This window comes from Durio zibethinus, chromosome 8 (assembly GCF_047325235.1).
Source record: "Durio zibethinus cultivar Kanyao isolate XHJ-2024 chromosome 8, ASM4732523v1, whole genome shotgun sequence".
In the NCBI taxonomy this organism is placed as follows: Eukaryota; Viridiplantae; Streptophyta; class Magnoliopsida; order Malvales; family Malvaceae; genus Durio; species Durio zibethinus.
The window spans coordinates 1937334-2042755 of record NC_143169.1 but is presented as its reverse complement, the minus strand read 5'-3'; the positions used below and the strand labels follow the sequence as shown (position 1 = coordinate 2042755).

Here is a 105422-nt window from a genome sequence, read left to right as displayed (position 1 = left end):
TATCTTAAAATTCTTCAACATCTACATAGAATCCAAAGATAATCATTTTCGTATAAGATTCACCACAAAATTTCTTTAAAAACAGAAATAACATATTTTTCAAATGATAATTGTTTGTAACTCTCTAACATCTAAGCATAATATTAAAAATTATTTTTCTTAAAATATTATTTTAATTTTTTATTTAAAATCAATTTTTCAAAGAACTTTTTTTTATGCAAAAAACGAAAGATGCTATGATTAACCATAAATAGCAATAATATAATATATATATATATATATATGTGCGTAATGAGTACAAACATTAATCTAAAATGGGATATATATAAATGTATATTATAAGTGATGATAAAATATAAATTTAAGATCGAGTCCTTAAATTTAAAAAGACTATTTAAACTTTTCAACTTTTAGACAGAGTTTAATTATGACCTTTTATATTTAAAATATCACGTTTTATTTTTTATTCTTTATTTAACTTTATTATTATTAGATTAAGGAAGTATATGAAAATTTTTTAATAAAATAAAAATTTTTTAATACCTCATCATTTAGGCGAATAAATCTCTTCATTTTAAAGAAAGAAAATCAATTAAAAATATTTATTTAGGAATATTGTGAAAATCTTTAGATTAAAATGATATCTTAAAATTCTCTAACATCTACACAGAATTCAAAATAATCATTTTCATATAAGATTCACCATAAAATTTCTTTAAAAGTAAAAATAACATATTTTATAAATAATAATTATTGTGACTCTCTAACATCTAAATAGAGTATTAAAAATTATTTTCCTTGAAATGTTATTTTAATTTTTTTATTTGAAATCAGCTTTTCAAAGAACCTTTTTTTATGCGAAAAACAAAAGATGCTATGATTAATCATAAATAGCAATAATATAATATATATATATATGTGTGTGTGTGCGTAATGAGTGCAAACATTAATCTAAAATGGGATATATGTAAATGTATGTTATAAGTGACGATAAAATGCAAATTTAAGATCGAGTTCTTAAATTTAAAAAAACTACTTAAACTTTTCAGTTTTTAGGCAAACTTTAATTATGACTTTTTATATTTAAAATATCATGTTTTATTTTTTATTTAATTTTATTATTATTAGATTAAGAAAGTATATGAAAAATTTGTAATAAATAAAATTTTCTAAATACCTCATCATCTAAATGATATTCGGGAACAAATTACTTCATAAAAGATTTTCATACAAATCCTTAAATTTTGGAATGATTTAGAATTTTAGATAAGTTTATGGTTTTAAGGTTTATGATTTTGCTTAGGATTTAAGGTTTCACCTAGGATTTCGGGCTTCACTTAAGATTAAGAGTTTTATTTTGAGGTTTTATTTTAGGACTTATGGTTTTATTTTGGGACTTTATTTTTAAGATTTCATTTTGGGTTTTATTTTAGGATTTATTTTTTACCTAGAATTTAGGGTTTTAGGAATTTACAAACCTATTTGAAAATCTTTAACATTAAGGTAAATTTTCAGAGCAAACTCATTTTTTATAATTTTTTTAAAAATTAAATTTTATATTTTTTATATATTTCCTTTTTTCTATTAAAATTTTGTTATTTTTATTATTTATTTTTCTTTTCTCCTTTTCATAAAAAACTTTATTATTATTATTTATTTTTATGATTTAATTTTATATTTCTAATGTTTTAAAGTTTTTTTTTAAGTCAAAAGTTTTTTACTAAGATTTAATTCCCCAATAGTTAGGCAGAATTAATCTTTTAAAATTTGATTTTAAATCCCTCCATTTAGGTTGGGATTTAAAATTTTTGAATTATTATTATTATTATTATTATTATTATTATTATTATTTAATAATTCTCCAATATTTAAGCGAAATTATTAATTTTTAAACATTATTTTTTATTCTATTTAACATCTAGGCAATGATTTCAAAATCTTTTTTTATTATTATTTTTTATTTTAAAAAACTTAGTATTATTATTAGCTTTTTATTTTCTTTCAAAATTTTAAATGCATAGAAATGCATATAAAATTGAATCACATGAATATTAGAACAAACATATAAATTTAAATCACAAAGAAATTAAAATACATAAAATTTAAACTGTAATCAAGTTCACCAAAGAAATATGCATGAGCATAACAAAAGACAAATTTAGTGGTCCATCCCTAACCCAAAACAAGAAGCCTAAGCTAAAACAAGCAAAAACTTTAAACCTTTTTCTTTTCATATTCTGCTAACTTATTAGGGAAAAAAAAAAAAAAAAAAAACTTTGTAAAGCATTCCCTAACCACAAAAAGCAGCATACGTGAACAAGGATGAAGCACTAAACTTTTGCATGCGAACCTTATACATAGAAGAGAAGAACCAAAGCGCATGGGACAAAATGAAGCTATGAGCTTCTATAAGCATGTTGCACAAAAAAACGGCAAGCAAAGAAAAACAAAAAACAAGCTTCATTCCTTCCCTACGCAGGCCACTATTTTGGATTTTATTTTCTGTTCCAAACCTTCATTAAAACCAGAGGACCATAAACAAAAATAATACACCAAGCTTCTATTACGGTAAAAGGAGAATCAAACTTGGCTTGAAACTTTCCAGCCACAAACCATATTTTCACTTCCAAGTAGCTTTTAGTTTTCATTTTAACTTCGTGCAAGAAAAGAGAGGAAATGTGGCAGTATGTAGGCAACACAGAATGTACACAAATGCAGCCAAAGCGGGAGGAAGCTGTGAATGCTTTTACCTTTCTTCCTTTTTTTTTTTTTTTTTTTGCTGTTTGCTTTTCCTTTTCATTTGCTGCTGCTGTTTTTCTTTTGGTTTCTTCGTTCCTTTCCTGGTTTGATATTTTCGCTGCTGCTTTTTTCCTTCCTCTCCGTTTCTACTACTGGTTCAAGCTCCTCTTTCAGCCACCTCTCTTCTGTTACTCCTATTCACACTTCCTTTTCTTTTCTTTTCTTTTTTTGTTGCTGAATGCTACCACCATTTTTTTTTTTTTTTTTGCCTTTCGTTCTACTTCCTCTTTTCTTGCCCGCTGCTATTTTTGATTCAACTTTTTATTCCAGTTTTTCTGCTTCCTTTGTTTCTGTTTTTTCTTATGCAGCTCTTTCTTCCTTTTTTTTTTTTTTTTTTCTGCTCTTTCCTTTTCTAGTTCACGCCTCTCCCAATAATAATAATAATAATAATATTTTATTATTATTATTTAATAATTCTCCAACATCTAAGAAAAATTATTAATTTTTAAACACTTTTTTTTATTCCCCTTAACATCTAGATAGAGATTTTAAAATTTTTTATTTTTATTATTTTTTATTTTAAAAAAACTTATTCTTATTCTTATTATTATTATTATTATTAGCTTTTTCTTTTCTTTTTTTAAATTTAAAATGCATAAAAATGAATTGCATCAAAAATAAATTAAAACGTATAAAATTGAATCCTATGAATATTAAAACAAACATTTAAATTTAAGTCACAAACAAATTAAAATACACAAAATTTAAACTGTAATCAAGTTCACCAAAAAAATATGCACGGGCATAATAAAAGACAAATTTAGTGTTCCATCCATAACCCAAAACAAGGAACCTAAGCTAAAACAAAAAGCCAAAGCTTTAAATCTTTTTCTTTTCATATTTGGCTAACATATGGGAAAGAAAAACACAAAAAAAAAAAAAAAACAAAACTTGTAAAGTCTTCCCTGACCACAAAAGGCAGCATACGAAGCACTGAAGTTTTGCATGCGAACCTTATACATGAAAGGAGAAGAACCAAAACATATGGGACAAAATAAAGCTATGAGCTTCTATAAGCATGTTGCACACAAAAACGGCAAGCAAAGAAAAACAAAAAACAAGCTTCATTCCTTCACTACACGGGCCACTATTTTGGATTTTATTTTCTGTTGCAAACCTTCATTAAAATCTTAGGACCATAAACATAAATAATACACCAAACTTCTAAGTATTAAAGTAAGTTATCTTACATTTAATAAATATTTAATTTCATGTAATCTTATATTCAGCTTGGGCTCCTCTATTTACGGCCAATTAATTTTAAGTTGGTGCCTAACATAAAATTAGAGTTAAAATTTTTTTCCGTTGCTTTTTCTTAGTTTATCACGTGCAAGGTTTCTTTCATCTTCTCCTACACATGATGAGAGTTGGTTTTAAATTAGACTAATTTGTCAAGTGAAAAACTTCTTTCATCTTTTCCTACATATGATGAAGACTAGTTTTAAGTTGGATGATTAACATGATATCAGAGCAAAGATTTTTTTCATTACCCTTTCCAAATTTGTCAAGTAGTAAGTTTCTTTCATTTTCGCCTACAAGGGCTTATTAAAGTGAATTATCCCACATCTAATAAATATTTAATTTTTTTGTAGTCTTATATTCAAGTTAAACTCTTTCATTTATTATCAATTGGCTTTGGATGCGATGGTACAAGGAGGATCAAACTTGGCTTGAAACTTTACAACCATAAACCATTTTTTCACTTCCAAGTAGTTTTTAGCTTTCATTTTTACTTCGCGCAAGAAAAGAGAGGAAATGTGACAGTATGTAGGCAACACAGGATACAAGCAAATGTATACAACATAGAATGCACACAAATGCAGCCAAATCGAGTGGAAGCTATGAATGCTTTTACCTTTCTTCTTTTTTTTTTTTTTTTTTGCCATTTGTTTTTCCTTTTCATTTGCTGCTGCTGTTCTTCTTTTGGTTTCTTCGTTCCTTTCCTGGTTTGATAGTTTCGCTGCTGCCTTTTTCCTTCCTCTCCGTTTCTACTACTGGTTCAAGCTCCTCTTCCAGCCACCTCTCTTCTCTTACTCCTATTCACATTTCCTTTTCCTTTTTTTTTTTTTTGTTGCTGAATGCAACCACCAATTTTTTTTTTTTTTAATTTTCGTTCTGCCTTCCTCTTTTCTTGCCGGCTGCTATTTTTGCTTTTACTTTTTATTGCAGTTTTTCTGCTTCCTTTGTTTCTGTTTTTTCTTATGCAGCTCTTTCTTCCTTTTTTTTTTTTTTTTCTGTTATTCCTTTTCTAGTTCACCCCTCTCCCTCTGGTTTCTTCTTATTTTCGGCTCACGTCCTCTTTCAGCCTTGTTTCTCTGCTGTTGAATGCCTCCTCAACCTGCCAAACTTCCTCGTTTCTGTTCCTCCTACTGCTCGAATGCTTTCTTTCTTTTTCTTTTTTTTTGTGGTGTGTGTTTTCAGTTTCTTTAATGCCCCTTTTTCCATGCCGCAACTATACCCATAACTCATGCCTCTTGCAGCAGTTTTTTGGTCCGTTTTTCTTCACGTAATGGTCTCCATGCAGTCTTCCTTTTACAGTTTTTTTTTTTTTCAAGAGCTTCCCATGTTGCCCAGGATGCCATTTCAATTTTGTTTTCCATCCCGTGCAAAATTGTGCTTAGCCGAATGGGCTCCTTCCTTGGCCAAGTCTTCTGCCTTCAACAAGGTTCGGGCCTTACATTTATTTGGGTTCATTCTTGTTTCACTTTATGGGCCATGTTGTGAATAATTTATACTCCCATTTTGGGCCATACATTTTTCTTATATATTTTATTATTTTTGTTAATATATTTTATATTTTATATTCGATTTATATATTTTTTATTTATTTATTTTTTGTTTAATGGCCATCAATGCATTAATAAGATTTTAAGGATAGATTTTTATTAGACTTTTTATTGAATTATTTTGAATATTAATCGAATCAATGTGATGAATTTTATCATACGTATTTGAAAATGAAACATGTAATAGATCAAAAAAATTATGATTAAGATTTAATAGTAAAATCGAGTTCAAATTAAAATAATAAAATATTTAAAACAAAATTAAATGTCTAAAATTAAAATTCAAAAGTGACCATTTTAATTCCCATAAACTTCATCCAAGAACTAACATATAACCACAATAGGCTGCTGTTCCTGGACCTTGTGAATATCGTAGAAATTTCATGTTCGAATCCTTCTCAGGATTTATAGGATGAGAGAGTCACCTCTCATTTATGTCCCAAAAAAGCTAAAAAAGAAAATTGATAAGCCATATACTGAATAATTTAAAGTATTAAAATTAGGGTTATTTTTTTTTTATATACTTACGGTGTAATTTTTAACTCCAACAACAAGATTAAAAAGCTGTTACATGTTTTTTTTTTTTTTAATGCAAGATCATCATTTGAAAGACATGAAAAACAGAGGTAGGGGTTACAGGGGAAATGGAGATCACAAGAATTCATCATGATATTATAGTACAAAAACAAAAAGCTTGTATTTGATTGTACAATAATATGAAGATTGTTATTTAACATATTTTGAGCCCTCGATATCATCTATACATATTTATTCATAGATCATAGACAAAATACAAGCTATAAAACAAATTAATGAAACGACTGTAAGAAGCTAGCGCAGAATACCAGGGCAACTGATCAGAGCCCTCTAGCCAACATTTGCTCGTAATTCTCAATGGATTCAAGCCTCTGGAGCAAAAGTTGGTGCCTGAATTTCTGGATGAACGCCTCGGCACTTGCGTTTATGTCGACGGACGGCTTTTTCTCTAGCTTATTTGGGGCTGCAGCTGGCTTTTCCTCTGTTACATTGGACCCCTTGGCTCTATTATCATTGAAGTTATGAACACTTGATTCTGGAATTTTGGAGTTGTGGTATGAAAGAGACATGGAGCTGTTCTTCATTTTAATTGTAAGCTAACCTCTCTTCTGTTTTCTTGCAGATGATGCTTTCCATGCTAACAGGTTTACCATATTTATAGCTGGGAAGTCAAATAAAATAATGGGTTATTTTCATAGGCTGCGATTCCATCTTACATTTTTGGATGTAGGAGCAGGCCTTACTAGAATTTTCCAATAAAAGATATCAACAAGCTCAAGTTAGACGGTAGAAAACTTTCTGGGTGGATAATTGGATATGCAAAGGTGAAAAGTATATATGCTTTTTTTATAACTTGTGCAAAGATCTTCCTAACAATCATGCTTCGTAAAAAAAAAAAAAAAAACACTTTCAAGTTTCAACAACTTGGACACTCTTACCTTTTGCAAAAGCATATCAAGGTCCATTATTCATATTCAACATTTCCCATAATAGGGTAATAAACAAGATCCATTATTCATACACTGGCTACTCTAGTAAAGGGTTGGGATAACAAAAATGAGGAGTATTACTGCCTACTCTGACCATCGTTTTTGACTTTGAAGAAAGGCCTAACTTATAATTTTCCCACACGCAATCAAGCAGACAATTCAAATGAAAATTACGGCGTAAGAAAGGACCAGGCTGAAAGCTTCCATTCAAGGTGCCATTGTTGGCGTTTTAAAGACAAACTATGAACTTGCATTTCTATAGATTTACAATTATATATAATATACATATACGTACGTGTTGTATTGTTATTTTAAAAGAGTATTAGAAGTTTCAAGAGATACATATAAAAGGATGTATGGCATCTACGCCTAACTGCCTAACATTTTGCCATGTAGATTCATTGTATGCAAAAATAAAATAAAAAATGTTCTTTTTCCAAGAATTGGAATAAAAATGGTTTGCCATGTTAATGTTGCACTTGTTTAAGTTTAAATTATGGGTTATGACAAGCTGTCAACCCAAACAAAGTAAATTATGAGAGAGATTTTTTAATGAGATTTTAACTAATAAAAATATTTAATGCATTATATTTTTGCATCACATGTATCGTAAACTTCATCGTGTTATGGTTAAGATAGTTTCACTTATGAAATGTGGTTTCTACTAAATTAATTTATACAAATTCAACAAAGAGGGTAAGGAGTCGGGTTAGATGGGGTTGGAGATCTTCATTTATTGTTTCATAAGAAGCACTAGGGTTAGCAAATGAGAAGCACTAGAGTTAGCAATTAGCAAGAAGTACGTACATTATTTAAAACATACTATTTTTATATTTTATATGTTAATGTATTTATGTTAGTTTTTAACAAAAAATATAAATAAAAAATATTTTTTATGATTTAATAATGGATACTTTAAATATAAAATATATCTAATTTAATAGTATAAATATTTTAAATATTTTAAATATTATTGTATTAATAAAAATAATAATAAATAGTTTTATTTTAAGTATTTTTATATTAATATAACATTTTAATATTAAATATTATTATTAAAACATACTTATTTTATAATATTAATAATTTCAATAATAAATAATTTAAATATTTTAATCATTATGTCAATAAAATTAAAAAATGATTTTTCAAAAAACGATCAAACAAAAAAATATTTTTATTAATTCATCCAAATAGCCAAAAATCTCTATTTCTTTAAAAAAATATATTAATATTTTTCAAAAAATATTTTCTAAAAATTAATTTCCAAAAAAAAAAATGGAGCCTACGTTCTGGAGAAGGGCTTGGAGCATTATCTTCAAAGCAACTAGAACATTCAAGAGGTGAGCTTGAGCATGATTTAGGGAAACCTATTTTACCAAAAGAAAGTAAAATTTTGAAAGGGAGATGCGTGTTTAAGTTTGATACAATTACAATATTCTGATAATCCAAATTAATTCGCCTAAATTCCAATCAAACTTGTAGTAGCCAGCTAGCCTTGAAGCTTGACTTCCCAGCTATCATCCTTTTGCTTGTGAAATGGCACTACTATGTTCCCCCTTGGGCTTACCCCAATCGGGTGCACCATTCATATTCATCCTTGCGAGTGTACGTAACATTTTAAAAGAATCAAAACAATATAATTTTTTCTTTGGCTTCTTAACTTAATGGCAATAAAATCTTAAGGAAAATATTAAAATTTATGTTCGAACAAAGTCATCTTCTCTTCATTTCGTGTAATAAGGCGTTGTTCTCTTTTAAACAAAAAAAAAAAATTTAAAATAATATAATTAAATAAATATTAAATTTTAGTTTAATTAATTTATATAATTTATTTTGTTAAAAAGTAATAAAAAAATGTATCACAAACATTTGTTTCGGTAGTAGATATAGTATTTTTTTTTACTCAAATAACTAAGTTTGAATTCTTGTATTTCAAAATAATAAAAAGATGGGTTCTCATAAAAAACATAGAGACAAAAAAGTACTTCTTTGGAGTTCTAATAGAAGAAGAGAGCGACTGCATACAGATTGAAGCGAGGCAAGTGCTAGAGGAAACAATGACAGGAGACTGTTGGCTGGTTGGGAAACTATTCATTGAACGTCCCTTATGGATTCATAAATTTATCAATGGATATAATTTTTAAGAATTGTCATGAATTTTTTATTATTTATATATAATTGATCACTTAAGTGAAATTTTCTCACTTTAAAAAAATATCTTAAATTTAACTTGAATATTTTTTTAAAATATATTTTGATTTACGAAACTAAATTAAAATAAGGAGTACGATTATGTATAAAAAAATTATAATACTCTCATAACTCATGAAAAGATAGTATTTTAATTATTTCGTATTATCTATTAAATCTTAAAAATTTATATATAAAAGAAACTATTCTCAAATTAACTCTAATATTACGACAAAAAATTAATAAAAAAATCACTTCAAGAGTATTTAAAAAGAACAATTACTTTTTTTAGTAAAGGTTTCGTCATTGGATCATTTACCATTTATCTTTTTTTTTTTTTTTATAAAATTTTTAGAAAAAATTTAATTTCAAGGAAAAATTGATTCTTCAGTGTTTTTCTTAAAATTTTGAAATTATTTTTTATTTAAGGAAAAATTAATAATTTAACTTTTTCCTTCCAAAATTTAAGGAAAAACTAGTATTCCAACTTTTTCTTCAAATTTTTAAAATGATTTTCTTTTGAGAAAAAATTGATATTTCAATTTCTCCCTTAAATTTTCTTGAAATTTTATCTTAAGGAAAAATTAATACTTTAACTTTTTTCTCATTTTTGAAAAATATTTTTATTTTAAGGAGAAATTAATTTTGTACTTTTCTTTAAATTTTTTAAAATAAAAACTTATTTAAAAAAATAAATAAATGAAATAAAAGGATAAATAAAAATATACTTAAAAAATTATTAATTTAATAAATAAGACAACAAGAAAAATAAAAAAAACTCGATTTGACTAAACAATCTACTTAACGACTCGACTACAAACTTAAAGATGGCTTGGAGGCTTGGTGGCTCAACTTAGGTTGGGATGGCATGGCTTACAATCGGCTTAAAGTATAGAATGAGTGTAAATGGGTCAGGTCATCCATTAAGCAGCACATGGATCTTTTAAAAGATTCAGTTCATTTTTTACCTCTTAAAATGATGTTATATTTAGTCGAATATAAAAAGTTAAACTCCTTTTTTTTTTTTTTTTTTTCCAGATTTTCCTCTCTCATTTTTCTCTCTTCTCCAAAAGCTCTTTTTCCTCTTTCCTTGTTTGTAGATTTTTACTGCTAAAATCTTCAAAGTTTATTGAAAATCTTGTCGGTTTTTGGGTTGACTGCTGAAAACTAGAAGTGACCTCCAGAAGGTTATTGTGTTTTGGAAATTGACTAGAATATTTATCTGAATCTAGAATTATTGTCGATTTTTAAACAAGTTCCCAAAATTCTATCAAAAAATTTAAATGTTGGCTAAAAACTTCATTGAATTCTAAAAATTTTAGAAAATTCCCAAAAAAAAAAAAATTCTTTCAATGAAATTTGATCCTCTAAATTGTTCCTCCCTCAAATTGAATCTAAACAAATTTAAAAACTCTAAAAGAACAAATAAAACTCCAATGAATACCCAAAATCACTTTTTCAATATAAACTCCCCTCTCTACACTAATTTTTTTTCTACTTTTCAATTCCTCCTTAAAAACTGCAACAACCAGATAACAAAACCTTTTCAAACTTCTATACAAGTCTATTATTTCTCAATTTTGCCTGCCTCTCTAATTTTTTCCTATGTTTTCTTTCCAATTATTGCATTTCTTGGTCTATTGAGTACAAATCTATTTATAGGAAAAAATTGATAAAGTTCTTGATCACATAGGATTTATTTTTCAAAAATTTTTGCATTATCAAATAATCAACATTTATCTCTAAGCAATTCAAACTCAAGCCAAGTATCACCAATCATTTATCCTTTTCTTGTCAATCATTCCCTTTTTTATTTTATTTTTTAGTAATTAGATAATTTAAAGAAAATATAAATAGAATTAAATATAAGGATAATCAATAACAATGAAATCAATAAAGTTAAAAAAAAAACTAAAAAACAAAAAAGGATAAAGAAATAAACAGAAAGAGTAACTAAGGTAAATATACATATGTACATATAAATTCAATAAAAGTAAAAATCATGAAATAAAATAAATTAAATAAAAATAAAAAATCCAACAATTGGGTTTAAAGCAAGTCTAAGCTTGATAGATTTGGACCCCCAATAAAATAGAGTATTTATAGTTGTCTCTTTTTGTGCATTTTCTATATAACAAGAATTATGCAAAAACATAGACTTCCAATATATCCGGGTTCAAAGAAGAAATTATTTAGTCTTAGTCAAAGTTCAACATGGAATGAATTGGACAAAGTCAAAAGTCAAAAAATGATGATTTGGACTTAGTTGTAGCCAAAAAATGAGATGACTTAGTTTTAATCAATGTTAGAAAAAGAAATGACTTATTTTTAGCCAAAGTCAGAAAATGGCACGACTTGGACTTAGCCAAAGTCAAACAATGAAATGACTTGGACTTAGCCAAAATTGAAAAAATTATATAATTTGGGTTAAGCCAAAGTCGAATATAAAAGTGATCAGACTGAGCCAAAGTCAAAGATGAAGATGATCGGATTGAGTCAAGGTCGAAGATAAAGGTAATAGAACTGAGCTAAGGTTAAAGATGAAAGACTAAGCTAAGGTAAAAAATGAAAGTGACTGAACTGAGTCAATGCTAAAAAATGACTAGGTCTACGCCTAAGTCAAAAAAAGATCTTGGAAATAACAACCGTAGGCTTAAAAATCATGTCCAAAGGATTTTAAAATTATGTCCGGAGGTTTTACAAATCTTACTTATTTTTAAAATTCTCTCACCAAGATAGAGGAACATTTTTTTAAACCTCTTAACCAATAGTTAAAGTTTTATCCTTTTCTCAATCAAAGATTATCTTTTAAAAATTTTCTTCTATCTTTTGCTTAAGGATTTACAAGTTCAAAACTCCATTACTTATGAAATTTTCAACCTTTTGCTAATTTCAATTTCAAGACTCAAAACTACTTGTTCATAATGTATAAAATGAATGTCATGAATGTAATGCGTGAGATGTAATGAATGCATAAAAAATTATGATAAAAAAGTTCTCAAGACTCTTTTTTTCATCTTCAAAATTGGTTATCCTCATAACTTCTATACTCTTTATGACCCAAAATGTCCTTTTGCCAATTGAAATCACCAAATTTGAACTTTTCTTAAAACATTTTTTTTTCTTTTGAAAGTTCTGAGGATTGACATTTTTACAAGTTTCTTTCATCACCTTATCTTTATTTCACCCCTATCACTATCGATTTTCTTTTCAAAGTAATGTAGGGATCTTTTAGGTATTTTACAATTTTATTTTTATCATTTCTATTTCATGAAAAATATGCTTCATCACATATTTTGTCATTATAGGAAAGCAAGAATGGAGATGAACAAGGTGGTTTGAAGAAAAAAGATATTCAATACAAGAATAAGTCTATTAAAGGATAATCGATAGATAGACAATGTCAAAACATATTTATAAGATAAAATGTTGGGATTTGAACATCCAAAATAATAAATATTCAGATAATTTTTTACACCAATATGAAATTTCCTTTTAAAACTCATTTTATTGCCATTTTTTTATCTCTTCAACCTTACAATCCAAATCTTGCCTCTTAGCCCATTAGACTCATAAATACACTTAGTCTTTTTATTTATGCTTTTAGTTAATATATCTTCTTTCACTTAAATCATCCTTTGGGTTTTCGTTTTAAGTTTTCCTTTTCTCTCATTTTTTTTTGGTTATTTCATTATTTCATTTTTTTTTATCTTTTATCTTTTTTCATTTTTCATTCTCTTTTTTCATCTTTTCTTTTTACACTTCATTCACCATAGACATTCCCACTAAATTCCATATGAACCCCAAAATATAAGACCTCATTTAATCATGCCATAAGCATGTCTTAATTCAATATATAACTCTTCAATTTCAGCATTCATGTTTGATCGAAATAAACTTTTAAGTCATGTAACTTAGGCTATGGTAAAGGGTAATGAAAAAAAAAAAGATAAAGTAGATTAAAAATATTTGTTTGAAAGGGTACAAACTAAATAATCATTTCTAATCATTTAAAACACCATGTATTTTGCCCCATTCTTTATCAAGTGCTTTCATATTCTTATTTCTCTTTTCATCTTACAATTTCACTTTCTTTCTTTTTAGTTTTTTTTTTCAAAAAGGATTCACACACAAAAAGCTTTTTATGTTGCTTCTTTTATTTTTTGCCCTAACATTCATTTGCAACTTACATTTTTTTTTTCAAATAAATCTTTTGTCAAACTTTGTCCCTTAATATAGAGGATAATCCTTGGTAGGTTTCTTCCAAATGAATCATAATAGGCTCAAAAAGGGTAACAAATAGATAATTTCACTTTTTATGAAAGGTAAAAGAATGATGATCATTTCTCATTTCAAATATGAATACTTTCTTTGAAGAACCTATATTAAATGAAAGCAAGCTTATGGATATAAGGGACCACATTTTCTTAAATGGCTTTATGTCAACTTTAATTCACCCTAACAGATTAGGGGTTCAAATCATCAATCTCATTAGTATGAATGAAACTTCTAAAATTGAATCCTAAATTATTGTTACAATTGTCTAAACATTCATTATTAGGAATATAGAATGAGTGAAACATGAATAGCTATATAAAAGTAAGGATAAGAAGAGTATGTAATGAAATGCACTTGTTATTTTATCGAAATGTGAGGTAAATACAAGCTAAACATATTAAAGACTGCCATGTAGTTCACTACTACTTAAAAAACTCCATAACCATGTCTTTAAAATTATTCTCCTATATTATTGGGTAAAGAAATTTTAGTGATGCTCAACCCTCATTTATCATCAAACTTGATCAAATTAGCATTGATGAAATTTTGTACCTTATGCTTCAAGGCAACACAATTCTCTATTAAGTGACATATGATCCTATAATGGTAGTCACATTAAGTATTAGTATCATACCATTTCGAGTAAGGAGGTTTCATTGACTCAACAAAAACAGAGGCCAACAAATGATTTTCAATAAATGTGATAGTAAATATGTGTATATCATGAGAATGGGATCAAAATAAGCCTTTTCTTTGTTATTTTGTGGTCCCATCAAATTATCAATCTGATTATTAAGCTTTGGGGTTGACCTTGCAATAGGTGCAATACTAGGGCTGCATGTATGAGTTAGCAACTTAAAGATTGGTTGGTAAACATATGGGTAGGATGATTATGGAATAGGTAGGCATAAGATGGATGTGGTGTTAATGACAACTGGGTAATAGGCAAGATAAACCGATTGCTAATAAAGTGGTAATTTTTAAATTGTTGCCCTTCAAGCTTAAACCTTGTTCTCTTTCTCTTTGGGCATTTTTTTAGTACTGACAGTCTCTCTTTCTTCAAGTTTGTCACTTTTTATGGCATTTTTGATAATTTTACCGAGATCACCAAGCCAACAAAATTTTTTATCGCTTTTCTATCATCTTCTCACAATAGGGCAATTTTAAGGTGTTTACAAACAACATTGTAGTTTTTTTCTTAGTCAAAGGTAGTTGGACTTGAGCAATTATGTTCCTCCACCATTGGCATACTCCTTAAATGATTCTGTTTCTTTTTTTTGATACTTTGCAAAAGAAAAGTAATTAAAAGCTAGGTCTATGATGTGACAATATTATTTAATAAATACCTGAGCGAGCTTCTTCCATTTATGGATACGGATTCTATCTAGTTGGACATACAACCTTATAGCCGAACCTGTAAGGCTATCTTGAAACACATGAGTTAACAACTTCTCATTACTTGTATATGTGATCATTTTTTGATAGTACATAGTAACATGTGTAATTAGACACTTTGTATCATTGTACTTGTCAAACTCTAAAACTTTGAATTTTGAAAAAATCACAACATTTGGGACCAAGCAAAGCCCAACAACATCTATAGAGCCATAAAAGTGGATTTCTTCCATGGCTCGTATCCTCTCTTTCAGTAGATTCATATTCTGTTCAAATTTTAAGTTTTCATGAACTTGACTACCTTAAATTTCAACTTTTCTTTCTTTTTTAGATCATCTAAGTTAAGGACTTAAATTGGATTAACTATATTTTCCATATAAACAGGGTTAACATGACTTTGAAAATGTTCATAATTTGATACAGACACTTTTTTTGGATAGATATACCCTAGAGGGAATGTGAATTGCCATAAAAAAATTTCTTGAGTGGACTAGGCCTGAGATAGACCATATAAAAAAAGGTACAAAAGGTTAACTATCACAGATCGATACTTAACCTCCAGGTTCGCACGACTTTAAGACCCGGGCATACACTCTTTCAACATCCCAAATCAGCCTACCTACTACGGTTCACACCCTTGTGAGGTATTATCCTCTCTGGCCCCTTTGGCCTCACAGTTTTATCTCATAAAAGGTATCTCACAATAAGGGGAATGTGTGAACCCTTATATCCTAATACCAACTTTAGTACTCAACTGATGTGGGATTCTTGGCTTCGTTCCATGACTGTGATATCTTTTCCCACTCCAACAAAGGCCCACCGTCTTCGGTGGCATATCTCTAGTATCTCGTAGAGTTGGTTCTGATACTACTTGTCATGGGTCGAGACTCAATCTCTAAGCTCGTGACAAATGGTATTAGAGTTAGCTCTATGAGATACTAGAGATGTGCCACAGAAGATGGTGAGCCCTCGTTGGAGTGGGAGAGAATGTCATAGTCCCGAAGTGAAGCCAGAAATCCCACACTGATTGAGTACTAGAGTTGGTATTGGGATATAAGGGTTCACACATTCCCCTCCTTGTAAGAAGTCTTTTGTGAGATAAAACCGTTAGGCCAAAAGGGCCAAAGCAGATAATACCTCACAAAGGTGTGGGCCATAGTAGGTAGACTAATCTGGGATGTTGAAAGAGTACATGCTGGAGCCACGTGGGCATGGAAGTTGAGTTTTAGCCCGTGACATTAACGATATTTAATAATGGATGGTTTTAGGGCTAGCATTCTCTTCCACAACTTTCCTCGTGTTCAACATATTTAGGGCTTCAGGATTTTACTTAACTCCCCTCTCAACTTTTCTTGGGCCTTTTCTATTTTCTCAAAATAGTTTGTGTTCTCTTACTCCATTCGTCTGGTTTAGGCCCGAGTATTATACTAGTGGTGAGTTGATTAAATAGGGTTCTTAGATGATCGAGCTATTCTCGAAACCTTGTGTAATACAATGCATGAAAGATAATGTTTGCCTCTTTTAAAAACTTCAACAAAAAAAAGCTTTCATTTATTTCACAGAATCAGACTAGACATTTGTGGGTTCCATGAAAACTTTTGTTTGAAAATAACTTAGGGTAGCTATTTTATGTAGTATTTATATAGGTTTATAAATTTTCAAATAAGAAAAACAATCAAAGAAATTGGTTAGTTAGCTCAATATAAGAGATAAAAAAAAATATGTTATCACAAATAGAATACAATAATATGATCCTAAACTTCGAGTAAATTTTAAAAGGTAAAAGAAACATGGCTCTACCTATAGGTTAGGCTAATAAGGTTGACTACATGTGGTTTAGGTTAACTCTAAAGGTTCTCAAATTATTATTCACATCATTATCTATTATAAATAAGTAAGACATTCCAATCATCGCCTACTATAGGCTACAAACGAAAAAAGTTTTAATTTAAGTGAGAGTATTTTGCTAGCCACTACAGAGGCATTAAAACTTTACAAAAGTGTAAGTACTATACTTCTTCCTAAAGGAAAGGAGCTCGAATATAGAGCTTATTTTATGTACATGTATATGAATGACATAATAAATACATTTTTTTTAATATTGATAATAATAATAATAAAGAAAAAAATTATTAAAAAAAACCAAATTTACTAGCCTTTTGGATGACACAACTTGATTTGCTAGCCTGACTTTCGGCTTATCCTTAATGGAGTCATTAAACTGCATGATATATAGATATGTAGACCTATCACTAGACATGACTTTTAGGAGTCACTACCAATCTTCTTTTTTTAAATTTAGGTGTGATTGCCATCTAAGTAAATCTGTCACACTTTAAAGAGACATCTCAAGTTTAACTCGGTTATCTTTAAAATGTAGATTTTAGTATACAAAATTAAGTTAGGTCCGAGAGTATGATTGTGTATGAGAAAGGTTATAACACCTTCATAACACCCATCAAAAAATGGTACCAATTATTTTGTGTTATTCATTAAGCCTTAAAAATTTATATGTATTGAGAATTATTCTCAATTAACTTCAATATTCTGCCAAAAAATTAAGAAAATTCTCTCACATTAAAAGTATATAAGAAAACAATTGTTTCTTTTGTAGAAACTTCATCGTCGGATCATTTATTATTTTTTTTATGAAATTTTTTAAAAAAATTTAATTTCAAAAAAAATTTAATACTTTAACTTTTTTCTCAAATTCTTGAAATTACTATTTTTTTATTCAAGGAAAATTTGATATTTCAATTTTTTCCTCAAAAGCTTTTATTTAATTTAAGGAAAAATTGGTATTCTAACATTTTTCTCAAAATTTTAAAATAATTTTCTTTTGGGAAAAATTGATATTTCAACTTATCCCTTAAATTTTCTTGAAATTTTTTCTTAAGGGAAAATTAATACTTTTACTTTTTCCTCATTTTTGGAAATTATTTTTATTTTAAGGAGAAATTAATTTTTTTTTACTTTTCCTTAAAATTTTGAAAATACAAACTTATTCAATAAATAAATAAATAAATAAAATTTAATAAATAAGAAAAAAAAAAGCAAAAAAGACTCGACTCAGCTAAGAAATCAACTTAGCAATTGGCTTGAGACTGGGATGGCATAGCTTACAATCGGCTTAAGGTATGGAACAGGTACGATTGGATCAGGTTGTTCGAGGAGCAACATGTGATCTTTTAAAAGATATGGTTCATCTTTTACCCCTCAAAACGATGTCGTATTTAGTTGAATACAAAAGCTAAACTTCTTTTCTTTTGAAAATTTTCTCCTTTATTCTCTCTTTTCTGTCCTTCCTAGAATCTCTTTCTTCTCTTTTTTCATTTATAGATTGCAGCCGTAAAAATCTTCAAAGTTGGTTGAAAATTTTGTTGGTTTCTAGGTTAATTGCTGGAAGTTGAAAACAGTTGTCAGAAAGTTGTCGAATTTTGGAAATTGGCTGAAATATTCATCGAAATCTGAAATCGTTGTCGAAATTCCATCAAAAAATTTAAATGTTGGCCTAAAACTTCATCGAATTTTGGAATTTTTAAAAATTTCCTAGAAAAAAAATTTTCTTTCAATGAAATTCGATCCTTTGAATTGTTCCTCCCTCATATTGAATCTAAACAAATTTAAAAACTCCAGAAGACAAAAAAAAAAAAACTCTATTGAAGACCTAAAATCTTTTTTTCACTATAAACTCCCCTTTTAAATTATTTTTTTTTTGGCTTTTCAATTCCTCATTAAAGACTACAACAACTAGAGAACAAAACCTCTTCAAACTTCTATACAAGTTTACTATTTCTCAATTCTACTGATTTTTTTCCTTCTATTTTTTTTTCCAATTGTTATGTGTCTTGATCTATTGAGTACAAATCTATTTATAGGAGAAAATTAGTAGAGTTCTTGATCACATAGGATTTATTTTTCAAAATTTGTTGCATTATCAGAGAATCAACATTTATCTCTAAGCAATTTGAACTCAAGCCAAGTTATCCCCAATCCTTTATCCTTTTCTTTTTAACCATTCCCTTTTTTATTATATATATATATATATTTTATAATAAGATAATTTAAAAAATATATAAATGGCATTGAAGATAAGGATAATCAATAACAAAGAAATCAAATAAAATTAAAAATAACTAAAAAATAAAAATGGATAAAGAAACAAATAGAAAGAATATCAAAGATAAATATACATATGTACATATAAATTCAATAAAAGTAAAAATCATGAAATAATATAACTAAAATAAAAATAAAAATTCAATAATTAAGTTTGAAGCAAGTGCAAACCTAATCAATTTGGACCCTAGACAAAATGAAGTGTCTACACTTTCAATCGAAAGGCCATTTTAAGCACTCATAAGGTAATTTGGAAACTGGCAAAAGTGTTAGGCTTGAAGCAATAATCACAACAATGCAGAAGCAATATATCGCAATAAACCCACAGTAATAGACAATAATCAACAATCAACAATATAAGAAAAATAAAGCACATCAAGATTTACGTGAAAAACCCTCTAATGTGGAGAAAAAATCACGGACCACAAAAAAAATCTCCACTATCAAATAATAGGTATACAAAGTTCATCTCTAGCTAAAACTATAGCTAATCAACAACTAGAGAGTTAATTAGAGAAATCTCACCAAATAGGTTACGCAACAAATACACCTTGAATTTGTTCCTAGAGAGCTTCAAACCCAATCTTCACCATTCAAAATGTAAAACTCTGAATTATAAATCTGTTGACAAAGTTTCAGCTCAATCGGACCACGGATTGACTTTCATTCAACCAACTCTCTCTTCTCTTTTTTTTTTTCTATTTTTCTTAGCTTTTCTTCTTTCTCTTTTTGGTTTACGACACCACCTTAAAATAGCTTTACCTCTTTTTATTAAGTAGCTAGGGCTTTATGTAAAAAGAAAGACTAAGGCCCATGGCCTTTGATTCGTCCAAAACTAGTTATATAAAGCTGGACTCCATTTTCCTAACAATCTCCCCCTCCAACCCCGTTAGGAAGAAATTCATCACCATAGCAGTTTTATTTAGAACTTACCTTGGCCAAGGAACTTATTCTAGCCAAGTTACTATAGAGCTCAAGCTTCTCCCTATGAAGTATTTTAGTCAATATATCTGCTATATTCTCATCAGTGTGAACTTTTTTTAATAGCATCTACCGTTCTTCAATCATTAAACGTAACCAGTGATATCTAACATCAATGTGCTTTGTTATAGCATGGTATATGGCATTCTTACTCAAATCTAAAGCACTCTGGCTATTACAAAACATCACATACTCTTTTTGATTCAACTCTAATTCAAGAAAAAAATGTTTCATCCAAAGCATTTCTTTACCTGCTTTGGTTGCTGTAATATACTTAGCCTCTATAGTTGATAAAGCAACACACATTTACAACTTAGACTATCAAAACACAGCTCCTCCTGTAAAAGTGAACAAATACCTTGAAGTAAATTTTTTACCATCAAGATCACATACCATGTCAGCATCAGTAAACCCTTCTAGAACTGGTTATGAAACTCCATAACTCAAGCACATATTTGAGGTGCCTTTCAAATATTTGAAAATCTATTTCACTGCTTCCCAGTGAACATTTTTTGGAATAGAAAAAAATCTGCTCACTATACCAATTGTATGACAATGTCAAGTCAGTACAAATTATAAGATACATTAAAAAATTGACTGTAAAAAGAATAAAAAATACTAGACATAGCTAGTTGCTCTTTCTTAGACATAGAACAAGATTTCTTACTTGGATGAAAATGGTTGGCAAATAGACTGCTAACTAATTTAGCATATTCCATATTGAATCTACTAAGCACCCGTTTAACATACTTTTCCTGTGATAACCATAGCTTTTTAGCTCTTTTATCCTGGATAATGTCTAACTAAGAATATACTTTGCTAGACTTAAATCTTTCATGTCAAAGGACTTAGACAATTGTTCTTTTAACCTACAAACCATACCAGTATCTTATCCCACAATCAACATATCATCAACATATAATAAGAGAATAATGAAGTTACCATCAGAGAATTTTTTGACATACACACAAGGATCTGCTACTATTCTTTTATAGCTGTGACTCACCATAAAAGATCAAACTTCTTGTACCACTGTTGCAGAGCTTGTTTCAAGTCATATTAGTTTTTCTTCAATTTGCAAATTAAGTGCTTTTTCCCTTTTACTTCAAAACCCTTAGATTAATTCATATAAATGTTCTTCTACAAGTCACCATACAAGAATGCAGTTCTAACATCAAGTTACTTAAATTCAAGATTCAAACTAGCTGCTAATCCCAGTACCACTCGAATGGAACTCATCTTCACAACTAGAGCAAAGATCTCATCAAATTCGATACTTGATTTTTGAGAAAACCTTTTCACCACCAATCGAGCTTTGTACCTCACTAGCTTATCATTATCCTTTTTTAACTTGAACACAAATTTATTTTCAATGGCCTCTTTCCTTTCAGAATTTAATAGGATTATAAATACTATTTTTTTGTAATAACTCTATCTCTTCTTTCATTACTTTTAGTCAGTGCTCTTTATCCGAAGCAGCCCGCATATCTTAAAAGCTTTCTGGCTCCCCCTCACCAATAACTAAAATAAAATCTTGTTAGCTTTATAGGTTAGATGGTGATCCAAGATGGGGTGAATTGGATCTCTCCAAATTTTCCTAAACAAATGATTTCAATATAGTTAAATGGAAATTAAAATAATAAGCACTTTTGATGAAAATATAATGTAAACAATAACAATTAATGAATCTAAAATCAAATATAAATAACAATAAATTGTAAGGAGATAGGGATAAAGAAATCAAATACAATGATTTATAGAGGTTCGGTCCTTCTCCACAAGGCACCTACGTCCTCTCTTCTTGGTTGTCCACACCAAGGCTTCAATCCACTATTTTTTAAATTGAAAATACAACCTATCTTTTTCTTTCTAAGGCTTAAGATAGAAGCCTCTACCCTTCGTAGTATTTTACCCAATCTCACTACAAAGGTCTTAAGAGGATACCTCACCTCTTGATCTCTTTCACCCTTGTATATCAAAGATAATTTTGAAAACAATAGAACAACCTCTCTAAGGCTAAATGTTTGCTAACTTTAAGTACAAGAAAATGATGAATAAACAACAAATAAAAATTGGATACAATAAATACAAAGATATGGACTTCAAAGCTCTAAAAACTCTTGATTCTTTGAGAGAATGAAAATGTGGCTTATTAGCTTTCGCTCTCTTGATTCATCAATCTTCTTGGTGTGTTAAAGTGCCTAATTTATAGAGAAATTAAAAAGGTAGCCATTGGAAGTGTTTGGGAAAAGAAAATAGCCATTGGAAGCACCAAAAAGTAGCCATTAGAGTGTTTTCACCCAGAGCTGATCGATCCCTTCCATGAGGGGATCAATCCTGTCAGTGGCTGGGTGGTTATCTCTAGATTTGCACTCTACTCACTAATTTCATCATATCTTGAGTTATACAAATCCAAATCACAAACCGTTTAAAGATTTAGAAACTAGACTTAAAGGGTTTCTATCCATATAAAGTTTATTACCTAATTCACTGTGTATGAATTATAGTGAATTTTTAAAATTACACCTTGTACAGTTTTTTTGACAACTGTAGAGTGTCTAGTAAAAATTCAAAATCTTTTCTTAGAAAATTTGGATTTTGATTTTGTTTAATCCATTAAAAAGTAGACTTAAAGAGCTTTCCAACCATATAAAATTCAAATATTAAGACTTTGTGAATTAATACAAAAAAATAAAACAAGTTCAATGTTGGAAACTTTGTTCTTGTAAAATACCTTTCTTAAGTTAATCTATTTCTCAAAACCAATATTATCAAAATTGTATTAAGTCCAAAATGAATAAGTTCACTTTAAAAACAACAATTGGACTTTCATTTAAGCTCAAATAAATAATCTTTAAAGATAGATTTGGTTTAAGAAATATGACACCAAGAAAGATTTGTTTAAACTTTGAAAATCATATTATTTATTTAGTACCAAAATATAAAACTTAAGAACATGTACTAAATGAATCTTTTTTCAAAATCTTACTCAAGTTTATTTAGCTTTAATGTTTTGTCATTTTAAAATAAGGATCAATTCAAGGCTAACAATGTTATTTTTAGGATCAAGCGCTTACCACTACACCAAAAGCTATAGCTGATAGTGAACGCACAACTTTATTTCCTTATTCTCTTTTGGTAGCGTAGATCCCCATACTAAGCGACAAGTGGACATAAGAGGCTTTGCAAAGCTTCATGGGATACCTCACCTATTGGGCCTCAGTAGGTTGGGTTGCCATACACCAAAATCTAATTCATCATGGGATACCCCACCCAAATGAATCGATATACCGAGTCCCTAAGGGAGACCGCTGGACCCCATAATACAACAATCTCTCCCCCAGCGACACCTAGGGGACTTGAACCTGCAATCTCGCTCTGATACCAGTTTTCAGGATCAAGCGCTTACCATTAAACCAAAAGTTATAGCTTATAATAAAGGCATAACTCTATTTTCTTATTCTCTTTTGGTAGCGTAGAGCCCTATACTAAGCGACAGGTGGACATAAGGGGCTTCGCAAAGCCTTTATGGGTACCTCACCCATTGGGCTTCAGTAGGTTGGGTTATCATACACCAAAATTTGATCCATTATGGGATACCTCACCTAGATGAATCGATATACTGGGTCCCTTTAAAAGATCGCTGGACCTCATAATCTAACAAATCTGAACTTGGATACTTGGTAAATGGCCTGTGCTCTCTAGTAGATCTCTTAAGCTGAGACTCTATGTCACCTGATGCTAAAGGTAGCTCTTCCTACTTAACACTATTAGGTAGAAAGTATTGCTTCCCTTGCTCAAAATTGATTGCATCTAGCTAATCACTAACTGTGGTTGGCTTATTCATATCCTCAAGTTTTGTTCCTTACTCATTTTCACCATCTATGGCTCTTTTCGTGAAACCCCTGTTGGTGTTAAAATATCACACTCAATAGTAACCCGTATAGTCTTTTCATTTTTCTCAAGGTTTGCTATAATTTCTTTTTCGTAAAAGACCACATCACTGCTTCTGACTATCTTTCTCTTCACTAGATCCCATATCTTGTAGTCAAATTTCTTATCACCATATCCTATAGACATACACTATATGGATTTATTGTCAAGCTTTGACCTCTGCTCTTTTGGCATATGCATGAATGCTTTACACTTAAAAATTTTTAAGTGAGAGTATGAAATATCTTTTTCTATTCATATTTTTTTTAGAATGTCAAACCCCAAAGGAACTGATGGTGATCTGTTAAGCAAATAACAAGTTGTGTCGACTGCTTCACCTTAAAATGACTTTGGTAATTTTACCATCTTTAACATGCATCTGATTTTCTCCATAATGGAACGGTTCATCCTTTCAGCTACACCATTATGCTGCGGTGTTTCAAGTTCTGTTATCTCATGCCTAATCCTATGCTTTAAACAGTACTCTTTAAAGTCTTTGGATGTGTATTCCCTACCATTATCAATTTGAATACACTTCAAGGGTAACCCTATCATCCTTTCCACCATGGCATAAAATTTTTGAAAAATTGTAGTACTTGACTTTTGTATTTCAACATATATAACCAAGTCTTACGTGAAACAGCATTAATAAAAGTAACAAAATACCTGTTATCACCTAATAACTCAACTTCAATGAGATCACATACATCGAAATAAATCAATTTTAATCCATTTTCTTTTCTTTGAGAACTCTTATGAAAAGAAACTCTACGATGCTTACCAAATAAATAATAATCACATGAATCGAGAGACATACTTTTGGTCAAGGGAATGAGAGACTACCTTATCAAAACATGTAACCCTTTTCTCACTCATGTGTGCTAGCCTCTTGTGCCACAAGTTTGCTGAAACATCATCCTCAACAATATTTGCCTAGTTGTCATTTAATTGTATTTATGTCTTATACATTGTGCAGTATAGTTTTTCCCTTGTAACTATCATAGATCTTTTAAGAAGCTTTCACTACCCATTCTTTTGTCAACTTTCATATCTTTCCTTATCTAGGATATTAATAGCAAGTAAGTTCATTCTTATATCAAAAATGTGTCTGACATCCCTCAAAGTCAACATGTAGCCTATACTAGTTTGTACAATAATATCACTAATCCCAACAATCTATGACACACTCTTGTTTTTCATCTTAGTGCAACTAAAGTATTTTGCTTTATAAGTTGTAAACAGCTCTCTCTTAGTGATATGCCGCTTTTGTGTCAACTATCCACTCAATGCTGAGATCACTAATATGTTACAATCATTATGTGTACAAATCAAAGAAACTGATTCATTATAAGAATTTACTATTGTAATATTACCATCATCTGAACTTTTATAGTTTTCATCTTTTTGTTCTTGCTTCAAGATTTTATAGTGTCATTTTATATGACCTGCTTTACCACAATGAAAATACTTCATTTGATCTCTGGACTTAGATCTATGCTTAGACTTACTATGGTCTTTTGAGTTTGGACCTTTATCGGTGTTTCTACCCCTATTCTTTGTGACCATAGCTTGATTCTTAGGGTCTACATTTTTTTGCCTTACTTCTTCATTAAGCATATTATCCTTTACTATCTCCAATGTTACCTTGTAATCAGGAGCTGAATTAAAAACAGTCACAACTAGAGTATTTCAGCTATCTGGCAATAAACCAAAAAAAAATAACGCCTTCATTTCATCATCCATCTTAAGCTCCATAATAGTCATCTGATTAAATATATCTTGAAAAGCACTCAAGTGTTCTGTAATCAATCATTCATTCCTATACTATAAAATTGTAACTTTTTAACAAGTATAACTTTATTCATACATGTTTTTCTCTCATATAATGCTGTCAATTTTTTTCAAACAATATAAGCATCTGCTTTCTACACTATATGATGAAACACACTGATATCAACCCATTTTCTTATTGTAGCCAATGTCTTTATACCTAACTTTCTTCAGTTTGTATCTTTCATATCTGCTGGTTTAGCTGAATCACCTAATATCGACTTATATAAATCTTTACAGTATAAATGATCTTCCATCATAGGCTTTCAAATTGAATAATTTGATGTGTTAATTTTATCATGGAACTTATTCACCCTTCATGATCTCAAACAGAATTTACTTTTGTCTTAGACTGCTTCTGTATCGTTGTCTCAAAATAACCCTTGCTCTAATACCATTTGTTGGGTTAGAAGTAATAATCACAATAATGTAAAAATAACATATTACAATAAATGCAAAGTAATAGACAATAATCAATAATGTAAGAAAAATAAAGCACACCAAGATCTACATGAAAAATCCTTCAGTGTAGAGGAAAAAACCACGGACCACCAAAAAAATCTTCACTATCAAATAATAGATATACAAAGTTCTTCTCTAGCTAAAAGTAAAGCTAATCAACAACTAGAGAGATAATTGAAAAAATCTCACCAAATAGGTGATTCAACAAATACACCTTGGATTTGTTCCTAAAGAGCTTCAAATCCGATCTTCACCATTCAAAAGGTAGAACTCTGAATCATAAACCTATTGACAAAGTTTCAGCTTAATCGGATCATAAATCAACTTCCATTCTACCAACTCTTCTTTCTCTTTTTTCTCTCTATTTTTCTTGGCTTTTCTTCTTTCTCTTCTTGGTTTGTGACACCACCTTAAAACAGTCCCATCTCTTTTTACTAAGTAGCTAGTACTCTGTATATATAAAAAAAAAAGACCAAAGCCCATGGCCTTTGATTCGTCCAAAACCAATTACATGGGGCTGGATCCCATTTTTCTAACAAAAAGAAATATAGATTAGTGTGTTAGATTCCAACCACTTCCTTTCTAAATTCGACGTAAAAATAGAGAAGACAAGGTTGATGGATGGAGTACCTTGGTCTTTTGACAAAAACCTCTTACTACTTCAATATTTCAATGGAGATCTTAAGCCATTGGGGTACAGGTCCAACAAAGCTATTTTTTTGGGTTTGAGCTTATGATAAATCGCTGAAATGGATTAACCAAGAAGTAGTCGAATGCATAGGCCTAAAAATTGGGGTTGTCAAAGAGATCGATGACAATAAGGATAACTTGGGATGGGAAAATTTTTTTATAAAAAAGAAATGAGCTTGATGTAACCAAACCCTTAAGAAGATTAATGATGATAGGCAAGCAAGGAGAAAGGGACAACATATGGGGCAAGCTGAAGTATGAAAGACTACTAAAGTTTTGTTATGTCTGTGGAATGTTCGACCATACAGAAAATGAATGCAACAGGTAGACAAAGATGCAACAGGCCACAACAATGGGAAACAGTATGGCAAATGACTGAGGGTGTCACCAATAAAGAGGGGCCATAGATAATTTTCTAACAATGATCGTATGACTGACAAACAAAAGAGCTTCTGAAGCATAGAAGATGCTGAGGGAAACAGGCATGTAAGGAAGGATGGTGGAACTGGTAACCAAGAAATGTCAAAAGCTAAAAGAGGCCGTATGGTATCAAAAAAAAAGCAAAACCCAAATGAGGACAAACATGTAGAGCAATCTCATGCGAGAAACTCAGAGGTAGTTAGGATCAATGCAATAAATAAAGGATCAACAGCTAATAATGTGGACCAAATCCACGTCAAAAATAATAGTGAAAGGGCAAAAATCACATACAGTAAACCAAAAAATGTTAGAATCTTAAAGGAGGTGGCATGACAATTATGGGGCCAAGATGTAAGACCATGAAATATGGACACAAACTAGCTAGCAAGTGACATGGAACAAGTATGTAAGGTGGCTAAAAAACATGCGACTACAAGAGGGCAATACTAACAGAAAAAGGAGAAAAAAATATTATAGAGATGACAGCAACACCAAATGAGATAGAATTTAATATATTAAGAGAAAGAACTAGCTGGTGCATGGATGGCAAGTTAAGGTGAACAAACCACTAGAAGAGTTGCTTGCACCAGTGAAATGCTTACCAAATGGCATAAAGAACATTTTCAAAACATGCATGAGCAAGTCAAAAACCTCATTAAGTAGCTCCAACAAGTTAAAAGCTTTATATTGCATGAGGACATTTTGGAGAAAGGAAGAATAGTCTGAGAAGGGCTGAACTTGGCAATTGAAAAAGATGAGTCATTTTGAGACCAGAAATCAAGGGTAGACTGGCTTAGAGAGGGCGATCTTAATACGATTTTTTTCTATGCTAAGGCCAGTCAAAGAAAGAGGTGCAACAATATTAAAGGACTAGAAAATAATAGTGGGAAGTGATTTGAAGACGAAGACAAGATCACAGAAATCGCCACTAGCTATTTCAAGCAATTGTTTCAACCCCAAAGAAGCTGGCTCATGGAAGCAATTCTAGAGGTAGTTTAAAACTGAGTGTTAGACAAGAAAAATGATCTCTTCCTAACAAAATTCACTGCTTATGAGGTCTTGACAGCCATTAAACAAATGCATCCAACAAAAGCCTATGGACTAAACGGTATGCCTATTTTATTTTTTCAAAAATTTTATCATATAATTGGAGTAGCTCAATTTTGTTTATCTTTCTTTAACTGGGAGGGGAACCTAAGTGAAGTTAATCATAACAACATTGTTTCGATTCCTAAAATTAGAGACCCATGCTGCATCAACCAATTTAGACCTATTAGCCTTTATATGTGCTATATAAAATTATTGCAAAAGTGCCAGCCAATAGGCCAAAATTTGTCTTGTATTCATACATCAGCAAGACCCAAAGTGCCTTTGTTCCTGGATGATTCATTACCGATAACGTGCTAGTCATATATGAACTCCTTCATACCTTAAAAAATAAAAGAGAGCAAAATGGTTTTTTTATTTTAAAGCTTGACATGAGTAAAGCTTATGGTAGGGTGGAATGAGTTTTTTTTTTTTTTTAAATCTATGATGGAGAGAATGGGTATTAAATCTAAATAGATATCTCTTATAATGCACTGTGTTACATCTATTTCATATTCAATTATTTTAAATGGTTGTATTATTGACAAGTTTTAGCTAGGAAAAGGTCTTAGATAAGGTGTTCCACTTATTCTTAATATGCAGCGAAGGATTGTCAACTTTGCTTGTTAAAGCTTCGAGAAAGGGCTTACTCCATGAAGTTCAGGCTAATCGAAATGGGCCCAGAATATCACCTTTTCTTCATAAATGATAGCTTACTTTTTGTCAAAGCAACTGCAAGTAAGGGTAAATGGGTGAAAAACATGTTACAGAGATATGAGAAAGGCTTTAGACAACAAATCAACTTTATTCTTTAGTAGTAACACGAGTGTGGACCAACAAGAGTATTGAAAGCAATGTTTAGCATCTAAACAATAGTGAACTTATAGAAATCTTTCAATCTGTCATCCATGTGGGGTAAAATCGATCAAGAGCATTTAGAGAGATAAAAGAAACAATTAAAGCCAAGATGAGCAGATGGAGCAATAGGTATCTATCATAAGAGGGGAAGAAGGTCTTCATCAAGTTTGTACCTTAAGCCATTCCAGCCTATTGTATGAATTGCTTTATGCTATCATAAACCTTGTGTAAAGAGATAAATAGCATTATTGGTAGATATTGGTAAAGCCAAAGAACGAGACCAAAAGGTATCCATTGACTAAAGTGGAGGAAACTATGCTTGCCAAAGTTTAAAGGAGGGATGGCATTTTGGGAAATTGATGTTTTTAACAAGGCATTATTGGAGAAACAATACTAGAGGCTTATATAAAAATAGGCATACCAAGTTTTAAAAGCCAATACTTTTCGAATATAGCATACATAGAAGTAAGGTTGGGACATAACCATCACACATGAAGAGTTTATAGGGAGCTAGAGATGTGCTAGAAAAAGGGTTGAGATAGAGGGTGGGAAACGGATATAACATCCACATATGGAAAGATAAATGGCTTCCTATAACCTAGCCATTCAAGATACAATTTCCACGAGCAGAAACAGGGCAAAAACAGTTTAGTTGCCTAGTTGAATGATAACCAAGAAATGTAAAAGAATGACAACGATGTCATATTTAGTCGAATATAAAGTTAGACTCCTTTTTTTTTTCTAGATTTTCCTCTTTCCTTCTCTTTCTTTTTCTCTTTTCTCCAAAAGCTCTTTTTCCTCTTTCCTTATTTGTAGATTTCGATCGCTGAAATCTTTAAAGTTTGCTAAAAATCTCGTCGATTTTTAGGTTGACTACTGAAAACTAGAAGCAACCTCCAGAAGGTCATTGAATTTTGAAAATTGACTAGAATATTTATTCAAATCTGGAATTATTGTCAATTTCTAAATAAGTTCCCAGAATTCCATCAAAAAATTTAAATGTTGGTCGAAAACTTCATCGACTTCTGGAAATTTTAGAAAATTCCTAGAAAAAAAAATTCTTTCCATGACATTCAATCCTCTAAATTGTTTCGCCCTCAAATTGAATCTAAACAAATTTAAAAACTCTAGAAGAACAAATAAAACCCCAATGAAGACCCAAAATCACTTTTTTCAATGTAAACTCCCCTCTTTACACTAATTTTTTCTTCTACTTTTCAATTCCTCCTTAAAGACTGCAACAACCAGAGAACAAAACCTTTTCAAACTTCTATACAAGTCTACTATTTCTCAAATTTGCCTCCCTCTCTGATTTTTTTTTCTTGTGTTTTCTTTTCAATTGCTGCATGTCTTGGTCTGTTGAGTACAAATCTATTTATAGAAAAAAATTGATAAAATTCTTGATCACATAGGATTTTTTTTTCAAAAATTTTTGCATTATCAAAGAATCAACATTTATCTCTAAGCAATTCAAACTCAAGCAAGTATCACCAATCATTTACCCTTTTCTTTTCAATCATTCCCTTTTTTATTTTATTTTTTAGTAATCAGATAATTTTTAAAAAATATAAATAGAATTAAATATAAGGATAATCTATAACAAAGAAATCAAATAAAATTAAAAATAACTAAAAAATAAAAAGGATAAAGAAACAACCCGAAAGAGTAACTAAGATAAATATATATATGTACATATAAATTCAATAAAAGTAAAAATCATGAAATAAAATAAATAAAATAAAAATAAAAAATCCAACAATTGGGTTTAAAGCAAGTCCAAGCTCGATCGATTTGGACCCTCAACAAAATGGAGTATTTATAGCTGTCTCTCTTTACGCATTTTCTATATAACAAGAATGGTACAAAAACATAAACATTCATTACATTCAGGTTCGAAGAAGAAATTATTTGGTCCTAGCCAAAGTTCAGCATGGAATGAATTGGACAAAGTCAAAAGTCAAAAAATGATGACTTGAACTAAGCCAAAAGTTGAAAAATGATGACTTGGACTTAGCTATAGCCAAAAAATAAGATGACTTGGTCTTAGCTGATATTAGAAAATGAAATGACTTATTCTTAACCAAAGTAAAAAAATGGTACAACTTGGACTTAGCCAAAGTCAAACAATCAAATGACTTGGACTTAGTCAAAATTCAAAAAATTATTTAATTTGGGTTAAGCCAAAGTCGAATATGAAAATGATCGAATTAAGCCAAAGTCAAAGATAGAGGTGATCAGATTAAGCCAAGGTCAAAGATGAAGGTAATCGGACTGAGCTAAGATAAAAAATGAAAGTGATCGAACTAAGTCAAAGCCAAAGAATGACTAGGTTTAAGCCTAAGTCAAAAAAAGATCTTGGAAATAACAACCACAGGCTTAAAAATTATGTTTATAGGGCTTTAAGATTATGTCCGAAGGTTTTACAAATCTTACTTATTTTTAAAATTCCCTCACCAAGATAAAGGAATATTTTTTGAATCCTCTTAACCAATAGTTAAAGTTTTATCATTTTCTCAATCAAAGATTATCTTTGAAAAATTTTCTTCAATCTTTTGCTTAAGGATTTACGAGTTCAAAACTCCATTACTTATGAAATTTTCAACCTTTTGCTAATTTAAATTTCAAGACTCAAAATTGCTTGTTCATAATGTATACAATGAATGTCATGAATGTAATGCATGAGATGTAATAAATATATCAAAAATTATGGTAAAAAAGTTTGCAAGACTCTTTTTTCCATCTTCAAAATTGGTTATCCTCATAACTTCTATACTCTTTTGACCCAAAATGTCCTTTCGCCAATTGTAATCACCAAATTTGAACTTTTCTTAAAACATTTCTTTCTTTTGAAAGTTCTAAGGATTGACATTTTACAAGTTTCTTTCATTACTTTATCTTTATTTCACCCATATTAATATCGATTTTATTTTCAAAGTAATGTAAGGATCTTTTAGGTATTTTACAATTTATTTTTATCATTTCAATTTCATGAAAAATGCGATTCATCACATATTTTGTCATTATGGGAAAGCAAGAATGGTGATGAATAAGGTGGTTTGAAGAAAAACGATATTCAATACAAGAATAAGTCTATTAAAGGATAATAAACAGATGGACAATGTCAAAACATATTGATAGGATAAATGTTGGGATTTGAACATTCAAAATAATAAATATTCAAACAATTTTTTACACCAATCTGAAATTTCTTTTTAAAATCATTTTGTTACCATATTTTGTCTCTTCAACCTTACAATCCAAATCTTACCTCTTAGCCCATTACACTCATAAATACACATAGTCTTTTTATTTATGCTTTCAGTTAATATATCTTCTTTTATTTAAATCATCCTTTGGGTTTTTATTTTAAGTCTTCATTTTTTCTTTTTTTTTTCTTTTTCGTTATTTCATTATTTCATTTTTTTTATCTTTTATCTTTTATCTTTTTTCATTTTTTATTCTTTTTTTTCATCTTTTTTTTTTATGCTCCATTCACCCTAGGCATTCCCACTAAATTCCATATGAACCCTAAAATATAAAACCTCATTTAATCATGTCATAAGCATATCTTAATTCAATATATGATTATTCAATTTCAGTATTCATGTTTGATCGAAATGAACTTTTAAGCCGTATAATTTAGGCTATGGTAAAGGGTTATGAAAAAAAAAAGATAAAGTAGGCTAAAAATATTTGTTTGAAAGGGTACAAACCAAATAATCATTTCTAATCATTTAAAACACCCTGCATTTTACCCCATTCTTTATCAAGTGCCTTCACATTCTTATTTCTCTTTTCATCTTACAATTTTGCTTTCCCTGTTTTTAGTTTTTTTTTTTTCAAAAAGGATTCACACATAAAAAGCTTTTTCTTTTGCTTCTTTTATTTTTTGCCCTAGCATTCATTTGTGACTCACATCTTTTATTTTTTCAAATAAATTTTTTTTCAAACTTTGCCCCTTAATATAGAGGATAATCCTAGGTAGGTTTCTTCCAAAGAAATCATAATAGGCTCAAAAAGGGTAACAAATGGATAATTTCACTTTTTATGAAAGGTAAAAGAATGATGACCATTTCTCATTTCAAATATGAATACTTTTTTTGAAGAACCCATATTAAATGAAAGTGAGCTTATGGATATAAGGGACCAAATTTTCCTAAATGGCTTTATGTCAACTTTAATTCACCCTAACAGATTAAGGGTTCAAATCATCAATCTCGTTCATATGAATGAAACTTCAAAAATTGAATCTAAATTATTGTTACAATTGTCTGAACATTCATTATTAGGAATATGATATGAGTGAAATATGAAGAGATATATAAAAGTAAGGATAAGAAGAATATGTAATAAAATGCACTTGTCATTTTATCGAAGTGCAAGGTAAATACAAGATAAACACATGAAAGACCACCCTATAGTTCACTATTACTTAAAAAACTCCAAAACCATGTCTTTAAAATTATTCTTCTATATTATTGGGCAAAAAAATTTCAGTGATGCTTGACCTTCATTTATCATCAAACTTGATCAAATCAATATTGATGAAACCTTGTACCTTATGTTTCAGGGCAACACAATTCTTTATTAAGTGACATGTGATCCCAAAATGGTAGTCACATTAAGCATTAGTATCATACCACTTCGAGTAAGGAGGTTTCATTGGCTCAACATGAACAAAGGCCAACAAATGATTTTTCACTAGATGTGATAGCAAATATGTGTATGTCATTAGATTGGGATAAAAAAAAACCTTTTTTTATTGTTTTGTGGTCCCCTCAAATTACCAATCTGATTATTAAGTTTTGGGTTAACCTTACAATAGGTGTGGTAATGGGGTTGTATGTATAAGTTAGCGACTTGAAGATTGGCTGGTAAATATATAGGTAAGATGATTATGGAATAGGTAGGTATGGGATGGATATGGTGTTAATGACAACTGGGTAATAGGCAAGATACACTAGTTGCTAATAAAAAGGTAATTTTTAAATTGTTACTTTTCAAACTCATAGCTTAAACCTCATTCTTTTTCTCTTTGGGCATTCTTTTAATGCTAACGGTCTCTCTTTTTTCAAGTTTGTCATTTTTATGACATTTTCGATAATCTTATCGAGATCACCATGTCAACAAAATTCTTTGTCGTTTTTTCTATCATCTTCCCACAACAAGGCAATTTCAAGGTGTTTATAAACAATATTGTAGTTTTTTTCTTAGTCAGAGGTAGTTGGACTTGAACAGTTATATCCCTCCACCATTGGGCATACCCCTTGAATGATTCTATTGGTTTCTTTTTCATACTTTACAAAAAAATATGATTAAAAGCTAGATTTATGATGTGATAATATTATTTAATAAATGCCCGAACGAGCTTCTTCCATTAATGGATTCAAATTCTATCTAGCTGGATATATAGCCTCGTAGCTAAACTTATAAGGCTATCTTGAAACACAAAAGTTAACAACTTCTCATTACTTGTGTATGCGATCATCTTTCGATAGTATATAGTGACATGTATGATTAGACACTTTGTATCATTGTACATATCAAACTTCAAAACTTTGAATTTTGAAGAAATCACAACATTTAAGACCAAGCAAAGCCCAACAGCATTTATAAAGCCATAAAAGCGGATTCCTGTATGGTTCACATCCTTTCCTCCAGTAGATTTATCTTTTATTCAAATTTTAAGTCTTTAATGGACTCGACTACCCTCTACTTCAACTTTTTTTTCTTCTTTAGATCATCTAAGTTAAGGATTTAAATTGGCTCAACTATATTTTTCATATAAACAAGGTTAACATGATTAGGAAAATGTCCTTGATTTGATGCAAATGGTTTTCTCAAATAGATATACCCTGCAAGGAATGTGAACTGCTACAAAAAAATTCCTTGAACAGACAAGGCCTAAGATAGACCATACCCAAAAAGGTACAATAAGTTAACGATATTAAATGATGGATGGTCTTGAGGCTGGCATTCTCTTCCCCAACTTTCCCCATGTTCAACTTATTTGGGGCTAGCATTCTCTTCCCTAACGTTTCTCGTGTTCAACTTGTTTGGGGCTTCAAGATTTTGCATAACTCCTCTCTGAACTTTTCTTAGGCCTTTTTTATCTTCTCAAAGTCGTTTGTGTTCTCCTACTCCATTTGTCTAGTTTAGACCTTGTGTACCATAATTTTAAAATTAGTAGACTATTAATACACCAACTATGAGTAGATGCAATGCATGAGAGATAATGTTTGCCCCTTTTAAAAACTTCAACAAAAAAGAGCTTTCATTTATTTCACAAAATCAGACTAGGCATTTTTGGGTTCCATGAAAACTTTTTGTTTGAAAATAACTCAGGGTAGCTGTTTTATGTAGTATTTATGCAGGTTTATGAATATTCAAATAAGGAAAACAAGCAAAGAAATTGGTTAGTTAGCTAAATATAAGAAATAAAAAAAAAGTCTATTACACAAATAGAATACAATAATATGATCCTAAACTTCGAGTAAATTTTAAAAGTTAAAAGAAACATGGCTCTACCTATAGGTTAGGCTCATAAGGCTGACTATATGTGGTTTAGGTTAACTCTAAAGGTTCTCAAATTATTCTTTACATCATTATCTATTACAGACTAATAAGGCATTCTAATCATCACCTATTATAGGCTACAAACGAAAAAAGTTTAATTTGAGTGAGAATATTTTGCTAGTCACTGCAAAGGCATTAAAGCTTTACAAAAGTGTAGGTACTCTACTCGTTCCTAAAGGGAAAAAGCTCGAGTATAGAGCTTATTCATGTATATATATATGAATGACATAATAAATATATTTTTTTTTAAAATAATGATAATAATAATAAAGAAAAAAATTATAAAAAAATACCAAATTTATTAGCCTTTTAGATAACACTACTTAATTTGCTAGCCTGACTCTCGACTTATCCTTAATGGAGTCATTAAACTGTTATAACATATAGACATGGCTTTTAAAAGTCACTACTAATCTTTTTTTTTTGTTTAGATATGATTGGCTATCTAAGTAAATCTGTCACATTTTAAAAAGAGCTCTCAAATTTAACTCAATTATCTTTAAAATGTAGATTTTAGTATACGAAATCAAGTTAGGTTAGTGAATATGATTGCATATGATGAAGATTATAACACCCTTATAACGTCCATCAAAAGATAATATCAATTGTTTCGTGTTATCCATTAAGCCTTAAAAATTTACATGTATTGGAATTATTCTCAATTAACTTCAATACTTTACCATAAAATTAATAAAATCTTCTCATATTAAAAGTATACAAGAAAACAATTGTTTCTTTTACAAAAACTCTATCATCAGATTATTTACCATTTTTTTATGAAATTTTTAGAAAAAACTTAATTTCAATTAAAATTTGATACTTTTAACTTTTTTCTCAAATTCTTGAAATTACTATTTTTTATTTAAAGAAAAATTGATATTTTAACTTTTCCCTCAAATTTTCTTGAAATTTTTCGTAAGGAAAAATTAATACTTTTACTTTTTCCTCATTTTTGGAAATTATTTTATTTTAAAGAGAAATTAATTTTTTTACTTTTCCTTAAATTTTTTAAAATACAACCTTATTTAATAAATAAATAAATAAAATAATAAATAAATAAATTTTAATAAATAAGAAAAAGAAAAAGAAAAAAATAGCAAAAAAGACTCGGCTCGGCTAAGAAATCAAATTAGCAGTTGGCTGAGACTAGGATGGCACAGCTCATAATCGGCTTAAGGAATTACGTGGGTGTGATTGGGTCAGGTTGTTCAAAGAGCAACATGTGAACTTTTAAAAGATTCGATTCATCTTTTGCCCCTTAAAATGTTGTCATATTTAGTTGAATACAAAAGCTAAACTCCTCTTATTTTCAAAATTTTCTCCTTCCTTCTTTCTTTCCTTTATTTTTTTTTCTTTCTTTTCTAAAAGCTCTTTCTCCTCTCTCTTTGTTTGCAGATTGCAACCATCAAAATCTTTAAAGTTGGTCGAAAATATCGTTGGTTTCTAGGTTAATTGCTGAAAGTTGAGAACAACCATCAGAAATTTATTGAATTCTGGAAATTGGTTGAAATATTCACCGAAATCTAAAATCGTTGTTAGAATTCCACCGAAAAATTTAAATGTTGGCCTAAAACTTCATCAAATTTTGGAATTTCTAAAAATTTCCTAGAAAAGAATTTTCTTTCAATGAAATTCGATCCTTTGAATTGTTCCTCCCTTATATTGAATTTAAACAAATTTAAAAACTCCATTGAAGACCTAAAACTTTTTTTTCACTATAAACTCCCCCTTTAAATTGATTTTTTTTTTTTGCTTTTCAATTCCTCCTTAAAGACTACAACAACTAGAGAACAAAACCTTTTCAAACTTCTACACAAGTTTACTATTTCTCAATTCTGCTGACTTTTTGTCCTGTGTTTTCTTTCCAATTGTTATGTGTCTTGATTTGTTGAGTACAAATCTATTTATAGGAGAAAATTAGTAGAGTTCTTGATCACATAGGATTTATTTGTAAAAAATTTTTGCATTATTAAAAAATCAACATTTATCTCTAAACAATTTGAACTCAAGCCAAGTTATCCCCAATCATTTATCCTTTTCTTTTTAACCATTCTCTTTTTTATTTTATTTATATATTTTTTATAATAAGATAATTTAAAAGAAAATATAAATGGAATTGAAGATAAGGATAATCAATAACAAAAAAATCAAATAAAATTAAAAATAACTAAAAAATAAAAATGGATAAAGAAACAAATAGAAAGAATAATAAAGATAAATATACATATGTACATATAAATTCAATAAAAGTAAAAATCATTAAATAAGATAAATAAAATAAAAATAAAAATTCAACAATTAAGTTTGAAGCAAGTGCAAGCCTAATCAATTTAGACCCCATACAAAATGCAATGTCTACACTTTCAATCGAAAGGCCATTTTAAGCACTCATAGGGTAATTTGGAAACTGGCAAAAGAAGTGTAGATTAGTGTGTTAGATTACGACCACTTCCTTTTAAGTTCGACACAAAAAAAGACAAGACAAGGTTGATGGATGAAGTGCCTTGGTCTTTCAACAAAAACCTCTTACTGTTTCAAGATTTCTATAGAGATCTCAAGTCAATGGGGTACAGGTCCAACAAAGCTATTTTTTGGGTTTGAGCATATGATAAACCACTGAAGTGGATTAACCAAGAAGTAGTAGAATGCATAGGCCAAAAAATTGGGGTTGTCAAAGGGATCGATGACGATAGGGATAACTTGGGATGGAAAATTTTTCTATAAATAAGAAATGACCTTGATGTAACCAAACCCTTAAGGAGATTAATGGTGCTAGGCAAGCAAGAAGGAAGGGACAACATATAGGGCAAGCTGAAGTATGAAAGATTACCGAGGTTTTGTTATGTCTGCGGAATGTTGGACCATACAAAAAATGAATGCAACATGTAGATGAAGATGCAATAGGCCACAACAATGGGAAACAGTATGGCGATTGGCTAAGAGTGTCACCAACAAAGAGGGGCCATAGATAGTTTTCTGACAATGCTCGCATGACTAATAAACAAAAGAGCTTCTGGAGTATAGGGGATGCTGAGGGAAACAGGCATGCAAGAAAGGATGGTGAAACTGGTAACCATGAAATATCGAAAGCAAAATAAGGTCGTAAGGTATCAGAAGAGAAGCAGAACCTAAATGGGGACAAACACGTAGAGCAATCTCATACGAGAAACTCAGAGGTAGTTAGGATCAATGTAATAAATAAAGGATCAACAGTTAATAATGTAGACCAAATCCACATCGAAAATAATGTTGAAAGGGCGAAAATCACATATAGTAAACCAAAAAAATGTTGAAATCTTAAAGGAGGTGGCGTGACAATTATGGGGCCAAGATGTAAGACCATGCAATAAGGACACAAACTAGCTAGCAAGTGACATGGAACAAGTATACGAGTTAACTAAAAAACATGCGACTACAAGGGGGCAATACTAACAGAAAAAGGAGAAAAAAATACTATAGAGATGACAATAACACTAAATGAAATGGAATCTAATATATTAAGAGGAAGAACCAGCTGGTGCATGGATGGCAAGTTAAGCTGAACAAATCACTAGAAGAGTTGCTTGCACTAACAAAATGCTTGCCAAATGGCATAAAGAACATTTTCAAAACATGCATGAGAAAGTCAAAAACCTCATTAAGGAGCTCCAACAAGTTAAAAGCTCTATGTTGCATGAGGAAATTTTGAAGAAAGGAAGAATAGTCTGAGAAGAGCTGAAATTGGTAATTGAAAAAAATGAGTCACTCTAAGACCAGAGATCAAGGGTAGACAGCTTAGGGAGGGTGATCTTAATATGATTTTTTCCATGCTAAGGCCAGTCAAATGAAGAGGTGCAACAATATTAAAGGACTAGAAAATAACAGTGGGAAGTGATGTGAAGACGAAGACAAGATCATAGAAATCGCCACTAGCTATTTCAAGCAATTGTTTCAACCTCGAGAAAGCGGGCACACAGAAGAAATTCTAAAGGCAGTTCAAAATTGAGTGTTAGACGAACGACCTCCTCCTAACAAAATTCACAGAGATGAGGTCTTGACTGTTAGAAAAATAGGGTCCAGCCTCATGTAAGTAATTTTAGACCAAGTAAAGGTCATGGGCCTTGATCTTTCATTTTACACAGAGCCCTAGTTACTTAATATATGTGTGTTAAAAATCAAGTAGAGAAAGAAGAAAAGCCAAAAAAAGTAGAGAGAAAAAAGAGAAGGGAGAGTTGGTTGAACGAAAGTTGATCCGTGATCCAATTGAGTTAAAACCTTGTCAAGAGGTTTATGATTCAGAGTTTTACATTCTAAATGGTGAAGATCGGGTTTGAAGCTCTCTAGGAACAAATCCAGGGTATATTTATTGAGTCACTTATTTGGTGAGATTTCTTCAATTATTTTTCTAATTGTTGATTAGCTCTAGTTTTAGCTAGAGAAGAACTTTGTATACCTATTATTTGATAGTGAAAATTTTTTTGATGGTCCGTGGTTTTTTCCCTCTACACTGAAGGATTTTTCATGTAAATCTTGGTGTGCTTTATTTTTACTGTATTTTTTTATTATTGATTGTTGTCTATTGCTTTTGTATTATTGTGATTATTGCTTCAGGCGTAACAAGTGGTATCAGAGCGAGGGTTATTTTGAGACATCAATACAAAAGCAACCCAAGATAGAAGTAAATTCTATTTGAGATCATGAAGGGTGATACAGGTTTAATGATAAAATTGACAGCATCAAATTATTCAATTTGAAAGCCTATGATGGAGGATCATCTATACTGTAAAGATTTGTATGAGCCAATATTGGGTGATTCGGCTAAACCAACAGATATGAAAGATGAAAGCTGGAAGAAACTAGATAGAAAAATGCTAGCTACAATAAAAAAATGGATTGATATCAGCGTGTTTCATCATGTAACGCAAGAGTCAAATGCTTACATTGTTTGAAAAAAATTGGCAGCATTGTATAAGAAAAAAATAGGTATGAATAAAGCTATGCTTGTTAAAAAGCTTGCAACTTTACAGTACAGGTATGGACAATCTGTTACAGAGCACTTGAGTGATTTTCAAGATATATTTAATCGGATGACCATTATGGAGCTTAAGATGGATGATGAAATGAAGGCATTATTTTTTTTTGGATTCATTGTCAGACAGTTGAAAAACTCTAATTATGACTATTCTTAATTCAGCTCCTGATTATAAGGTGACATTGGAGATGATAAAAGACAGCATGCTTAATGAAAAAGTACGGTGAAAAGATGTAGACCTTGGGAATCAAGCTCTGGTCATAGAGAATAGGGGTAAAAATATCGATAGAGGTCAAGACTCAAAAGGTCGTGGTAAGTCTAAACATAGATCCAAGTCTAGAGATAAAGTAAAGTGTTTCTATTGTGGTAAGACAGGTCATATAAAACGAAATTATAAAATTTTGAAGTAAGAGCGAAAAGATGAGAAAGGCAAGAGTTCAGATAATGGTAATGTTGCAACAGTGAATTCATATAGTGATTCAGTTACTTTGATTTGTACACATGATGATTATAATCATGTTAGTAATCCTGACATTGAGTGGATAGTTGACACAAGAGCGACATATCATTATGTTCTTAAGAGAGAGTTGTTTACAACTTACAAAGCAAGAGACTTTAGTTATACCAAGATGGGAAACAAGAGTGTGTCACAAATTATTAAAATTTATGATATTATTGTACAAACTAGTACAGGCTGCATGTTGACTTTGAGGGATGTCAAACACATTCCAGATATGAGAATGAACTTGCTTGCTATTAATGTCTTTGATAAGGAGGGATATGAAAGCTGACAAAAGAATGGACAGTGAAAGCTTCTCAAAGGATCTATGGTAGTTACAAGGGGAAAACTATGCTGCATAATGTATAAGACATGGATGTAATTGAATGGTAACCAGGTAAATACCGTTGAAAATGATGCTTCAGCAAACTTATGGCACAGAAGGCTGGCACACATGAATGAAAAAAGGTTATAGGTTTTGGTAAGACAGTCTCTCATTCCCTTGACCAAAGGTATGTCTCTCGATTCATGTGATTATTGTTTGTTTGGTAAGCATCATAGAGTTTCTTTTCGTAAAAGTTCTTAAAAAAAAGAAAATATATTAGAATTAATTTATTCTGACGTATATGATCCTATTGAGGTTGAGTCATTAGGTGATAGCAGATATTTTGTTACTTTTATTGATGATGCTTCACGTAAGACTTGGGTGTATATGTTGAAATACAAAAGTCAGGTACTGTAATATTTTCAAAAATTTTATACCATGGTTGAAAGGATGATAGGGTTACCTTTGAAGTGTATTCGAACTGATAATGATGGAAAATACACATCTAAAGGCTTTGAAGAGTATTGTTCAAAACATGGGATCAGGCATGAAAGGACAAAACTTGAAACACCGCAGCATAATGGTATAGCTGAAAGAATGAATCGCACCATTGTGGAAAAAGTCAGATGTATGTTAAGGATGGTAAAATTACCAAAGCCATTTGGGGTGAAGCAGTCAACACAGCTTGTTATTTACTTAACAGGTCACCATCAGTTTCTTTGGGCTTTGACATTCCAGAAAGAGTGTGGACAGGGAAAGATACTTCATACTCTCACTTGAAAGTTTTTGGGTGTAAAGCATTCATGCATGTACCGAAAGAGCAGAGATCAAAGCCTGACAGTAAAGTCACACAGTGTGTGTTTGTAGGATATAGTGATGAAGAGTTTGTTTCAAGGTATGGGATCCAGTAAAGAAAAAGACAGTTAGAAACAGAGATGTGGTCTTTCATGAAAAAGAAACCATAACAGACCTTGAGAAAAATGAGAAGACTACACGGGTTACTGTTGAGTGTGATGTTTCAATACCGACAGGGATTTCATAGGAAAGAGCCATAGATGGTGGAAATAAGCAAGAAACAGAACTTGGGGATATGAATGAGCCAGCCATAATTGGTGATGAGCCAGATGCAATTAGTTTTGAGTAGAGGGAGCAATACTCTTTACCAGAGAGTGTTGAGCAGAAAGAGCTACCTTTGGCATCAAGTGATGTAGAGTCTCAGCCTAGGAGATCTACTAGAGAGCATAAGTCATCTACCAGGTATCCAAGTTCAGATTTTATTTTAGTTACTAGTGAAGGGGAGCCAAAAAGCTTTCAAGATATGCAGGCTACTTCGGATAAAGAGTACTGGTTAAAAGTAATGAAAGAAGAGATGGAGTCATTGCAAAAGAATGGTACTTATGATCTTGTTAAACTTCTAACAGGGAAAAGGCCATTAAAGAATAAATGGATGTTCAAGTTGAAAAAAGATGGTGACAAACTAGTGAGGTACAAAGCTCGATTGGTAGTAAAAGGTTTTTCTCATAAATCAGGCATCGATTTTGATGAGATCTTTGCTCCAATTGTAAATATGAGTTCTATTCGAGTGGTACTGGGATTAGCAGCTAGTTTAAATCTTGAGCTTGAGCAATTTGATGTTAAAATTGTATTTTTACATAGTGATTTACAAGAGGACATTTATATGAATCAGCCTGAGGGTTTTGAAGTGAAAGGAAAAGAGCACTCAGTTTACAAAATAAAAAAAAGCTTATATGGCTTGAAACAAGCTCCGCGATAGTGGTACAAGAAGTTTGATTCTTTTATGGTAAGTTATAGCTATAAAAAAACAGTAGCAAATTATTGTGTGTATGTTAAACAATTTTCTAATGATAACATCATTATCCTATTATTATATGTTGATGATATATTGATTGTAGGACAAGATGCTAGTATAGTTTGCAGGTTGAAAGAATAATTGTCTAAGTCCTTTGATATGAAGGATTTAGGTCCAGCAAAACAGATTCTTGGTATGGACATTATCCGAGATAGGAGAGCTAGAAAGTTGTGGTTGTCACAGGAAAAGTATGTTGAACGAGTGCTTGGTAGATTCAACATGCAACATGCTAAATCAGTTAGCAGTTCACTTGCCAACCATTTTCATCTAAGTAAGAAATCTTGTCCAATGTTTAAGGAAGAGCAACTAGCTATGTCTAGTATTCCTTATTCTTCTGCAGTCGATTCTTTAATGTATTTTATGGTTTGTACAAGGCCTGACATTACTCATGCAGTTGGTGTAGTGAGCAGATTTCTTTTTAATCCAAGGAAGGTTCACTGGGAAGCAATGAAATGGATTTTTAGATATTTGATGGGTACATAAAAAATGTGCTTGACTTATGGAGTTTTACAACCAGTTCTAGAAGGGTTTACTGATGCTGATATGGGTAGGAAATCTACTTCAGGGTATTTGTTTACTGTTACAGGAGGAGCTGTATCTTGGCAATCTAAGTTACAGAAGTGTGTTGCTTTGTCAACTACAGAGGCTGAGTATATTACAACAACCGAAGCATGTAAAAAAATGCTTTGGATGAAACATTTTCTTCTTGAATTAGGGTTGAATCAAAAAGAGTATGTGATATTTTGTGATAGCCAAAGTACTTTAGATTTGAGTAAGAATACCATGTACCATGCTAGAACAAAGCACATTGATGTTAGATATCATTGGTTACGTTCAGTGATTGAAGAATAGCAAATGCTATTGAAGAAAGTCGATACTGATAAGAATGTAGCAGATATGTTGACTAAGATACTTTCCAGAAAAAAGCTTGAGCTTTGTAATAACTTGGCTGGAATGAGTTCCCTAGCCAAGGTAAGTTCCAAATAAAATGCTATGGTGATGAATCTCCTCTTAATGGGGCTGAAGGGGGAGATTGTTAGGAAAATAGGGTCCAGCCTCATGTAAGTGGTTTTGGACCAAGTAAAGGCCATGGGCCTTGATCTTTCATTTTACACAAAGCCCTAGCTACTTAATAAAAAAGAGGTGGGGTTGTTTTATGTGTGTGTTGAAAACCAAGTAGAGAAAGAAGAAAAGCCAGAAAAAGCAGAGAGAAAAAAGAAAAGGGAGAGTTGGTTGAATGGAAGTCAATCCGTGATTCGATTGAGTTGAAACCTTGTCAAGAGGTTTATGATTCAAAGTTCTACATTTTAAATGATGAAGATTGGGTTTGAAGCTCTCTACGAACAAATCCAGGGTGTATTTATTGAGTCACTTATTTGGTGAGATTTCTCCAATTGTTTCTCTAGTTGTTGATTAGCTCTAGTTTTAGCTAGAGAAGAACTTTGTATACCTATTATTTGATAGTGAAGATTTTTCTGGTGGTCCGTGGTTTTTTCTCTCTACACTGGAGGGTTTTTCACGTAAATCTTGGTGTGTTTTATTTTTTCTGCGTTTTTTGATTATTGATTGCTATCTATTACTTCTGTATTATTATGATTATTGCTTTAGGCGTAACATTGACAGCCATCAAATAAATGCATCCAACAAAAGCCCCTAGGCTATATGGTATGCCTGTTTTATTTTTTCTAAAATTTTGTCATATAATTGGAGTAGCTCCATTTTGTTTTTCTTTCTTTAACTGGGAGGGGAACCTAAGTGAAGTTAATCATACCAATATTGTTTTGATTCCTAAAATCAGATACCCATGCTGCATCAACCAATTTAGACCTATTAGCCTTTGTAATGTGCTGTATAAAATTATTGCAAAAGTGCTAGCCAATAGGCCAAAATGTGTCTCACCTTCATGCATCAGCAAGACCCAAAGTGCCTTTGTTCCTGGATGACTCATTACCGATAACGTGCTAGTCGTATATGAACTCCTTCATACCTTAAAAAACACAAGAGAGCGAAATGGTTTTTTCATTTTAAAGCTTGACATGAGCAAAGCTTATGGCAGGGTGGAATGATTTTTTTTTTTTTTTTTGAATCTATGATGGAGAGAATATGTATTAAATCTAGATGGATATCTCTTATAATGCATTGTGTTACATCTGTTTCATATTCAATTATTGTAAATGGTTGTATTATTGACAAGTTTTAGCCAGGAAAAGGTCTTAGATAAGGTGTTCCACTGTCCCCATACTTATTCTTGATATGCAATGAAGGACTGTCAACTTTGCTTGTTAAAGCTCCAAGAAAAGGCTTACTCCATAGAGTTCAAGCTAATCGAAATAGGCCCAGAGTATCACCTTTTCTTCACAAATGATAGCTTAGTTTTTGCCAAAGCAACTGCAAGCAAGGGCAAATGGGTGAAAAACATGTTACAGAGATATGAGGAAGGCTTTAGACAATAAATCAACTTTGTTCTCTAATAGTAACACGTGTGTGGACCAACAAGAGTTATTGAAAGCAATGTTTAGCATCTAAGTTATAGTGAACCTACTCAAATATATATCTCGATCTTTCGTCCATGGTGGGGTAAAACCGATCGAGAGCATTTAGAGAGATAAAAGAAAGGATCAAAGCCAAGATGAGCAGATGGAGCAATAGTTGTCTATCATAAGAGGGGAAGAAGGCCTTTATCACGTCCGTACTTCAAGCCGTTCCAGCCTATTGTATGAATTGCTTTATGTTGTCACAAACCATGTGCAAAGAGATAAACAGCATTATGGGCAGATATTGGGAGAGCCAAGGAACGAGGTCAAAAGGTATCCATTGACTAAAGTGGAGGAAACTATGCTTGCCAAAGTTTAAAGGAGGGATGGCGTTTCGGGAAATGGAGGTTTTTAACAAGGCATTATTGAAGAAACAATACTGGAGGCTTATATAAAAAAAGACACTCTTGTATACCAAGTTCTAAAGGCCAATACTTATTGAATATAGCATACATGGAAGTAAGGTTGGGACATAACCATAACACATGAAGAGTATATAGGGAGCTAGGGATGTGCTAGAAAAAGGGTTGAGATAGAGGGTGGGAAACGGATATAGCATCCACATATGGAGAGATAAATGGCTTCCTATAACCTAGCCATTCAAGATACAATCTCCACGAGCAGAACTGGGCAAAAACAGTTTTGTTGGCAAGCTGAATGATAACCAAGAAATGTATTGGAATAGAGAGCTAATCCAAAAGTTCTTCACACAAACTGAAGTTGCAACCATCTGTGCAATGTCGATCGGTAGAGTGGGAAGTCCTAATGCATTAGTTTGGCACTACAACAACAAAAGAGTATATACAGTAAAAAATAAGTACAAATTTCTTTTAGAAGAAGAACAGATCGAAGCTAACGATGATAGGCAGATGCATGATAGTATCAGGATAACATGGAGGAAATTGTGGGTGGTAGCAGTTCATCCTAAAGTCAAAGTACTGGTGTGGCGGTTCTATCATGAGATTACAAAAACTATGCTGAATCTCAATCAAAGGAAGTTAAATGTCGTTACAACATGCTTCAGGTATGGTGAAAAGGAGGAATCGGCTCTACATGCTGGTTTAAACTGCCCGGACGCCAATAGAGTGTGGAGGCAGTTGAAGCTCAACCTAGAGGATTTGAATAACTTGCCTGATGTTGCAACATGGGTCCATCAAGCGTGAAACTCTTTCAGTGATGAACAACTAGAACTATTTATGATAACTTTATGGGCCATATAGGGAAAGAGAAACAAAGAAATGCATGGAAAACATAGAAAAACTCCACAAAAGACTGCAGCTTTCATCCAAGGTTATGTAGCAGAATTCACCAACGCACAAGCGAGGAAGAACCACTCGACCTCACCACAGCAGTAGACTATGCCGAATGCTAGGATGGTCAAGGTTAACTTTGATGGAGCTTTTAGTAGTCAAAGACAAGGAGGTATAGGGATCATCATCAGAGATCATGAGGGTGAAGTTTAAGGGGGCCGCAGTAATCTGCATGCAAGGAATAAACAACCCTTTCCAGAATGAAGCAAATGCTGCAGTAAAAGCTCTAACATTTGCACAAAACATGGGCTTTACAAGAATCATGCTCGGGAGATAACTGTGATAAAAAAAACTTAAAGGGACAGAGCAAGATCTCTCTCTTGTTGGAACCATTATAGAAGAAGCTAGGTGAAAGATGTCCATGTTTCAAGAATGCCATATAATGCATGCATCACGATTTGGGAACATAGTGACCCATAAGCTTGCATGTTATGGCCTACATACTACCAATGATAAAAAAAATGGGTAAAAGATTGTCCTAGTATAATATCAGAAGTTCTATGTGAAGATTGTATCCAGAATTGATTAATGAAGCTTATTTTACCTAAAAGAAAAGGTACTTCATTTTAGCTTCTAGCCTTTCGATCCTTGTTCCAACTGGCCCCACACTTCAATTCCCGAAGACCTCTCTCTTTCACAGCAGTTACCAAAGCGGGTTTGTTTCTGGGCGCCGGAGAAAAGAAGAAAACGAGCTTAACTGAGATAGTTAAAGCGGGTGACCCGGTTTTGCATTAACCGGTCAAGGAGGTGGAGATGGATGAAATTGGGTCGGAGCAGATACAGAAGATAATTGATGATTGGGTTCGGGTCATGACGATGGCTCCTGGTGTTCGTCTTGCTGCCCCTCAAATTGGAATCCCGTCGAGAGTTGGTTTTGAAAGCTTTCCGGCTTTGGTTTATTATTAGTATTATTGTGGCTATTCTGTTAACAAGTTATAACATATTTGTTTATAATTACTTAAGCTCTGTTTTTACTCTCTTTGAGAATCTTTGCATATCCGAACTAACTGAAATAAATTTACTTTGAGTTATTGAATTTTTTACCATGATCCATAAATTCTTCAGTTATTCAAAACTTTCTAACAAATGGATACCATTTTAACTCACAGATATACTTAACAACTTGCATCATAAAATTACTTACTACTTAAAATATATTCACCAGTTCTAATATTGAAAAACAATATTTAAAAGAAATGAAATTATTACCTTGGTGTCATTATGGTGACCATCTTCTCTCTCATCAAAATCACCAACAGAGAGAACCCGTTTAACTCTGGGTCGGGTTCTTGGTGACCCAGATCGTAGGAGCTGCAACACCGAGTCAATGTCAAAGCCTTCTGCATGTACTACAACATTGGAACACATTAATATAGAAATGTAAATGAAAACAATAATGGTGCACGTTGAACACGAACACGAAAATCCCAGATTTTGATGTTCTGTTAAGAGGACATGGAAACTTGCATCTTAAAGCTCATTTAGGTTAATTTAATTTAAATTTCTTTTTAAAGTAATAAAAAAATTTTTATTTTAATATATTAAAATAATTATTATTATTATTTTATAATAAATTATTTTTATGGGTTAAGTTAGAGCTTAAAAATTTTTATCTAAGACTCGGTTGGATAAATGTACTCCTCCTTACCTACAAGTTATATTGATTTAGAAATTCAAATATTGAAATTCAGATTTAGTTATTGTTGAGTTAAATTTAAGGAAATGATTTTCAAATCTAGTTGAACATTTAAAATTTTTAATATACCCATGACTGATCTAATATAATTATACACAGATAATCAAAATTTGAATTTATTGTTATCTTCAAGTTTAATTAAATGGAGATTGAGCAATTTGACATTTTTAGCGACATTCTTTTACAAATAATGAAACCAAAGAAACATGACGAGAAACTTGGAGCGATTTTTAATAAAAGCATGACTTTAATTCATTAAAATTAAGGTAAAAAAGACTAAATCTATTAGAATTGAAATAATAAAAGAATCAAATTCTTGTTAGGTCAAATAATTTCAATCCAATCATATCATCGAAAGTGAAATTAAGCAATTAATTAAGTACACAAAAGATAATAATTTAATGTGATTTGACTTAATCAACTTACGTATATGAATGAGAAAATAAATTCACTAGTTGTAAAAAATTATAAACATATATTAAATTAATTTCACTAAATAATTAATATTCATAGATCTTATTAATCTCTTTTAATTCTATAGAGTACTTTTAATTCAAATAAATACATACCTATGTGTGGATTCTTTCGGTCTCCTCTAATTCACTTATTAATCTACTCACAAACATTCAAACATATATACTTATAAAACATAAATGTCTAGTACTATATAGAGTGTCTATCCAATAAAACCTTATAACTTTCTTAAATCTTTTTTTCATACATAGACTTCACATATTTATAAGTATATAAATTTACTTATTAAGAATTCATTTTTTAAAATTTTTTCTTTTTTTGTAAATCAAATTTATTTATTAAAAATTTATTTTCTCTTAAAATTCTTTTCCTGTAAATATTTTTATCTATCAAATAATATTTAATCAATTTCAAATAAATCTATTATAAAATTTGAATCACTATTTCTAATAATTTTTACCCTCACTTATATAAGTATTTTGTCTACTATAAAATAATAAAGGGGAAGGATTTTCATAGAAAATTAGGTGAATATAATTAGCTGATCTGAGATGTTTTCATGATGTAGCAAATGAAGTGTGAGCTGAAAGCCACTTCACATAATTAATGGGCAACCTATATCCAAGATAGTAAATCCTTTGAGCTAGAGCAATGATGGCAATAAGGTGTATGCCACTCTGAGTTATGAATCAATTGGCTAAAACTCCCCAATAAGGTGAAAGATAATTTTATCACGTCACACATATTTTATAACTGAATTCTTAAAAATTTGTCATCAACGCTCCCTCCAACAACTCTATCAAAGACCTTAATAACTGGACTCGGATATCTGACCAAACGTCTATGTATAAGAAACTTGATATGGAAACGGGTGGGTCAAGATAAATTTTCGTCTATTCCGATTTTGACCCAATTTTTAAAAGTTATATTCAATTCTAATCCAATTTGTTATTGAATTATTATTTTTTATATTTAGTTTCAACATGATATATATATATATATATATATACTTCGCATCCAACTTAAAATTATTTTAATAATTTTAATTTAGAATTATAATTATAAAAATATTATTTTTTAAAATAAATTATATCTTTTATTTATATATAAATATAATATTTTTATTAAATTAATATTTTAAATTAAAATATTAAATAATAATTTTATTAATATATAAAAATATAAAATTAAATAAATAATAAAATAAATATTTATATATATATATATCTTGAAATGAATCGAGCATGGTTTTTTAAAATTTGACTTCAATTTGATTTTGATTTTTTAAAAATTTTGCAATTTGAATTTTATAAAATTATTTTTATTAGATCAAAATATATCTAATCTCATCTTAATACGAATTATTTACTCTCCCAACAATAGAGTAAGACCCTAAGCTCATCAACATTTAAGCTTCCCATACTTGATAATCAATTAGTAAAGGCGTTCACAATTAGAATTGGGGGGCCACAACTTTGGTTGCTCATCTATCATTCAACATGCAGCACACAACTCCTCATCACCGTTCGATTATATCAAGGATTCACTACAAAAACAATTACGTTGAGGATGGGCCATGGGCCAAGCTAGCTGTTGAATTGATAAGATCGACATTGAAAGGGACCCTAAACCAATAAGACCGTCGATTTTTAGACCCCACTAGTTGACCCAACTAGATTGGTGTGCAAAACCAAACTCTAGGTTATGTACAACTTTAATGTGCCCAATCTGTCTAGCCGAAAGAAGTATAAAACAGAAATGAGGCAAAAATAATGAAACCTACTTCATTAATCATTGTTAGTTAAAGGGTTTACATTCTGCTTTTAAATTTGTTACTTTCCATGTTAGAAAAGCATATTTCGTTTTTTACCATATATGATATTATCATAACAAATTTTCATTCGAGGAATTCGATCATTAAACTTGATTATTATTATTTTTTGTGTGAACAAAATATGTATTTATAAATATATTGAAATTCAATCCTTAATTTCACTTTTTCATTTTTTTCTAATATTTTCGAAAATTTTAATTTAATTTAGTTTTTTTTGAACGACTAAAATATTTTAAAAAACCGACAAACTCCAATGATATTCCCATTTGATCTTTAGCATTTAGCATCTGTAGGGGATATATGGCTAAGAATTTCTCATTTATGCATATATAATATCATAGGGGAGGATTGGCTGTTTCCTTCAATTTGGAGACAAAGGCTTGCCTGATTTCAGCACCCGTGAGAGTGGAGACAATGAAGTCTTGGATTTGGTTTCAACTTTGCAATTATATATAACTATTGGCACATCTTTGGAACTGTCCAATAACCCATCGGCGTTGCTCATCCAAGGCTCGAGTGGATAATTATCTTGTCAAAATCAAATAAAATTGCTTTCGGTTCATTCTTGATAATTCTAGATTAAGTGGTCATATTTAAATAAAGCATTAGAAATTTATATATACACAGTGCCTCTTAAATAAACATATAGTAACAATTTCCACCAAAGAACACTATAGATTATGAACAACTCCCACAAAAAAAGAATAAAAATTCAAACTTAATTTAAAATTTTTATTTAATTATTTAAAAAATTAAAATTAAAATTTTTTCAATTATAATCTCTTTTTCATCATCAGATTTCGGTCTTTTTTTAATGAAAAAAAAATTATGCCAAAACTTATTAGGTTGTTAAGCTGGGTTCCACCAACGACTAAGTTAAAAAATAAAAATAAATGTATTCACAATTTCTTCAACTCTGGAAGAAAGAGAAAGGAAAGAAACAGGGTGTTCAATAATTCTTAGATTAATCAAACCTTAATACCCTTCCTAACCAGTGGACATCTCTGAGGATGAGATGCTAATAATTTGGTTAAATTAAAAGGAAATTAAGACAACTAAGAAGTGACTTTAATGTTTGCAAAAGGATAAACAACAAAGTGGAGGCAAACTGATTCAAGGGTCCACTCTCCCCTGTTTGATGATCCCTAGAATTCCTGATATTTTCTGCCAAAAGAAAACAGAACAGAACAGGGGAGAGATTACCCTTTTTCCACAATTGAGATAAAGATCCCCAACACTCGAGAAAATTTAAACCTATTTTAGTACCACTACACATTCCCATTGAAAAAAATCTTAAAGAAGAAAAAACTTTTGTTCTTGTTCAAGAAAACACAAAAGGAAAAGTAGATCAAACCAAACCAAGATGCCTTACTATGGGAAAGAAAGAGAAGAGTGTGAATCAAGATTTTGCCTATTGTACAAGTGAAAATTGTCTCAACAACAACTAAATATAACATTTACAGATTAATTTAATTACATCCACCCAAACCACAAAATTCTGAATGAAACAGAAATAGGAAACATTAATAGAATAAGAAAGGATCAAAACTTTAAACACCAAAAAAATAGCCATCCATAATCTGTTCTTTTTGTTTTTGTAGAAATCCCACATCTCAGTTCATTAAGATGGAGTGAAACTTGAATTTTAAACACCCCCCCCCCCCCACAAAAACATATATCGATATACCCACTACCAGCCATCAAGTTCACCGGAATTCCCACCTCCGGTCACTGGAAAATACAAGAAAAGAATTGACAAAACCTATCTTCATCTACGCTTACTAGGCGTTTTCCGATGATTCTTGGCTTGTTTTCCAAAAGCAATGCAAAAACCACAAGCTGAGACCTTTGGAGAAGGCGGCTCAGTAGCAGGGGACACCTTACCAGTACGGTAGCCTCGTCTTTCACCGCCGGATCGGCTTCTTTCGATGGTGTTGATTGGACCAACGTTTCTTGTCGGCTTAACATCCCTAATAACATCATTTTTTTCTGGCTTATTGTCTTGCAGCTGCCCTTGTTCGTCTTGCTGTAGCTGCTTCGTTTCTCCTTCTTGTTGTTCTTGTTTCACTTGGTTTAACTCTGATAAAAACCTGTCATCCCAAACAAACCCTGAAGATCCTTGCCTCCTAAAAGAAACTGCAGATCTTTGCAAACCAGCCATGGTAGATAACAACTTTCACTGGATCTTTATCTCTTTTCTGTCTTTGAATGAAACTAAAATCTAATATTTCCTTTTGCAAATTCCAAGTAACTCATTATATATCCGGAGAGAGAAGGACAGAAAAATCTTGAACATTTGGTTAAGAAAAAGTCATAATAAGGCAACTCAGTCAATATTTCCAAGTTTTTTTTTTTTTTAAATATTATTCTCTGTCAACCGTTACCATTGATGAGTAAAGGAGATTTGGTTAATTATGGATTAAAATATTTATTCAATTCTAAAGTTTATACTATAATGTTAATCAAGCAAAATTATACTAGTGTGAGTTAATATTTTGTTGACTTTTAATTACTTAGTTTAATTTACATTTTACATCTCTTTTATTATAATTTGTAATTAGTTAATCATAACAAACAATATAAAAATATAGAAATGTATTCCTTAAAAATGTAAGCTTTGCATAATTTTTTATGGATCTTATAAAATACTAAATTATAATTAATTAATTATATCGTAGTAAATGTCGGGCATAAGCTCTCAAAATTTAGAGTTAATTTAAATAGCCGATAAAATTAGTTTTGATAAATTTGAAAATAATAATGACAATAAAATTAGCTACTATAACAATAAAATTAGTTATTATAATAATGATTTATTTATTGGTCAAAATTATTTTTTTAAAAAGTTTATATAATTTAAATTATTAATATAATTTTTAAATGTATTATAAGACATATAAGTTGAATTCTATGGATTAAAAATAATTCTCTCCATTTTGAGATATTGAATCATCTTATGCTAAATGGATGATTAATCTTTATTATAATTTTATCTCTTTATTTAGATACAAACTAAATATAATATATAATGATTATCATCTTATCATATCCATCATCTTATACACCAAACATAACCTTAGGATGTGTTTGGTGTACAAAATTATGTTAAAATAAGATAAGATGATATTATGAATATGATTAGATTAAGTAATATCATATTATCTTGTGCTTGATATGTATAATGATTAAGATAGAATAATTTATTTATTAGTCAAAATTATCTTTTTTCAAAGTTTATACAATTTAAATTATTAATGTAATTTTTAAAGATATAATAAGACATATAAGTTCAATCATATGGATTAAAAATAATCCTTTCCATTTTGAAATATTGAATCATCTTATATCAAAGGAATGATTAATCCTCTTTGTAATCCTATCATTTTCTTTAGATATAAAACTATTTTTTTTTTTTGAAAAAGTTTATGAGTAGGGGAGCTTACTTCATCTTTAAGGTTAGGGCAAGCCGCCAACCCACAAGGTGATTTACGACTCCTTTAGAATTTTTTAGATTTACAAATCACTTACCAACAAGAGACAGTGGGGGTTCAAACCTAGGTACTTTGCATCCAGGCTCTAAACTTAAACATTTGCGCCAACCCCTATTAGCATACAAATCAAATATAATAAAATATGATTATTACCTTAATTGACTCTAATATAGATTTGAAGTTGATATGAGAAATTTTTTATTTTATTTTCTTAGATAGAATCTAGAATTGAGGATCATGTATAATAATTTGGAAAAATCTCAATATGGTCCCTAATCAAGATTACTCAATTGATTATGATAATTTTTTTAGCAGTAAGGAGTTGTTAAGTTTAGCCAAATATATTTTTATTTTGATTAATTCAATCAAATTTATTTACATTGAATTTAATAAATTTATAAAAAATTATCTTCCCACAACTTTTTAGCTGGTTCAAATTAAAAATAACCAAAAGAAAAAACAAACTCTCTTCCCACTATGCTAACATATGTTGAGGCAAAGATCTTATTTTCGTACCTTCAGTTTGGAGAAATTAATTATCGTGAAAGAGATATAGGCAAAAGTCTTATTTGTTAGCTGGGCACCAACTTGACATAGCTCTATCCCCATGCGTATAAGTTTTGACACATTGTTAATGCTTAACATAGTTGCTTTCCTCCGCAGTCAGCATGGCCATATGTCTTTGTGTCTTTTCAATTTTCTTGAAAAAACAATGTTACTTGTGGACATTTTACACTTCATTTGCCATGGATGGATTCTGTATAATCATCCACAGAAAAAAAAAATTATACTTGAGGCTTCTGCTTATAATAAAATAGTTATTTGTTTATTATTAATGAATTAGCACTTAATTTCAAGATATTAATAATGTGTAAAGTTTATTATTAAAGCAATTACTTGCCAAAAAAAAAAAGTTATAGTGTATCTTTAGTTAATAAGTAACCATTTCTATAGGATGTTTAAAGTGTAGTAACTGTTGTGGTTACCATTTCTATAGGATGAGATTTATGGGATGAGAGAGTCATATTTTTTGTAGTTAAAACACTCATGCCAAATGAATTTTCATATATGAAAATTAAAAAGTTATAATCACTTTATTACTTAACTTGGAAGAATTCTTTAATCAATACAAAATTTTTTAATTTATAATATGTATACATTTTTAGCTATAATTTACCAAATAATTCTTTTCATAACTGAATGAAGAGACAATTTCTCACCAACCCCAAGGCAATAATCAATTTTTGAGACAAAATGAGAATTTGCAATATCTATACAAAGGTCAAAAGAAGCTTTTGGATAGAATATTTAGCAGATGATTCATGCATGAATGAAAAGAAAAAAATGAGACAAGAGAAATTTACAAAAGGAGTGAGAATTATAAAATAAAGCATAAAAGGGTGACAATTAATTTGATTTGATGTTTGGATAAGATAAGATAAATATAGGCATCAAATACTAATGTGTATACATATATAATTTAATTATTTATTGATTTTTTATATAATATATAATTATAAATATAACTTATATATGACTATCGAGTTCAGTCAAATTTAGATCTTAAATATTATGTTTAAGATCCAACCTATTTAAAAAATAGACATTCAATTTAAGTTTAAACTTATTTAACGAGTTTAATGTTTTTATTTAAATTTTCTTAAATTTTTAGAAAATTTTTAGGTTTAAACAAATAATTTGACCTTTAGAGAAGTTTAATGCAAAAAAAAAAAAAAAAATTTCTACTATATATTCTCTATCAAATGAAATCAACTTATATGCACCATTTATAGCTAGTCAATCCTCTTCATCTTCAATTCCATACAAGAAATTTAATGTGTTTAACCAAAAAGTCCAATTGGCTTAGAGATAAGATTAGAATAATTATTACAATAACTGAATGAAAAATAATTTTTCACTATAGATGGCAACGGATCGAGATGAATTTTTGTTACTTTGAACTTGATCCAATTTTATAAATTTAATATTTAAATTTGACTTAATTTGATATTAAAATATTATTTTTATACACGAACCCGACTTAATCTATATATATTTAAATTCGCAATTGATTCGATTCAATTTAAAATTAATAAAATATTAATTTTTTAATATAAATATTATTTTTAATATAAAATATTAATTTTTTAAATATAAATATAAAATTAAATAAATATACAAATATATAACTAAATAAATAATTAAAATAATATATATCGGGTTGAGTTTACATAAAATCTAATCTCAAAATTTTCAAAATATCTAATCCAATCCAAACCCCAATTTAAGAAAAAAAAAATCAACTTTATAAGATCAAAACATATCAAAATTTTATAGATATGAGTTAGATTGTCAGTCTTATTTCTCACCAACCCCAAAGCAATAATCAAATTTTGAGACAAAATGAGAATTTGCAATATCTATACAATGGTCAAAAAGAGATTTTGGATAGAACATTTAGCAGATGATTCACGCGTGAATGTAAAGAACAAAAGAGAGATCGGGCTTAAACAAGAACTTAATAAGTTTAAGATTTACTTAGACTTAGCTTAACCTGATGTTATAGGTCTCAGTCGTTGTTCAGGCTCGACTCTAAATGAAAAGACCTTATCTAAACTAGTTCAGACTTTAATTTTTTCAAATAAAAAAAAATAAAATCTATAATGAATATTAATTATGACAAAATAAACAACCAATAAAATAAAGCATAAAAGGATGACTATTAATTTAAATTGGTGTTAGCATAAGATTAGATAAACGTAGGCATCAAATATTAATGTGTACACATATATTATTTAATTATTTATTATTTTTTATATAATAAAATTAAAAATATAATTTATATATATTTATCGAGTTCAATTGAATTTAAACCTTAAATGTAATGTTTAAGATCCAACCTATTAAAAAAATAACCATTTAATAATCATTCAATTCAAGCTCAAATTTATTTAATGAGTTTAATATTTTAATATAATTTTTTTTAATTTTTAAAAGAATTTTAAGTTTAAATGAATAATTCGATCCTTAAAAAAATGTAATGCAAAAAAAAAAAAAATGCACCATTTATAGCTAGTCAATTCTCTTCATCTTCAACTCCATATAGAAAATTTAATGTGCATAACCAAAAGGTCCATGTGACTTAGGGATAAGATCAGAATAATTATTACAATAGAGTGGAAAGAATAGAGGTGGGAAGATTTTTAAGTTTAAATGAATAATTCGATCCTTAGAAAAATGTAATGCAAAAAAAAAATCTACTACATATTCTTTACCAAATGAAATCAACTTATATGCACCATTTATAGCTAGTCAATTCTCTTCATCTTCAATTCCATATAGAAAATTTAATGTGCATAACCAAAAAGTCCATGTGACTTAGGGATAAGATCAGAATAATTATTACAATAGAGTGGAAAGAATAGAGGTGGGAAGATTGACAAATATGAAGATGGTGATGAGCAGACCATATAAATATTTGGGTCCATTTGCTGGCTCCAACCACTTCATATGCACACTTGCTCACCTTTTGTCAAACACTTGCATTTGCATTCCCATGGCCTTATCATGGTTAGGTCAAGGAAACCCAGAATTGATGACTTTGTACACTTAAAAAACTCCTTTATTCTCTCTATTTGCCTTTTCATTTCTTTCACTTTTGATTCTTCTTTGTGATAAATCTAACACTTTTTAATTTAATCTCCAGCAAACTCCACTCTAGAGTAAGAATTATATTAATTAAGAAATTCCATAGGAAAACCTGCAAAATAAAATCTCACCAGGTTGATAATTGATAATAAGAGTCAAACTTTTTTTTTTTTCATTTTCACTTCCAGTGTATTTTTCTTGTCAAAGATGGCACAGCAACCTTCTTGTTAGACCAACAAAGTCGAGAATTTTGAAAATGAGAGATCTAAATGAAATTTGTCAGCTCAACTATATAAAAAGCAAAAGGGTAAATAATTGTTGGTCCACATCTTTTAATTATATTCATTATTGGCGGTGTTGAAATTTGGTGGGCAACCATGATAAAATAATTTTAAAAAAAACGAATGAAAATTTGATTAATGTGAAATGTGAAGTCTAAAACTTCATCAATATCCCTAGTCTCCCATAATTGTCCTTATCATAATTGATCATCATCACATTATCAACAACATTATAATTGAACATCGATTTTTTTTTTTTTAGACTTTTTTTTACAATAAATTAATGGTATGTCCTGCTATGATTGATCAAATAATCAAGAAGAAAAGAAAAAAAATTTTGGGAGAAAGGGCTGAATATAATGGTAACAAACTAGCTTGACCCTTTTTTTTTTTGTCCTTTACAATTACAAAAGCTACATGGTATAATTATGAAATTGAGAAGATGTTTTTTATTTAGATTCTATGGGGTTGGATAAAATTATTAGTGTCTTTAGCTCATCATTTTCATGTTGACAGTGACATAATCAAAAATATTATTCAACGAGGTTAAAAAGTATATCAATATAATTAAAAATATATATGAAGAAGTGGTAATTAATGTGAAGATGGTTAGAGGAATGATAGAGAGCTTCTTTATTACCTCAAGATTATATTAAGGTTCAGTAGTAAGTCCTTTTTTTTTGGTATTAGTTATGGGCGAACTTAATAGACGTATCTAAGATAAGATGTTATAGTATACGTTATTTGTCAATGATATAATTTTAGTTGTTGAAATTTGAGTTTGCTCTTAACACGAAATTAGAAGTAAATAAGAGTATATTAGAGTCTTAAGATTTTAAATTGAGTAGATCTAAAATTGAATATATGAAATATAAGTTTAGTAGTCACAAGAAAAATAGGTATTATTGTGATTAAGTTGGATGACGAAAGAGCACCAAAAAGTAATTAGTTTTGATATTTGGGATCAATTATTTAGAATGATACTGAAATAGAAGCAGATGTCAAATATAAGATTCAAATAAGATGTATGAGGTGGTGAAGTGTTTTGGGTGTTTTGTATGATTGTAACATGCCTTTAAAGTTAAAAGAAAAGTTGTATAAAACAACTATTAGGCCTATGTTACTATATAGAATTGAGTGTTGGACGGTTAAGAAACAACATGAGAAAAAAATTAACATAGTGAAAACGAGGATGCTTCAATGAATATGTGATAAGACTAAAAGATACAAAATCATAAATGAAGAGATTTGAAAAAAAATAAGAGTAATCCGAATTGAAGAGAAAATGAGAAAGGACCATTTGCTATAGTTTAGACATATGAAACGTAATCCTAGTTGTGCACTGATTAGAAGAATTGAGTCTCTAGATCTATGAGAAATTAAACCATCTAGAGATAGACTACGAAAGATATGAATGTAAGTAATAAAAAATGATATGATGATTAAAAAATTAGATGAAAAAGTGATTGTTTATAGAAATGAGTGGCATAAGAACATTCAAACTACAACTTAACGTGATTTTTTTTTTTCATACAATTGACCCCAGAATATGTGATATAAGGCTTGGTGTGTTGTTATTGTTGTTAAAAAGTAATTATAATTTTTTGTTATATTATTTATTTTTTTTAAATTATATTTTTTCCAACAAATGGTATTCTTTTCTTTTTTAATAATTTAATAATTTTTATTTTTAATCCATGAAAATAAAAAGACAAATAAAAAGGACTAAAATATTATTGTTTAAATATAAAAATATATGAATATAAAATTTTCATACAAAATATTTAAATAATAACAATGCCATTACATAAATTAAGTACAAATGACTAAAAGAAAAATATTATTATCTTGTATGACAATTGAGTTTTAAGTTTTACAAGTGAGATTAGAGAGTTAAAATGTATCTATTAAAATATATTTAAAAAATACTAAATTATTTAATTATTAAATAAACATATAGCAATAATCTAATTTTTTTATAGAGTTTAAAAATTGACCATCGATATAAAGAATAATAATCCAAAAGAAAATCTTAATTAATATATTCTTGTTACAATTGTTTTTTATGTTGAAAATCATCTTTAATATATCAAATGCATTTCTCAATATGTATAATCAAACAATTATTCACCAAGCTATCTTTTATTGGTTTAAATAACAAAGTTTTAAAAATTTCCATTACTAAAAAAGTTTTTCGTATATTGTCAAGGAGACCTTGGTTTAGTGGCAATAAAAATTTTGGAACATTGGGTTCTTAAAGTCAGTCTAGTCCAACTTTATGTTGGATTTATTTAATTATATATTGGTTAATTGTTTGATTAGTTTGTTTATTTCATGTAATTTATTGATTTTTATGTGTAATATTTGAATATTGTAGATATCTATCTGTGTCCGATGTTTATTGAACCAATTTTTATTGTTGTTATTATTATTATTTTGTTATTATTATTATTATTTTAGATTTATATGTTATATCATATTATTATTATATTATTATTATTATTATACTATATTATTTATTATTATTATTATTATTATTTCTATTTTATTTTATTTTATTTATTTCTTTTCGATTTTCTTTCCTAACCGGTGAAACTGAAACCTAGAATTCATTGCAGTAAAAAGGAGGATTTTTGGGATCAATTCAAAAAAATCAATAAGAAACCTAGACCTAATTTGGGGTTCAGGTAGAATCTAATCCCAATATTCAAGTTTGGAATTGATTTTGTCCGTTTCCTAAAATTTATTCTAAGATTGCCTATAAATTGAACTAACATCACAGAGAACAAACAAAAGGGATTTTAGAGGGGACACGATTGATTTGGAGGGGGTTGAACTTGGTGTTATGGAAAATTATCTAGGTACTAGGTTTCTGGGATCTTGATTTTGGGAGTTCTGAGTTTGATTTGACGTCTATAGGTTTGAATCTATGCTTTTTGGGAATAAGTTTGAATTTCTAGAGGGTTTCTGAAGTGATTTGGGAAAATCTGAGATTTTTTTTGAAAATTTTTGGGAAATTGAGTTTTTTTGGGATGAATATGAAATTTTCGATAAATTTTTTGATGAATTTTTCAGCAGAGAATGAATTTTTTAACGAGATTTTCTAAAAACTGACAAGAATTTCTAGTTTTCAATGGCGTCTCGATTAGGTTTTAGAGAAAAGGGTGAGCATTTAAGGGTCTAGAGAGAGATAGAACAGATAGCTTTTGAACTTGACTTTTATAAAGTGTCTAAATGATATTGTTTTGACAGCTCAAGATCCACACGTTGATTGGTTGACCCATTTGCCGACCCATGCTCTAACTTGACCTGAATCACAGGTTTTTATTTTATTTTATTTTATTTTTTGATTTTATTTATTTTATATTTTTAGTTTAGTTTATTTTTAATTTCTTTAATTTCTTTTTTTTTTATTTTTTTATTTGTTTATTTTCACTGAATATTTTATAAAATTTTATTGTTATTTTTTAAAAAAGAATAAAAACAAAAAAATCTTTTCAAATTAGTTTGAAAAACAAAGAAACAAAAAGGCAAAAAAACGAGAAAAATTTTTTCAAATAAGTGTATAAAATCCAACAAACTATTAGAAAATTTCATGACTCATTTTTTTTCAAAAAAATAATAATGAAAGAAAAATGAAAAATAATTTTATCCTTTAAACGACTGAATGATTGCTTTTTAAATTAAATTTTATCAAACTATTATGAGATTTAATGAATTTTTCAAAAAAAATAATAAATAAAACTTTTATAAATAATTTTATGATAAAATCTCACAAAACTAATGAGAGATCTACTTCAAAGTAAATTCTACCAAATTATCGAAAGATTTTACTAATTTTTTTCGAATAAAAACCTTTAATAAATTCGAAACGAAAACTCTTTATGGTGGGACACTAGTTCCCGTAGATGCCCTTTAGATGAAAAAATTATTTTAAATTGCTACCAAACTATTGAAATAATTTTAAGATTAATTTTCAATATTTAATATTTTGGTAAAAGCATAAATATTTTAAGGTTTTGATAATTAGAAATCAAACTAGTGCTATTCTTGAGATGAGCGTTGTGAGACTGTTATAATTTTCATCACATGTAATCATACTCCCAAACCTAAACTCTAATTTTATAGATTAGAATCTGCTATTTAAAGATACTTAAGATAATCTTAAAACTCTTTTCTAAATAGGATAGATTCTATCAGGTGATTAATCACACATAAACAAAAAAGATTTGTTACGATTTCCTTTAATTCATGTCTAATAGTAGATCTATAGATCTATACATTATGACAAATATAGTTATAATTTTTCTTATATTAATAATTTAATAAAAAATAATTTTTTATAATTCAATTACAATTGATAAAATCAAAACTAGTACATAAATAACACTAATATTTTTTAGTCGTAACTACGCTTTATGTGATATCTATTTTTCACCAGCTATATATTGACCTCAAATTATTTTATTATATTATAAATTAATTCTTAAATTTTCAGTTCAGTAGGACCAATTTATTTCAAATTTTAGTTTTAATGAAATTAATTTAAAATTTATCTTATATTAATTTATATCTTAAAGAAAATTTTAAATTTCAGTGGAGTCAAAGTGACCCACTTTTTTAACGTGGTTACACCACCGCTTGTTGAACACTTCTTTCTTGACAAAAATATCGAATAAAATTTGTACATTGCTAATTTTTTTATAATAATAAATTTATTAAATATTCTTTTTTAAAAAATAATTATATAAATTAATTGAATTAAATTTATTACGATTTTTTTTCATCGGTAAAGAAGCATATTAAAAAAGGGTCAATTATTATTTTTATTAAATAATGTGTCAATCTGAGTTGATTTCTATCACATTGTTATAGACCAAATTCGTTAGAAATTTACAAAATAAATTACTAATAAATATATTTATATAAATATATTTTATACATTAATCATAAAATTTTAAAAATTTACATTTAATATTTTTTTATATTTAAAATTATAATTACTCAAATTAAAAATTTAATAATTTTCTACTGTCAGTAATTTTACAAAGGATATTAGACTATAGAAATATGTCCTTTTAATAATTATAATTAGTTAATTTTCATAAATATTTTTAACGAGATAATCTTTTATTCTCATTTGTGGATCAATTATTGGTCAAAAAATATTGAAGCCCAAGAAGCCCAATACAATAATTTAGATATTGGGTGGCGCAAATTATAAAATTAAAAAAAAAAAACCCGCCAAAACCTCCTCCAATGCTATTGCTATTAGATCTAAAGTAACTTGTTTTCCCCTTCACTTTCTCGCCAATTTTCTTCTGCCAAACACCCAAAGCAGGTACTTACGCTTTATTTTATCTAAAACCCATTTTCACTGGTTTTCCAACCTTTTCAATATCTCCTTTCTTCTTCGCTGTTTACACGGTTCTTAGGGCATAATCACTTGTGTTGTTATGTTTTTTTTTTTTTTTTTTTTGAATTATATAATGTGTTCGATGAAATTTCTGAAACAATGTTGGGTTTTGAACGTAAATTAGAGCTGACGGGGTGGTGAAAGTTTCTATATTTAAGAAGATGCACGGGAGAAAGGCATACGAGCTGGTGAAGGAGTTTGCCGGTGGTGAAAAAGGGCATCTCAAGATTTTCAACGTAAGGCTGTTTTCTTGCTCGCTTTTATATAAATTATTTTTGTTGCAAATATAAAATTGTTTCATAAGTGAATGAACCTAATTGTTACAATATAATCGAAAAATTGCTTGGTGGGTATGCTTCTTCTCTTTGAATTTGGGTGTGTATGTATAGTATTTGCTTAAGATATAATATATCTGAACATCGACCACATTACATCTATAAGATCCATGAGGATTTTGCACGCTTTGGATCTTTAAGGCTATTAGCAACTTAGTATAGATGTGTTCTATATGTTTTTGGAATAAATTCCAGTTTTTTCGCATGCCAACGATGTGCTACCAGCATAAAAGCCTCAAATTTTGAGCACATTTCCATTTTGCTAGGTGAAATGTTGAGAGAATACTTGTTTTGATCAATTATCATGAAGGTTTTTAAAATGTTTTCATTTCCATTTTTTTTCTTAGTTGCCTGAACCTCTTTCCCCAACCCCCATTTTTGTTAGTAAGTTTTTCTGAGGCTACTTCATTATACATGCTACTATTAAGCCTTTATTTAGAGTTTTTTTCTTTTTTTAATTATTTCATGAATATATGCTGTAAAAGCCGTGTTTAAGTTGATTTGTGCTGGTTTAAATTGTTGTATGTGATGTGATCTTGCAGAATGAACTGTTTGAACGAGTAATTGAAGAATGCAATGAACATCATAATGCACTTCAGTCATTGATAAGGTAAGTCATTGCTGCTATTTTGCTTCTTTAGCCTTTTTATTTGTCCTTCCTTGTCCCCCTCTTCTCGTAACTACATGTGCTGAAATTAGGTTATGCAGCTCTTACATTTCTTTAGTCAATGGATCAGCATCTGACTTTCACCTCCATGCTCCATGTTTGTCCTACCATCTCCTATAGTATTAATTCTGTATGTTTTGAGAATTTCTTAAAATCATAGATGTTGAATTTCAAATGTTAACAATTGATGGTAATGTTTAGAACTTTACAATAGCAATAGCGTTAACCAGTGGACCATGATGTTTAACTCAATTCTCAATTCCATGGATTCTAATTGCAGTAGACTGTGTTTGAACTTGCACTGGAGCTTGAGCTTGAAAAATTGACTGTAATGGAGTATTCTGTCCAAACATTTTGGCTACAGAATGTACAATGTACTCTTGGGGATGCCTCATTTTTTTTTTTGGTGGCTTGGGGCCTGGGGGCTGGTTTTAGACTTTAGGGCTAAATTTTAGTTGCACATATATCACTTTGCCATTAACATCATTTATGTTACAATAGGAAAATGCAAGAGGAGGGACTGGAAGTCCAAACAGCTAGAAATGCAGACCACTATGGAGCACTCATCCACCACCTTTCTTTAATTCGCAACAAGCGTTGCCTAATGGCATATGTGTAAGTATCTCACTTTTTGTTGTCATTTCCTAAAGAAACTACTTCTTTCTAGTTTGCAAGTTGAGAGGCGGTTTATTATCATCGCCTGCTAATTTTTATACAGGTACAACCGAGCAGAAATTATACGAGATTTGGCATGGAAGGTAGGGTTGCTTCATGAGCTTCCACGTGAAATTCAGGAGAAATTCAGTGACTCAGAGGAACATTATTTCAAAGATCATTCTAAATCTTTGAAAATATACATGTCACAACTGAGCCTTGACGTGAATGTGGTAATGTCTGTCTTGGCATATGAATTAAACATTTTATTAGTGAGAGCCTGTGACTCTAGGATGATCTCGGTGCAACCTTCTATGATTAAAATTTAAAATGGAGGCCTTTAAATTATGTCGGTTATTACAGAGTTTAAAAGATACTGTTTCAATTATGAAAATGGGCAAATAAATCTATACTGTACTTAAGCAAGTAACTGTAATATAGGTAAACCAGAAATGGTGGTCTTCCAATATATAGATTTTATTTTCTTTCTCACAAAGCATTAAAAAGCATCTGTTACTGTCAACTAGATTGCAATGGCTAAAGTTCTTGGTTTCTTAGGATATGGTGCCTCCAAAGGATCCCTACATCAAGGTAAGAGTCCTTGAAGATTTGGGTAGCGGAATAATTCTTAGTGATAAATCTGCCAATTTTGCTCAACACTCAATGCACTTTCTCAAACGAACTGACGCTGAGCAATACATTGCACGGGTGGGTAGCCTTTTCCAGTTAGCTCTACTTGTATATATCATGAGAAGGGATTGCTAAATCCTTGCTATCTTCTCATTATTTTCCTTGTATCAATAGGGTTTAATGGAGGAGCTGACAAGCTGAACCTGAAAGGGTTCTTTCTATGATGCCTTCGCCCTCTTCTCTAGGACAAAGATGTTTCTAATGTGTATTCAGAAGCCATTAACGTAGCCTAATACCAGACCTGTTTGTTCATTCACTGTAAGTGCTTCTTAGATCTTGGCAAGACAGATGTAACTTGAACAAAAAAATTCAGAAACTGCATTTTGAAGTTTCAAATCTGTATTGTTGAAAAGAAAAGAAAAAGGTTCCAACATCTCCATGCATGAAAATTTGAGAAAGCACTACATTCATTCTTTGAGCGGTAAATCTTGATGATATGTTGCAGCAAAACAACCAGGCATAGTTTGCTTTCTATTTCTACCACTGCCACTACTACTTGCACCTCTTGACCCTCCAGAGAGGAAAGCATCTAAAGCTGCTAAAATCTGAGCTTCAGATTTGTGGCCCTTCAAGGAGGACCTCACCTTTCTAACCACCTGTTGCTTCATCCGCTTCCGCTCTGCCAATGAAAGATGCTCACAATTATCCGTTCCCTTCAGAAATCCAACCACATTTTCACCGGATCCTACACCACATTTTTCTTAGTGGGTTTCTCCACAACCTGCAAAGATAGCATTCGATCTAAGCAGGCCTTATTTTCCAGCTAAACAATATCCAATATAAAATGCACATTTCTCGAGTATTCACGGATTTGCTCTCAAGTGCGTGAGCAATCTTATCTATATTCACGACAAGAACACCATTGCCAAAAAGCATTTGATGCAGAGACGTATAGGCCGCATCCTGCAACTCTGCAACGGGGCATTGCATCATCTTTACCAGCTCAGGAATAACATCATACTCCGGAAACTTGTTAATGTATTCATGAGTAAAAAGGCTGATTCAGATCTCATAGAATTTTGTTGTGTGTGTGCAAAGTGCAGAAGTTCTGACAACCTTCTAATAAGGGGAGTTTGTACAATCATTTCTCTGAAACTTGGGTCTCCAGCTTTTTCACTAATTGGTATGAGATCCTGCATAGCCTCCAAAACCTGTTTGTTGTCATTGTCTAGCACCTTGTCAATGAGGTCTTCAAAAGTTTGTGGCTTCGGTAAAAGGGGAATGTTCCTGTCTGGCATAAAAAATCTTTCTGGACGAAGTCTCACTTGCCATGTCAAGAGGTCTAAGATCAACAGGTCGAAGAGAACTATCTGAAGATGGCCTGTGTCGGCTCATAAATTCCCTTCAAAGTGACGATGGCATGGTGTTGCATTAGTTCAGATCCACCCTCAATAAGTTTGATAAGATTCTTCTCAATCTCAAAAGCAAACATTCTCTCAACAACTTTTGACTTTCCAGCTTTGGTCAATGACATCAATATTTTAAACATGCTCTCATGGCATTCCTGGACATTGGGAGAGAGCAAATCAGCGAGCTGGTTAAAGGGGATACTCTGAAGCACCTTATCAACAATCTCTGGGCTTCCAAATTCTGCGAGCTTGGCAACGATGGTTAAAATGTTTGTTTGGATTACAGGATCCTCAAAAATTTCTAATATACTTGCCAACTTGTCAACCGTACTGGCAGTTTCAATGGATGTAAAATAGTTGCAGTAATCAGTCTTACTAAATATATTTATGATGGCTTCTGCAGATACTGCAATCAGACTCTGAATAGCTGAGATAATATCCGCAATCCTTGGTCCCAATATCCTACTAAAGCTTGTACTGCTTGCTTCAAGTTCAGAAATGGAGTTGTTTGCCATTAAAGCGTAAATAATGGATTCTAAGGTGATAACTACTTGCTTTTCTTCTAAAATGTCGAAGGGAAGCTTCATCCTCCGTTCAACAATCTTTTTGACATTCTCTTTCCCAAAAATGAGGAGCCAAAGGCAAATAAATGTGGTTTTTTGTCAGGTGTAGATCCTTGTAGTAGCATCTCAGTTGATTGGATAGTCTTGCTATCAAGGTACAATGAAACCATGTCATGTAATTGGTACAAAGGATCCATGTCAATTTTCATCAATAAAGACCCTTCGACAAGCTTGAAGACAATGAGAGAAAACAAGCTCTCCTGGCCAAGAAATGACCATACAGCCTCTACACATGCTTCTGGCACGGGTCCCGCCTACGAAAGAGCAATGAAGAGCCTCTTTGAGTCTACAGGCATTGCTTCTAGACTGAACTCAAGTGAAACGAAATGGTTAATGTGTCCTCAGAATCTTTCTCATTCACATATGAGACAGGACCTGGTGCACATGTAGCAGACGTTGATAGGTTGGTTATAGCCTTCTCCCATTTCTCAGCTCTTCTTTCCTGATGGCCATTCCCATAACAGAAACTGTTAGAGGGTGGTGGCCACATCTTTCAAGTAAGCTCTCAGCTATGCCCTATTAGGATAGGATAACATCAGAGCAGAAAATAAAGTTTTCATTGAGTAAAGCTATTAAAAAATCAAGAGTGAATATTGATCATTGACTATTATGTGATAGGCTTCATTGTATACATCATTAAAATATTGACAAAAGTTATCCATTCGCATCAAACAAACTCCACTACTCGTTACTTGCAAGTTGCAAATTGCAAACAGCAAGAAATTATATTACCATATGCACCTTTTGTGAAGATAGAGAAAAAAAAATGATATTGGTCCCACTTATTTACTCAGAATGCAAGAGGGAGCAAGATTTGGCTGAAGAAAGACACCTTTGATTGGCAAATTTTGCACTTGTTTGCCTCTAATGAAATAACACCCTTCTACCCAAAACCATTCCCATTTACCCTTTTCTTCATTTTCTCTCCAAACTACCATTCCTGACCTAAGATCCCTATACAAGCAAATGGCCCCCTCACTGCCCACACATTTAGTACTACCCCAACTCCTCTTCCCACCTAAAAAATTTATCCCCAATTCAATAGGCACCTTTTCAATTAAGCCCCAACCTTCTCCCTCATTCAGCTCCCATATGCAAGCCCCACCTCCACTCGTGCCACCAACAATTGTCAACTTCCCATCGTGCCACAATAGTGCAGCGAATTCCAGCCTGTCTGCCATGGGAACACTCAGCTCTCGCCATGCGTTGGAACCAATGTCGAAACCCATTACACTATAAGCCCTGGCTGAAGTCATCCAATAGAGAACCCCATTTGAGTATACACTCTCGTTTGGTGTCCAAACCGTTAGTCTCACTGCAAATTCCATAGGCATGAACCCCATGATATGCCATGTGTCGTCCACTGAGTCATACATTTCCAACTTGGGTTCATACGTGGCACCGCCACGTGGTGCTTCGGACATCCCACCTGCCACGTAGACTCTAAAATGTGGATTTGGACCATGTTGGCCTGACTCTAATGTAACAACACCAACTGCTGGGTTAGTCCTAGTGATATTTAACATTGGAAGGTACCTAAATCGCCTGGTAAACGGATTGCATAGAGCTAACTGAAGAATTGTACTATTTGTTGGCCTTACAAGGATGAGGGTACCAATTGATGCAACTGGTCGAATCGGGTCAGGCAAGAAATCAAGAGACAGCATGTGCCAATTGCCGATAACCGGATTTTGGACATAGCAGCGTTGCCCACGGTTGCGAATTGGCAGAGCCAAGAACCAAGCTTGGTGGTTTTGAGGTAGTGTCAAAGGGTATGTCTCAGCACAGGTGTGCCAATGCCGGCAGGCCGACCTGGCGCGTGCCAAGGAGTCCGGAGAGAGGAAAGAGAAGATTTTAGCCAGAAGATCAAAGGGCAGGTTGCTCCACATTTCTACCAAAACAAAAATGATGAAGATTTTTCCGGTTGCAAAGGCATAGTAGATTTTATATAGTTGGTGTCCAGGCAATTATTGGAGGGTGAATTATTGGACCACCACATGGTATTGAGATGTGTGACCCACGTGAACTATATTATCTGACCCACGTATGCTCTGTTGATTTTAATTTGTTTCCTTGTTCCTTTTTTGTTTATAAAAACAAGGAACGATGGTCCTCGGAAGAGCCCAAAGGGCAAGAAAAAGATAATAAAATGGGAAAAAAATTCTCTCCACCCGTTTGCATAAACTAATCTCTGTCAACTTATGCTTTTTTAGCAAGTTCAGAAAAAAAAAAAAGAAGAAATTGTCCTTGTTTAGTGATTAATCTTACTTCTTGGAACTAGGTTGATTTTAAATTTAATAATTGATATATTTATATATATCTTTAATATTTAATATTTACTTTTTGAAACTAGGTTGATCTTAAATTTAATAATTCATATATTTATATATATTTATTTAATATTTAATATATATAAAATATGAAAATAAAAATATCATAATTCTTATCAATATGTCAAATATAAAATATATTTTTTTAATTTTTATCAAATTTATATATAATTTTTATTAAAATTTTAAATTATATAATTTCATATATTTTTTATATTATATCATCAAATTATATTTAAAATTCTTTGATCCATGTGCCCCAAATCTCTATTATTTAAGATGCTCATCATAGTTTGCCAAAGAATTTATAAATATAAAAATTTGGCTTAGTTAAAGTAATGATGCTTGTTTACCAGGTCATGATCATTAGCTGAAATTGGAAAAATATGTTTTGTGTAAGTAAAGGTAACTCTAAAGTTCCTCCATTGAAGATATAAGATGAAACAAAGACGCCACAATGACATTTATGGCTAGAAATGATGTTGGTTTCCCGTTTACCATAAACACAAGGACCCTTCTCCTAAATTATATAATTAATCTTTTTCTCTTTTAATATATGAATACAATTAGATAAATTAAGCATTTTGAAATCATGGCTTACTTAATTAAATGATTCTACAAGTATTCTTATATTTAAATTATAAGAAACTTTTAGGGTTAAAACATGAATAGTACATTGGATCTCATAGTTAAAGGATTTATATTACAAATCACATTTTCTTGTATTAGTACATTCTGGTAGTCAATGTAATTAGTACATTCTTTATTTCTTCCTGTGTCTTTCAAGATCTGAAATTCTTTATATGAGATCTATAAACAAATAAACCAAACTTTGTCACATGCTAACAGTGTGTAGTTGCTCGATTTGATATATCAAGTTAGAGAGAAGGGTAAAAAAAATATATCACAATTTGTCCTGTTTCCCGTCGGAGGGTTATGTGTGGTCCACTAGTCTTAAGAATGATTAAGAGAGAAGGAAAACAAACAGGAAAAATATGAAATTTGCATTGACGCTTTGAAGACGTTAAGATATCAACAATTTGCAAGGGTATTGTCAAGAAAAACGGTTTGATTGTACAGATGACGTAAAGATTGCTGAAAATGTATAATATATTATTCATCTTAAATTTAATTTAATTAATTTATATAATCACTTTTATAAAATAATTTCAGATGCCTGTCCTCACAATTTTTCTTTAAAAACAGTGTTCACGCAAACTATTCCATTAGTCGTTATTCTTTTTCATTCTTGTAGATCTGGGAGGAAAAAAAATGTGATAGAGAGAAAGAAAGCGACGTTTTTTTTTTTCCTTCTTCCTCTTTTTTCGCTTCTCCATGTTACCATGTGACTTTGTTGTTTTTGCCCCGCTTGCCTCTGCTTCCGCCTTTTCCTTCGCCTCCAATGTGTTGCAAGGATTGTGTTTAGGCTTTACCCTTTCTGTTTCTTGATGGGAAATGGTGACAAAACAAAAAAGAAAACACAGAGAACTTATATGTGTTTGGGTTCTTCCCTATTTCTTTTGGTTTTCTTTTTTTATCATGCGTTTTTAGATTTTTTTTTTTGCTTCTTTCTGTTGTTTAATTGAATGTGTGTTTAGTTTTTTTATGGTTTCATTAGGATGATTTTGGTGTTACAGACTTCAATTTTGTTTAATGAAGTTGAATTTTTGAATGGGATTTGGATTTTTTGTGGTTTTCGTTTTTTTTCCTATTGAATAATATTTTTTCAATGTTATGTTTTTTTTTTTTTTGTTTTTAATTTGTGTAAAATATTTGTTGCAAGGTGGTAGCAGTCGGGAAAGAAGACAAATGTGGGGAGAGGATGTGATTCATCTTCTGAAGGTGTCTTTAGAGGACCTTTACCTTGGGACCTCCAAGATGACAAGGGCCAACTCGGATCAGTGTTACTACAATTCTCTTTTGTAATTAATTATTCTATTGATTTTATTGTCTTTAATTGCTACTTATAGGCATTTGTCTCAAAGGTTTGCTATCCCAATCTTATCCACGTTTGCTTCTTTCTTTTTCATCTTTATTAATTCATCTAGAAATTGATTTCCATTGTTAATTGATTTCCATTGTTAATTGCAGTAGGTCAAGGAAGCAAATAGGAATTGGGTTGTCAAAATTTGATGTATTTTTTTCCCTTCCCTTTGTTTTTTTCTCTTCCTACCAAACATGATGTTAGATGATGGGTATTTTGTTGTATTTTTGTCTTTTGATTCAGCATGTTGATGAAGTTGTGGATTCAAAGAAGTATGATCTTCTTGGATATGTTTTAAGTTTCTCTAATGGTGTAATTGCATAAATCTTGTTTATTTGTTTTCCCTGTCAAAAGGCTATATAACTATATAACTCTTCAAAGATGGTTCTCCTGAGTCTGTTGACCAATTCTTGACTGATAGTAAGTTTACCAAGCATACTTATGCATTTTTTTTTGTTACTATTTGTAAACATCTCATTTTGTCTGGGGTCCTTTGTTAATTGAAACCGATTAAGTTCGATTGTAAATTTTTTATTTCAGATTTTTATTTCATATTTATCATTTTTTAATTTTTATCTTATGGTCTACTTATGGTTTTTTTTTTTTATTTTCATTATCTAATTATTTAAAAAAAAAAAAGAAAGATTGAGATTAAGTTTGATGATGATCAGAAATGATAATTAGATGCTAATCTTTAGCATTTGATGACTAAGTGGAATTGAACTGAAACTCTATAAAAAACAGCATGGTTTTATAAATTAGGGGGATTCACAGTTTGAGGGAGAGGAGGAATCCGGATAGGAGGAGAAGAGGAGAGAAGAAAAATCCAAATAGGAGAGGGGGAATGGAAAAGAAAAACAGAAGAAAAAAAAGGGGGGAAGCCCCGTCGCCACTAGGCCCTCAAGGCCTCTAATTGGTGGGAAACAACCATCAGAGGATGACAAGACGGATAGCTGCCTTAAGAGAAGCATAGGAGTCCAATATAGCAGCTTTGAGAGAGGCAGTTTCACCAAGCCTGTGATACGTTTTTTTCATATATATCTTATTCCCAGCCATTCTGATTTCTGCCATCGTCCTAAGGCCAGTTCCTGCTGGAGTTTAAGTTGGACAAGCGTTTGGTGGCGATCCCTTTTCGGTTACGCTGGAGTCATTTCATTCCTTTTTTGTTTCGCCTTGCTTCATCCCTCTCCTTTCAGTCGAGTGTCTTTCGAATCTTCGAGCCTGAAGCTAGACTCAGTCCTATCATTTCACCAAGGTTCAGAGTCGGAGGCCATCGTCCATTTCTGTAATCATATGTTCATACGAAAATCATCTAGTGACGACAGGCTTCCGTTCGAACGTACTTTATGTATTGGGCGCTCCAAGTCTTTTTATTGGTTTCATCCCGCTGAGCCTCCCTTTGTCCTATACGGTTGTTGGAGTTTGGAGTCAGACTGCTGTGTTTAAGTCGTCTGGCCTAGCAAAGGGCGCTTGCAGTTTTTTCTTCTATCCTGATTTCTATGCCAATCGAAACTTATCTGGATTTCCTTTCATTAGGAAATAGAAAGAAGGAATATACCGATGCATCAGAACCTTTCTGTTGAAACTTGCTCATCTGAATGGCCCTAGCATGGCCCCTAGCAACCAAGCTGATGCAAAAGGAGAGCAGATGGTGCATTTGATAGAAACATCGCATTCTTTAAAGCGACTCCAGCAGATGGCTTCCCATTCTGATAATAGTTCTCAAGGTCAGGTTTCCGTATTGCCTTTCGATCATACACTGTCAGTTGTGCATCAAACCGTGCTGCTAGCAGCTATTTATTCAAATCACCAGCGTTTGCAGCTACAATCACAACCATGGCAATGCCTCAGGCTGGTATTGATTCGGTTAATGACACAGTACAGACCACCCTCACAACTGGAGAAACGCAAAAAAACAGCAATATCTCTAGATCTGAAAGAATGTTTTCCTTTTCTAACCATGCGGAGGTTGGGGCTGTATAGGCAGCATGTGAGGCAAGGAAGAGAATGAGGACTAAAGGGAATTTACGCCAAGAGAGCGATTGTTGTTGCGGTACTTTTGATCTGTACACTCTCGCTTTTACTTTCGGCTACAATTGCTGGAAATCGTGGATCTCTCCAGCCTTCTGATGCAGAAGAACTTTGGGAAACTACCAAGGCTGGCGACTGGAGGCCATCATCTGCTTCAACCACAAACGGTGGGCTTTCCATGCTTATATATTGGCAAGGTTACTACGGGTCAACAAATGGTCTTCCTCCACAGCAGCAACCTTTATTCCGACTCCCACCTGGCTTGCCAATGCCACCTTCCATTTTTTTGAAAACAGTCAGTTGCTGCCACCCTTTGCTCAGAAGGACGTGGAGACTGTTTGTGTGTCACCTCCAGAATTGATGTTAGCACTAGACATCTCTGCATTTATTCGAAGAAGGATAGCTGTCTATCTTATGTTTGTGATGATAGAGAGGAATACAGTTAGCAAAACCAGCTTCAAGACAGGCTCACCCAAGACCCTTAACCCGAGCCATTCACTAATCAAAACCAAAGCCTTGGGTTGGAATCCATTCAAGAAACAATCTGGGCCTAATTCAGAAAGTTGATTTAAATTGATTTTAATCCGGGATTAAGCTCAATTTTTAGTAAGATATTTTCTTTCCCGTTTTGATTTTTTTGGTTGCAGCATGTCATTTATTCACTCATTTTATTTTATGTTTTCATGATTTAAAAACATTGGTTAATAATAAAAATAATAATTTCAAGAAAAAAAATATTTTTGAGAAAAAGTTGAAAGTATCAATTTTCTTTAAAAATAAATTTTCAAAAAAGGTTTTTTTGAGGAAAAGTTAAAAGTATCAATTTTCCTCGAAACTAAAGTTTTCCAAAAAATATTTTTGGGGAAAAGTTGAAAGTATCAATTTTCCTTAAAAATAAATTTTCAAAAAAAGAAAAGATTTTGAGGAAAAGTTGAAAGTATCAATTTTCCTCGAAATTAAAGTTTTTTAAAAAAAAAATATGTTTGGGGAAAAGTTGAAAATTTTGAGGAAAAGTTGAAAGTATCAATTTTCCTTAAAGATAAATTTTCAAAGGGATTTTTGAAGAAAAGTTGAAAGTATCAATTTTCCTTGAAAATAAGCTTTCCAAAAAATATTTTTGAGGAAAAGTTGAAAGAATCAATTTTCCTTGAAAATAAATTTTCTAAAATATATTTTTGAGAAAAGTTGAAAGTATCAATTTTTCTTGAAAATAAAAGTTTCCAAAAAATATTTTTGGGAAAAAGTTGAAAGAATCAATTTTCCTTAAAAATAAATTTTCAAAAAAATAAATTTTTGAGGAAAAGTTGAAAGTATCAATTTTTCCTGTAGAAGAACAATCATTCTTTTCTTCCTTTTTATTTTTTTTTATGTTAAATAATCCGACGATGGAGCCTCTGCAAGTGAAACAATAGTTTTTCTTGCATACTCTTGAGGTGAGGGAATTTTCTCAATTTTCTGCTAAAAGTATTAGAGTCAATTGAGAATAATTTCTAATAATTAATTACTTGATAAAATTTTAAGGCTCATTGGATAACACAAATTTAAGCAGGTACCATCTTTTGATGGGCGTTATGAGGGTGCTATAACCTTCCTCACACGTAACTGAACTCTCGAACTCTGTTCTGGTCAATAGACCTGAACCTATTCTTTTAGGGACCCTTAAACTTAGGTATTCCCTGAAAGGACAGATTCTTTAGGTGGCCAATCGCACCTAGATAAAAAAGATTAGTGGCGACTCCTAAAAGTCAATGTCTAACGATAGATCCCCGGATCTAGACGTTATGACAGCTTGGCGACTCTACTGGAGAATTTGAGAGTCAGGCCAGCAAATAATTTGTGTTATCCAAAAGCCTAATAAAATTGAACCTTTTTTGTATATATGTGTTATTATTCATTCGTGTTTATTTACCTTGTTAATTATGTCATTCATATGCATGTGTATAACATGAGCTCTACACCCGAGCTCCGTCCCTCTAGGAGGGAGTAAAGTACCTATTGCTTTCGTGAGGTCTAATGCCTTCGCAGTGGCTAGCGAAATACTCCCACTCAAATTGAACCTTTTTCGCTTGTAGCCTGTAATGGGTGAGGATTAGGGTGCCTTACTAGTTTGTGATGGACAAAGATGTAAGGAATAATTTGAGGACCTTTAGACTTTGACCTTAAAACCGCATATAGTGAACCTTAAGAGTGCTTAAACCTAGGATAGAGCCTTTTCTACCCAATGATAGATATACCCTGAAATTAAGACATAAAAATGGTGTTTATCTAATCATTTTGATTGTTTAACTTTGTACATCATTTTCATTATCATATGTAACATTATGCATCGGCATCACTTTCATTTCATCCATGGAACTAACTATGTTGTTTGTCTGATTGTATGCATCTGCATTACTTTCATGATCATGTTTTAACACAATCATTTGCATCCATTTCATATTAGATTTCATTCAGAAAAATGTACATTTCATTTGTGCATCAAAGCATCATACATAAAGCATAACATAGCATTTTTAATCATAATTGTGGTGCTAAAGGTTCAAGGATAGCTCCACCAAGCAACTCCACTCACCAATACAACATAAGAGTTCGAGCCAGGCAAATGGAACAAGAAAATTCCAATCATTTCGAGAGATTAGAGAAAGCTCAAGAGAAGTTAAAAGAATAGTTGAATAAGATATTAGAGGCTTTGAACAAGCTAACCAATGGGAAGGCAATAGAGGAGAATGCTAGCCAATAGGAAGAGGATGACCCATTGTGCCCTCCTGGTTTCGAGCCACATCAAGCCTAATCTGCACAAAGTTTACCACCACAGCGGTTCACCTATCCTGTAGGGTACACATATCTCAGAATGCCATCAGCTTCAAGTCAAGGATAATTCTTATCTTTACTGAAAAGACAGTAGAACCAATATCAGTCTCAAATTTGGATGATTTAGAAGAAAAGTTGAGGCCTAAGGAGAAGGGGGCTTTAGAAGCCTCAAAAGCTTAACAGAAGATGAACATGTTAGAGAAAACGCTACGAGCAGTGGAGGGAGTTAGTTTTTATAGCTCAATTGATGCTGCTGGGTCCTGTTTACTTCCTAATGTGGTTATTCTTCCAAAATTCAAGGTGCTGAAGTTTGAGAAATACGATGATACAAAGTGTCTAAAAATTTACATTACTATATATGATCGAAAAATGACTGCCCATGCCAATAATGAAAAGCTCTTGATGCATGCATTTTAAGACAACCTCACTGGCTCTACTACTAGGTGGTATGTCCAGTTGGACAGGAATCGTATTGGTTCTTGGAGCGATATGGCTTATACTTTCATTAGTCGATACCAGCATATAATAGACTTGGCCCTTGATCATTTTTCTTTACACAATATAAATAAGAAAGCAATTGAATCATTCAAAGAATATGCCCATAGGTGGAAGAACATGGCCATTCAAGTGCAACCTTTTTTTATTGAAAAAGAAACCACCGTATTATTTGTCAATACTTTGAAATCCCTCTATTATGAAGAGATGATAGGGAATGCCACAAAAAATTTCGCTGACATGGTGATCCCAGGCGAAATCATTGAGAATGACAAGCTGAAAGGAGAAGAAACCAAAAAGGCACCCAAGAAGAAAGAGACTGAAACTCAAGCTATAGGCTTTGATAGATGGTTCAGGGGATATCAACCCTATCTACCCTCAGATTACTCTCTATACTATCCTACTGTGAACAATACTTCATCTTATCCATACCAACCAGCCCCATGACCACCTGATTCATCCATATACCAGCCTATTTTTATCCTCAAAGCTCTCATATACAGCCTTAACAGTCAAACTCCTGCAAGACCCTAAATTCATCCTATTAGCCTAAAAAGTGGTTCACGAGAGCAATGGACTATTCGAGAAAAACTTATATCTATCCAATCCTCATGACTTATACGGAGCTATACCGAGAGCTTTATCATGGCCACTTGATTGTCCGCAAGCCTGTGAACCTGTTCAAATCACCTCATCCTAAGTGGTATGATCCTACAGCTCATTATGACTACCACTATAGAGTTGCTGGCCATTGCATTGAAAATTACACTACTCTAAAGCATGAGGTGCAACGGTTAATCAAGGATGGAATGAGCTTCAGCTTCTGACACTGTTCGTGCCAAGTATTTACGGGCCATCATTTCCAAGATAACAGAGAAAAAATCTTAATTAGCAAAGCTTGAGCAATTGATTACGGAAAACTACTTGATGAAGCAACTTGGGACATTGATGATGTTGCTGGATGTTTTGAGTACTATACGTACCATGCTGAAGGTTTAGATGCAAAGTAAAAGGTTGTTATCTCTCCTCCTATAAAGACATTTAAGAGTTATGTGCTTAAAGAATCACTTAGGGTCATTAGATTGATTACTTTATGGAAGTATCCACTGTTGATGACAGCCTAAAAAGTAGCTCTTGCTTTGGTTACAGATTGTGCTGCAATACTAAGCCTTCCGGGTTGGTACATATCATCTGTTTGGAGTTGGCTAACGTATGTAGGAAGGTTGGTTTTCTTTTAGATGTCTTGAATATTTTGACTGGATTGGGCCCGAAAGTTATGATTTCTTTGGCATCTCATCTCAATGTTGACATGATTGCCTTTACCAAAAGCACTATAACAGGGAGCATGATAATGGAAGCAGCTACTCAAATGGTCAAGCTTGTATCTTTAAAACTCGGTAGGAAAAGCCCAATCATTTTGTTTGAGGATCAAGAATATGAAAAGTCACAATGAATCAATGGGGCGAGATAAAAATCCTTCACTTGGTTGCCCAGGGGCATGATTTTAAAGAGGATGTTAAAACTAGTTGAATGCCACTTGTCATTCTAAGAGTTCTTTTAAAGTAATGTTAGGATTTCTTTTCTGCAATATGATTTCACTTGTTATCATCTTAATAAGGGCAAGTTAATGCATTTCATTACATTTTCTCTTTCACTCGACCATTATTCCATGCCCTGTTACCTTTCATAACTTTACATTCTCATTCTCAAATTTCGGATGATGAATATTTAGATAATGATAACAATAATTCTGGGATTTAATTTTGAGAACTCATCCACATTAATATGAGAAGATGATTTGAGCAAAAAGTAAGCTATTACTGGAGGTGAAATAGATATGTCTTGAAGATGTGCAATCTTTTATACAAGTTCATGAGCTTTGTTCAATAGATGATGTTCAAGAAAGGTATTCACAATTGAGATGAAAAATGACAATCTTTCTTTTACCATTTGAAAAACCATTCATTGCTACCTCTTTGAGCCTATTATGATTTTTTTTTCTAAAGAACCCCAACCAAGGATTAACCTCTACATTGGAGGGCAATTTTTGAAAAAAAAAAAAAACCCACAAAAGGAAAGAGAAAGAAAAGCAAAAAAAAATTAAATGCCACAAATGATTTGGAGCAAGGTAATGAGAATCCTTTGTGTGAAGAAAAAAAATAGTGAAACGATGTGGGGACAAAATGCCAAGTTGTATCAAATGATCCTTTGGTTTTGAACCTTTTTAATACATGTTTTGAGCCTATTATATCCATTTTTTATGACCCTTCACCTTGGCCTACGTTACAAACTTGAAAAGTTCATTTGGATTAAGTGTGAATACTCAACTTGAATGATCATATGTTGAACGAAGGTATGCTCATGATAAAGCAATGGAATCATGCTACATTGTTCTAAAGTTTGATGTATGAAAGATATCAACAATGGATGAAAAATGAGAAAAAAGAAAAAAAGATGATCAAAAAAAAAAAAAAAAAGAAAGAAGAAATGAAAAAATGAAAAAAGGAGATTCAAATTGAAAACCTGAAAGGTTGATTTTGACAGAAAAAGATCTAGGTCAAATGGCTCACATGAATGGAAGACCAAAGACATCTGAAGATCCCTCAAAGACTGGGGCAGAGTTTGCCAAGCTCAAGATGACTTCAACAGTAAATGGAATGAGTTTTTGAAAAAGAATCCTAGATTAATGTTGAGAATTATCTGAATATTCATCATTTGGACATACCATCCATCCTAATGACATGTATCCAATTTATTTCCTTTCCCATTTGTTTTGTACCAAAATAGATCTTCATTGATTATCTTTACCATAATTTACCTTGTGTTCTCTTATTGTTATACCCCTAGAATGAATTGAGAAAATGCTTGATTGCATTGTATTTGTTAAGATTTTAAATGATAATGAATGAATGGATATGTGCTTAAAAGAGTCTTGCATTCATTTGAAAAGAAATCTAAGATGATGGAGGTGACAAAATGAAGAAATGGTAGAGACCTAAAAGAGATGATTTGGAAGGATATATGATGTGACCAAATAAAGAATATGATGGGAAAAATTTTGAAAAGTGGTATAACCAAGTGATGAGTACAAAGATGAATTGGTCGATATGACTTGCAAGTTATAATTGAATGATGAGAACAATCAGTGGACAAAGTTTGTTTTGGAATGGTTAATGCTGAGATACCTATGAGTAATGACCCAGTGATGGTGGATGAAACTTGTTTTGAAATTTGTTAGTGCTGAGAAGTTCATTGAATGATGGTCAAATGATGATCGATTGATGAAGCTTATTCTAAGGTATTGAGAAACTGAACAAAGGAGAATGTGAGACGGTAGGGTCTTGAGGACCATATTCCATAATTATTTAGAATTTTGTTACATAGACATCTGCATTACATGCATCATGGTGGCATTGTCGCTTGAATAGTACATGCACATAATTTGATGAATTAAACAATTAGGACATTGAATTTGAGAAGAGATTTCTTACAGGAAGAATGTGAGTGGAAAAGACAATTAGAGCTACACTGGTTCGATCTTAAGAGAGCAGTGTAATTGAATCTTTGAAGAATCAAAAGGCTTGACGCCTAAGAAAAAAAAAGCTTGAGAAACTTGAGTACCATACATTGAATAGGAATTAATTGGCCAACATTTGCATAGCATTCATTGAAATTCATATGCATTGCATAGCATACACTACTTTTAGGAAAATATAGTGTATAAATTCAAGAAGCAGGGGTGTTCCAAGATCTCACATAGAGAAGATAGATGTGAAGACATTTTCAAAATTGAAAAAAAAGGGCTTTTCAGGTAAGTTCTTAATCCTTAAAATATGATGTCTTTTGGTATCAGGGTTGATTTACAAGACCTTTGGGCATAATCTCCTGAAATTCCTTCAAACACAACTTTCAACTCATTTGGACATGATTGTCAATGAGCAATTTACTTTTCAAAGTCGTAGTGCCTCTGTTTAGAGGAGTAATTTACTTTTCCAAAGTTGTGGTGCCTCTGTTTAGAGGAGCAATTTACTTTTTTCAAAGTCGTGGTGCCTTTGTTTAGAAGAGCAATTTACTTTTCTAAAGTCGTGGTGCTTCTGTTTAGAGGAGCAATTTACTTTCTAAAGTCGTGGTGCCTCTGTTTAGAGGAGCAATTTACTTTTTCAAAGTCGTGGTGCCTCTGTTTAAAGGAGCAGAGGAGCAATTTAATTTTCAAAGTCGTGGTGCCTCTGTTTAGAGGAGCAATTTACTTTCCAAAGTCGTTGAGCTTTTGTTTAGAGGAGCTTTGAAAAAAAAACAAAAAGAAACAAAAAAACAGAAAAAACAAAAAAAATTACCTCTGTTTAAGAGAGCTTTGTTTATGTTTCTCAAAGTCGTTGAGCCTCTGCTTAGAGGAGCTTTGATCAAAATTTAAAAAAAAAAAGGTAAAAAAAATTAATCCAGTTGAGTCTTGAATGGGTGTCTACGTCTTTGCACAATTTCTGTTTCATAGAAAATGTGCAAAGAGGGGCAGCTGTAGACACCCCATTTTGTCCGGGGTCCTTTGTCAATTGAAACCGAACTAAGTTCGATTGTAAATTTTTTATTTCAGATTTTTATTTCATATTTATCATTTTTAAATTTTTATCTTATGGTCTACTTATGGTTTATTTTCTTTTTCTATCTTCATTATCTGATTATTTAAAAAAAAAAGGAAGATTGAGATTAAGTTTGATGATGATCATAAAGGATAATTAGATGCTAATCTTTAGCATTTGATGACTAAGTGGAATTAAACTGAAACTCTATAAAAAACAGCATGGTTTTATAAATCAGAGGGATTCACAGTTTGAGAGAGAGGAGGAATCCGGATAGGAGGAGAAGAGGAGAGAAGAAGAATCCGAATAGGAGAGGGGAAAGGGAAAAGAAAAATAGAAGAAAAAAAAAAGGGGGAAGCACCGTCGCCACTAGGCCCTCAAGGCCTCTAATTGGTGGGAAACAACCATCAGAGGATGACAAGACGGATAACTGCATTAAGAGAAGCATAGGAGTCCAATATAGCAGCTTTGAGAGAGGCAGTTTCACTAAGCCTGTGATACGTTTTTTTTCATATATATCTTATTCCCAGCCATCCCGATTTCTGCCATCGTCCTAAGGCCAGTTCCTGCTGGAGTTTAAGTTGGAAAAGCGTTTGGTGGCGATCCCTTCTCGCTTACGCTGGAGTCATTTCATTCCTTTTTTTTTTGCCTTGCTTCATCCCTCTCCTTTCAGTCGAGTGTCTTTCGAATCTTTGAGCCTGAAGCTAGACTCAGCTCTATCATTTCACCAAGGTTCAGAGTCGGAGGCCATCGTCCATTTCTGTAATCATATGTTCATACGAAAATCATCTAGTGACGACAGGCTTCCGTTTGAACATACTTTATGTATTGGGCGCTCCAAGTCTTTTTATTGGTTTCATCCCGCTGAGCCTCCCTTTGTCCCATACGGTTGCTGGAGTTCGGAGTCAGACTGCTGTGTTTAAGTCGTCTGGCCTAGCAAAGGACGCTTGCAGTTTTTCCTTCTATCCTGATTTCTATGCCAATCGGAACTTATCTGGATTTCCTTTCATTAGGAAATAGAAAGAAGGAATATACCGATGCATCAGAACCTTTCTGTTGAAACTTGCTCATCTAAATGGCCCTAGCATGGCCCCTGGCAACCAAGCTGATGCAAAAGGAGAGCAGATGGTGCACTTGATAGAAGCATCGCATTCTTTAAAGCGACTCCAGCAGATGGCTTCCCATTCTGATAATAGTTCTCAAGGTCAGGTTTCCGCATTGCCTTTCGATCATACACTATCAGTTGTGCATCAAACCGTGCTGCTAGCAGCTATTTGTTCAAATCACCAGTGTTTGCAGCTACAATCACAACCATGGCAATGCCTCAGGCTGGTATTGATTCGGTTAATGACACAGTACCGACCACCCTCACAACTGGAGAAACGCAGAAATATAGCAATATCTCTAGATCTGAAAGAATCTTTTCCTTTTCTAACCATGCGGAGGTTGGGGCTGTATAGGCAGCATGTGAGGCAAGAAACAGAATGAGGACTAAAGGGAATTTACGCCAAGATAGCGATTGTTGTTGCGGTACTTTTGATCTGTACACTCTCGCTTTTACTTTCGGCTACAATTGCTGGAAATCGTGGATCTCTCCAGCCTTCTGATGCAGAAGAACTTTGGGAAACTGCCAAGGCTGGCGGCTGGAGGCCATCATCTGCTCCAACCACAAACGGTGGGCTTTCCATGCTTATATATTGGCAAGGTTACTACGGGTCAACAAATGGTCTTCCTCCACAGCAGCAACCTTTATTCCGACTCCCACCTGGCTTGCCAATGCCACCTTCCATTTTTTTGAAAACAGTCAGTTGCTGCCACCCTTTGCTCAGAAGGACGTGGAGACTGTTTGTGTGTCACCTCCAGAATTGTTGTTAGCACTAGACATCTCTGCATTTATTCGAAAAAGGGTAGCTGCCTATCCTATGTTTGTGATGATAGAGAGGAATACAGTTAGCAAAACCAGCTTCAAGACAGGCTCACCCAAGACCCTTAACCCGAGCCATTCACTAATCAAAACCAAAGCCTTGGGTTGGAATCCATTCAAGAAACAATCTAGGCCTAATTCAGAAAGTTGACTTAAATTGGTTTTGATCCGAGATTAAGCTCAATTTTTAATAAGATATTTTCTTTCCCGTTTTGATTTTTTTGGTTGTAGCATGTCATTTATTCACTCATTTTATTTTATGTTTTCATGATTTAAAAACATTGGTTAATAATAAAAATAATAATTTCAAGAAAAAACATATTTTTGAGGAAAAGTTGAAAGTATCAATTTTCTTTAAAAATAAATTTTCAAAAAAGGTTTTTTTGAGGAAAAATTAAAAGTATCAATTTTCCTTAAAAATAAATTTTCAAAAAAAGGTTTTTTTGAGGAAAAGTTGAAAGTATCAATTTTCCTCGAAGCTAAAGTTTTTCAAAAAATATTTTTGAGAAAAAGTTGAAAGTATCAATTTTCCTTAAAAATAAATTTTCAAAAAAAAAAAAGATTTTGAGGAAAAGTTGAAAGTATCAATTTTTCTCGAAATTAAAGTTTTCAAAAAAAAATATTTTTGGGAAAAAGTTGAAAGTATCAATTTTCCTTAAAGATAAATTTTCAAAGGGATTTTTGAGGAAAAGTTGAAAGTATCAATTTTTCTCGAGATTAAATTTTCTAAAAAAATATTTTTGAGGAAAGTTGAAAGTATCAATTTTCCTTGAAAATAATTTTCTAAAAAATATTTTTGAAAAAAGTTGAAAGTATCAATTTTCCTTGAAAATAAAAGTTTCCAAAAAATATTTTTGGGAAAAAGTTGAAAATATCAATTTTTCTTAAAAATAAATTTTCAAAAAAATAAAATTTTGAGGAAAAGTTGAAAGTATTAATTTTCCCTGCACAAGAAGAATAATTCTTGAATCATTCTTTTCTTCCTTTTTATTTTTTTATGTTAAATAATCTGACAATGGAGCCTCTGCAAGTGAAACAGTAGTTTTTCTTGTATACTCTTGAGGTGAGAGAATTTTCTCAATTTTCTGCTAAAAGTATTAGAGTCAATTGAGAATAATTTCTAATAATTAATTACTTGGTAAAATTTTAAGGCTCATTGGATAACACAAATTTAAGCATGTACCATCTTTTGATGGGCGTTGTAAGGGTGCTATAACCTTCCTCACACGTAACTGAACTCCCGAACTCTGTTCTGGTCAGTAGACCTGAACCTATTCTTTTAGGGACCCTTAAACTTAGGTGTTCCCTAAAAGGACAGATTCTTTAGGTGGCCAATCGCACCTAGATAAAAAAGATTGGTGGCGACTCTTAAAAGTCAATGTCTAGCGATAGATCTCTAGATATAGACGTTATGACACTATTGATTGGTGGAACATGATTTATATTGTTTAACATGATTTTTCAATGTTATTTTTTTTGGTTTTTAATTTGATTAAATTAATTTTTGCAAGGTTTGCATATTATTTTATTTTTATTTAAAATAATGTAACGATAATATTATTTAAGATTAGGTTGCATGGATGATAGTCATGTTACCATTATAAACATTAAGCACATTCATACGCAAAAAAAAAAAAAAAAAAAAAAAAAAGAATAAAGAAAAAAAGGGGAAGTGGGGAGGAGAAGATACATATACCTATTTGATAAGAAGATCAACAAGTCACACCTTTTTTAAGAGGCTATTAACTGAAATTTATTGATTTGTATGGTTAAAGAAGGCATAAAGTAGATAGAGATAGGGATGTAGTAGTTAATATTTTAGCCTTTTGGGATCTTCAATTGTCAGGATGCTTACCAAGTGGAAAGCATAAATATTTACACTTACAAGAGGCATAAGGTTGTTGGGAAATGCATGTGAAGAAAAGCTTTGGCTCTTGCTTGCTTTTGGTGCTAAGAGGCAATGACCTTATGTAAATGGTATGGAAATAACAAGAATTATGCAGAACAAACTCTAACAAGTACAACTATTCAAGATATACCAAATCATTTAACTCTAATGTTATTTTACAATTTAAAAGTTAGGTTGCAATCTGTAAGTGCAATTAGTTTTAACAATAAAAAGAAAAAATAAAGTCAAAATTAGCATCTAACTACTGAATTGTTGACTATAGAATTAATATTGTAATAATTAGAATTTAAATTGACCTAACTTTTCTTTTTCTTGGGTTCATTGGGAGAAAACTCTCCCCATTGTAACTAGCATATCACTTTACTTAATTGTTTAATCTAAAAGTAACTTTTAAGTTAGCTATTTGCTTTATTTAGTCAGTTTCTTCTCCTTGAAGTTTACTTTGGGAACTTTGGGCAATTATTTTGAGATAGTATTATATATTACCATTCATTCTGTCCACACCCCTATATACAAGGCAGCAAGAAAAAGAGAAATCGAAAGCCCTTTTGTCTTTTTAATAGCTTTTACATGATGCTTTGTTCAGATTTTTTCTTAAACAACTATAATCTGACTTAGAAACTAGGATCCAAATTTGAAGGAATGTTATAGTTTGTCACTAAATGGCTCCAATTTTGAAGGAATTTATCCCCAAGCTCTCTCATGAAGCAGAAGGTCTTATTTTTCAAGTGATTGAAGAGGATTATTGGATTTCATGCAATTTTACTCTTAAGTTTGTGTTGCTTTATCAGTATGGTCGTTAGAAAAGACTATTATGTTTTTAGGTGCGATTGGTTACTAATGGGGTTTTTTTTTGGCCAAGGCTAGGATGACCTTTATGTACCTTGCACTCATAAAGGTTTTTTAAAATGGAAATACGCTGAGATGAATTTTGTTGAGTTTCTATTTGAGGTTGTTTTTTTTTCAGTTTTCTTTTAATTTTTTTATGTTAAATTTTGGCTCTTTTGGCTTCAAAATTTTGTAGACATTCATTCATGAATTGAAAACTTTAGGTTATTGACAGATTAACAATGATGATTGTCAACAACTTTTTCTCTATGAATGCAGGAGAAAGAAGTTAATGGAAGAGAATACAGTTGGATTTAGAGGTGCTATGAATTGTGTTTATTCTTTTTTTTTTTTTTTACTTCATTTGATATCATTACCATTTGATTATGATTTTTTAATATCCTAAATTACTTATGAATGTTTCAATCCTCCTTCTTCATATTCTGAGAAGATTATTTAATGTTCTTGGGATCCTAATCAACATGTATCAGTCTGTATACAGATCAAGACAGATAAGTAGACTCTTAATGATTTTAAAACTTTGAAAAAGGTATGTCTCATTGCTTATTTGACAAATAGTTAAATTTTTTCCTTAATTATATGGATTGGATAAGCATGTGGATTAGATCTATAGAAATTTATTTTGTTTGTACATACTTTTTCACATAGTTTTGTGCCTTTTTGTGCATATTCAAATGCACACGAAAATTACTTCTAAAACATGTAAATATAATGGCTATGAATACACTCAAAAAGTGAAGTGAAGTTTTTGAACCAAAATTAGGCAATTCATAGCTTTAATTGGACAATTATTTTGATTAAATATTTGATAAATAATTAATTTATCTTAACTGCATTTATCACTTTTAAAACTTAATTATTCTAACAAATCAAGTGAAGCTGGACCACTATACATATAAAAAGGAGAAGAATATCAATTTCTACCTTTTTGGTATTAATGAAACAATCAAATTTGATTATCAGCTCAAGCAATTAATTGGTTAGGTTGATTAAAAAATTGTGCTTTATTTTTTTTTTTTCGTTGATACTTGAGAGTTTAAATTAAAACATATGCTTGTATAGTTTGAAGCTGTAGTATCTAAGAATTTTCAAAAAAATTCTTTTATTCATGATAAGGAGATTTCTTGTTTTATAATGAGTTTGAAGAAATAAAAAAAGCAAGTAATATTTAAATAAGAAAATATTAATGCGATTTTAATAGAAAGAAGTTTGTAATTAATGTATTATATTATTCATTCTTAAATTTGATAAAATAAACATATTAAATGAAAAATTAAAACAATATTTTAATTACCATTAACCAATATTCATAACCGTTAACCATATTGACAGGCAAATGCTAACAGCATAATAAATTTCTCCATAGATATTCATGTTGTTGCTTACTTTCGACATAATAAATTTCTCCATAGATATTCATGTTGTTGCTCACTTTCAAGATTGCCTCTCTCCCCATTATTGCACTCAAGGACTACAACCACCAGAACCTGCTTTTGTTTATGGAGCTTGATGTTCAGAAATAACACCAAATATTTCCTATAATACTCTTCAAATGGAATAATTTAGTTTTGGAACTCAACCTTTCACTTTTTTTTTTTTTGTACACAAAGTCCAAGGTAAGTAAGTTATTCTAACCTCCAAATGAAGACAAGATATACGTCTCAAAAATCTTCATTGGTTACGATCGAGACGCAACAAGTTTGTATGTTTCTTCATGTCTTTAATACAAAGCAGAAAGAGGACAGTGGGAAAAAAATGGCAGTTAAGAAACCTGATTAAGGTAGTGTCGTAAATCGAGAACGTGTTGAACAAAATGACCCTGTGATCTCCATCTCCCACAAGTTTTACCGCAATAACTTCTTTCTCTCATATTTCCTCTCTGCAATATTTTTTTGTTTTTTGTTTTGTTTTCCTTTATTTCCTTCTTCAATGGCTTCTTCAAGGGAATGGGCAAGCTACATATCCTCCATTGCTTCTTTTATGTATTTCCTTCTTATTATCTTCCAAATCCCTCTTTTCAGGTAAATACATTAGTCCTCCAATCTTTTGTTTTTTTGTTACTTTCAATTTTTCTTTTTTTGACAATGATGGATTGGTAGTTTGTACCCAGCAACATGAGAGCAAAACAACATATGTATAAACATCACCTGCCTCTGGGGCTCCTTTTTTTATTTCACAGAAGCACAATATTCCATGCCATCTATTGCTTTTTTTTTTTTTTGGTTGCTACCAAATTTTATTTTAGCCAAAATCAGGGAAAGTTTGGTGCAATTTTTTTTTTCTTGCTTAATGTTTATGTCAGAACTCTGACTTTTCAACTCTCGTTTCACTTCTTTAATCTGGGTTTTCTTCCGTTGTTCATATTTGTGATAAGTCTACTTGCATTGCAACCGGTCACATATAACTCATATATGTTTAGCAGAGAAAAGAAAATTTCTTCTTTGGTGCTTAAAAAATTTAATGCAACTTCTGACAAATTAACAAAGGAAATACTCCGAGAATCCACTCAACTCCATGTTGCAGAATCTAATTTCTAGTTCAAATGCATTTTTTCTATGGCATAGTAGGGCTGCATACAGATCCAGGATTAATGCAGCTTTGGTCTTATTATCTGAAATCCCCTCAAAACTCTTCTGCAGATGAGAAAATTAGTTTGGGGAATCTGTCAAAATAACACTAATTCCCAGAAAGAATTCAAAATATTTGTCAATCTTCTAGAAATTCAATTTATTTATCCGCTTAAAATTTTGTTTTGGTCTACTGGTACAGGGTTCCATGTAGATTTGGAATGTGCAAAACACCTATTGAGGTAACATCCTCTCAGTTGATTGCCAGTGAGCTCTTCCCAGCATATGCAGTTAAGGTCCTTCTGTATCCAGGGGCTATTGCCACTGCTATTATCAAGAACAGGCCTTTTCCTAGCTATAGCAAATTGCTGAAGTTATATAACATCACCAGTTTGAGGAAAGCTCCTGCAGCATCTGATATCCAGCGCCTAGAGGTTGGTTTAATTCAAATTTTTACTGGCAAAGGACTCATATATTGCTTGATCAATCTCTAATTAGATAGAATTTTTTGCTATTCAATGATTTCACATTCCAATTTTTGCATTGCACCAGATTCTTGCTGGAAGCTACTTGTCTGTAGTAGGAGCTTTTATATGTCTCTTAAGGCATGGAAGAATGAGCCTCTTCGGGATGATGCTTATAGCATGGGGTTTTCTCAGAGAACTCATTCTGGGACAATTTTATAGCATGGTTCCGACAAAAGCTACTCATCTGTACCCAACAATGATAGTTGCTATGGTTTGTGCTTTTTTGTCAATTAGAAGTGATGTAAGAAAATTAATCCATAGTTCCAAAGCGAGGCGAGCCAAATTCTTCTGAAGGCAAATGCAAGCTGCATACGAGTTGATGCTGCAAAATTTGGGGGTAACAGTAGAAACCACTCGTGTAAAGCAAAATAGCTAACAACTAGGCCCATCATTGGGTTCTTGGAAAGGAGAGACACAGCAGAATTTTAATGAAATGGAGGTTATTGTCGTTTTTTTTTTAAACTTCGGAAGATATATTTTTGGAGCAGCTTTGAGATTAGACTGGGATTAGGGATCTGGATTACCTAGAATTTACTGGAGTAAATTTCAATATCTTGTAACTTTTAATTAACTTCTTTCCTTTCTGTGTGAACTTATGAGTTAATGGGGTTTGGTCTCAGATATTTACATGACTATAACTGATTGTTTATTAAAGGAAAAAGAAATCACTATCTGCTTGTTCATTGTTCAATTAATCTAACTTCCTCAACTTTTGTTCCCTAGAAATGCAGCAGTTGTCTACTAAAAAAAATGTTGCAGTAGAAATGTACTTTGAATTACTAAACTCCTACTAATGCATCATTGTACCTGCAAAACACCAATCACCTGAAAACATTGGGGAAAAGGGTTCGTTTATCAAAATAAGATCGCTGTCAAAGGTTGCTTTTATCTTTATGCATCAGTCCTAAAACATTAGCAGGGGAACATTACAAGTATTGGATGCAAATTTATGATATGTCCCTGCCATGAAAACAAATCTTTATCTAAATAGGAGCACAGATATTAGAACATTTTTCAAAATAGAAGTGAAAAGTCTACAAGTGAATATTGCTTTACAATTTGGGTAATGCGGACAAAGTACTAAATGGACCATATTTGGTTATATATAGATTATGGATTTATTTGATAAAGGGCCTTGGCATTGGCACTTGCAAGTGTGGTTAATTAATAAGGTTTTTCACTTTAAAGTTAAAACCCAACTGGTGTTTCATGACAAGGGCTTGAAAAGCATTTCCTTAGCTTAGCTTGAGCCTTGAAGCCTTGTCAGCAATTTGTTTTCCCTGATAGGTGAACTCACAGCTAGGGTAGGCAAAATGCTTTGTCCAAATGCAGTGCTTGTTTCACTATATCCTTCTTGTCCAGGAAACCTATGTCCCCTCTTGTGTCATATTAACAAATTGTGGCAATGGGGGGCCTTTCCTTTCTCATGGAGCAAATTGCTACTCCTGGAAGGTGACCAATAAAAAAGTGTTGTAGATGATGCGTGAGTTGCTCTTTGTTGTGGTTTAGAATCAAATGTTGGGCAAGACACTGTATACATACAGTGTAATGACATTAGATAACTGATAATAGATTGATAACAAGCAGGCGCCTTTTCATTTGGATAAAGTAGACAAAAAACATTAATTAATATGTAAACTTTCTGTAAGAAATGACTGGAATATCACTGGGAATATTTTAAATGTTGATCTAAAGAAGAAAATATTTAAAATACAATCAAAGTAATTTGATTGGCTTAGGGTTATCTAAAATTCTAAACCTTACCACAGTTAGACTCTGTAAATGTAAATTATAGCACTTAACTATCATAATTTAAATAAAGTAGTACCTTTTTTGGGAAGAAAGTTATATACACATGTGATTTATTTTTTCATTTAAAAAATGAAAAGTTGAAAGAAGAGAGGTTAGAAAATTACAAACAAATAAAAAGAGTACAAATAAAAACATTTATCATATTAAGTTAATTGGAAAGGGAAAAGCACAAAAACTGAGAAGGACATGTCAGAGCAGAATGAGAGTCCTCAAGATTCCTACTTCCCTTTCCTCCAAGTTGCACATGCTGCAAACAGAAGGTATCAGACGGAGACTCTTAAGTGCTGTTCATCATTTCATCACTTTGTTCTCTTTGTAATTTTTTTTCTTCACTTAAAATTTAAGCAGAGTTACCAGTACGGTGAGAAAAATTTGAGATGGAGAGATCCAAGTACTTTTACTCATGCCACAAAGATTCTTTCTCACTTGCTGTAAACTGCTGGTCCATCTCTAAACCACTGATGCTTATCAAAAAAATCCTCAGAAATTAGAACTTTTATGTCTTCACTTTGCATTTGTTGATTTTTGGTTCTTTTTGTTTGGTTTCTTTTTTGAACTCTGGAAGCATAAAGGGGGACGCCCTCCCGAGTTATGAATTGGGTTTTGCTTTTGTGTCTGGAGTGTGAAAGGAGAATCCTAATTGTTTGCTTTGTTAGAGTAGTTTTGTCGTTTGGAACTGGTTTGCTTTGTTAGAGCAGTTTTGTCTTTTGGGGGCTAAAATTAGAAAAAGCTTGGCTTTTGTTTGTAGGTTTTATGATAAAGGTTTGGTTTTTGAAGGCTGAAGATTGATCAAGTTTGGAATTTTGGCTAGTTCTGTGAGTGGGTTTTGGTTGTAGAAGGTATAAATCGTGGCAGGAGATACTATAAGTGGTCTTTTGAATTGTTTTTAGATTAGCTGTTTCTGAAAGCTGGGTCTTTTGTTGTGAAAATAAGTTGAGATGGTTTGTATGTATGGCCTTCTCAAGTAAACTATGAATTGTTGCTAAAATTCATTTGTTTTAGAGGTGGGTTTCAATTGCTAGAAGCTGATATTTTGCCCGTGGAATTTAGAATTTTATACTTGTATGTCGGGTTCCATTTGATACTGTATATGTAGAGATGTTGGAGAGAAGCTTGCAGATGTCACTGAATTGCTCATCTTACTTACCAGGCTGTGTAGCTAGGCAGAGAAATCTTTGTAAGAGAAGGTTGAATCCAGTTCTAGCTATGTCCCCATCCTCAGTGATCTTACACACTGATGAAAGTGGGAAATTTCCTGAATCTAGGAAAAGTTCTAGTTCAGGTACAGCTCTGCTTAGTCATCCAAACACTGTGGGAATAATTGGAGGGGTATCTGTTGATTCTACTCTCAAATTCGTAAGAAAAGTAGTGCATTGGGGTAAGAAGAATGAAGAGAATTGCATTCCTTTTGTTCTTTGCTCTGATCCAGTGTTAAATGGGGAGCTTTCATCCTTGGAGAGGAGTTATTCTTTCAGCGGTAGAAATGAACTTTCACAATTCGATCATACCCGGATTGTTGAAAATCTACGGAGTAAAAGGGTTTTCCTTGAGAAATCTGGAGCTCGCTGCATTGTAGTGCCTTGTCATATTTCACACTCATGGCATGATGAAGTGTTTAATGGATGTTCTGTTCCTTCCCTTCACATTGGTGAGTGTGTTGCCAGGGAGCTTAAGGAAGCCAATTTGAACCCGCTGGAAGCTGGGAGCCCTTTACGAATTGGGGTAGTTCCTACTGATGCAACTTTAAAAGCAGGGTTTTACCAAGAGAAACTGCAGAGTGAGGTATTTTCGTTCTGTAACTTTTGTCTGTTTCTTTTCCTAATTGTTCTGCCCTGAGAAATAAGCTTAGTGCATCCATTTAGGAAAAATATGTTGTTTGCAAAAATTTATGTTCTTGTCCTTTTAGGTGTTCTGGAGCTTTAAATTCCATAAGATCTTGTAACTGAAAAATATTAAACCTATGTGATATTGGTTTTAGTACAATCATGCAACCGATTTCGAAATTGTGAGCAGTTATTTATTATATACATGTAGGGGTTTGAGGTTGTGCTGCCAGATAAAGCAACCATGGAACACACTGTAATCCCTGCAATTGATGCTTTAAACAGAAAAGACATGGAAGGGGCACGAAATCTGCTGAGAATTGCACTCCAGGTTCTCCTGGTGAGGGCAGTTAGCACTGTTATCCTTGCGTCTGATGAAATGCGTGATCTTTTGCCTCGGGATGATCCACTTCTTAAGAAATGTATTGACCCAATGGACGCATTGGCCATGTCAACTATCAAGTGGGCACATCAAGCTGTGGGGTAAGGTACATAAAGGCTGCTAAATTAGTAGTTGTATGCATCCTTATTGTGATTTCTTATCATTCTTGGGGAATATGTATTATCTGTGTCAATTAAGAAAGGATATAAGAACAAAAACCACAGAGAAAATTATTGGTCAGAAGAAGTGCCTCTTTGATGTAGTAGAATATAAAGACAAAGAAGCCTTGAATCATTCAGCTTGTTGTTTGTGAATTGTTCTAAAATTTTTATGTGGTTTATTGGTTGGATATGATCAGTTCATTGTACAAAATGCCCCCCCCCCCAAAAAAAATTGTTATTGGTTAGATATGATCATTTATCTAACTTCTGTTTAATGACAGCAAGCATATCAACAGCAAGCAAATATGTTGATAAATTTAGTCCTAATACAAGACAAGCATGAGAGCCCAAATAGTTAATTGTGATCACTTACGTATAGGTTTTGCACATCTTATTGGGTTAGTGTGGTTTGACGATTGTATAGGCTTTTCACTCGGTAAATCTTTGATGGGGAGATTTTTAGGGTTTCAATATAAATTGCCTAAGGTTCCCTCTTTACTTCTAAGTAATGGTATTTACCTATTTAGAGCCACCGGTAAAAGAAGAGTGAAGAAGAAGACTTAATCTCTTCATAAAATTATAATTGCTTTCGCTTGATGATTATGTATGCTCAAATAAATACACAATAGAATTCAATTTGGTGTTCTAATATTCACATATGATTCTTGGAAGTTGGAATTATACTTGCTGTCTCCATAAACTTTTTTTCTGATATAGAAAGGAAATTAAAGATGAAACCATATGTACTTGGAATCTCAATAAGTAGTAAGTAATCTAAGACAAATAGTTGGGGATACATAACTACAGATTGCAGAATTGTGATCCTTGGTGATAGAGAAGTATCTTTGAACCAGGAAGATGGATAGGTCAGAATTGCAATATAAAGCATAAGAGATTGGAACCTGTTGCTATAAATTTGAAAGTATTAATGAGGTTGAATTATAAAGCTGACCTGATCTGACCCTTATAACCATGTTAAAATCCTTATATTGACATTTTCAAGTTTAGTAGTAGAAATAGTGCATGAAGGAAAACCAAATCCTTTCCTTCACTAATAATAGCATTTTGGAAGTTTGGAGGTAAATGGTTATTTCTCATTGTAATTGTAAACTTGGAAAGTTCTTGCTTTATTTCTTGGATCATCATTAACCACGTGATTAATTCTCATTCTAAACTATCATAAAGATTAAATTCTAGTTCCAAGCCCTGTATTACCTGATGATGAAGTTAAGTTACACGAGCAGAGAAAATCCATAATCTAATGGTTTTTGACAGCTCAAATTCAAGTTCGTGAGTTCATCAAAAACTATGATTCTCTCACCAAAAAGACGACAAAGGAAAACGATGCAACAAACACACAATTTTTTCTAAAAAGTTTCCTATGTTCATCTGCAATTCGCTGCTGTTCTGAATTCTGATATTGCATTTCCTTGCTCTTGTAAGTCACTGCGGTGAGATGTTCAAGGGCCATAGATATGAAACATGGAACAAAAGCATTTTGATTTGGGTCATCCTCCCATTCTATTTCTTTCCACCAGAATTCCCACCCACGAATGGCAATGTCTTTTCCTCAAGCATTTTTTTTGCATTGACTGGAAGCTTCTTAAGAAGATAACTAGTGTATAGAAACACAATACAAAACTATAAAATATCAGTAAAATAAACACTTTTACATTGCGTTTGTCTGCGGGGAGGAGCGTAACTGAGACAGTGTGCAACAGCCAAACCTTTTTTTGATGATTGAAATGTCATTCATCATTAAGAATCTGTTTTACAGACAAACCAACCTACGGACTAAAGTAGAAAAGCAATCATGTTACAAACAATCCAATCCAACAGAGGAAGAAGAAATTTAAATCAATACCGTATCGATCACAATGAACTTAATAATTTTCTGGTGCACACAAACGAGCTTTAAAGTCTTTCATAAATCTGCTAATTGAAAGGAGCAGCAGTTGGTACATTGTGCTTTATTGTCTTGTTCTCTTCAGAAAGGGTACAAGTAGCCACATCAAGCATCCCTGAGGATACCAGAACTAACAGTTGTCTCGCTTCACATCTACGTTGTTTTTCAAGAAAAAATGAAAATCAGATTTTCTAAAAAAACATGCCTTTTGCGAAAGCTGCAATTACTTACCAAATGACAAAGATTCAGCAAAAACATGCTGTTAATCAGAGAACAGCGACAAAGGCTAATTGAGACACAAGAAGTTTGAAAGCAACAATAACAGAGAGGAAGGTACAAGTAAGATTAATTTGCAATTTCATACCTTTTTTAGTCCTTTTGATTTAAATTGCAATGAAAGTGGGAAGAAAAGCGCTTCGAGTATCTTCATCCTCCCATTTGAGCTCTTTCCACCACTTTTCCTCTCCAAATATGCTGATTTTGTTTCCTTTTGCGCTGTTGGTGTTGAGTGGAAGTCTCCTCAGCTTTGGGCAGATATTAACATAAATGTCCTTCATGCATGAGAATGGCAGTGCATCCCAGTAAATGCTCTTCAATTCTGGTAGAAGCGTTAAATAAAGGACTTCGAGTTTTGCAAATGGGCTTAAAGTTCCTGCCAGCTTTGCCACCTGACTCAGTTTTATCTCATTGATTATTTCTTCCATTTTGTTGCAATCCCATACACTAAGATGCCTCAAATTCGGAGCCAGAATTAGCCATGTCATGTCCCTCAGTTTTAAACAATTGGATATGAATACATTCTTAAGGCTTTGAAAGCATGGTTGTGTTGCAATCGTAGAGATTTGAATTTGGGTGGATGCTTTTATCATTCTGCCTTCCCCTTCCCAATCAGTCTTCACTTCTTCCAAGCTTTCACAGTTCTGAAGTCGTAAATAATATAGACTCTTGATATGCGCTAAAGATAAAATATTCAATTGCTTTGAGTCCTTGAAAGAGTGAAGGCCAATCTCTTCAGTGCAGCTGTGTAATATGTCAGCACTCAAAAATCTATCAAGAGCAAGGGCACTTTTTACTGACACGGTCAATGCATTCAAATGGATCAAGCATTGCAGTTCTTCTGTCCAGCATTCAGTACTGTTATCTTCCACTTCGCGTTCGTAGAAAGGAAGAGAACAAATCATTCTCAAAGTTTGTAGCTTTGAGAAACCAGATATCAACCCTCTTGGGATTGTGATATCTTCTAAGCTCTCCAATTTCAAACATTTGAGCTTTTCTAATGCCTTCAATTCAGTTGGCAGTTGTCTTATTCCTGTCCTTGATAGATCCAAATATTGTAGAGATACCACTTTTGAAATGCCCACGGGCAACTCTCTTATACCTGTATTTCCTCTCAAGCTTAGAACTTTTAGGCCATACATAAATTGGAAGAAGTCATTATGAATCACCTTCAACTCATTATCATTGAGAAACAAAGTTTGCAGATCAGGACATTTAGGTGCTTCTATTAGATTTTCAATCTTGTTATGCATCAATGACATTCTTCGTATACCTTTCCATACCCCAACCTCCGGTACTTTAGTCAATTGATAACCTGCTTGCACAAAAAACTTACATTTCTCTACTTCGCACGTACATGCAATCCACAAACTCATGTCACGAATCACATCATGCATTTTTATACACCAATCACCTACTTCTTCCAATAAACATGCATGAACAAGAGAACCAATGGTGTGGTGGCCTTGATTTCGAGTTAGACTTATGTTGTCATGTTCATCCTAAGACCTTCTTCTATCCAGCAATCTATAAGCATTTCTTTTGCAATTGGATAATCTTCTGAGAACAAACTACAGAATAAAAGGCAAGACCGGACCACGTCGTCTGATAAACTATCAAAACTGAATTTTAGAAGTGGATATACCTGCTCGCCCATGTTTGGAAATACAAAATTAGCTGATCTCTTCAAGACTTCAATTGCGTATTTCCATTCTTCAGGTGTCTTCTTGCAAGCCATGGCACGACCGATGGTGATGAGTGCAAGAGGTAGTCCTCCACATTCTTTGGCCACTTCTTGAGCTAGCTCACGAATATTTGGATGACTATCAAGGATATCGTTCCCAACATGCTCCTCAAACAATTTCCAAGCCGTTTCTTCTGGCAAACATGGCACTTTAATCTTCTTATAAACTCTCATTTGGCCACACACCTCAAAAGAACGAGTTGTAAAAATTAGTTTGGAACCATTTTCTTGAGTCGGGAGAGGTATCCCTACCTTAGATAGATCAACTCTTTCCCATATATCATCTAACAACAATACAAATTTCTTCTTTCTCAAAACCCTGAAGATGTCTATAGCTTTCTCTTCAGGAGTTTTATCGGTCCACTGTCCGCTACCCAAATGATTACTATAAAGGCCTATCCTCTTTGCAATGTCATCTTGGACCCTTCCAATATAAAATCCTTTAGACACCACTACCCAAATAACCATATCAAATCCACCAGAAGAAACACCAATCCTGTTGTTGATTTCAGTCAACAGCCTAGTCTTGCCAACTCCTCCAACACCGTATATGCCAATAATGCCCACATGGTTATCTTCAATGTTACTCCAGACCTTATTGTACATGGATTCCAAGCCGACGGCAGAGTCACTCGGTATTTCAACCACTGGAGCTGCAGGTACCTCTGTAGCTACCGCTTCAAAAGCTCCGTTGTTCTTTAGATCCTTAACATCAAGGAGTCTTTTGGCCACTATTTTGCTACAACTAAGGGTAGATATGTAATTCTTGGAACAACAGCCTCCCACACATAATTTATTGATTTGTTCAGGGCCATCAGTAAGCAGTGCATCAACTTCATCTATCATAGTTTCGGCCCTTGAAAGCCATCTTCGAACTTCGTCCAACGGCATCAAATTTTGTTGTTCAGCGTTGGTGGCCTTCCTCATCACATCATTCCTTCGGTCTTTTAATTCGTCCAGTGCTGTCTTCAAATCTGCAACGTTTTCTTCAAGATGGCATGTGTAGATTGCTTGTCCGGCAACACAATCCCAGCAGCGGGTGATTATTGTATCACATGACAGTTGAACCGAGAAAATATTGCCCATATAGATTATAGTAGATCTTAAGGAAGTGGTTTTAGACTTACTGAACACAAAACCAGAAAATTCAAATGAACATAGAGAGGCAGAGGAGTGATTGATGAAAGGGAATTATCAATGAAAATGGAGCAAAAGAATGAGATGTCTAGAGATCATTTGTTTGATGAAAGAGCTCCTTAAGCCTTAAATTAGCAAGAAAATGAAGTAATCGATCTTTGAAAATTGATAATTGAGTTGAGCTTTCATCCTAGTGGTAACTAAAACTTTTTGTTTCTTGTCTTTATAAGAGAAAAAAAAAAGCATATTTATTAATTTAATGTCATGTTGATAAATTATTATAAGTAACAACAATAATACAAATTTCCAGAGCGACAGTTGTGATGCGTATTCTTTTCTGATTGATCATTTCATTTCAATTTCCATTGGTGGGGTATTAACTTTTAAAAAGCAGTAGTATTGACTATTGACTCCAATCTTTGACTGCAAACAGGAATTGCAATGATTCGGAAGTTGGTAGAGAAACAACTCAGAAGTTGCTTTTAGTATTTTTCATCTTTTTATAGTTGCAAATTGTAATTTTCTATTGAATTAGTTTCCTTGTTTATATCAAACAATTAGTTTCATTGATCATACAAAATGCATGAAGGTGTGGTTGACAAGATGTTATCCATAGTTGGTTTTGGTTTTAAAGAGGGAGTTCAACAATTTCTGAAAAGGAGAATCAAATGATTAAAAAGAAAATTCTTACTTGTCAAACATTTTGAAATTTGAATGATATTAGAATCAAAGTTACCAACGTATATAGTAGTATGAAATTTAGTTATTGATTAACTCTAATTTTATATTTTTTTAATGAGATTTAACCTATTTAAAAGACATTATGAGTTTTAGTTATTCATATATGATAAAATGAGATTTAGAATACTATTTTTAAAAAATAATATAAAAAATAAAAATTTATATTTGATGAATTATTAGTACATATGTTTTGTGCACTTTAGAGTATTTGAGATGTTACAATGAACTGTGATACAAGGGCTTAAAGCCTCAACAGCCTCCTTTAATTTCATTGAACGGTAATTTGTATTAAACATCCAGTTTAAGAATTTAAAATTAATTAATAATAAATTTATTTATTTATTTATTAAGGAAGACTAAGACTTCCACGCGATTTTTAGGAAGAAAAGTTGTCAGTCAAGTTGGCCAACCTGCAAAGTCATCGGCAATTGAAACCTTGTTTTGATGTTAACAGACTTATTTAGTATTTTAACCATTATTAATAGGAATTGATGAATTATCTTTCTATTTTAAAAAAAAAGGGTTTTTCTTGTAAAAAATTTATGTTATTAAAAGAAATCTTATTAAATGCTTGACAAAAATTTGTAAGAGTGCTTGTCAAATATTATCATATATTCCTGCAATATTAAATTTTGTGGTCCCTATTACGTATACACAAACTTTAGTAAAATATAAGGGTGTAAGTGAATAAAACTTTTGATGAACGTTCGTAAATATATTTAATTTTTATTTATTTATTAAACTTAAAAATAATTTTAAATATTATTTATACGTTCGTTTATTAAATGAATCAAATACGAATAATTATCTATTCATTCATTTATATTCACGAACAAACTCGTTTATGATTCGTTTAAAATTCGTTTGTTTATTATTTATTTGTTATTTATTTATAATAATATTAATCAAATTATATTTTTATCCTTTATCCTATTCTTATTTTAAGGTTTTTTTGTATTTGTTTGGATTTATTTATATTCGTTTAAAGTTTATTTGTTTAAATTTGTTTTGTTATGATTTGTTTATTGTTCATGAATTATTTATTTACATGTGTTCATGAATATATTCAAGAACATATTCATTTAATATTTATGAACGAGCTCGTTTAACTTAATTGAACGAATATGAACCGAATATGAATAATATATTATTTAAATGAACAAACATGAATGAACAGAGTAAATTTTTTAACAAATATAAATCGAATACAAATATTTTTAAAAACAAACGAATAAATATAAATATATATATATATATATTCATTCGTTTATATTCAATTAATTTATAGTTCTAATAAAATACAAAAATGATTATAGTATTTAGCATTAAGGCTTCATCCTTTCACACTTTCACATGGTGAAAAATGCCAATTTTGATTGTGAAGAGAAATTAAAGCAACCTCAAATATAAATATTATGAAAAATATCAATTATGATTGTGATAAGAAATTATTAAATATGTTAGCAATAAAATTTTTAAATTTTACAAATAAAGTTAAAAGAATAATATAAAATTTTCAATATATATTTAAAAAATTAAAAATAAAAATAAGACATATATTAATCTCTTCACATCATTTATAAATTTATAAATTTATAATAGTATATCAAATACTAACTAAAATACAATTAGATATATAAATATAAGAGTACAAAATCAATGCAAACTATTATCTGAGTTTAGGTTATATATATTATATTTAATTGAGTGATTAGTTATTTAATTTACTAGCCAACAAAAGAAACCAATCAATCAGGAGCTTCTCTGAGCATTCTATGCCTTCTCTGCATATTCTTTCTTGTTTTCGTCCTTGAAATTCTAACTTTTTCATTGATCCATTCCGTGTTCTCCTTTTTAGACTACAAATTATATCAGCAACCAAATTCTTCCTTCAAGAATGCTTAATGTGATATTATTACTTGTAAGAAAGAAGCAATTCCAAGACTAAAAATTTTATCAGCAACTAAATTTTCCTAGAATTCTGATGTTCTGTAGATACTAGAGGCATTCTATTAAAAAATTGGTAAAGAACAAAAACCCTCCATCTTTGACAAACTGTAAGCACTATCAACATTGCATGCGTAGAATATTTTGTCAAGAAAACGAAAATGGAGCAAAAGAATAAGATGTCTAGAGATCATATATTCGATGAAATAGCTCCTTAAGCCTTAAATTGGCAAGAAAATGAAGTAATCAATCCTTGAAAATTTGATTACTGAGTTAAGCTTTCAATCCTATTTGTAACTAAAATTTTTTGTTTGTTGTCATTATAGGCGAAAAAAAAGCATATTTATTAATTCATTGTCATATTGACAACTTAAATTATTACAAATGACAACAATAATACAAATTTCCAGAGCGATAGATCATAAATGTGATGTATATTCTTGTCCGATTGATCAGTTCATTTCAATTTTCATTGGTAGGATGGATATTCATTTTTGAACAACTTGAACAGAGTAATATTGACTATTGAGCCCAACCTTTGGATGCAAATAGGAAATGCAAAGACTTGAAAAATATCCTAATGTAGTCATTAAAAGTTCTGCATCTTTGGCTGAAAAAGTTTGTAGTAGATAAGATAGAAACTACATGAAACCTTGTTGATGTCTGATTGGGTAGAGAAACAACTCAGAAGTTGCTTTTATTATATCATTTTCATCTTTTTTTTTTTTTAAATCAAACTTAATGAAGGGTCTGGGAGTAGTTGTAGTGGGAATACAACTTGCAAGCTAAGGAATGGAGACAGCAGAAAGCATAAAATTTTGATAATAAGGGAGAGATTATTAAAGGGAACTGGAGGTTTACCGGATTCTATGGACGGCCTGAAACTCATCGAAGGGTTGAGTCATGGGAGTTGCTAAAAACTCTAAAGGATAGATGTTCGCTACCGTGGTTATGCGTAGGAGACTTTAATTAGCTGTTGGGTGAAGATGAAAAACAAGGAGGAAGTCAAAGACTTTCATGGTAGATTGATAATTTCAGAAGAGCTGTGGAATATTGTGGTTTCTTGGAAATTTCTATGGTAGGTCCAAGATATACATGGTCTCAAAGGATGGATGAAGAATTAATTCTAGAAAGGTTGGATCGAGGAATGGGCAACAAATAGTTCATATCTATATTTCCTACTTTGCTGGAAAGACATCTTATCTCAATAACCTCTGATCATTTGCCTTTGCTTTTTCTTGTTGGGCTAAAAGCCTCTAATCCAATCACACCAACGGAAGCAAAATCAAATAATCAATCAATCACACAAGAGACAATAATTTAACGTGATTTGGTTCAACTGATCTACGTCCACAGATGAGAAATAAGATCCACTAGTTGTAGAGAATCACAAATATACATCAAATCAAATCAAACACTCATAACTAATACCCATAGACTCTCTCAATCTCTTCTAATTCGATGGAGTATTCTCAACTCAAACAAACACATCCCATGTGCATCCTTTCAACACAAACACATACCGATATGCACCAATACATTATACCTATGTGGACCCTCTCACTCTCCTCTAGTCCACTCACAAACAAACATATACACCCATAAGATGTAAAGCCCCAATATTCCTATGGGGTGTCTATCCTATAAAACTTTATAACTCTCTTACGTCTTTTTCTCATGCCTAACCCTGTAGAGACTTTACCTATTTATAACCATACAAACTTGCCTATTAAGAATCCATTTCCTCTTATAATTCTTCTTCTGCAAGTCAAACTTGCCTATTAAGAATTTTTTTTCTCTTAGAATTATTCTTTTGCATGTCTTCTTATCCATCAAGCAATATTTAACAAATCCCAAACAAATCTCTAACAAATCCAAAACAAATCTCCTATAGGATTTGAGTCATTATTCATAACAATCTTCACATTGACTCAAATTCTATCAATTATCTGTTTTCATGCTAGACATGTTTGGTTCCACCTGCAATGGAAGTCTCATAATCATTTTCTCTTGTGTGCCTTTACGTTTCATGCAAATTGATCTTCAAAATATGAACTCGAACTTCTTCCTTGAATCGAGCTCCTCTAAGCTTGCCTCTTCTCATGCTCTTCTCACATCTTGAACCTTTGGCTCTGAATCTCTAAACACTTTAACAATATCTACAAAGCTAACACGTTTACCTTTTTTCTTTTCTTTCATCATAGGGATTCCAGCAACTGAGCCTCCATCAAGCATGTATAAGTGATTTTTGACTATATTCCCTTGTAGAATCACACTACCATTCTTGTACACTTTCAATGAATCATTATTACCATAGTATGTGTACCCTCGAGAAGCTATCTCACCTAAAGCAATTAAATTGAAGCTATAACTCGATACATACCTTACATGACGAAGGGTCCTAACAACACTATTGTGAGATCTAAGGTGAGCACTCCCAATGCCTTGAATCTGCACCTTTTCGTTGTTGGCAACCACAATATACCCATACTTCTCATTTTCATCCAACTTCATAAAACAACTCCTATCATTGTAGGCATGGACCGCAGCAATTGAATCTAAAACCCAACCTTTATCACCTTTCAAAGTCTGAGTCTTATCCACACAAGTCGTCAAAATGATATCATCATCATCATCAGAACAACAACAATAGTATCACTCTTTCCTTCATCTGATTTCTTTTCATCATTTACCCTTTTGAAAGTAGTCATATCCTTTTTCAGCTTCTTGTAACGTACTTGGATATATCCTTTTTCACCACAATAATAACATTCTATATCATTGTAATCTCTATCTCTTGACTTGAATCTTCCTCTTGATCCATTAATCCTTTTTTGAGTCCTCCCTCGATCA

General features: G+C 31.6%; 8 protein-coding genes and 2 pseudogenes across 43 annotated transcripts; 5 read left to right on the top strand and 5 right to left on the bottom strand.

The window, feature by feature from the left end:
- Positions 1–6230: 6230 nt before the first annotated feature.
- Positions 6231–6942, bottom strand: LOC149516967 (uncharacterized). Its single transcript, XM_089764558.1, has one exon. It carries the CDS (start codon positions 6704–6706, stop codon positions 6443–6445), a length of 264 nt encoding a protein of 87 aa, XP_089620684.1. The 5' UTR covers positions 6707–6942; the 3' UTR covers positions 6231–6442.
- A 39900-nt stretch (positions 6943–46842) lies between these two features.
- Positions 46843–47334, top strand: LOC149516966 (uncharacterized). The gene has a single exon (XM_089765159.1). It carries the CDS (start codon positions 46843–46845, stop codon positions 47332–47334), a length of 492 nt encoding a protein of 163 aa, XP_089621285.1.
- A 5546-nt stretch (positions 47335–52880) lies between these two features.
- On the bottom strand, positions 52881–53799 carry LOC111278669 (MAPK kinase substrate protein At1g80180-like). Its single transcript, XM_022865294.2, has one exon. It carries the CDS (start codon positions 53644–53646, stop codon positions 53254–53256), a length of 393 nt encoding a protein of 130 aa, XP_022721029.1. The 5' UTR covers positions 53647–53799; the 3' UTR covers positions 52881–53253.
- Positions 53800–64011: 10212 nt separating this feature from the next.
- Positions 64012–67036, top strand: LOC111278836 (uncharacterized). Its single transcript, XM_022865501.2, has 7 exons — positions 64012–64246; positions 64446–64557; positions 65199–65266; positions 65825–65938; positions 66042–66210; positions 66536–66685; positions 66782–67036. Exons 2-7 carry the CDS (start codon positions 64483–64485, stop codon positions 66806–66808), a joined length of 603 nt encoding a protein of 200 aa, XP_022721236.1. The 5' UTR covers positions 64012–64246; positions 64446–64482; the 3' UTR covers positions 66809–67036.
- Positions 66942–69143, bottom strand: LOC149516965 (uncharacterized; annotated as a pseudogene).
- On the bottom strand, positions 67626–70638 carry LOC111278835 (protein UNUSUAL FLORAL ORGANS-like). 2 transcript variants are annotated; one of them, XM_089764557.1, is made up of 2 exons: positions 69472–70638; positions 67626–69155 (listed from the first exon to the last, which is right to left on the bottom strand). In XM_089764557.1, exons 1-2 carry the CDS (start codon positions 70526–70528, stop codon positions 69145–69147), a joined length of 1068 nt encoding a protein of 355 aa, XP_089620683.1. In that variant the 5' UTR covers positions 70529–70638; the 3' UTR covers positions 67626–69144. The 2 variants fall into 2 exon arrangements, with proteins under 2 accessions (XP_089620683.1, XP_089620682.1); XM_089764556.1 differs by lacking the exon at positions 67626–69155 and having other exon boundaries at positions 69212–70636.
- A 708-nt stretch (positions 70639–71346) lies between these two features.
- On the top strand, positions 71347–87964 carry LOC111278837 (uncharacterized). 34 transcript variants are annotated; one of them, XM_089764554.1, is made up of 6 exons: positions 71347–71859; positions 72763–72784; positions 72839–72891; positions 73061–73103; positions 73197–73247; positions 87565–87798. In XM_089764554.1, exons 2-6 carry the CDS (start codon positions 72779–72781, stop codon positions 87673–87675), a joined length of 264 nt encoding a protein of 87 aa, XP_089620680.1. In that variant the 5' UTR covers positions 71347–71859; positions 72763–72778; the 3' UTR covers positions 87676–87798. The 34 variants fall into 34 exon arrangements, 33 of the variants coding, with proteins under 33 accessions (XP_089620680.1, XP_089620679.1, XP_089620676.1 ...); XM_089764553.1 differs by having other exon boundaries at positions 72760–72784; XM_089764550.1 differs by having other exon boundaries at positions 71348–71859; positions 72753–72784.
- Positions 87965–89149: 1185 nt separating this feature from the next.
- On the top strand, positions 89150–91317 carry LOC149516964 (uncharacterized). Its single transcript, XM_022865503.2, has 3 exons — positions 89150–89567; positions 90316–90547; positions 90666–91317. The coding sequence occupies exons 1-3, from the start codon at positions 89476–89478 to the stop codon at positions 90930–90932; spliced, it is 591 nt and encodes a 196-aa protein (XP_022721238.2). The 5' UTR covers positions 89150–89475; the 3' UTR covers positions 90933–91317.
- Positions 91318–92570: 1253 nt separating this feature from the next.
- LOC111318543 (uncharacterized) lies at positions 92571–95014 on the top strand. Its single transcript, XM_089764523.1, has 3 exons — positions 92571–92712; positions 93603–94234; positions 94487–95014. Exons 1-3 carry the CDS (start codon positions 92652–92654, stop codon positions 94760–94762), a joined length of 969 nt encoding a protein of 322 aa, XP_089620649.1. The 5' UTR covers positions 92571–92651; the 3' UTR covers positions 94763–95014.
- Positions 95015–95998: 984 nt separating this feature from the next.
- LOC149516963 (disease resistance protein RPS5 pseudogene) lies at positions 95999–100053 on the bottom strand (annotated as a pseudogene). Its single transcript, XR_016343976.1, has 2 exons — positions 97089–100053; positions 95999–96941 (listed from the first exon to the last, which is right to left on the bottom strand). The product of XR_016343976.1 is annotated as a disease resistance protein RPS5 pseudogene (transcript).
- Between the last annotated feature and the right edge of the window lie 5369 nt (positions 100054–105422).

Bases quoted from the DNA above. Each gene is read 5' to 3' on its own strand.
- LOC111278669 (XM_022865294.2), bottom strand. From the start codon at position 53,646: ATGGCTGGTTTGCAAAGATCTGCAGTTTCTTTTAGGAGGCAAGGATCT.
- LOC111318543 (XM_089764523.1), top strand. From the start codon at position 92,652: ATGAGAGTCCTCAAGATTCCTACTTCCCTTTCCTCCAAGTTGCACATG. The intron at 92,713-93,602 runs GTATCAGACGGA...CTTACTTACCAG, and splicing joins GCACATGCTGCAAACAGAAG to GCTGTGTAGCTAGGCAGAGA. The intron at 94,235-94,486 runs GTATTTTCGTTC...ATATACATGTAG, and splicing joins AAGAGAAACTGCAGAGTGAG to GGGTTTGAGGTTGTGCTGCC.
- LOC111278835 (XM_089764556.1), bottom strand. From the start codon at position 70,528: ATGTGGAGCAACCTGCCCTTTGATCTTCTGGCTAAAATCTTCTCTTTC.
- LOC149516967 (XM_089764558.1), bottom strand. From the start codon at position 6,706: ATGAAGAACAGCTCCATGTCTCTTTCATACCACAACTCCAAAATTCCA.
- LOC149516964 (XM_022865503.2), top strand. From the start codon at position 89,476: ATGGCTTCTTCAAGGGAATGGGCAAGCTACATATCCTCCATTGCTTCT. The intron at 89,568-90,315 runs GTAAATACATTA...CTACTGGTACAG, and splicing joins TTCCAAATCCCTCTTTTCAG to GGTTCCATGTAGATTTGGAA. The intron at 90,548-90,665 runs GTTGGTTTAATT...GCATTGCACCAG, and splicing joins CTGATATCCAGCGCCTAGAG to ATTCTTGCTGGAAGCTACTT.
- LOC111278837 (XM_089764524.1), top strand. From the start codon at position 72,418: ATGGGAAATGGTGACAAAACAAAAAAGAAAACACAGAGAACTTATATG. The intron at 72,473-72,752 runs GTTCTTCCCTAT...ATTTGTTGCAAG, and splicing joins GAGAACTTATATGTGTTTGG to GTGGTAGCAGTCGGGAAAGA. The intron at 73,248-87,564 runs TTAAGTTTCTCT...GGCCAAGGCTAG, and splicing joins ATGATCTTCTTGGATATGTT to GATGACCTTTATGTACCTTG.
- LOC149516966 (XM_089765159.1), top strand. From the start codon at position 46,843: ATGTATTGGAATAGAGAGCTAATCCAAAAGTTCTTCACACAAACTGAA.
- LOC111278836 (XM_022865501.2), top strand. From the start codon at position 64,483: ATGCACGGGAGAAAGGCATACGAGCTGGTGAAGGAGTTTGCCGGTGGT. The intron at 64,558-65,198 runs GTAAGGCTGTTT...GTGATCTTGCAG, and splicing joins GGCATCTCAAGATTTTCAAC to AATGAACTGTTTGAACGAGT. The intron at 65,939-66,041 runs GTAAGTATCTCA...ATTTTTATACAG, and splicing joins CGTTGCCTAATGGCATATGT to GTACAACCGAGCAGAAATTA.